Source organism: Ochlerotatus camptorhynchus, unplaced genomic scaffold, assembly GCF_037179485.1.
Source record: "Ochlerotatus camptorhynchus isolate MF236.1 unplaced genomic scaffold, CSIRO-AGI_Acam_v1.1 ptg000184l, whole genome shotgun sequence".
Taxonomy (NCBI): Eukaryota; Metazoa; Arthropoda; class Insecta; order Diptera; family Culicidae; genus Ochlerotatus; species Ochlerotatus camptorhynchus.
Window position 1 is genome coordinate 1 of NW_027040674.1, and position 144,179 is coordinate 144,179.

General features: G+C 38.8%; 4 protein-coding genes across 14 annotated transcripts; all 4 read left to right on the forward strand.

The window, feature by feature from the left end:
- Positions 1–105: 105 nt before the first annotated feature.
- On the forward strand, positions 106–67,640 carry trol (terribly reduced optic lobes). 11 transcript variants are annotated; one of them, XM_065223070.1, is made up of 40 exons: positions 106–252; positions 378–463; positions 790–930; positions 4,583–4,722; positions 4,785–4,899; positions 11,876–11,980; positions 12,048–12,158; positions 12,338–12,451; positions 15,344–15,469; positions 16,083–16,154; positions 16,392–16,406; positions 20,316–20,449; positions 20,518–20,611; positions 22,784–23,167; positions 23,227–23,633; positions 23,693–23,977; positions 24,040–25,004; positions 25,062–25,179; positions 28,328–29,389; positions 29,458–29,721; positions 29,782–29,947; positions 30,211–30,384; positions 37,952–38,094; positions 38,155–38,329; positions 38,395–38,971; positions 39,036–39,150; positions 39,219–39,366; positions 39,624–39,804; positions 39,872–40,881; positions 44,606–44,721; positions 44,891–45,056; positions 49,854–50,147; positions 53,503–53,657; positions 53,727–54,002; positions 54,064–54,986; positions 55,386–55,546; positions 55,608–55,861; positions 55,938–56,646; positions 56,716–56,866; positions 66,741–67,640. In XM_065223070.1, the coding sequence occupies exons 2-40, from the start codon at positions 427–429 to the stop codon at positions 66,775–66,777; spliced, it is 10,620 nt and encodes a 3,539-aa protein (XP_065079142.1). In that variant the 5' UTR covers positions 106–252; positions 378–426; the 3' UTR covers positions 66,778–67,640. The 11 variants fall into 11 exon arrangements, with proteins under 11 accessions (XP_065079142.1, XP_065079144.1, XP_065079153.1 ...); XM_065223072.1 differs by having other exon boundaries at positions 30,253–30,384; XM_065223081.1 differs by lacking the exon at positions 49,854–50,147.
- A 22,182-nt stretch (positions 67,641–89,822) lies between these two features.
- Positions 89,823–95,572, forward strand: Top3beta (topoisomerase 3-beta). Its single transcript, XM_065223083.1, has 8 exons — positions 89,823–89,964; positions 90,108–90,855; positions 90,922–91,050; positions 91,115–91,186; positions 93,708–94,305; positions 94,365–95,019; positions 95,091–95,218; positions 95,280–95,572. Exons 1-8 carry the CDS (start codon positions 89,874–89,876, stop codon positions 95,427–95,429), a joined length of 2,571 nt encoding a protein of 856 aa, XP_065079155.1. The 5' UTR covers positions 89,823–89,873; the 3' UTR covers positions 95,430–95,572.
- A 317-nt stretch (positions 95,573–95,889) lies between these two features.
- Positions 95,890–99,086, forward strand: LOC135702067 (ADP-ribosylation factor-like protein 13B). The gene is made up of 6 exons (XM_065223056.1): positions 95,890–95,912; positions 97,829–97,959; positions 98,019–98,095; positions 98,149–98,562; positions 98,617–98,872; positions 98,951–99,086. Exons 1-6 carry the CDS (start codon positions 95,890–95,892, stop codon positions 99,058–99,060), a joined length of 1,011 nt encoding a protein of 336 aa, XP_065079128.1. The 3' UTR covers positions 99,061–99,086.
- Positions 99,087–111,355: 12,269 nt separating this feature from the next.
- LOC135702071 (uncharacterized) lies at positions 111,356–139,309 on the forward strand. Its single transcript, XM_065223059.1, has 5 exons — positions 111,356–111,895; positions 111,959–112,262; positions 112,332–112,408; positions 137,801–137,947; positions 138,130–139,309. The coding sequence occupies exons 1-5, from the start codon at positions 111,356–111,358 to the stop codon at positions 138,184–138,186; spliced, it is 1,125 nt and encodes a 374-aa protein (XP_065079131.1). The 3' UTR covers positions 138,187–139,309.
- The last annotated feature ends 4,870 nt before the right edge of the window (positions 139,310–144,179 follow it).

The following is a 144,179-nucleotide window of genomic DNA, read 5'->3' on the forward strand; positions in this document are numbered from 1 at the left end:
AACTTTTAAATTTAATATAAAACAAATACGATATTAATAAAGCATGATACACAATAGTTAGCTAAAAATTGCAACGCAGTAGTTTAATTCAAACGTATTTTATTTTTGGTCAACCCGTTTAGATGAATGTAGTGCTACCGAATTCGCATGCGATGGTATTTGTCTAGGTAGGGAAGCTTATTGTAACGGCGCCCTAGATTGCGAAGACGGATCTGATGAAAATAACTGTATTATATGCAATGGAGCATTCCAGTAAGTCACTTGTAACATATTTTAGATGTATATACGCTAGCTCCCAAATGGTAACGTAATCTAATATATATTTTTCTTTTACTTTAAATCGCGTTTTTTGATACACGTTGCTTTGTATATTGTAGTTGCAAGAGTAGAGAATGCATTCCGTTAAGTAAACGTTGCGATGGAGCTATGGACTGTAACGATAACAGTGACGAGCTTGATTGTAGTAAGTGTACAAAATGTATATTAGTATAGTAAGGTTTGAATACATATATAAATAATGTGTTAACCTATGTTATTGAAATATTTAACACTTCATGCAACATTTGAAAACAAAAATTGGTTACATTTGTCACTGACCTAGCGTGTTATTGCACTAATTTTGCTTTCTGATTTTTTTTCCGATCAATTTACAACTCCAACCTCCGATTTGGTTTGTATAAACAAAAACGTTCCCAAACAAAAATGCTGATTTGCTGAATTCGCTTGAAACCTTTAAACTGCACTAACTGTCACCACACCACTGACGTAAAAATGAAATACACAACTCAGACCCAAATACATCCAACGGCACAGGCGATACTTGTGGCCGTGATCAGTGGCAGTGTGACAATGGCTTCTGTATAAATAGCGAATTCCGCTGCGATGATCACATCGATTGTACAGACAGATCAGACGAGAACAACTGTCCCGGTGAGTATTTCTTGAACTGCGTGTGTTTGTCTTTTATCATGCTTCCGGTTTATAAAATGCTTAACATGGTCTGCAATATATTTAAGCCTTTATCACATAACATTAAAACACGGCAATTGTTCCAGTAATGTTTTCGTGTATCAGAACTAATTCAATGGTATCCTTGCGAACGATATAGTGATTGTGGTTAGTTAAGCACAAGCCTTCAATCGAATAATAGAATAAAGGTTATAAAAGATATAGATGTAAGTAGAATACTCAATAGGGGTGAGTCAGGGATTCCATTTAATTCCCCTACAGTGTATAATGTAAGCTGGAAAGCCAAATCTGTAATTTTTTATCTGCTTCTAAAAAATCTGTTTTGACCATTCGTTGCCATCAGGAGAGCGTTTTGTTTTTGCTGCAAGTCCTTATGCATTAAGAACTTGTCAATAAGTATCACTGGAAAATCTTAATTTTAAATTTGGTAAGTTATGCAATAGGGAAATGGATGTAATCTCGACCTAAATTACGCTAATTTGGACCCATACATAAATTCAGCGATCGACTTAATTATTCGATGTTAATTCAGATCTTACTAAAGGGGAGTATGTATTTCATTTTATCTTACGAAGTTTATCAATGGGGCAGAGTGGGTTGAAAAATTCCAACGAACTTCTTACGATGTTATTGAATTTTTCCTAAGGAGCAGTAGTAAAATTGAAGGAGGAATGTAATTATAACTGCTTCTGGAAATCCTAAAAAAATGCTCAAAAGATAGTTGTGATTTCTTACATCCTCTGTAAATGTTACTACAAGAAATGTAATTTGGTCTGAAGCGTACAAGCATTTTTTTTTTTGAAAATGTATATTTTCGTGCAAAACTTTCAAACGATGGTCAAATATCCTTCAACATTTGACCTGCTGTCCAATGCTGCACGATAACTAACTCGGTTTTTGGCTGCTTGTCTCCAGTTTCTTGAGCGATAGCACCCTTAACTTCACTTATCGCGGGAGTTGGCAACCTTCTTCGTTCATCGTACTGATGAAACTATTACTCCTGCTGTCTTGGTTCTTCAGGCTCCTTTTGCCTTCGCGAAATGCGTTGCGTTTCTTTTGGAAGTAACGCATCTCTTAAGAACGATACAGCTGTTCTATTTCTTCGCACTCTGACTCTTCCAGGTAGTTTGAACTGACTAGAAAAGTAATTTGCTGTCATCGCTTCTGTTTGTATTGCTCCATATTTTGATCGCCCGCTCTGCATTCTACTTACCTAAAACAGTCTTAATACTCCTCGTTGAACCAAACGTGTCGTCGATTTTTTTTTTCCACGAACCCAGTAGCATCTTCTGCTGCGCTGTAGATTACTGCTTTGACACTACTGCAGCAGACATCAAGAAGGGATTTGGTAAGCTCTCCAAACCCTCAATAAGTCGGAAAAAAAACTCGGGTACTACCCAAGAAATTGAAAATCTTACAGTTTCTTGTTTCGAATTTCCAATCACTAGTCCGTTTTCGTTGCATTAGTCTATATCTTCATCAATTTTCATGATTGCAAAAAGCATGAACTCGGGAGGTAGAAGGTGATAGCTTTACCCCAGAAAAACAGCATCGAACACGCATTTAACGGTCAATTAAAAACTGTCTTAGTTGATAGTTCCACCGCCAGGAGCACGCATAATCGATTTCCTTGCATTTGACGTTTACACACTACCGCCATCTGTTAAGCGTGCTACCCGTGCCGGTGTACTCAACAGATTCCAGTAGGTGTTTACCGACGATGTTTCACAGTGAAAAACATTCATTGTGTTATGCCTATTTGACTGTGGCTTTACCGTAGCTCCTATAGAAAATTTTAAGAACGCATTCTGAAGTTAATTTCACATACGACAAGCCTCGCATCAATGCATGGTCAATATTTCACAGATAATGTGCAGAAACTTACAATCAAGCACTAGTGCAATACTTTAATAACACTGTCATTTAATGGTTAAACCAAATGATTATAAAAATCAAACACGTGTCATCGCGTTCTAGGCATACTTCAATGTCCCTAGTTTAAAGATGTAGTGAAACGTTTTTGTTTCAAACCCAGGCCAACAATAAAAAGAAAGAGAGACAGCCAAACGTAAACAATGGCTTTCAATACAGCTTTGAATCAAAGGCAGCATACCAAAAAGACTGGCCAATTTCCAGTTTTCTCATATGACCGCCATGAAACAAACATTTCAACCTCAGTAGAAAGTTTGTGTAGGGTTATGATTTAATTTCCGGCATACTAAGCATTAACCGCACTAACGCACTCTCTTTTTCAAACGGGGTTAAATTTAATGTTTCTATCTACTTCTAAATGTATTTGGTATAGGGTCATTAGGCCGAATGCCATTGAGCGAAACACCATTAGGCCGGTTTTTATAAAAGTGAAATACGGAACTTAGAGTATTTCTTGGAAAAATTGTCAACACTCTGGAAGCTCAAAAGTGTTTCAAGATCTCTGTTTGAGAAGGGACATACATACATGAAACAATGAAATGCGTTTTAAAATCTTGAATTTGAAAAAAAAAATAATCAACGACTTAGAATCTTTGAAAAATATCATAATCGCACTTTAAAAAATTAAATCTTCGGGAACCATTTTCTCTGATTAATTCTAACTATCTCAATCTAAGGCATCACACTTTGTTACAAATATGAAGATTGCCAATTTGAAGATTGTGAACCTTAGAAAAATGTGAAGATAGAATTTTCTCAAAGTACTAAGACTTTGAAAATATTTGAGAGATCTCGTAAATAGGAACATTTTCAGATGAGAAATTTTTACCCATTGGTTCTTCACAACAGAAATACCCTTCTTTCAAAAATGAGCAGATCTTTCGAATTTCATAATTTTCATCTGACCCAGATTTTTCCTTCTTGAACATGAGCGGGCTTTATTGTAGCAATGGTGTTTGAAAACTTAGAGAACAATTTCAACATAATTTTGCTATCTTTAATTACTGCTGATTCTTTTATTCTGTTAAGCCCTTATTTCTAATGAATCCCATCTTCACTTAGAAAAAATAAGAGCACAAATATCTGTTCTAACATTAACCATATGAAAATGGATCCCAACGTATACTGTAGAGCAACGGTTGCAATTGCAAAGCGTGAAATTGATTTAGTTTCCGAAATTTGTAATTATAAAATAATAATGAAAATCCGTCATCGTGACGATCATATTTGAACTCCATCAAGTATATCCGTAAGTTGGAACAACGCAAATATTTAATGACGAAAGTGCCCAATTATACAAATTTCGGCTAAATGACCCATTCGGCTTTCGACCTAGTGACATCACAATTTATTTACCTTATTTACCCTATTATTTACACGGATGAAGGCAGAAAAAATGGTTTCGCCAGGAGCGCTGCTTTTGTTTTTAAGAGGAATGGATGTAAATATTCATATTATGGGTTCAGCTTTTGGAAACTATCTAGGTAGGGTTTAGGTAGATAAATTTAGAATTTTTCAAAAACAGTGAACAATTATTCAAAAAAAGCAGTTCATTTTACAATATACGAAAGCATCATTAAATCACATTTATAATGGCAATGGAATTGAATTAGTTCTGTATCAATCAAAGGAAAGACTGTGAAAACAATAAACATTATATTTCAAAATATATTTCGTTTAGGTCCACGATGCTCCACTCATCAATTCACCTGCTCTGACGGCTCATGTATTGACGGAGATCGGCGCTGTGACAGACGTCGAGACTGTGCTGACGGTCGCGACGAAGAGGATTGTGATATTTATTATCCACCACACGTTGATGTATGAGTAACACCAAAAGCTGTAGTTCTGTTTTCATTAATGCGTACTTAAAAATATTGTAGCAACCCCAGCGCTGCCCGAACAAGCATGAATGTCCGGATGGTGTCTGTATCGAACAATCCCAACTCTGCGATGGAGTTCGAAACTGTCGTGACGGATCGGATGAGTACAACTGCCGTAAGTATTTCCATCTCAGATCGAATGCTTGAATATCTCACCGAATGAACTAACCAATAACTCTTCACTATTGATTTTCAAACACCTTTCAATGCGGCTGCAATCAAATCACACCAATCGATATTTACTAATTCAAATTTGACAAATGACACACAATTCGTTCTAAACGCACCACACTATTTCATGCGTGATATCTCACACTCACTTCTCCTCTCTCTACGTATGATGCTCATTACGTGTATTGTAGGTTCATGCAATGAAACTGAATTCGCTTGTCTAGATGGCCACCACTGCATAGATGCCGCTTTAAGGTGTGATAGCTATTACGACTGCAAAGACTTCTCCGATGAACAGAACTGTTTCGGTTAATAGTGACTCACTCTGCATTATCTGTTGTTTAGATGTTATCTTCTTCCTATTCTTCTTCTTCTTCTAAAAATCAAATATCCGTTGCATGCTTCACTTCAAATCCGTTCCGATAAGTATGAGCACTACTTTATTTAACTTAGTGGCACTGTATTTTCAAAAAAGAACAGCCAAATTTAAAACGCGATTAAGGACAAGATTGACAGAATCCTTCTGCTTCGCGTGCTCAAGAACCAGATTCCATAATCTCCAGTATCGGAGACCTAAAAAATAAACTCGGTACATACTTGCTTCTCTGCTGCAAACACTTTGATACATTTTGAACTTCGCACAGGTCCATTGCAACCCAATTTATTTTTTTTTTTCAATCAACATTGGGGCTATATTGAACCTGTTGATGTTGACAAACAGAAAATAAATAAATCAATTATTTAGAGGGCCCATCTTGCCCCGCCTTACCCTAAATGGAAAATCAAATTTAATTTAATTACATAAATTACAATATGTGAGTCTGAGAAAACGTGAAGTGGTAAAACAAATTGTATGGACAATTTCCGTCAATCATGTCCGTAAAACGACCGTATTTAAAACTAATTTTTCAAGTGAATGTCATTTCGTCTCCTGAATGTTAAGAATATACATGAAATATATTTAATGTGGCTATCGGAAGATGTGCTTCTATTTATCGTGAAATTTTATCTAGATTATATTTATTTACTTGTTCGTGTCATTATTTTTTTACTTTGTTTAAACCAAAACCAAAAAAGTTAATCTGAATGTTTGATGATTCCTGCTGTTAAACAGGTTTATGTTTTAGAGTAGCAATAATGGTGGTGAGAATCATGTATATCCGATAAACGAGAGCTCTACTTTATGTATGCACCTAATGAGATCCTAGGGTGGAGATCGATCATTTCTAACATCAACTAAAATGTTAGCGTTAGCGTTGTAATGATATAGTAAATTGGATACTAGCGACACTCACGACTATTTTGAAATTCACTACTACACACTACTTTCAGGAATAATGTTGGGAAGTTAACTTTGATTCCAATCTAAACAAGAATTTTAGTAGCATGACTGTCACTTTTCCCGGTCACGCCCATCTTTACCATAACTAGGGATAGGGAAGGAAATGTTGATGTATTACTTACTTAACGAGAGGCCACCGATTTAGCGACACCCTCATAAGTGCTACGGAATTGGAGGTTCGGATAGGGTGTTCGGTCAGGGTTCGCTTCAAGTTGGCGATGCAACCAAAATTATGTTTTGTTTATGTGTTGCTCAAGTCCAGGAACAGGAAAGTAGACTATGTTGTAAGCATTTTTCTGTTTTGGTGCTTTACAACCTTAGGAATTGTACACCAAAATTTACTGCACATTACCGCTAGAGGATTTTTTTTTGTTTTTGTTTATATTTTTACATTTGAGCTGTCAAATGACAAATAGAATCTTGTGGAATGCATTAAATATCGGTAATTAAGAGAGGGTGTGACCAAAACCAGATTATTCAATGGAACTACTTCGGCCTAATCGCCCATTTTGAGCCTATCGAGCAGAAAACTTCAAATAAATCCATGATTTAAGAGCTAACAAGTCAATTATGCGTTTGATATGATATTTTAGTTAATAAGCTACCGAACGAAGTCAATGAGAACGCGTGGTATGAAGGTTTGCACCCATTATTCTCAAAAACAAAAGAAGCGCTCCGACCGAATCAATTTTTATCTTCATCCGATAGGCCGAAGTGAATTCATTGGCGTTTCAATGCGTTAGGCCGAGTTTAAAATCCGTAGGCCGAGTTTGGCGTCAAGAAGCAGTGTTGGACTTTTGACAATATCTCAACGATTGGTTTCTCGTTTTCAAATCTTACGGTACGCACGGAAAGGTAATAAATTTGGAAGTCATCAGTAATAATAACATTCCGTTAATTAAGATTAAGAACTAGATTAAGAAAGACTAAGTGCGGGTTATGCTTAATAGGCCGGATATGGGGTAGTTAACCCTACTGATGTTTTCATCAATTTTGGACACTACTTCGAAGCAGTAGAGGTTCAAACAATGTTTTATGTAGAAAAAATCACTTTTAAGGAGTTTTCAAACAATCAGGAGTCCGTCTTACCCCGAATACCCTTACGATCTTGTCCTGTGAATCAGAGAATTTATATCTAATTAATTCTTTATTTGTTTATTTCTTTCTATCTGTAAGCCCTAATTATGGTTTTTGATCTAATTTTCATCCTACTAAACACAATCCGCGCTTTACCTCTCTTTTCTGAACGAGTTTAAACAAAAAAAATTGAATATTTATATCTAAAATTACTTCTAAATTTATTCACCTTTCCATATGTACCGTTGGATTTGATAAAGAGTCACACATTGTTGAGATATTGTTTAAAATCTAATACTGCTTCTTGATTCTAAATTCGTTCTACGAGTTTCAATTCCGTTCTAACGCATTGAAACGCCATTAGATTTAGTCCTACGGATAAACGTAGAAAAAGGGTATTCGCTTAGAGCGCTTCTTTTGTTTTGAGAACACTGAGCGTAGATACCCAAGTAACAATTTTGGTTTTATGAGGGTTCTGTAGACCATGATTTAGACTTGTAGCATGCTTTAAAACCTCGATAAAACTTGCAATGTTGCTTGGGTATTCATGCAATGCGGTCTAACATGATTTATGTTGTAGGTAATGAACGAACGCATCGGAACAAACCTATTATTGATTTGTGCATGGTGAAATCATTGATATTATTGATCTTTTCTGATCTATAGAATGGAAATGGGCGATTACGACGAAGTAGTGCTCTACCCTATTTTCTTCCGCCACAATCATTCAAATGTGTGCTTGAATTCAGGAATTTTGATCCAAGCCAAATTATTGGTTGTATATTCGACACCGGTATACACTAGTTCCAAAAAAAAACATGCATATAAAACTTCATAGAACCTTTAGAACATCCAAAATTAAGAAAATTTAAACAATTCTGAGATATTTAAGCTAATCTATTTCTGACGCATCAAGCATTTTTACTATAGGAATAGAAGTAGTTAAGTGTGTTTTCTTCAAAACATTCAAATAAAAATTGCAGAAGCATGCAGAAACATGAATTATATGTGCAATACTGCATGATGCGAGATGTTTTTTTTTTTTTTTATGGAAACTCCTTAAAAGTGATTTTTTCTACATAAAACATTGTTTGAACCTCTACTGCTTCGAAGTAGTGTCCAAAATTGATGAAAACATCAGTAGGGTTAACTACCCCATATCCGGCCTATTAAGCATAACCCGCACTTAGTCTTTCTTAATCTAGTTCTTAATCTTAATTAACTGAATGTTATTATTACTGATGACTTCCAAATTTATTACCTTTCCGTGCGTACCGTAAGATTTGAAAACGAGAAACCAATCGTTGAGATATTGTCAAAAGTCCAACACTGCTTCTTGACGCCAAACTCGGCCTACGGATTTTAAACTCGGCCTAACGCATTGAAACGCAATTGAAACGCCAATGAATTCACTTCGGCCTATCGGATGAAGATAAAAATTGATTCGGTCGGAGCGCTTCTTTTGTTTTTGGTAATAATGGGTGCAAACCTTCATACCACGCGTTCTCATTGACTTCGTTCGGTAGCTTATTAACTAAAATATCATACCAAACGCATAATTGACTTGTTAGCTCTGAAATCATGGATTTATTTGAAGTTTTCTGCTCGATAGGCTCAAAATGGGCGATTAGGCCGAAGTAGTTCTCTACCCTATACACACATTTTCTGAATATTCCATCGCAATGCACACAAAATGGAGCAAAATGTATAACTCCGAAACTAAGCATTTCCACGACTGGTGTCTTCGGTAAAGTTTCTCATCATAATAAGTACCATCAATTGACATACACAAATAGTTCAAAACTCTTCCGCAAAAATGGCGCCACAATCTAACTTCTTTCTCTGACATTTTGGAGACTTCATGTCCTGGGCAAAGCTGTTTACCTTGACAAAATAAACAACTCTTTTGATGGTGTAAAATTTCTACAGCCTACTGGTTCCGAGTTATATGGAGTTAAAGAAAAAAATGTCGAAAATATGTTTTTTTCTTCTGTTTCGTTTTTTGCTTACAACCATATAATGTTATATTTTTCTCTTATGCAAATGCATTAAATAAATAACTTTTGTCAAGAAACATATTGGTTTAAGCTTCAAATTTTAAAGATATTGTTTAAAAACCGAAAAAAACAACAATTTTTGAACTTTAATATCTCACAAAGCGCAAAAAATCGCAACCTGACATTTTCAGCAAAAATTAAGCAATACTTGATAAACAAAATATCAAATTTGAGAGAGTTGTATTTTGATGTTTTTGAGATTTCATCATTTTAGTGGAGCATGTAATTTTTTTTCTACAACTTTTTGTAATGCATTGAAATGGCGCTTTGAAGACTTGACGACTTAGGCAAAGTTGTTTATCTTGATAAAATTAACAACTCTTCTGAAGGAGTCAAAACTCCGCAGCCTACTGATTCTATTCCTAAGTCAAAATTATATGAAGACAAACGATGCAAAATTGATGAATTTCATGATTTAAGAACAGTAAGCTTTGATTCCCGGAAGAATACTCCGTAGAGCATGAGCATGAGCAAAAACATGATTGACCGCCCACTGTTGCTACTCCGTTATTGTTAGACCACAGAGAACCAACAGCTGATGTTTGGGACTAACATACATCCTCAGCGTGTAAAAACTGCAGATCTCAAATTTTATATTAGGCAATACCAGCGTTAGCCACGTCTCAGTGCAGACCAATCAAGGAACGGATTGTGTTGACATGAATAAAAGTGACGTGTTCATATTACCAAATAAAGTGACTAATAAATCTTGAATGTGAAGCTGCCTGAGATTAAACTCATGATATTCTACTCAGCAAGCAAATAGGCTCGCTCTACGGTCCTTATATCACCACTTATGACCGAATTGTTGAACAACTCATTTTTAGTAACATTTATACATGTTTCTAACGTGTAATGTAGGGTGAACCTTAAAAAATCGGTTTTTCAAAAGTAAGGTTTTTACATTAATTTATCGTAAACATTACGTTCTAGATACTTTTTCAAAATTATATAGCGCACATTTTTCCTTAAGCAACTAAGGGGCTATCACTTTTTGTTGGTAATTTATGAATAAATTTCAATAAAAAATACGCCCTTTTCGAAAGTGAAATAAATTAGATAAACAAAGATGACCTGCATATTTTTTTCACCAAACATTAGCAAAAATAAATTAAAAAACATTCCCGAAGAAACTATATACCTAAAACTAATGATTTAGGCAATAATAACGTATTCCACCTAAATACGGCTTCTGGACCATAGTGCATTGAACTGCAATGCGTAGGTTCAAGAACAAACATGAAAGAACTAGGGTACACAATATTTAAATGTATTGAATACAATTATTACATATAAAACTAATATGTCAACCTACCGCGTTTGTTAAAAAGCATTTAAAACCAAAAGCTTCACCGTTTGTAGCAGTGTCTGTTTTTATCACTTACCATCACACGCTAAGAGTAGCACTTCAACCCAGTGTAGATGAATTGCCATTGTTTTGAAAATTTTCGCTGTTACGCACGAGCGAAATGAACAAATGAGTTCATTATACATCAACGAATATTTGTTGATATTCACCAGTGCTTGATTATCCAACCCAAAATTGTCTAAATCAGAAACGATTTTCAAAGGCAAAACAACCAAATTCTGTTTGGACAAAATGATTATTTTGAATATGATATTAACCTTGATATTATTATCAATTCAGCATGAGGCAATAATTTTCCATCGATCTGTGTGTAAAAACCAACCGACACGTTCTTTAGCGCTATATTTGTGTAAAATGAAAATAATCATTTTGCCTTTGATCATCCCCACCAAGATGAAAACGAATATTAATATTGACAAAACAGAGGCGATAATGAACATCCAGTCACGAATGAAGAAAAACGAATGATGACTCAGAGGTTGCCTTGATCAAGAGAATGTTATGAATTTTCAGCTAAATTGAGTGTAGTAGAAATGATTTTTATCAGCACTGGTTTGTAGTACATTTAGCAATTTAATGAAAAAGATTATCAAAAACTTGCGATTACTAGTTAATTTAGAGGGGTGTTTCAATCTTTTCCATAGAGTTTATAAAGCTATTTAGTTTATTTCTAAAACAATCTAAATTTTCGTTAACGTGAATAGGACGAAAAGTCTCATCTGTGATTTTTTTATCTAATGACAGTCAGTGACTGAAATATTACAATGCAAGAATCTATAAGGTGGCTACACCAGGTCTGGACTGATTGTATAGTGTTCCTAATTTAACAAACAATTTGGAAGCGTTTGATTTAGGTGTACATGTTAGTGTTGAGAGATGACTGCATTATTCCCCCAATATTAATTGATCCATTCCTTAGGTTTAATTATCATCTAGCACTGAGTTGGAATGCATGATTGCTTAATATATAAAATTGCTTTGTATCAATCTTCCTTTCATCAATTCTCTCATTCATCAATAGTTCGGAAGACAAATGTTAACATACTTTACAATATTTTCATCCAACGTAATTTAGCATGCCGTCAAAATGAGCACACCTGTGGCGATGGACAGTGTATTCCAGATTATTTAGTATGCAACAAACACCCAGACTGCCGGGATCAATCCGACGAGAAGAATTGTAGGTTCTATATAGTTTTTAATTGTAATCGAATGGTGATCTAATGGTACTCTTTCCTAATACGTAGGTACCTGTTCGAGGGGTGAATTCCGCTGCAACACCGGAGAGTGCATTCCAGATTCCCGGCGATGTGACTTGCGAGTGGATTGTGCAGATGGATCTGATGAGCATGGCTGCAGTAAGTATATTGATTTGGGTTATCTTCTGCTCATGATCAAAATCGTTTGAACAAGATGCACTGCATTTTGTTTACCATCACTTTCATTTCTGTTCAATTCTTTTACATATTTCATTTATTCATCTGGTCTCAATTTCATCGATTTGCTCTGTAAACGGTAATACATAAACCATATAAAGCACCCAAATGCAGGGATCATGAGTGGACTTGTGATGACGGTAGTTGTATCCACAAACGGCAACGATGTGATCGGCAATATGATTGTTTAGACAATAGTGACGAACGGAATTGCTGTAAGTTTACAGAACTAAAACAAGAAAATAAAAAACAAACCAATGATTTTAAAATTACATCTGGATTGCATTTCAAGCACATCAAATTTTCTTTCATCAATCGACCGATATTAAAAAATATATTAGGACCATATTTCACCCAATCCCTGATTTTAAAATCATTTTATAACTGAAATTTGTGAATAACTTTCAAATAACAGTCACAAGAAAATCTTTTATCGGGCTGCATGTTACGCCAATTTTTAGAATGAAGTATGGGCGAGCCATTTAGTACACCATGCTATTAGGAGCCTTAAAAATATGTGTACAATACCAGACATGAGTAATATTGCATCATTAGTATGTTTAACTTTCCAAAATAACAAATACTACATGTCTGAAATCTTGGGAACTGGTTGTTCATTCAAAACTGGCAGAATCCGTACACGGGAACAAATCCGAATTAAAAAATCATGAAATGAAAAAACTTGCCATCCCATGAAATCATAACAATGATTCGTGATTTCATGATGGAAATTCACCTTTTGCCTTCCATCTTATACAAGTACTGATAGTCTAGTGGTCAAGGTATGGGTTTAATTTCATGATTTCAGGAATCTTAGCTGCGTTACGCAAAAATAGCTCATGAAATCATGAATTTTCATAACATGAAATCATGAGTCATTTTTCTCATTTCGCAGATTGGATTTGTTCCAATTCCAGTGAAATGAACCAATTGAGTAATTCCAGGCCAAACAACCAAACAGCCAAATGACCTGACCTTCTCCGATTTGTATGAAACTTTGCATAATTGTTTGTTATTAGCATTCACATTTTTGCTCAAATTCGGCCTTTTTGGATCACGCAACTTTTATCAAAATGGCGACTTAGACATTTTTCAATATACTGCAGCATTACGATATTAAGTCTGTGACATTATTGTAGAGAAAAAATATACAGGGTAATTTATTTTAGTAATTTTTAACAAAAATTTAAAATAAGTTAAGAATTTTTTTAAAGCTAATGATAAATGCAAAATTTTTAAATGTTCGCAACCAGAGACAACAAAAAGTGTTAATTTTTCACAAAAAACGGTTAAAAATAGTTCATAAATTGTTTCTTGTGTAAAATAACATTATAAAACGTTTTTAAAATACGTTCATTACGGAAAATCAAGGCTCTTTATAAAAAAAAATTACAAAACTTCTCGAACGCTTCGAAAATTGCAAGGATATTTCAGGAACTTTAGATAACATCTGCAATATTTAGATAATTTCAAAAACATCAGGCCGATTCCGTGAGCTACAAGAAACTTCAGAACTTACTTGTTTTAACGGCATTCTCAGTAAAAAATTAACTCTTCGGGAAAATCCGATGAACAACCGATTTTTTTTTACTTTAGGATACTTCCGAAAACTGCAGGAAAAATTTGAGAACTTCAGAGCCGTTCGATTAACTTCAATTCAAGAAAATTGGGGCAGTTCTGAGAACTTCAGGGCAGTTCCATGAATATCAAGAAAATAATGAGAACCTTCAAGATTTTCCACAAATTAAAGATATCTTAGAGATCCTCAGAGAAGTTTAGAGAACTTAATAAAAATTTCTGAGACTTCACAGAAGCCTAGAGAAATTCACGGAACAGTAGTTATCAATTTCAGGACAATATCAGGAACATCATCTGAAGAGTAATGAGAGCTTCAGTGTTTAAAGAATTTCAGGGTGGTCCTCAAAATTTTTAGGAACTTTTAAGAAGTTCGGAAGAATGATAGGAAATATCGAGATTTTTTAAGAAGTTTCATGAACAGACATCAGGTTAATAAGAGAAGTTTCAAGACCTTCTATAAAATTTCGGGAACTTCAGGGAAGCTTGGAGCACTTCTAGGTCGTTCCATCAGCTTCAGGGAAATTGCAAAAACTTTTAAGAAGTTCTATGAACTTCAACAATATCCATAGAACTTCAGGGAAGTTAAATAAACTCCAGAGCTTTATTTAAGTTTAAAGATATTTAGGGCAGTTCTAATAACTTCAAGGAAGCAGCGAAAGCTTCAGAAAAGTCTCTCAGGAAACATTAAATATCTTGAAAAAATAGTAATTTGTCTCGGCTTTTAAGTCTTCAAGAAAAAGTGCTGATTATAGTTTTATCATCGCCAACGTAAAGATCCAAAATGAAAATATCTCTGACAAGTTCAGAAAACTTCAGAGTAGCTCATAAAACTTTTAAGAGAATGGGGATGTCCTGAAAATTTGAGATAAATTTTGCTGTATTTCAAAGAAGACTTCATATAAATATAATGAATTTAAAATAAGCACAAGGAACTTCATGGTTGTTTAGAGTTAGGGAGCACATCAAAGATGTTTTTTGTGAATTATATGACCTGCACAAATTTGGTCAAGTAGTGAATTGTAGAAAATTGCCTAAATTTTCATAAAAATATCAAGAAAAAAAATACAACGATAGAAATTTTTTTAATTATATGGCATTTTCGTCAACAACATCATTTTTTAAAACTAGGACTTCCTTAGAATTAATATGTTTGCCCTCTTACAACATGTGTAACCGGTTAATCAAAAACTTATTTTTTTAAATTATTGTTATTGCTTAACTATAATCTAGGGGCAACAATATTTCTTGCAGTCTTGGGATGAAAATTCCCATCTAATAAAAATTACAACAATTGCTCCGTAGTACAGTTAACAAAATTGTAATATAAATACCATGGGTCAAATGACATCAATGATTCTTAATAGTGTATTCCAAAATATTCATAAACATCAGTCCCAATTATCATCAAGCAAACAAAATCACATTTTCTCTCTTCACATTTCTTGTCATCTCACATGTTCATGTTCCTAATCACATTCCTTTTTTCCAATGCACAAAAATCCATTTCAAAACTCAAATCAAACGAACAGACAGTGAAAGATGCGATCGTAACATGTTCAGATGTGAAAATGGCCCTTGTATACCGCGATCTCTTAGATGCAACGGCGTGGTTGACTGCCCGTTCGATACAAGTGATGAACTAGATTGTTTCGACTGTAAGTGCTGAACGGTAAAGATTGCATTAAACGCGTGCTTTCCTGGGTGAATTAGTGATTTAATCAATTGGATGCATTTGACTTTCAAAACCGGATGAAATAATAATAATACAATATTTTTTTGAACCCTTTTCATTGAACAAAACATATTATAAACAACTAATGAGCTAATAAAAAAACAGTTGCTGATAATCACATGCCCAGAATATAGCATAAAGTATGTCACGATATAGGATAAGAGGAGATGTTTGGTAAAATATGACAAGCAAGGAGAAACGTGACATGAATATAATGTTATCCATTGTTTTTTAGTGACATACTTAATAGCCTTTAATAAAACTGACACAACTTCTCCACGCGAAACGGAGTCAGTTACTATAACAGAAAACAATTTGTGATGGCTTGTACCGGTAACACAAAGAACAGACAAAAACAATGTCATATTAACTAAACTAAACCTATCCATTTAGTTAAAAAAAAACGGAACTAAAAGATCGCTTTGAAAAATGATTTAAACTCTCACCAACAAGTGTGTCTTATCACCGTCAATTAGCCGAAAATTTAATATTTTTCTTTTCTATTTTTTCTCGTCTTTTCATTTTACTTCAACAAGATACTACACCAAGCGAAGGACACAGAAGATTGAATCTTCGGACATATCCAGATGAACAAATTATCAAAGAAAGTAAGTATTCGTCTGATCAACTTAAGCAAATTCTTATTGGTAAATTACAATCTGGATCAATTATAATCTGACAACACAACTGATGACACTTGCCTAAATTTATAAAGTGCAACAAAATTGCTGAAACATTATTTAACATTTTAAAGTAATTAAGCTTCTAACTGAATTAATGCATTCTATTCTAATCTATTGTTCCTTTCCAACTTACTTTCGTAAAATAACTAATAAACAATACAGGACAGATAATTGAGGGTAAGTTTTTAATTCCAATATCATGCTGGCTGTTAGCATTGGAATGCATGTATCATTGTTTCCACCGAAATGATTCATCGTGAAATCTTAATTGGGTCAACAAATTTACTAGTAACACTTTGATGGTAATGCAGAAGATGCATAAAAGTTGTTCATATCAGTGTAATAGGACAGTTATTCTATAATTAATCCACACCTTTCATTAGACCAGTTATGGTTTGGCATGCTAAATTCAGATTTAAATCATTCTGTCAGATTTAAGAATTCTACACGGTAAAAAAAAGTACCCAGCAGTCAGTTCACTTTTACTTCCTTTTGAGTTGTTTGTCTCCTTCACTCACGCTAAAATTGAAGTATCCTATTTGTGTATCCAATTTTATGAACCCGAGGTACCCGAAAACTCTGCTTGCTGTATGGGGAAGCACCCATCTCTCTAAAAAGTCTTCATATCCAGTTGATGGGTAATTGTTTTTTAACGCACAAAATCAGCAACTGTTACCCACAAACACAAAAATACTCGAGTAACTAAGTTAGTCGGGGGAACGTTGATGAATGTGGGTAACAGTTATTCGTTAGTAACCTCGTGTTTAGCGATTTTACTTTAAACTCTTTTACTTAATTTTTGTTTCACATATTTAAGTATCACGCTTAGCGAAAATCTAGGATACTTTTTCCAACCGTGTCATCAAAATGACATAACAAAATTTTTAAAAATACAAAAACTATACGATAGAAGAAAAAAAAAATATTTCACTGTACCTTATTTTTAACAATTGATAAATGTTTTTTATCACAAAAAGGTCTATTCTTCAGAAGCAAAAATGCATTTTTAATTATAATTAATATTTTATTTATAAAATATTGTCGATCGGATTTTTTTTTAAATTAGTAATTTTAAAATTGGTGATATTGGGGAAATGGCTATAATGTTGGCCTATCGATCTAAGATTGGGCCCATTACTAAAAATCTGCTATTTATCAATTTTATCTAGATGAACGCATCATTGGGACGGTACTTACGGATATTTTTGGTCGCTATTGAAAATTTAGTCGATTGCTGAATTTATTTATGGGCCCAAATTAGGGGCATTTAGGCTGACTTTACATCCATTTCCCCTACGTAGAGAATTAACTTAAAATAATAAAATATTAGTGAATTAGATGTTGATTGTTTTAACAATCGTTTTCTATGTAAACACTAATCTCACCAAGTAAAAAAAAAAATTCTACCAATAGTTGATGCTCCACTGATCTGCTGGATTCTGGCTAGGGAGTCTTATAGCATATCAAACGAACAATGTTCTTGTTCCGGCGATGCGGTCCCGGATTTGGACTTTCTTAAGGGATAAAGAAACAATAATTCTGGTCCAAATACATACATAACAATATCAGTACAATAACAACATAATATCCAAACACATATGTAACAGAAATATCTCATTTTCACTCTTCCGGAACCGAATTGGTGATCATGGTATGAAAACCCAGAGAGCAAGCAACAATATAGAGACATAACAACGCTTGCGGCGATTGTCATGACAAACGCTCTCTCTCTCTCTCTCTTTATGCATAGCTTGATCGGTACGGTGGAAACAACAAAATAAAATTGTTTGCCGTTTGTTGAAGAAATTTTGTAGATTCTGTGACATGAAAAGTTTTCAAGGTTCTAAAATTATCAATTATTTTCAAAAGGCCGGAAATCAGACATCAAACAACTTTTGAGATAGCAAAAAAAAATCATGTACCTAAAACGGGGTATCTTTGATAATGCGTGCTTTTGTTTAGGATTCTCACTGGAAACATTTTGGAAACTTATCACATCTCATACTTAATTTTTGGTTCCTATCCATACTATCGAAAAGTTTATAATACAGAGCTGGATTATGGAATATTCCAGGTTTAAAGAGAAATATTCGAGCTACTAGACCTAATTTTTTAATTAATAGAATTCGATTATACTAGTTCCCAATTCACATGTGTGGTCCTACACACTTAGTTTTTTCTACCAAGCTCGTCTGTGAAAATCTTGGCAAAAAAAGTTTTGCTGAGATCTCAGCAAACATTTCATTTGTTTGCTGAGATTCAGCTAAGCATTATCCAAAACTCAGCAATCAAATATCACTTTTGCTGAGATCTCAGCAAAACTTTTTTTGCCGAGATTTGCACAGCCGAGCTGGGTAGAAAAAACTAAGCGTTTAGCGTTTATGATCACAAAAATGATCATAACTTCCTCAAATTTCAACCGATTTTCCCATTCATATCTCATTTTCTTAGCTTTTTAGCTGGCTTCAAGGTACAACCACTACAAACATTTTTAGTGTGTTTTTTAAATCCAATTTTTCTTGGTAAAATTCAAAGATTTTAAAAAATCAACAAACTAGTAATTAACAACAAACACCACTAATCTCACTGACAAATGGTGTTTAGCTGATCAAATTTTCTCAATTCTGGCGTTAACATAGTTGATATAGTTTCATTACAGCCGGAGATATGTGTATTTTAGTAAAATTTCATTTTCAGTTGTATCTCGAAAACTATCCTACTGCGATTTTCCATGACTTCGCACGATTTTACGTAGGAAACATGGGTCAAACATTGAAGTTCTTTTTTATTTACTTTTATTTGTGAGCTAGTGTTATTATGTGATTTATAGGTATAAAAAATATGGTATGGATCAAATTAAATTCCCTGTTGCTTCCTGTTTTTTCCGGTTGTTACCGATTCCCGGTTTTCCCGGTTCAGTGGCCACCCTGCATTCAAGCTATGTTATCAACCGCCATTGTTGCAGTTAATCTTTCAAACAATTTTATCTTGTTGCTTGCCGTTACTCATATCCCATTATTATTTGGCTCGTATGTGGTATTTAGTTATGAAAATGACATTTTTGACACAGCAAAAAAAAAATGCTGCGCTGCCGGTGGTGCCCATCTTGGCAAAAAATCTAAGTGTGTGGGAGCCCACTTTTGCACATCCACTCCCAGCCGCTAGCCACTCGCATTTCACCCCACTCTATGACCAGCTTCAGTTGTGGGGTCCTCCTGGCCATATTTCATTTCTTTCGTCCATATAGTTTTGGGTGGTGATTTTTTGACCGGAAGTCTTGCCGGTTGGTAGAATGTTGGTCACTAACTCCCTTGACAGAGCTGTGGACATTGTGGCATTTCGAAGACTGAAATTCCGTCACATCTCAAACAAGTCCAGTTGCTCGTCCTGGGTCGCTTAGTCAAGTATTCATGACTGCCCATTACAGCCAGATTGGAAATGATGGCCATTTAGTTACCAGCGACCAACAACCCGACCGGTAGTTGGCAGCGTGTTCATACGGTACATCGTTTTTACTTCTACTTTTATCAATATCAGTAAATAGAACATCGTCTACTGACACATTCAGTATGTGTTTCAAAATCAAAATCAACAAATTTGCAAAAAAAAACCGGGATTATATAAGATTCACATTTAAAATAACAACAAAAACAAAAACTACACACTACTAAAAATCATGGTGAACTCAGCACATATACACTAACACATTAACCTCAATTATTACTTATAAATAAACCTTAATATGGAGTTTACATCTGTGCTAATTTGCTAGCGCTGTTCTAAAAAGTAGCCAGCATAATGTAAACAGGGCGTAAGCATCTACCAGCATGAAATTTCAGGAACAACTGAAATTCGTGCTTCTTGGTTGAGCTGGCTAAGCTACTAGCATAACTAGCATATGTGTGAACAGCCCATTAATGAGAAACCTTAAAAATCTTATCAACTGTTTGTTTTACTTATTATTATTATGTAAGCAATCACCAAACCTTTTTTATTTCAGCAACCCACATATTCATGGGAAACATATGGGTCATTGAAAATAATTGTTCATGAGTACCTGGCTATAATGTTACATTCGAATTGCAGGTCGTGAGGTTGTCTTCCAATGTCGTGATGAGGGTGCCATTCGGGCCAAGGTCAGATGGACTCGCGCAAACGGAGCACCACTCCCGGCTGGATCGCGTGATGTGAACGGTCGATTGGAAATACCTAACATTAGAGTATGTTGTACAATTGGTTTATCTTGCAGGTTCTGAGACTTGAAAATTATTTCCTCTTCTTTTTCCAGTTTGACCATAATGGTGATTACGTTTGCGAGGCTGTCGGATACCCCAAATCAACTCCAGGCAGCAGCAAAACTGTGCATTTGATCGTTGAAAGATGTGAGTATTACTGTTTCGATATTTTTCAGACGGATATAAATGATGATGTTAATTTTAACCACCGGAATGCAGCATGGAGGATCAAGTATAGAAAAAATCGCAATAGTTTTATCAAGTATGGTACGGTACCGCATATAGGGTTTGAATTTTTTGGACTAGGTAAAGTTTGACTACGTGGGGTTACATATTTTTCTTGCTAGATAATTGATGTCACCATTCTTTTCACGCTTCTGATGAATAAAATGATGGTCAGTAAAAAAAAACTTGCTAATGATATAATTATAATTTGCTTAAATACTGGATCACAAATAAAGAAAAGACATTCTTTATGCTGTGGAAGTGTTTGTATTGTTTCGATGCCGATCGTCACGGCCGTTGGATATTTTTATCAGTCGATGTTTCTTTGTGAGGTCAAATGGATGACGTTATCAAGTTTCCAAATTAAAATAAGAGGTTTTGTTGCCATCTTTCAAAAAATCTCGTGGGAAAGCCTGGGATTTAATCTACAAAGTTACATAAAGAGTTTCACTATAAGTCAATGTGGTGAACGAATCAAAAAAAGGATTTATCCGATAAGATACCTACATCCAAAATTAAAACAGTGGATCAAGTGTGCCCACTCTCAGCTACATAAGAATTAATTTTATGTTGTACTATATGTTGATTACCGCAACTAGCTGCAGACTATTATTTAGAATTCCATCTAAAACAATTTCCAACGCAGTTCGAAAAAAAAAATACTCAAGTTTCTGTTAATTATGAAATCATGTAAGTTTGTAAGCCACACATTTCCTAGATTGAACGTTTACATTCCATTCAAACCTTTTTGCTGTAAAATGAACTTGCAATTAAATTTTGCATAAAGAGCTGAATTGGACACGTGTTTAAAGATTTTAATCTGTAATTTTGAATTATTCAAAATAAAGCCAACATGGGGCCTACTGAACGTCTAAATAGTAAAAGCACGGCATTCCATCCAAGAGGTAGTAGATTCGATTCCCAGTTCGGTCGAGGAACTTTTAGGGCTGGAAATTAATCGACTTTTCTGAGTATAGAATGCCAGAATACTAGTTTGGTATTCATGGTCAGGAATGCAAGGTGTATTTAGAATGACTCTTCAATGAGATCGGCGAAATTTCTTCGCATGTCTTCACCGCCACTTTTAAAATATGCTGGCTGTGGAAGGTATTCAATATTTTGAGTTGATATAACTGGTGGATGGTGCTTCTTAGAAGGCAAGGGTAATTCGTAGAAGGTAAGAGAACATCATTTGATTTCAGAGAGCTTCGAAAAAGCTCAATGAACTGGCCAAATTTAAAGAAACTTCATAGATCTTTGTGAACTTAGTACAAGTACAAGTACAACACCCTTCAGCTTAAACCCCATATTTTATTATTATTTTTAAAGGTACATTTACTTGTCGATTATTTGCTTAATTAAACATTATTTGTACAATTGTATCAGACACCAACTTCAAAGATGAAATTCAATTCGTCTTCATTGATCCTATCATTATGGAACATGCATAAATGACGTAGCATATGAGTGGGAGGGCGGGGGATTTCAAAAGATGTGACCAGCTATGTATGAGGTATAGCTAAATACGTTACGATGTGGAAGGGGGGTTTAAAATTTGTCAAAAATATGCCACGTCATTGCTGGATGATCCCATACAACTTTGAATCAAGGTATTGTAGTGTAGGTGTTCCAGTAATAGTTATGTACCTATAGTTGCCGTTTATGCCAAAATAATGGTGGAAAATCAAATTAACCCTGTGTAGCAATCAAATCCGTTTCCCATTTAATTCGCAAACATCTCGTCTCCTGCCGATCATGTGTATTTTGCTTCTCAGTATTTTCTCATTTTTCCAAAAATAATTATAAAAGTAGCTACCAAATTCAAATAGAAATACAAATGCATATCATCATTGGTCCGTGAACGACTGAATACAGTTTTGCATTAATCAAACGTTTGTTTGTTAAATTTTTTAAAGTAGATAATCTGCAGAGCAAATCAAAGGCCCTTCTTTCTGCATGACCTCCTACTTGGGTGTAAAATAATGAGATTAATATACCAATTATAAACTTCAAACGGAGGATTCATGCGCGTGATCTTCTTTTATTAGGCCATAGTTAAAACACAGACACATATTCATTCGGACATTATTTCAGATTATCCTGCGGAACGCCCTCCATCAGCATGTTCCGTTACACAAGCTACTTGCATGAACGGTGATTGCATTGCCAAGTCTCAAATTTGCGACGGGAACTTTGACTGTACGGACGGTTCGGACGAAACGGCGTGCAGTAAATCTCAACGCTGTGAGCCAAACGAGTTCAAATGCCGCAACAATAAATGCATCCTGAAAACATGGCGCTGTGATGGTGAGTCTGACTGCGGAGATGACTCTGATGAAGAGAATTGTGCTACCTTACCACCAGATGCCGCCTGTCGTTATGACGAGTTCCAATGCAGAAGCGGCCAATGCATTCCGAAATCTTTCCAATGTGACTCACACCCGGACTGCCTAGACAAGTCGGACGAAATCGGTTGCAGTAAGCATAATGTTCTGTGTTTGTCATAAACAAAGCATTAATCATTTGTCTCTTAACAGTGGCACCATCGGTAATCCAACCACCTCCACCTTCGCTAACTATTCCTGCCGGTGGAATCCTGAACATTACTTGCCGTGCAACTGGCATTCCTATTCCACTCATCGTATGGCGCCTCAACTGGGGTCATGTTCCGGACAAGTGTAACTCGGTCAGTGACAACGGCTTCGGAGTGCTTACCTGTAACGACATGCAGGTAATCGATTCTGGTGCCTACTCTTGTGAAATCATCAACTCAATGGGAACACACTTCGTGTCGCCTGATGCAATTGTCACTGTTACTGGCAACGATACTATTTGCCAATCGGGTTACTTCAACAGCAAAGCTAGGTATCCCAGCGAATGTATCCACTGTTTCTGCTTCGGAGTGTCCAATCAATGCAAAAGTGCTGATCTCTTCACATACGCCGTGAGTTTATTCCAAATCGTTCAGTATTGTGTAACATTAATTGATTTTTTTTATAATAGCTACGACCACCAGTCACCTCTCTCACCATTGTCGGCGTAGAGGGGCCTTGGACTGGACAGCGTCAAATAGCTGAGGGCGAATTCAGTAACCATGATCTAGCCGTAACCAGACACGGCGTTCAGTTAAGGTTGGCGAATATTGTGCCTGGCAGACAGATCCCGTACTATTCTCTTCCTATTGAATACAAGGGAAATCAACTTAAATCCTACGGAGGATCTGTTCGATATACTGTAGAGTATGATGGTACCGGTAACCCTAATACTGCTCCCGACATGATCCTTAAGGTGAATTATTTTGATTGGTTTATCATTATCACTGTTGCTGTAACGATGGCATTATCTTTTAGGGAAATGGTATCGTGCTTCTCTACAATCACAACGCACCGTTCTATCCGGACGAAAGAAATCAGGTTACAGCGTCGTTCTTACCCGGAGTATGGCGCAAAGAAGACGGTACTATGGCTAGTCGTGAGGACATCATGATGGTTTTGGCAAATGTTGAAAGTCTACTCATCAAAATGCTGTACGTTGAAGGAGTTGAGCGAAATATTGAGTTGCTGGATATCTCAATGGATTCGGCAGCCAATCAGAACCTTGGATTAGGTTCCGCTACCTTGGTAGAGGAGTGCAGATGTCCACCAGGATACAGAGGACTTTCATGTGAGAATTGTGATTATGGATATGATCGACACAGCAGTGGCTCTTGGTTGGGACGATGTGTTCCGAAAGCTCAAGAGTGCCGCCCAGGATACTACGGAGATCCCAATCGGGGTATTCCTTGTCAGGCATGCCCTTGCCCAGTATCAGGAGACAAGTCCAGAGCAAGAACTTGCAGTCTTGATAGTCGTAACAATGTAGTTTGCAACTGCGACCGAGCCTACACTGGCGACAGATGCCAACAATGTGCTGCAGGCTACGTGGGCAACCCAATGGGCGATGGATGTTTCCCAGCGCCTGTTTCTAATTGCAATCCAGAAGGTACACAACGAGCACTACCTGACGGTAGATGTGTCTGCAAGATTGGAGTTACTGGACTGTACTGTGATCGGTGCATGGCAGAACACTTCTTCATGCACGAGAAAGGCTGCGTTGATTGCTTTTGTATGGGAGTCTCCAGAACATGCACCAGCACCAGCTTGTACAGAGATACGCTGCAAGCTGCCTTCAATGATGGTCGTTCAGGATTTTCTCTCATATCTGACTACACCAATCCGGAAATCGTTGCTTCTAACTTGCCAGCATTGAGCCGCGAGATTGTTTATCGAAACTTCGGTACTAGCGATGACACCTTCTACTGGAGACTTCCTGCCAAGTAAGATTGAAACGTGCAATATTGTTTCGAACATAACTTCATTTGCAATTTACACAGATTTTTGGGCAATAAATTAACAACATACGGAGGCTTCCTAAACTATACGCTACGTTACACACCCCATTCTTCCGGAGGTGCTTCGAGAAATAATTCGCCAGACGTTGTGCTGCACAGTGTAAGTATTTTGAGTTCTTCATGCCAAATTTAATACGAGCTCGTCGCTATATTATCATTGAAGTCTTTCGATCTCACACCACATTATGGATCATTAAATTAGTTAATGTGCTATAAATATTCACAATACCCTCCTTGAAATCGTCCTCAGAATCTCTTCTTAGAGCTCTCTAAAGATGATTACAGGATCAACCTTAAAATTCTCCATAGTTTTCCTTTGAGATTTAGCTCAAAACTTCGTTGAAAATATCCATGAAACATTCCTCAAATCTTCTCTTTCTTATTTTTTCTAAATACAAAATCATGTAAATTTAGGTGCTCTGACACTGACATATACGAGCGTAAATTTTGACAGACGCAAAATTCCGCTCAATCAAACATACTTTTCGTCAAGCAACGAACTTTTCAGTCTCGGAGCACTTAATGTTACATGTTTGTTTACGTCTCATCCATTATGTGAAAGATGGATTCCGTCACGAGCAAAATTGGTTATTTCTAAGTGTCTACCTTTCGTATCATCCTCAGAATGCAAGTTGGATTCTCCATCTTTTCATGGTATTCTACTTCACCTTCACCTTCACCTAAGCACCTTGGAGTTCTCCTTAGAATTTACTTTCAGTTCTCCTCACTAATCATTTAAAAAATCTCCTCAAATTTACTTTGTTGTTTTAATCAGAACTCTCTTTGAGTTCTGTTTGGAATTGCCTTGGAATGCTCAACAGAATTCTCTTGTAAATTTACTTTGAATCCTACTCAGGATCACAATACCCTTGGAATTCTACTCAGAACTACCTTGGAATTTTATTATATTTCACCTGGAGTCTGGAGTTCCTAAGAACTAATTTGAAATTAACCCTCAGATTTAGCTTTCCTAAAAAATCATCCTCTAAATTCCCTTGAAATTATTCCTAAAGATCCTTGGATATGATCATCAAATCCCTAAATCATGTCCGATTGGTGTAGCCACGAAAATAACAATGGTCACCGGATACTGGAGATATTCCGGATGGCTTGTCTAACTAGCTAAATTTATGCAGAGATTTTCTATAGGATGCCGGATAAAAATCTATTTTAGTGAATACACAGAAATAAGAACCATTTCCAAAGCGAAAGATATGCCAAGAACTAAATTCGGCCTATGATCAACCTAGATATGGTAATTTCCCTGGAATTGTTTCTGATGGAAGGTTCTGAATGCGGTCAGATCTTTTAATCACTCAAAACATGCCGTGCGACAGCTCTTTCTTCATATTTTTTTTATCAATATCGATAGACTTTACACATTAGCTGCTCTCGGAACCTCCGGCATGCACCCGGGAGAACCTGTATCAGGGGCAATTGATCTTTTAATCCCTCAAAACATGCCGTGCGACAGCTCTTTCTTCATATTTTCTTCATAAATAGGCTTTCCATAAACTTCAAATGAAACCTTGACCACATTGAGCGCTCTTGGAGCCACGGCATACTCCCTGTACCAAAACAAGCCTTGCGATAGCTCTTTCTTCGTGGTTTTTCATCAATAGGCTTTCAATAGACTTTAAATGGATCATTTATCACATTGGCCGCTCTCGGAACCACTGGAATGCCCCGGGGGGAAATGTAGCAGAAAAAAACTGGAAGTTTACACCAAACCATGCCGTGCGAAAGATCTCTCTTCATGTTGTTTCATGAATAGGCTTACCATAAACATCAAATGGATCATTGGCCTGATTGGTTGCTCTCGGAACCTCCGACACTTTAAAGTTGATCAAAAAATTGCCTATCCTAGTTATTTTGAGTATCTCCTGTACCACCACTAGTTGAAGACTGTGTCAATTGCTTTTTTAAATTGTCGTTTAACATATAGTTTTAGAAAAAATTGAACTTTTTTTCGCTCTAAATGTTTGTAGTTTTTAAATGAAATCAATACTTTAGACTTGATAAACCGTTTTCTGTGAAAGAATAACAAAATCTCTGCGCAACAAAAATAGCCATTGATCCTCTACCATTTCTGTCAATGTTTCCATTTTGAAAATTGAATAGAATAGTTAGCAGTTTTGATGCTATAATGTTTAAAATAACACATAATTTGGGATTTTTTATGCAACAAGGTCATCTAGGGTGAATGAATGCCCATAGCGAACAATTATGAAAAGTTTCATGTAAATCTAAAAGGGTACAATCTGATCAATTCGTCAGTTGTCTTGAAAATGCTTCACTTCTTACGGTGTCTACATTATTATAAAAAATCAGTATCGCTGAAACACCCCCCAAACGAAATCTTAAGTGCTCCTCATTTGTTTAGACCCTCCTATAGAACATGTTCATACTAGTCTCATATCAAAGGGGGCTGTAAGCTTTTTTAGTAGGTGTTTCAGCGATATTATTTTTTTTTTTTAATAATGTTTTTCTTCCAAAGATACCGTGCTCTAGTCAAAATTATGAATTATGTCTGAGGCAAAGTTGAAGAACAAAATGAAGTCTTTAAAGGCAAAATGGTGAGGAAAAATTTGAATTATGGCGGATAGAACATCCCAAAAAGTTTGATCTGATTCGTCACGTGGAACTTCTCTATTTTCATATTGGGGAAAGGTCGGCTTCGGCAATGCCTTAACCTATTATCGTCAGGGGAGTAAATAAAGTCCTAGAGCGCTCAAATTCGGAAAATAGATGCTTTGAAACACAATGTATCCACATGCAAAAATTGAGCTCTAAAGGACGTTGTTTACCCCCTGACGATAATAGGTTAAGGTATTGCCGAAGCCGACCTTTCCCCTATATGAAAATAGAGAAGTTACAGACTTTACCCCTAGCTCATGCCTCATAGATGCAAATTGATTCAATTTGATGGTAGATACTGAAACAGCTATTTGCAATCATTTTATGACAATTAGATTATTTGTTGCGGCAGATTGTATGATTTTTATTAAATTTTCATCGGATTTGTTTAACAGACTTTATAATTTTGTTATCTCTTTTTATTTTTATTCATCCACGCCATTCTCAAAAAGTTAGGTAATTATATTCAAATTTATTTATTTTTTTTCGTTGAGAGCTGAGGTCCTACACTTTTACTTCGTGGTTAACATGAAAGCTCATGCGAACATTCTTTATAATGGATTTTGGGGACATCAAGCGATAACTTTGTGAAATCATCTATTTTCTTATAGGGCAACAAAATCAAATTACATCACTATCGAACTGATGGAAGTATATCACCAATCGGATCCAGTACCTATGCCGTCCCTGTGTTGGAAGATTTCTGGCAGAATTATGAAGACGGAAACAAAGCCTCTCGCCCGTATCTCCTGATGGCACTGGCAAATGTGAGCGACATTTTCATCAAGGCCACCTACAATACGGTCTCCAATGAAGCTGCGCTATCACATGTTAGCTTAGATATAGCATCAGAACACAATAATGGCTTGGCAACCCGGGCATGGCCTGTTGAGCAGTGTCAGTGTGTCGAAGGACATATCGGTCTATCCTGTGAGGATTGTGAACCTGGATATTATAAGGGAGACGGTGGATTGTACCTTGGACTGTGCGAGAAATGCGAATGCAACGGCCATTCGGATGAATGTGATGCAGTTACCGGCGATTGCCTCAATTGCCGACACAACACATACGGTAATGATTGCGAATACTGTCAACCGCCATTTGTAGGAAACGCCACTGGTGGAACGGCTTATGATTGCACACTCGATAGACCGACGGACCATGTCAACTGTCAACATTGCGATCAAAGAGGTTCTACAGGCAGATGCGAAGACCGCTGTGAATGCAAGCGTCTGGTTGAGGGATATCGTTGCGATCAATGCCGCGAAGGATCATTTGATTTGAACGCTAACAACATCGATGGATGCCGGGAATGCTTCTGTTCTGGAGTAACCAAATCATGCAGTAAATCTCGTCTGTTCCGTGAAGACTTACCATTATTCATCACCGGAGAAGAAGAGTTTACTCTAACAAACCGAGATGGACAAGTGCTAAGTTCAGATGGATTTGACGTAGCCCCGCAAATGAATGAAATCAGTTACAACTTTAGAGATAGAAACACATACTACTGGAGTTTGCCAGAACGATTGTTAGGAAACCAAATCCTTTCGTATGGAGCGAATTTAACCATCGCACAATCCACTGTTGGCTCTGAGCCAAAGCCCGATCAAGATATTATTCTGATCGGCAACGGACTGAAAGTGTTCTGGTCTAGACCACACTACGAGGACGGAGTAAGTACAGACTGACAAACTTGTTGTAACCAAAATTCGACTAGCTAACACTTTATTTACGAAAACAGGTCTATTCCGTCCCATTATTGGAAAGTTACTGGACTGTACTCGGACCGAGAGGTCCTTACAAAGCCAGCAGAAACGATCTTTTGACCGTGCTTTCCAAACTGGATCATATTTTGGTCCGTGCAACAGTACGCGATTACACAACCAGATCGTCAATCAGCGACATTGCACTGGGAACCGCAGTGTCACAGCACACTGATCTAGGACCTGCCGATGAGATCGAAGTGTGTCGCTGTCCTCCAGGATACCGCGGAACCAGTTGCGAGGTATGAGTAGCATATTCTAAATAATTTTATCAACATGTGTTGATCCGATTTCCTTTGTAGCTTTGTGACGATCTTCATTATAAGGATGTGTTTGATCGCTCTGCTGGCATGACCGGAGTATGCAAGCCATGTCCGTGCAACAATGCCGACTCCTGTGAAATCAATAGCCGAGGAGATGTAGTATGCAAGTGTCTACCAGGATTTACTGGCCCAAGCTGTGATAGCCGTAAGTATATACTCAACTCAATTTGACACTCCAAGTTTCCAGAAATTATTTTTAAACGCACTTTATTAATTAATAATGAATCACATGTGTCATTACATGCACTAATTTTTAGCACTTTAAGGCACTTGAGTTCAGTTTGGTAAGAACTATTCTATGCGAATTAATATTTATCGATTTTTTTTTTCGACGATATTCAGCAGTCCAAGACACTCATTTTCATTTGTATCATCTTTTATTTTCATATAACATTACTCACATTCTAGCACCACTCGATTCTCTCTTAAATCCACCCGAACATAAAATAGGTCGAAAGATCAATTGCTCTGACTACGCCATCGTGTTCTACAATCAAAGTGGCAGCTACGATCGCTATCAAATTCACGATGACAAAGGCGTAGAAATTGGAATCATTTATAAGATAAAGCGATCAAACACAGGTTGTTGTTGCATATTCCGCTACCTTTAAACTTTAAACTTCAGACTATCTGGCTTCATCAACACTATCTCTACTGTGAACGTGTCCTGTGAAAATGTCCGTCGAGAAAATGTTTGCTGTACACATGCGCTTTAAATATTAAATTAAGTATAATAGGGCGAATGTCCTCAATGTTGGCCTAAGTGTCCCAAATATAGGGCACATGTATATATTCAGAATTAGGTCGTTTTAGGACAACGTTTCATTAGCAAATGAAAATAGCCATTTATAACTTTAGATCTAGGAACCAAAAAATAATAGAACTTTCTTCTTTCCCCTTTAATTTGAATTGGCTGACTACCAATAATGCTGTGACGATTCATTCTATTCAGATTCCTGTAAATAGTTACATGAGCAATATAAATTGTTAATGTCAGTGCGTTGATGAAATCACACAACAATTTCTAATATTTTACGCTCCTTGAAGCTTCTCAAGCATTAAGAACTATCTCGCAACGCACTTTAAAAGATTAAAATAAACTTAAAACGCCAGAATCATTCTGAAAATAATAGCACTGCTACAAAAAGTTGTCATAGCCTTGACCCTCCAGGGAATCGTTAAAGACACCGTTAAAGTAAACTCATTTCTAAAAAATCGTCCTTTTCAAAAGTTAATTAAATGAGTTCAATAAAAAAGACCTTCGCCGCAGATGAAAGAAAGTTTTGCATTTCAAATGCAAATAAAAATCCAACTGCGCCATTTTTAGACATACATATTTGAACCTTTATAACTTTCCAACAAAAAGAGATAGCAACTAAGTTACTTGTGCAAAAATCATAAGTTTAGGGTCACCATCAAAAAACATGCAAATGTGTTTTGTGCATATCTCTATTATTTTAAGTTCAATTTTTGTTCTCCTTAGGACATTTTAAGGAATTGAATGAATCTCTCATTTCGTACATGAATGGCTCAATTTATTATTTAATTCATCTAAAGTTACAACATTTAAAAAAAATTCCACTGAATAATCATGACTCATTTGCTCAGAATTGAGTCGGACAAATTTTAAAATTATAGTGGTGGTAGAACCCTAATTCAATACCCAACGGGCTCCAGTTGAGAAAATATGGTGGAATTTTTTTGAAAATATTTGAATCATGAAAATATGTATTCAAGTCATTACTCAAAATTTTGGGGCATCCTAAAAAAAACATGAAATTTATTTTTGTTCATATCTTTGCTGTTTTCCGTCCGATTTTAGATTTGCGGTAAGTGGCTTAACATATTTTTTTAAGTAACATTTTACCTTAACTTACAACAGTCAAACCCCATTTTTTTTTGATCGGGGACTTAAATAAATATTCTTATAAATTAAATAGTTTATAAATTTTCCTCCATTTTTTCAAAAGCATCGGGGTATAAAATAAGGGTTCTACTACTACTTTAATTTCAAAATTTGGCCAACCCAATTCTGAGATAATCAACCATGATTCTTCAGAGTAAATTTTGAAAAGTGTTGTAACTTTGGAAGAATTTTTAGTGAAAATTGTATTGTACCTATCAAGAAAGCTATATTCCATACCTTTCAAATGACCTATACATCGTTTTTTTTTTTTTTTTTTTTTTTTTTTATTAATTTATTTGATAAGACTTAACCGAATTAACTTTACAGAGCCGAGGATTCTTGGTCACTATACAATACATCTTAAAACTATAGTCAAAAGGTACAACACAATAAACACTTTATCTTCCGCTATCCAAAAAGCCTCCTCCATCAGAACTGGAGCCGCTTCTAGTAGTTTCATTGTATGGCAAATTGTTGTGCGCCAACGAGGGTCAGAGCGCGTCCATTGCAGCAATGGACGCAAAACGTGGTCAGCACTCACACACTTATCACGAAACGGTTGATTTCCAAAGTCGACGACGCATCGACCGAAAGAACTGCTGATGAAGAACAATGAGGAGGACCACACAATGGTTGCTGCCGAGAAAACAGACGATCGCGTAGCACACATCGAGAGTGGCCTGCTTTTGTCGACAGCCGAGTGAACACTGAGCTTTTTTAAATTATTCTTGCATTAAACACTATTAACAGAACTTTTAACGTCGTTTTGAAGTTGGACGGCTGTTTCTAAGACAAATTTATCATTTAATGTTGTTGCTGTTTTTAGCGCTTCAAAGCCGTTTTGACATTTTGCAGGTCATTTTGGCGTTTTATGGTAGATATTTTAGGAGATTTTAAACAGTTTCGGCGAGTTGTTTGCGTTTAAGGCTGCGTAATTTTAGCGATTAAAGATCCTTTTAGCGCTCGAAGAATGTTTAAGCTATTTAAGTGTTTTTTTTTTAATATTTGTTAAGATCATTTTGTGTCTACTTAGCTGTATCATTGATTGAGAAGTATGGTAGCATATTAATTCAATTTCCTGTGCAACGCCGGGGGCAACTGATATAAAATAGTTATTTGTACCAAAATTAATTGATGTAACATTGCCTGACATTTCTGGCACAGGCATAACCCGGAAAACTCCATTTTTTTTTTGACTCAGAAGTCATTTAAATGTGGAATTAAGGAATCAAAAGAAAACAGAAATCGAGTGTGGATAGTTAGTTCTATTCAGATCTAAGGGAAAGTAGGACAAGATGGCCATAAGGGGCAAGGCGGCCACCCTGGTATATGGGCATCAAAACACGTTACAAAAATATTCCTAGTATAGGGAATGATTAATAACAATGCAAAACACTAACAATCCCAAAGAATACCTTAAGAATAAAAGAAATGCCATCTTGCTCCATATGGTAATCTTTCCCACAATCTCCTATATTTCAATACAGTACAACTGTTTGTTCTAAGTCTTTATTGTAGAGAGTTTTTCGTCTCTTTAGATTTACAGCTGTTGTTATTCTCGTTACTAAAACGATTCCAAAATGGTTTCACCAATTGACTCGCTTTATGTTTGCTTCTCTACCCTCGATGTCCCATGCTCTATAAACAAAATTGCTTTCACGTACATCCACTACTGAATGATTCTGTGGCATTAGGTTGCCATTTGGTGGTATCTGGATGGCTTCGGTTTAAACAATGAGCATCCAAAACGGGAACAAACTATGCAGTTCACACAAGATGTATAAAATTATTGATTCGAAAGAACCACTGATATCTCAAAGTAGGAAAAATCTGCTATGATAAATCATAAACTAGAAAAGATATCAGATCAACATTAGCTTAGGTTAGTAATTTAATAAATAAGTATTGGCATTGTGGTTTTAAGTGCAGAACCTTGATATTCTTGTCATGATCAAACCTGGATTTTTTTTAATATACGGAATTATGAACATTTTTTGAAGTTTCAGAAGGAGATGCTGAAAAAAATGCCAGCTGATGCATATTGTTGCACAGCATATCCAATCGTTTTGAGCCTTATGACCCGTTTTGCCTAATAACCTTGCCCTAGCTCACTGTATTCATCACTGTCATTTACCAATCGGATTCCAAGCCAAGCAAAACCTTCCATTCAAAATTGCTAAGGGCACGTTAGTTAGTTAGCGTCTTACGGAGTCCAAATTAAGCATATTTCCACATTTCTCTGTTGGTAACATTTTCGGCTATCACCAGTGAGGCCAAACACACGGACTCGTCAACAACATCGATTTCATTGATTCATTTTTCATGAGCTTCCTTCTCATATATTACGTCTTCGATGGGTTAATGAGTCCAATCTGCATGGCTTCAGCCTTCAATCTTTTAATTTTGATAAGCTTCCCGAGCAAAGTCTGAGATCAAATGGAAATCTTAATTTGATGTTGTGATTTCGCTGATAATGATTACTCAGGTTGCTGTCATTTTGGTCGTTTTAACGGTTAAAATATCAAAATTGAGAGCAAAAAAATCTTCCTGTGACATCATATTGAAAACTATTTCTGCTATCAGTGAGAGCAAACTAAAAACTAAATTTGATATAATTTTTTCCTGTTGATAACAAAACAAGTATTCAATTTGATGTTATGCTAAGGCAATGAAAACAAACCCGCAACAACATATTTTTGAAGAGCAAATGTACAGCAAAATAAAAACAAAATTTGGTATCAAATTTGTGAATTGCGAAACTGAAATCAAATTATGATTTCAGTTTGATGTTGATATCAAAACTTGATTTCAATTTGCTCTCATTTTGATGCTGGACTTTGCTCGGGTTTCAAATAAACATAAGTTCAAAAATCTTTCTAACATAAACATAAGTTTAAAAATCTTTTGCAGTATAGTATATGCAGTACTTTTTATGGTATTTTATGTTTTTTCATTTCCTTTTTTGATTAAAATTTGCCTTTTTTCTTCAACTTTTTCTCAGATGTAATTTCGATTAGATGAGCCGTATTCATGCTATGATTTATTGACAAATATCGAATACACCATTTTGAGAAATTAGGCCAAAATTCAAAATAGTCGAATTCCAGCACATACCAGCGAACAGTTATGCGAAGTTTTATGGAATTCTCAGAAGTAAAATCTGAAATTCGTTTATTTTCTCGCTATTTGACGTGGATTTGCTCTGTGATGAAATTGATGCTGTTACAGTAATGACGCGATTTTGTCAGCCCCCTTTTTCAATGTTTTTTAATGTTTTGCAAAAGCCATGGGTTTTTTAATCAAAGTATACCTTAAACATCTATCTTAAAGATGAATGAGAAAGATTTGGAATTACGGTTATGTTAAATTATTGAAAGATAAATGTCTGATGCGTGGAAGGGCTGACAAAATCAGTTCATTACTGTATCAGGCAGATATTTAGCCAACAATTTACAATATATTGTCATTTTTTCGCATTTAAATCTCTTGAATTGCTACCGAACTATGACTAGCCTCATAGCAATCATATTAACTTCGACACCATTTCGACAACTAAAATCAGTAGTAATATCCATCCAAATTTTAAACCTTTTACGCGACCCCTAAACTTTAATCAACTCTTTGAGTCATTAATCAAACTGGAAAGGGCCTGCAAAGTTAGCAAATACTTTTTGCTAAATGAAGCGCCCTAGTGACAGGTAGTATTTGCGGATGTTTTGAAGAACCTGCCTGATTGCAAAAAAAAAACTGGTTTGTGGTAGCGCGGGCACCCATGAATCCTGCCTAGTAAGTATTGCCCGACGAACTCTCTTACTCTGGATGATAGACAGAGCCATAGTGTTTGGTAGAGAGCCTTGTAGGCGGCAATCAATAGTGTGACCACGCTGTAATTGCAGCAATCTAACTTGTCATCCTTTTTGTAGATTGTTTCTCCTCCTCCCAAATCATGGTAATTACCCTGTGCTTCACCACTGTATTTACTATAATAACTCGCTTGGTAGTTGGAAAACACCAGTAGCTTTAACGTATACCTGAGCGTGCATGAGCGAAGCGGAGTTAGATTTTAATTGGTATGAGAGAGACAACTAGTGCTTTTCTCTCTCTCTCTCCCTACACTGAGACAAAAGAATTTCATTGAGTTGCCTTATTAAAAATAATGTTGACAATCTATCTATATATATAAAAATGAATTTCTGTTTGTCTGTCTGTCTGTCTGTCTGTCTGACCCTTATAGACTCGGAAACTACTGAACCGATTGGCGTGAAAATTTGTATACAGGGGTTTTTGGGACCGTGGAAGGTTCTTATGATGGTTCGAGACCCCTCCCCCTTCTTTAAGGGGGGGCTCCCATACAAATGAAACAGGAATTTCAGCATAACTCGAGAACTAATCAAGCAAATGGAACCAAATTAGGCCTGTGGGGGCGAGTGTGGGGGTATAAGGAGATAATCATAGGGGGTAGCCCCTTAGATAATAGGGGGGGGGGGCTACGTACAATATAGCATGCTTTTTTTTTAAATCGGCGCATAAACTCAAGCTAATATTGAATCCCGAGCAATACCGGGCACACTCAGCTAGTAAAATAATAAATCGGAGCAGACGGGAACCGAACCATGGCCGCTTGGGAGCTACCTGATTTTACACGAAAATCATTCATAAGTCACGCTTATGAAATGCATATGAATTGTTTATAAGACGAGCCTTATGAAATTCTTAAGTCTATTTGCCTCAGCCTTATTACCAACACAAATCTCGCCCCGCGTGTGCCAATACCGTTCACGTCTGAATACAGCTTTATTGTTTTTCAAGCGATTTTTTCCTTCTCGACATCATGTAGGTTTGGGATTGGGAACCTATCTTCTTCTGCGAGTACTACGTCATAGTACTTGCTTCCACCGTGCAAACTCGTGCGTAGGCAGATTTCCGTCTAGTTAGGTCTCCGCTTGCAGCACATATGTATTGAACTTATCGTTAACGCAGTACAGTTGTTCCTTCCCTTTGCAGTCTTCCTGTTGGCGTTTCATGCTTCTTCCTCCGAAAAACAAACCTTTTCTGTTCCTAGTTTGTCCGCAAAGCTCCTCATTTGCTCGAGTGCGAAGCTGCAACATTCTCACCCTTCTTCTCGCGTTCTTCTTCTTCTTCATTCCTTTATTTAACGTCGGTCTTTGTTCCGCAATCTAGTGCCAATCAACGACGGACATCGTTTACCATCCATTGACGGCTTCCACACCTTCGTAGGATATCGCACCCATTCAACACACATCGGCCGGAACCACTTCCGAAGGAAGACGTGACCAGAGATTATTATGCCTCAGAAATATCCCATCGACCTCGGCTGGGATTGAACTCAGACCCATAGGGGTGTTTCTCCTCCACTAGTTGCTTGCATTCATTGACAACCCAGACATCTGTCGAAAATTATGCGAACTAAAAAAAAACACATGGAATTATATAATCTACCTTCTTTTGTTCTTTTTCATGAAAACAACCGTTTCATATTTTAACTAAACTTTTCACTACTCTTAAACCGTTAGTACTTCGATTCATCCAAGACTTCAGTCCACTCGCTATAATGATTGATGTTTCCTCTTACCATCTTCAAAAAGTATTCCTCATCAATAGACTGTTACCCTCTTTCGTTTAGTTCAGATGTCTATAAAGTGAACCTCCCATTAATCGATATCAAAAGGATCATCGAAGCGTGGAATATCAAATCGTGTGATTCCTGTCACGATTACAACCACTACACAACTAACCGTCCAAAGCTTTAAGAATTTTTGATCCGACAGGAATCATACTTGTGAATATGTAGAAAGGCTTCATGGTATAACTGCTGTATTCAACGTATCGATACGGAGCGATTTTACTCTCTTACCTCGGTTATGTGCTAAGGTACCATCCATGAATGACGTAGCATGTTTTTTTACCAATTTTAAACCCCCTCCCTCATCGTAGCGTATTTTGCTATACTTAATACATGGCTGAAACACCCCCCTCATATGCTACGTCATTTATGTATGTTACGTAAAACCAATATTTCCACCTCCACATTAGCATTAAAACAATCAATCAATGTTGTTTATACAACATAATCGTATATTCACTTCAATAAGCTTCCTAGATATGCCACCTAACAGAGATTTAATTATTTATTACTACTAATGATCTCTTCGAAGTAACTAACAGTCCTGAGCCCATTGCATAAAATCGCCATTCTAATCTATTATATTCCAATGAACACAGGATATACCGACATTCCTACGCCTCCACTCCGTCCATCGCCACCTCCAGTCATCGAGGTTGTTGTGGCATCGCCGACCATCCACATCGTAGAGGTCGGACGTAATATTCAGTTAGGATGTACAGCACGGTATACTGTATCTAAGGTAAAATATTATTTAATGAAGAAGCATATTCAAGTAGTAACGTAAGACCCGATATTTCAGCGACCTATCGAAGTACGATGGGACAGAGTAGGGGGACGAATGCCGGAATCGGCCTACACTGAAAGTGGCACCCTCATCATTACCAATGTACAAATCTCCGACAGCGGTGTTTATGTATGTCAAGCGGGCAGTGGACCGGATACTGCCTATCAGCAGGTTACTGTTTCCGTGGAAGGTCTGTAGAAATTTTGTTGTAGACATTTTATTGAAATCTCATTTCTTCGGATTGTTTTTCATCAGGAGGTTCACCTCAGCGTAAACCAGAGGTGACCATTTCTCCAGATTATATCAACCTCGAAGAATACCGCTCAGCTGACGTAACTTGCTCGGGAACCGGCTTCCCAACACCTGTGATTACCTGGGAACGAATGGACAATCATCCACTTTCCTCGAATGTGATCATTGAGTATGGATTGCTGCGCTTCAACTCACTCCGAAAATCAGATGAAGGCACTTACCGCTGTTCAGCTCGCAACGACATAGGCGAATCGGATAAGATCCTCCAGGTCTATGTGCGTGAATCAAGACCAACCCAGCCTACGCAAGAGACTGTACAGATTAACCCGGACAATTATGAAGGCCGATCTGGAGAACAGATCACACTGACATGTGTGTGCCAACCGATTGGTCAAATCAAATGGGCCAAGACAGGAGAACCTAGTCTACCGAGAAACAGCTATGTTCAGAACGAATTGCTCATCATCGATCACGCTACAGTAGATAATTCTGGTCAATATACTTGTACTGCAATCTTCCCCAGCGGCCGTGAACGCACTTCCTACGTGGACGTTATAATTACACCAATGAGACCAGATTTGTGCGTGCCTGAAAGTCGGTTTTCAAGTTGCATCATTGAATGATCCATGCAATTTTACTTACAGAACTGCGCCCCGTGTGAAACCTCTGGACAACAAGCATTTGGTCACTCAAGGAGCAGACTATAGCATAACCTGTGAAGCTAGCGGAAATCCACATCCTACAGTTAAATGGACATTGGTGAGAGAGGAGAAACATGATAATAGCATTAGCTACTCAACTCATTTATTCCTCCTTCCACACTACAGAGCGGTAAACCATATGCCAATAATGTGCAACAAAACGGTAACGTTCTGAGAATACTGAATGCCCAACCATCCAACGGTGGTGTATACATCTGTGTCGCCGAAAACAGTGAAGGAATGGATCGGTCATACACAGTTGTTGATATAGATCGTAAGTGCTATTGTTACTTTATCCTGATATAATAACCTAAAAGAACATAAGATCACTGCTGATCTATATTGAATGTATTAAATGTCGGATCTTCTTTTTGAATGCCTATCAGTAATTGATGAGAACGGTAAATTTAACATAACAAAGTTAACTAAATGTACTTTTTCAGTGATTACACAGTTTAATGAAAACTAGTTGTTTTCATCAACTTTCAGAACAACTAACACATGTTATTTTACATATATTGTTTTCACTAGGACGCGAAGCTCCAGTTTTGGAACTCTATCCTACCGAACCACAGGTAATCAAGGTTGGCGAATCCACTCGATTGTCTTGTCGCGCTACAGCCGGTGTTCCATACCCAACGCTCACTTGGGTGCGCAGAGATCGAAGGCCTCTATCTACCAGAATCACCCAGGACTACCCAGGAGTGATCACGTAAGTAGCGAAGTGGGGTGTTTCAATCTCACATGTATTGAATTTGTTTTTATTTTAAAACATACAGGTTGCGTGAGGTTACACTGGAAGATGCTGGTGAGTATGAATGTAGAGCCGAGAACAATGCTGGTTCAACGTCTCTCACAGCCTCAGTCGACGTTCAGCTGGCTCCGATTATCACCATTTCTCCAGCTGTTGAAGAATATAAACTGTACGAAGGGGATGAGTTGAGTATACAATGTTCGGCCAGAGGCAAACCAGAGCCTACGGTCGTTATAAAACCACCTCAACATCACGAAGTAGACGGTAGACATTTATCGCGCTATGAAGGACTTGGATCAGCCAACATTCACATATTCCAAGCCGAGACCAAACACTCCGGAACCTACGAGTGCGTAGCATCTAGTCCAGCAGGCACTGATTCACGATTCATCACCATCCAAGTGCAAGAGAAACGTGGAGACCTAGGACCGTACGACACCGATAGAGATACGCATCCGCGTCCGGGACCATCAGGCTCGGACAGAGATACGCATCCGCGTCCACCCTATTACGACCGTCCGCAAAAACATACCTATAGAGCCATCCTGGGTGAACGATCTGAACTCGTTTGTAACGAGGCATCGAGAGGTTCACGTACCGAATGGAGACGTTCTGATGGACGCCGACTACCCGCTGGATCAGTCCTCCGTGATGGTCACTTGATCATCGAAAACACTGGTCATGATGCTATCGGAATGTACGATTGCATTGCCCACGATATTGCCCCAGCTCCTACTACCATTGTGCAAATCATGCTCGAGGTCGTTGAACCACCACGTATTTCCTTCAGCCCAGTGATGCCAATGATTGTGCGGTCTGGAGAAACGGTAACTATTATTTGCAACGCTACCGGCGAACAGCCAATCCATATCAGATGGCACGGCGAAGATAGGCAGCATTTACCGGACAGGATACGAGTCAGTGGGCAGTATCTGCAGTTCACGCAAATCACACAGGAAGATGCAGGGCGGTATTATTGCTCGGCCACCAATCGTCAAGGAAATGTCACCAAAGTGGCAGAAGTGATAGTGAACAGTAAGTAGATTTTTGACGCAGGACTACGTCTTTGTGGAATATATTGGGGTGCAAATGAATAGTTTGCCAATAGGGGGAGCCTATACTCACTGCTATAATGTTCCTGAAGGAGGTGCTAGTAGTATACTCGCTATATAGTAGCTCAGAATACTGCCCAGGTGAAAAGACATCGATTTTGGGCTGTTCACCATAACATGGCAGCACATTCGTTTGTATTTATCTCAATCATTCACATTGCTCTCGGATTCTACCTCCTACACTGACCAATATCACATATTCCCGTTATGTATAAGTTTAATAAATTTGGGCTATAAGAAAATCCAATGAAGACACTATGATTGAAAATGTGTCAGGAAAATGCAATATGTATATCTGATACATTTACAATGCTGATAAGTTTATAACTTTTATATGATCGTCATATGATAAGTGAAATCCATAAAATTATACGAATTAACTGAAATGGATTTAAAACCCATAAGCATAAGCTTCTTTTTTTTTTCTACAATACAATGTCATAAATCAATATAATTAAAATGTATATGAAAACCACAAGAAATCTATTTCTTGTTTTAATACATACATTTTATGGATTCTAAAAATAAATCAAAAAATAAACAACAGGGCAGTGGGAGCTTTCGCAATTGCGTCTTTTTTATTATAGCTGATTTGGGATTCGATCCAAACCTATTTGATAAGTGATGCTATCGCTTGATTCCACTGGGCCACAGCTGACTTTGACGAGATTAAGCTCGTTCAAGTCCCATGAAATTATAACAACTCTCCCGACATGGAAGTTTTGCTAGAGTGAAGAAAAATAGCACTGAAAAATGTATGTTCCGCTTCGGTGGTATCGTTTGTTAAAAACTTACTTACTACCCTGTGTGCAATAAAACAACCAACATGAATTGATGGAACTGGTTCATGATGTTCTAGTACTATTGCTAGAATCTGTATAAGCCGTGAAGAAGGCTTACAATTAGAATCTTTTTTTTTTTTTTCTTTGGTTTGTTTTTTCCGTCGATCTTGTTTTCCGTGCTGAGCACCAATGCTACCGACGTGCCAGGAAGGCAGCTCCCACACCTGGACCCTACCTATCAACCCATCAACTCATGAACCGGGGACCAACGGTTTTACTTCCCATCCGAAGGAAGGCGTGATCAGAGATGTTATGCTTCAGAACTGGTATTGAACCCAGGCCTGCTAGGGTGAGAGGTAATCACGCTTACCACTACACCACCGGCGCCGTTACAATTAGAATCTTAACATAGTAAATATTGCAGTAGAATCGTTTTTTTAAATCTTAATACATTATTCATTACATTATTATTATTGTTAGCAATATGTTGTTGGACAAACAATTTTGCATTAAATTTGTATCCCGTTCAAGGAGTGAACGATAACATCATTGAAAATTATTTCAATAATGCCTGCATCACAATCATACAAGATGTATTATATTGGGAGTAATATTCGAACCAAAAACATGCCGAAAATTGCTGTTGGTTTTCGTAAAAGCTAAAATTATATGACTATCTAATGATTGGGGCCTCCCTTAGCTCAGTTTATAAAGGCGCAGCTACAAAGCTAGACCATGCTAGAGGTGGCTGGGTTCGATTCTAGGTCTAGGAATTTTACGGGTTGGAAAATTTCTCTACTTCCCTGGGCATAGAGTATGATGATACTTGCCACACAATTATACTAATGTAAAAATGGTACAGGCATCGAAAGCTCTCAATTATTAACTGTGGAAGTGCATCTTGAAAATTAAGTTGAGAGCACGCAATAAGCTAAAATGCTATAAACGATAAGCTTGAAATGCGAAAAAGAAGAAGAACTAACTAACTCTTTTTTTTTCTTGTTTCAAGATCATCCGCGGTGGACAAAGCCGAGTCTTTTCACCATCAACAAGGCATAAAAAGTAGCAGGACTAAAATGTGTTCCTTTGATTACTGAAAAATACTGTTCCCTAGTTTGAAGTAACGGAATCGGTGGTAGATCTTACATCCCTTAATGTACCACGAAAATGTGATCTACTCACGTTACGGAGCAACTACTACTGTATAGTGGAAATTTTATGTACTAAGTATGTGAAATTACGATAGACATCATTCCGTATCACAGACGCAGTTTTCAACTGATAATCCATTGGAATCTATCAATATTCACATAGAATAAATAAACCTTCTTACATTCCTATGTTATAAGATGGATCCAATAAACCATACATGCCGATTTGTTTCAGTGTACTGATCTCATAGAAGAATGGTAGTAAAAATTAAAGGAAATATGTTCTTTTGATTTGAAAAGCAATGTTTTTCAAAATAATTAGGAAATGTGCAGTGGGAATAAATATTAATATCTAGGGTAATTTTCCAATCGTTGCACAGCTAAGCACGTGCTCTTTGTTAATTTGTGATTTTACGAGATTGATAACGTTTTTGATGTAGGAATTAATCAAAAAAATACGCGAAGCATTTCTTTGAAGCTTTGAAATTCTATTATTGCACACTGTATCTAATTATTGCGCACCCATAAAATATGGCTAAATGCATCTTGGAATGACATTTTTCAGCAAAACTAATTATTCAGTGATTCTTTTAGATGAATAAACATAATTTATATAACCCACGGTATATTGTATTTACAATATCACTTATTTTATTGATTTTATTAAACCGGTCAATAATGCAAGCAAAATATCCTCCAAATGTGCTTCTTTTTTATATAGGCTATTTAGCTTTAGACGTTATCCCATAGACAATAATGCAGAAGGTGATCCAATTATTGAACATTATTATTTTCTCTGTAAATTTTCTCTGTAAATTTTACATGGCTAATCGTTCAATAAAAGAATAACCAACATTTTCCTGTAAAGATTATTTAATTTAACCTTTGAGGATTATTAGCTGAAAGATTAAGAAACCGCCTGAAATCATAAGCACAAAATTAAAAATATTTAAAACATGTTTTATCACAATATTTCTAATACTGAGTTTCTGAGTTTTGTCAACAATTGATCACTGATTAGCATGTCACCATGAGCGGTAAACATCATAGTCATGGATAAATGCTGTACAGTAAACAATGTGAAGTGTCCAACAATTGGGTGGTGTGCAACAATTGGCAAATTACCCTATATATAAATGAATAGTCGTTAATGTGGGGGCGACCCCGGCGTTGTGGTTAAAATCCATACCTCTCACGCCAAAGTCACGAGTTCAAATCTCACCCCCGGACAAGTCACGAATGACCCAAGAGTGTTAAAGTGACTATAATAAAAAAAAAAAAAAATAGTCGTTAATGTTGATGTTAATGTTGACTCGAAAATTGGATTTCACTACCACTGAAACAGAGCCATCTGTTGTAATATTACACTTTGGATCATGCCTTATTTAGAGCTTTACAGATCAGATCGTCACTATCTGTTAATTACAAGGGGATGTTCACCGCTCTGATAAAAATAATTACGTATGGATTTTTCTAAAAATATTGAAAAAGATATCAATTTTGACGTGCAAAATCTAAAGAAAAACTGATTTTCTTGGATTTTAATAATTTTTCCCAGTTGTTTAGAAAAATAAAAACGTGCGGGGCGGTTAAGGGAAAGTTTACGCGTTTTTATTTCATAATTATGTTCCCGGCCCCTTCCACAAGGCATCCACAGCACATCCAATTGTGATCAATCCAGAAATCGGATAAATAATTTCTGATCTTCTTCCAGGAAACGAAATGATTCCGGAAATTCCCCAACATGGCCGCATTCACGAGGTGTACAGAGGATCATCTATATCTCTAGACTGCAAGCTGCCCGAAAACCACTATTACCAAGGAGTGACGGTACATATTTTCAAATAGGTTTTCATAACTGAGTACACGAAGGGTTCAAGAATTATCACAATATTTTCACTTATATTTTCACTCATATTTTCACTCATATTTTCACTCATATTTTCACTCGAATTAAATCTCAGATCTCACCTCTAACCAGAAGCTTGTTATATTCTAGTACCACTGGAGTCGCTTGGACCATCCTCTACCCTATCATGTGCGCACCGAAGACAGAGTGCTGCAACTGAATCGCATTCGGGACGAGGATGCCGGGCGGTACGAATGCCGTATGACGTACCCGAATGGATCGGAAGCAATCGACTTTGTTGATGTGGCCATTAAGGGTGAGTACTACCCACGAAATCGTCGACAACCGGTTACTACTAGTGGTGCTGGGCGGTGGCAAACATACATGAGACGTTATTGATTACAGACAAGCGAAGAGAATCATATTCACTGCCATGTTCAGTGGAAATTGGGAAGTCTTTAAAACTTCGATTCAGGAACTGACCTTCTAGCCAATTTGCATGAATAACTAATCTATCTATTTTAACGTATCTCTATCTTTCTTGAAAGTATGAAAATGAAATTTAATGTCCACAACTGAAGTCATAGGTCACATCACTGCCAGCAAAGTTACGTTCCAATACTGCCACCACTTTTCACACAATAATCAAATTTAATTCACTCATTCTACATTTTAAATACTCAAATTTCTGCCAAGGAGCCTAACTGAGTATGGACATTTTATTTCATTTTTTTGTGATTTTGTAAATATTTTCTTTCTTGGATTCTAACTAAATCGTAGATGAACTTTTTACATTCTGTAAGCGGGAGAAGTATGATTTGTTGGGGTAACACTTCGAAAGATAGAGATAGATAGCTAGCTACTACATTAGTCAGAATATTCAAATTCAGTATTGATATATTTACCACGAATACGAATATTTTAACACAAACTAATTTTAATTCGGTAGCGCAGAATCAATATAAACCATTCAATAACCCCAAATTGTATTTCAATCAGTCTGTCAGCTTGCTAACACCAATCAATACAGGGAATTAAATTAACCAAAGAGAAAATAAATCACTTCTCTCTTTCCCATTTTCTATGTCGTTGACTTCGTTTACATTCAAAGTCTTCTAATTACCTAGAACCTCTCGAACTAACACCTACTCTAGCACGCTTCTTTTGTTATGTTCAAAACGTGATTAATAAGAGCTAGATTCCTTCCTAATCTAGTTCAGGTATATTCAGTTGCAACTTTCGGGAGCAGCCCATAATGTAACCGTAGATTGTGTTATCTGATGGTAGTGAATGTTATATCTAGGAGCCTATTTTTTATAATGTGTCAGTATATATTAGATGTCAAAAGTAGCACAAATTCTAGATTATTATATCGAAAAAAAAAATAACTTACAAGAAATAAATCATTTATAACTCAAATAAAACCTGATCATCATATTTTAATCAATCATTACCAAAATTTTATCCCTTTCCTATGTATCATTGATAATAATTGACTGACCTCAAGCCGCATAGTTTTCGTTTACCCCTGCCAGAATATCGATGTAGCTTGGTCTTAACGGAAAAGAACTCATCAGATTAACCAATTGTGACGAAATTATTTCGTAAAAGCATGGTTTGACTGGTTGTTGGCACAGTTCTAAGTAATTCTAGATTTGATAAAAAAAAAACATCGAAACATCCAGGAGCATCTCTAGTCGATTACAGGGAAAAGCAGAAGATTTATGCTGATATTCAATAACAGTACGGTTGCATTTCTATTTCCGAGCTGCAAAAAAGCGTTCGAAACGATTAAGTGTGCCAAGGTATCGACAAATTTCTTATTGGTCCGGACAGCGGTACCACCCACTGCATATAAGGAGGGGTTACTGTATATTCTTTATAGGTCAAGTTAGAGTCGGTGTATAATGAATCACGCCAAGAGAAAAACAGTTGAACTTGCATCACGGTTTTCGAAAGGTTCCGTTTCTTTTCACTTGGCAACAGAGGACTGCTACATCAACTTCAAATGACTTCTAGCGAGCAAAAAAAATAGCGGCTCATTATATCAGTGATTTTGTCCAATCATCTTAACAAAAAATAGTAGAAATTCTCATTACTGATTGGTACCCAACGTATCCCATGACAATTTAATGCTCACTGCGTGTTTATGATCATTTCTTCGATTATATTTTATATTTTATTGCAATACCTATCGTGGACCTTTCAGAGCATCGTAATGTTTGTTTACTTTGCACGATAGGTAGCCGGTTTGACAGTTCAATAGGTAGACTTGGCTTCACTCTTGGCGTGACTCATTATACACCGACTCTAGGTCAAGTAACACAGTAGAGGTAAAACGTTTTTGAAACTTTAAACGCGTTTTTCTCAAAACTATGTTTTTCAAATCGGTGACCAAGATATCTTGGGAACGGTTGAACCATTCTGGCTCAAGTTTTCACACAAGGCTTCACTAGACTTACAAATTCTCATTTCAGCCAAAATACTATTGTTCAGAATTATGAAACTATGAGATATTATAATGATAACAAATATATCATATTAACAATATGATCCATTCATGCCTTTTCAAATGTTGCAATGGCGACCTGCAAAATATTGCTTCACGCACCATCTAGCGTTGAAAAAGGTCAGCAACAATCATTCAATTACAATCGAGGGGTGTGAATACAGTACTTATTACAAAAGCAAGAGTCAAATTATTTTCATTAATTACATTGTGTCTGACATGTCACTGTTGTCATCAAATAAAATAAAATGCTGAAATACATTCATTTGAAATATTAAACAAATTTTCATTTGGTTTACCCCTCGTGACAATAAACAAATACATTGGTAGCCTTTTTGGCCACAGAGGTACTTTCATCGCTAGAAATTCGGTTCGCCAGCTAAGCGAAAGAGTTGATCATATTGTTAATATAATATATTATAATGATAATTTATATTTGTGGATGTAAAGTTCGAGTATGACACATAAAACCTGACAATTTTGCTTTTGCAATTTTTTTGCAATTAGCTATTTTATAATCGCTGAGTGCTAACTCATCGCGAGCACTCATCAAACAATTTATGACGAAATTATACGTCAAAAATTAAAAAAAAAATACTTTGAGAAGCCCCCATTTTATTCCAAAGTGATATTTTACTTACTCCAACGATTACAGACAAGATTTTTTAATCCAGCTTTCCACGCTTGCTAATGGCGCTTGGTAATGGCGGCTTGCACTTGCACGGATTTTAAAATGCATGTTCAGTGTAGCTTTTGCCATGTGCGAGCGTGAAAAACTGGATATACTAGCTAAATATTTCTGGTATTTCGAGTTCAAAAATGGCCCATCCTATCGAAATGACGTCTGAGACAAAGTTGAAGCAAACTGGATTGCCATTTCAGAAAAAAATAAACGGTAAAAAAAATCTCAAATTTTCGTCAAAATGAAAAAAAAATTAAACTTCAATAACATTTTGAGTGATTTTAAACTTATAATTATTCGAACGCGTATGAAAAATGCTAACTTTGCTGAAATGGACACAATGGACACTTCAAAATTGACCGAAATCGTAGAACATCAACTATTAGTGAATTTGTTTCTATGTTTTTTTTCCACAAATCATTTTTTTTTTTTCATAAAGTATTTTGTTTAGTTCAGAAAATCATTCTCTATGCACAAATCACATATATATTGCGTGGAAAAAAGTTTTTAAAAAATACTAAAAGATAATAAGTATAATAATCTTAAAAGTGTAGTTCTTTTGTTATTTAAAAGTTTTTAACAGCTTTTTTTTTATTTTTCTATGAAAATTTGTGACTTTTTTCAATTCAGTGTACTTTTTTGCAATCCAGTTTCCTACAACTTTGTTTCAGACGTCATTTCGATTAGATGAGCCGTTTTCGTGCTATGATTTATTGAAAAATATCGAATACGCCATTTTGAACAATTAGGCGTGAGTCACAATAATGAACGAATCCCAGCACAAACTTGGTTCATTGCCCCTAGCAAACAATTATTGGAAGTTTCATGGAATTTTGAGAGGTAGAATCAAATATTTGAATAACTTCTATTTGGCCAGGAACTGCTCAGTCTTGGTCAACGCAAAACGCCTTTTTTACGTACTCTCGGAGATTGGTCGTAACAGCTTGATAACTTGATCAAATACAACAAGTCTCATTCAAATATTTTTTTTTTTTCTTTCTTTATTACCGTGATTTTTAGCCGTAGGCTAGTTCATAACGTTAAACAGCAGATGGTCAGGCAAGATCCTGGCTAAAATCAAATAAATGCAAACGCCATTGCAATAAACAAAATCTCGGAACATTGCTTGTTTTTGGTGTTCTGACTTAGTATAACCCCTTAATTTGATACAGCTTTCCCCCGAAGAACGCGTTACCCAATGAGTTCTACCCACCGCTTTGTCTCGATGGGTTTTCAACCAAGCGCTCTGATTTTCTGCGAGTGACTAGTTCTCCATTGGCACTACTCACATGCAAAAAATCAGACCGACTGGTTGAAAAAGTGGGTAACGCGTTCTTCGGGGGATAGCTGTATTCGGATTCAGCGAGGCAAAATCTATAAAACAAGTGTCGATTTTGCCTTTCATGTATATGACGTACACTTTGAAGTGTTAAGGGATAAGTTTTGTTCTAGGGATAACATGGCAACCCTCGAGATACATAAATGTTATTTAGTTCGCATACATGTTTTAAAGAATTTCTTATTTTGCCAACCAACAATCATCTTTTTATTTATTAACAATCTGAAAAAAAAATAGTAGGATACCGTCCCTGAACGATGAGTGGCTTTAAACGCAAAATAGTAACGCGATACGTACTGTTATTGAATCCAGTCTGCTTAGGTGTAATCATACAACGGTAATTCTAAGACATCACAGACCGTACAATCGCATTGTTCATAAGTGATGAAAATGCTATGTTATACGCATACATTATTGCTCTCTATTACACTGACATTTTTCATTTCCAATCTTGCGATATTGTAACAACTTCAAAATATCAATCTGAAATCGCCGCTTAAAACCCTCCAATACATGCGTACGCTAAACATCCACTCAACCACTTCAACGTCTGCGCGACGACCATCATGTCATCTAACCAAAGGTTCCGGAACTACCCAACTGATCAATGGTGAGTGCACCTACACTGACTACGTTTGCAAGGCCCCAGTGGTTATATTCAAGACCTGTATACCGTCCTGGATGATTTGCGATGGTATACCGGACTGTGCCGATTTCTCCGATGAGCGCAACTGTCGTGTATTGCGCAAAGGAAAGCTACGTTACGACTATCCGGAACAGAATCCTCGTGGCCAACGACAGTCGATACGCCAACCACCGAACCTTACCTCCTCAACTGTGGACTCTTCTTTGGCACGAGCTGCAACTAAGTTTTTCGGTTTGTTTTCAATGCTTAGCACTTAAGTCTTTAATTACTTCGTACTTAAACTCAAACTCGCTTAGATTACCCTCAGATAAAAACAAATTCTAGCAAATTGTGCCAGCCTGAAAAAAGCAAAAACCAAAACAAGCCGCTGCCAAATTTCAAAAATGCGATACAGCTCTTTGGATAACAATCTTTATTGGCATAGAGGACGCCTCAATTTGCAAGAACAAGTATATACTGTTATGAATGTTTTAGATTTTGTTTTAGTGTGTGTTTATCTATCATAGGATTGTACTCGTTTAGCTGAGATGTGGTTAATTCACTGTTTTAGTTCAAAACACACAAAACACAGCGCTCTATCAGATGCATTCACCGACACATAACAGTTACCGGAAACCGAATTTGGAATTGAAAGATATACAGCATGTACAAATACTTTTAAAATTGTGACCCGAAGTCATAAATAGATTGCACAGACTGAACGAACATTTACCGCTAGATTGCGAACAACACAAAATGAAAATGTAGACCAGTGGAGATATATTATTTTCTCATAGTTTTTATCTTAAATTTAGGAACAGTGAACTAATCTAGGAATTTCGGAAAATCAATCTCAAATTACATTCATTTAGCCTCCCCTTGAGACAATAAACTCGCGTGCGAATTTTGCAAACAAATCTCACGTTTAAGATTCTCATGCTTTTTCACGCACTCATACTCACAACGCCAAAAAATCAGTCCAGCTTAAAACTCATCAAAACTGCTCAAACTTCAATTGCTTAAGCATGCTTATGCATTAGACTGATGCAAAATTTTAAATTTTCGCTCCACAGTTTTCAAACAGTTTAAAATCGGGTCCTGATTAGCCTCCGAAAGTTTAAACTCATTTTATAAGAAACTGGCCATTTGAAGTTTAGATAGAAATTACTATGGGAAAACCAAACTTTTTGTTCATTGTCTTCTAGCCTTTTTCCAAATTGTACTGTTAACAAGCTACAGCTACAGCTACAACTTTGCAGAAAATCGTTTTTCAGCCAAACGTCAAATTAAATAATTACTAATTGTTTAAGAGATTGATAATCTTATGGCAAGTTTAAGCAACTGTATTGTGGGTAACACTGTATTCTGCAGTGTGGCATAGTAGCCATGATTTTTGTCCTCTATTCTACGCGCCAATGTTGCCTTGATTGAGCATAATCATAAGACATTAATAATTTGTGTTTCTTACATTTGATCGAAAAGTGGTCTTCAACAAACTTGTAGCTGAGAAAATTTCCAACAAGCGCAGTTATCATTTTCTAAAGTAGAGTGAACTGATGAATTTTGAGATATATATGAAACGAAATTATGAATTCCCCATAGTAATTTCCATACAAACTTCAAATGGTTTGTGCCAAGTCAGGTTCTTACTAAATGAGTTCAAATTTTAGGAGGATAATCAGGACCCAATTTGGAACCGTTTGAGCACTGTGGAACGAAAATTTCAAATTTTTCATTAGTCTATTATGCATGTTGTGTTAGTTTTCCGTCCCCTGTCGCAAAAACATCAATAATAACAATGAGTAACGCCAAAATATTTAGCAATGATTTTTTTAACCTGAAAAATCCTGAAAGGCAAATAAGCTCACGCATGAGATTTGAGGTTTGGAGTTTTTTCGAACACTGCTAGGGGGCTGTCCATAAACTACGTAGACAGTTTAGGGGGGGGGGGGGTTGACAATTATCCACGGCCCATACAAATTTTAATTTTTTTGTATGGACAATTGTCTACGCAGGGGGAGGGGGGGGTCAAGAATCCTAAAAAACTGTCTACGTAGTTTATGAACAGGCCCTAGATAAAAAAAATGTGTATTATGCGGGAAAAGAAAAAGTTCTATAAAACATGAGCATTTTAAAGGGGTGCTCGATTTTTATGGCAAAAATCTAAGTTGCCAGTTTTCCGGATTTCGTATCATCCAGACTATGAATATAGATACTTGATTCATGTTTGTGAATAGGAAAATGGCTGGAATGGAACCCCCCCCGCACGGTATCGCACTTGATGATGCAAGCCTATTACAATGTTTGTCTAAAGGAACAGTCAAAACCGAAGAATAGAGATTAAAGAACACCGTTCAATATCGAGATAAAGAGTATAGACATTTGCAGAATTTACTGTACAACCACTGTCCTCAGACCTTGTTTCACCTTATAAATTGTTAAAGAATAGAATAGAAGTATTTGTACATGCAAAATCTACCGAAACAAAAACAAAACCAGAAACAAATCATGCATTCGGATTAGCTAAATAACAAAAACAGGCAAATTGCATTGATAGAATTCGACTCAAGGTGTGCCATGGGTGGTGTGGGTATGAATATCGGCTACCTTGTTAAAATTGTTCCGCAAACCAAAACACAACCACATCCGAAATATGTTTGTTATAGCGTAGCAAAAACGATCATCGCCTGCTTTGACCAAAAACACAATAATAGAGCAAATGTGCGCCTAAAAAAAAAGTTCAGGCATCACTAGCGATTTACACTGTAAATCAATATATTCAATAGAAAGGGTACGTAAAACTTGGATACTGTTTTCATAATACAAATTTAACTATTATCTCGAACCTCAAAATGGCCTTAACTGCTTTCGAGTGTACATTCTGATTTCTCTTTGAGTATATGAAAACACTACTTCGTATTCCTTATCTTTACTTTAATGCGCTTCCTCTGTATAAACTACACGAAAACATGAAAACAAACTACAAGTGTGTCTCTGTCGAGCTTTATGTGTGATCTACTGTTGTATGTTTATGACATCTCTGTGTGTTAGTAATTACCCGATAGTATTAAACTCTAAATTGTGACTTAATATTAAGTGCTAACAACCGTTTTCAGGCGTGCTGTGCTAACAAAAAGAACTTCTCAATACAAATAATTGTAACGTGTTTTAGATTTGCGTGTGAAATTTTGCTACTTTTCTTAAAACAAGCAACTGTTCCAATAATATAAATAATGAAAGTTTCAAGTTTGAATATTTAAAGTTCTTATTAATGTTCAAGAAGATTGCTTTTCCATTTAAGACCATACCATACTTTGCTTGAAAAGTCCCACTTTCACTATTCTACCACATTTTTTCACCAAACACTTCAACAACACACATCTTTCGACATCAAGTAAACCACACTAACACCATTACTTGTACACTTTGCTGCTTTATTGACAATGCCATACCTAATAGAAACAATATATGTAAATCAAATTGGGATATCAGTATACTTAATTTACCTGCAATAAAATGACTAACTGTAAAAAGTAGCAATTTATCCCGGGAAAAATTATCTCTCCTGTATATCTACGACTTCTTATATGCTATTTATTTCCCTCAGCTCCTCAATCATTACCAATCCTTCGATTGGAACCTACAATGTCATATCTGAGTCCCGGTGAATCCGTAACGGTCGACTGTAGTTCGTCGGCCGGTTCTCATGTGCCAGTTACGTGGGAAAGGATGGGAGGCTCGCCGTTACCTTACAACTTTAGGGTATTGTCTATTTACCGTTCGTTTGAAATGTTTCATTATATTAAGCAACTCCCCTCCTTACAACTGCAGCAAGACGGAAACAGACTGATCATTCAGAACGTTGCCGAAGCCGATACCGGAAAGTATACCTGTATTTGTCGAACTGATGAGGGACTGCAATACATTTCGGACTTTGAACTGCAAGTCAGTCCGGGAAGACTGCCGGAATCATCGCGAACTTCTAAAGTGGAATATGCCCATCGTGGCTCAACAGTGAAGCTGCAATGTAATACAGATATCCATCCGACATCATTCGAATGGTCACGTGATCGAGGCTCGTTCAATGCGGATCAAAATACAACCATTGTGAGTGTCTGTCTGGAAGAGTTAATTGTATCCTATAATCAATCCGATTTTTTTTTCACAGCCTATCCTCACCTTAACTGATGTCCAGGCGGCAGATGCGGGTACATACATTTGCACGGCTCGCCACAATGGCCATAACGTAGATGTGCTGACTACATTAGTCGTAAACGGTGCAATTCCTTTCTTCCCACAATCACCGAAAAGCTACATGGCTTTCAACAAGATTGAAAATACCTACTCTAAGTTCAACTTCGAGATCTCCTTCAAACCACAAAAGCTAAACGGTCTAATACTGTACAATGGCCAACGACCACCGAAGGGAGATTATATCTCATTGTCACTGCGTAACGGATTCCCACAATTTAGATTCGACTTCAACGGGCAGCAGGTCACGCTACAACCAGAAAAACCGGTCCACATGGGACAATGGCACACCGTTAAGGTGAACCGCGTTAGAAATAATGGTTTCATGCTCGTTGATGACCAAAGCCCAGTCGTCTTCCCTGATAGATTGAAGTTCCACGGATTGAATCTAGATGATAACTTGTACATTGGAGGCGTTCCAAACTTTGCTGTCCTACCATCAACCGCTGTAGAGATTAAGGAAGGCTTTGTGGGATGCATCAGTAGGTTAGTTATCAATGGTCGTGAAATCCAACTATATCAGGAAGCAATCACCAGCGAAGGAACAACATCATGCGAGCCATGCGCTGAGGATCCGTGCATGAATTCTGGAGTTTGTCTGGACACACAAAGCCCCGTTGGGTACTCCTGTGTCTGCCAGGAAGGCTACACCGGCAAAGATTGCAGAATTGAAGGCCAGAAATGTATGTCAGGTACATGCGGAATAGGTCGTTGCGAAGAAACAGAGTCTGGCGCCGAATGTTATTGCCCAATTCATAAGACTGGCGACCGATGCCAGTATACCGAACATTACGCAGACGCTACACTGGCATTCAAGGACGGCAGCTATGCAGCCTACGAGTAAGTACAACCAGAAGGCAGAAGAACATTTATATAAGTTTTGATTGAACACACCCTACCATGCCACGAAAAGTTAACATATCCGGAGTGATTTGAGATTTGAGAATAAAAGCTCAATCTCGTGAGCAAACTACACCAAATGATAGAGGAATCGTTCATCTATCTGATAGTGTTATTAGTTTTGAAATTGATCTTTTACTAGCGAGAAATCCACGATTGACGTGTTTGTTTACAAATGCAATTACGCCCAAATTTCAAATCACTCCGGATATGTAATTTTTTGCTTATCTGTCAACCCGGTTAGGCATAAATTCACCAAAACGCTTTCGTAATTTGTGTAAAAAAAAGAAATGAGACTTGAAATCATTAATAAATAATATTTTCTTTTATTGTTTGCAGCAAATTCCAAACTAAACGAAGTGCCAAGTTCCGTATCAAACCGGATTCCTTAGAAGATGGTGTCTTGCTGTATGCCGCCGAAAACGAAAAAACATATGGAGACTTCATTGCCGTTGTACTTAAAGACGGTCAAGTACAACTTCGCTACAGTGTTGCAGGAAGTGAGATAACCTATTTATTTTAAATATCACCAACGCAAGCCAACACCAACACCATTTTCAGAAATACCACCAGTAATACTGCAATCAACCGTACCGATTGAAGTGAACCGTTGGCATGAAGTGTCTGCTGGTCGTAGTCGCGGTGGACTAGCATATCTACAGGTCGATGAAGAGCCGCTGATCAATGAACCTAAGATCGGAAGAGCAACTGCCATCGCTCTCAAGTCAAATATCTTCGTGGGAGGATACGACAAACGAATACTACTGAATCGCGCTGTGGGAGTCAACAGAGGATTTGAAGGATGCGTAGCAGATGTAAGTACATACCGTCAAAGTTAAGAGCCAATTGTCTGACGAACTGTTTGATCCTGAGTTGTATCTTCAATTTTAGCTTGAAATATCCGGTAATGTAATCAACATGATTGATGACATTAAAGATTCGGCCAACCTATACAATTGTGGCCACCAACAGCATGCTGGAGGAGTCCACCACGGTAATGACGAAGATAACGAAATCGACCCATGCAAGCCGGGCTACGGAGGTCCACACTGCGATACTGTGGTAGATATTTGCTTAGCGCAGAGACCTTGCGAAAATGGAGGCCACTGTCACACCAAACAAGACGGCTCATTGTACACTTGCGATTGTCACTCAGGATTCCTAGGAAGGAACTGTGAACATGTATACGTTACTAACATCGGGTCCAAATTTAGTGGCGATGGATTCTTGGAGTTGAATCCAAAAGCGATTGTCGCCGGTGCGGATCAATATGAAACCAAGTTAGCTATCTTGTTTAGTACTGAGCAAAGCAATGGTATGCTCTTGTGGTACGGTCAACGCAACGGAGACAATTTTGCGGGAGATGACTACATCTCCCTGTCGGTGCATGAAGGATATCTGGAATTCGGAATGCGTCTGGATGGCGAAGAATCTACGTTGCGAAACGAAGACGTATTCGTCGCCGACGGTGAACAGCACGTTGCCGTTATCACGCGTGAAGCCAACAGAAATAGGCTGGAAGTGGATCAATTCTCGGCGCACGGAGAAACACGACCAACCGGAAAGCAAGAAATTCACCTTCCCGGAAATGTTTATATCGGTATGGGCATTAAATTTCAGGAACCCTAAGAATCTCTTACTTATTAAACCATGGTGATATTTTTTGCAGGAGGTGCTCCGGATCTAAGTCACTTCACTGGGGAACGGTTCAACGAGAGTTTCAACGGTTGCGTCTACGTGATAGAAAATGCTTACACTAACCGACGCGTACCGCTGGAGAACTTCGCGGTCCGAACAGTCAACGTTGATATTTGTAATGAGTAAGTAACAAATGTTTAAATTGAGTAAATTTATTGATTGGAATAATTTAAGAAAACTACGCCTTGTTCTGTGGATTTACAAGGAAAAAAAATAATGAAAGACAATTGTTTGTATCAAAGACGGTTTGTGGTAGGTGCCAACAAAAATTGTAAAATTTTCAAATACACTGTAGTCAACCAGCTAGTTCTCTAGGCCGAAGCGTCTCAGAACTATATGAAAATTTACTCACGGGGAGAGTTTATGGTTATTCCAACGAGAAAAACAAATCAACAAATTGGGGATGATCAATTTTTCCCAGAAAATTTTAGTTGTTTTTTTTTTGCCGTGCATAGGGGAAATGGATGTAATACATAAATTCAGCAATCAACTACATTTTCAATAGCGATATCCTTTAGTACCGTCCCAATGACGCGTTCATATAGATAAAATTTATAAATAGCCCAATCTTAGATCCATAGGCCAACATTAGAGCCATTTCCGCTATACAATGCAAACTCAAAATTCATGAACCAAGCACCGTAAGTGGATTACTTTTTACCGATAAAACTGAATATTTTTTGGCACACACAAATAAATATTTACCTTTCAATTATGAACTGGCAAATACTTTTCTAATGTATGAATTTAGTTTTTCAATTGCATGTTTTGTTTATTTTTTAGAATTAGATTAAAAATGCATATTTTCAATTCCGGGGTGAAATTAATCATGTAGATTTTTATGCAATATTCAGAAATTAGCATATACCTATACTCTTTGTGTTTGCTGACAAAGAATCAGATGTTAAAATTTCAATATAGCAAAATAGTTTGAAATACACCTAAATGTAGGCAATAAACATAACAAAATCATTTTTATGATACGAATCCGTATAGGTATTTGAACCAGTGCTGTAAATTCTCAAAATCATTTGAACATTTTTGATGAAAATGAGAAAAGTAGCTATTCGCTATCAAACGGGACCTCCTCCGAATGGGTGATATCAGTTGCTTAGTCATTTGACGAAGGCATGGATCATTCTCATTTGAGAAACGCTATATATCATTCAATTGAGTGTAACCTACACACAAACGGAGCTCTGGTCGACATTCCGGCGAAAAAGCTAAGCCAACCCGACACCAACCTGACTTCTATCAAACCCCAACCCGATGTTGACCCGACATTGACCCGACATAAACTAAAAATTGACCCGACAACAACACGACATTGGGTCGACATCGACCTTAAATTAGCCTTACATTGATCCGACATCGGGTCGACTTGTCTGTTCGGGACCATTTTGCTGGATTTCTTCCATACTTCACTGTCTTATATCAAATGATACTGAGTGACTCAATTGACAGTGACAATGAGCTTCGAATGAGAAAGGGGCTCTTCAAATTATGGTCATGTGAGAATTCGTTTACACAGAATTGATTGAATGGTTGTAGTGGTTCATCTTCAATCGAATGATATGAAAATTTACAGCACTGATTTGAACGAAATCTGATTTCAGAGTCGGATTCAGCGACCAAAAATTAAGTACAATAAGCAATTTCGCCAAGCACAGCACCAGTATAAATGCTGATTCTGATAGGTTTTTTCAGAACAGTCAAAAGTTGCATATTTTATCATTTCCGCAAAATTGTACATTTAGAGTGGTAGAATTCATTGATTGTTGTTTGGGAAACGTTTCAAAAGTACTATTTTAAACTACTAAGTGATCAACTTCATCTCAATGATCATCTGTGATCAATCTGTCAAGTATCCCATAAGTTATACTGACTTCTGCGATTGTTTTATTTTTTTAACACTTTATTTGCTTCAAATTCAAAATAAATTACATTTCATTTTAACCTAGGTGCTCCAACTACTACAGTAACTTGCCAGCCTTAATTGTTATGATATATATCTACACTGATAGGCAAAATAAAGTGCCCACCCCATCATTTTTTGAATTTCTCTCATTTATTTGGTTCAAATTAAAGTAAATACACTGTAGTATTTTTTATATCTTATTCTTTATATTCTTTTTAAGTTTCACTTATAGAATACCAGATAAAAAGAAGAGACTGACTCGAAGAAAAAAAAATCAAAATGGGTGTAAAAAAGAACAGTGACAAAAAAAAGTGCCCACTGCATTTTAACTCCAGAAAACATAAAATAAAGTAAAAGAATACCAGCCTAATAGTTAATGTGTCCTCCTTTGGCCTTCAGGACCAGCTGCAGGCGCTTCGGCATGCTCTCCACTAGATTCTTCAGGTGCTGTGGATCTAGTTCTTCCCAGGCGCGCTCCAGGGCTTCAAAATAGTTATTTTTATTGGTAACACCAGTTTTGTCAACCCTGGCATCGAGAATCGCCCACAAATTCTCGATGGGGTTGAGGTCCGGGCTTTGTGGAGGCCATTCCAGTGGTTTAATTCGACATGACCGGAAGAAAGACTTAGTCTTCTTGGCAGTATGCTTCGGATCGTTGTCCTGCTGGAATACGAATTTCTCCTCAAGGCCCGTCTGGATCAGCGAAACTTCCAGATTTTCCCGCAGGATGTCGATGTAGGAATCTGCCGTCATTATCCCGTCGATTTTCACCAGGCTTCCCACTCCACCCCACGAAAAGCACCCCCAGACCATCACATTTCCTCCTCCATGCTTCACCGTGCCTTGTATGTGGCGCTCCTGAAGCTCCTCACCCGATCTACACCACACACGAACCCGTCGCTTCCGGTTGAACAGTTCGAATTTTGATTCGTCCGTCCAGAGAACCGTTTTCCAGAACTCTAGGGGCTTATCAGCATGCTCCTTAGCAAACTTAAGCCGTTTGACTTTGTTTGCCTTGCTGATAAATGGGCGCTTCCGAGCAACTTTGCTGTTCAACCCCTGTGCTACGAGACGGCGACGAACAGTTCGACTGGAAACTGTTAGCTGAAGAGCCTCCTGGATCTCGCGGACAGTTACCTTCGGGTTCTTCTTCACTTCACGCATGATCTTGGTGTCCGTTCTCGTATCCGTTTTGCGCATCCTGCCTCTGCCAGGGCGATCCACCACTGATCCGAACGATTTCATTTTCTGCAGAATTTTCCCGACCGCTGTTTTGCTGATATTGTACTTCCTAGCGACAGACCGGTGCGATTCACCGTTTTGCACATCACGAACAACCAATTTTCGGATACACACGGGAATTGCTTTCGAAATCACTACGTCCTCCATTTTTTTCAACTGATTCAAATGCGATCACGTGTACAAATGCACCAGTTCCACCCGTTTGCTTCAATACATGTCAAACTTTCAAAACAAAAACAATCGAGGGGTTTTCCGATGGAAACTTATCGAAAACATACCGATTTTTGAAGTGGGCACTTTTTTTTGTCACTGTTTTCTTTTTCAATCCAAATTGATTTTCTTTTACTTCAAGTAAAACTTTATATTTTCAGTATTCCATAGGTGTAACTTTAAAAGAATAATAAAGGTAAGACATCGAAACAGACTACGGTGTGTTTATTTGAATTTGAACCAAATAAATGAGAGAAATTTCAAAAATGATGGGGTGGGCACTTTATTTTGCCTATCAGTGTAAGTGTTCTTACATTGTTCCTGTCTTGGTAATTCAGTATTTTAAACAGGTTTCCTATTTACTTATTGAAAAAAAAACAAACTTATTGGACGGTAGCTAGAAGCTTCAGCTGGATTTTCCGGTTTCAACATTGAAACAACTTTTGCATTTTTCCATACCAAATGAAAACATCTGTTAAATAATTGTACCAATAATGACTAGGTACTCTCTGGGAGTTTTTGATAAGGATAAATAAAATTCCATCATTACCTGGAGCTTCCATATTTTGAATTTTTTTAGTTATAGATCTTAATTCGTCCAAATTAGTCCCAAAAATATTATCCCGAGAAATTCAGATAATCCTGAGCAACCTGATTCTCAATAGGACTAGTAAGACCCAAACTGAAATTATGGGAACTCTCGAATTGCTTAGCAAGTTTCTGAGCTTTTTTCCAAAATTTTACCACCTGCTTTAAGCGCGGAATAGGCATTTGAGGTTTTTTTTTAAATGTCATGAGCTTCCAAATGGGTTTGGAACTTGGGTCTAATTTCGAAACATCATTTTCAAAAGTTTTGTTCCTCAGGGCAGAGAATCGCAATTTAATTTGTTTTTGCAAATCCCGCCAGATAACTTTCATGGTAGGATCATGTGTTCTATGATATTGTCTCCTAGGGTCCTAGGGTCATTTTTCAGACGGATCAAGAGCTGAAGATATTTTTTTCCAATCTGGTCATTTTAGAATACTGAAAATTACTCTGAGCTGATGAAAGATTCATTTGGACCCTGGAATCGAAGGTACAAGTCCTGTTTGATGATTTCCGAGTCGTTCTGTGGCAGAAATTCGGCGGTCGTTGCATGTGTTGATCCTCAGGTATGATCTGCTGTACAATTTGGTGATAGCACCCGAGGATTTTCCCGATGAATTCCTCTCGTATATGGTTGCTCTCAATACCTTGCAGGTACTGCATTGCCAATGTTGGTATCCGATAACATCTTCAGTACATAATCCAGTTGCCGTTGTTGGAAGAGAATATGCGTTTACGATTACTGTATCATTTGAAGCTGCTGTTGAAAAAATGCATTTTCAACCGGAAAAGTTGATCCTTTAATCGTATCCACCAGGCTGGAGTTCTTTTAGATCATATTCCTCAGTTTGAAGCAAAAATAGCGAAAAAATAAAAGGATTTCAGATTTTATCTCTCAGAATTCCATGAAACATGTATAAATATTCGCTAGGGTCAATAAACTAAGTTTGTACTGTAGTGTTGACAAGCGCTTATTTTTTTTTAAATGACATATTCGGCTTTTTCCAATAAATCGTAGCACGCTCCATGAGTAACCAGTCCCGAAAACCGAGCTGTTTTTTTATTATTCAAACTGTATAATCTGTGCTCCAAAAGACTAATGGAAAAAAAAAATTGACGACAGACGATTTTTTTAAATTATTGGACAAATTGGGCCGAAGGGTCTTCGATTTCTATGAAACTTCGCCCATAGGTAGAGTTCATAGATATATTAACAATAGTTAATATCCAAAAGGTATACTTCAACGAGCTTCAGCAACTCTCTTTATTCAAATCAGGTATAATATCTTCAACACATAGGTCTATCTATACCTAAAACCGGTTTTTAACGGCGTTTTAGATATGTTTCATAATGTCGACCAGATCGTTTGACTTAGACGTTTCAACTCGGCCGACCCCTTGATTTTTATATAATTTAATTTGATTGTATTATAATATAGATGTGTAGGTAGGTATTTAAGCTGCTATCCGTACGGACGATGAGCGTGGAGAAAGAACAATTTGATTTTTTTAGCAGAGCGCTAGACCGGTGGTAATCAGTTATTCGGACATATCTCAAAAACGGTATGAGATACCATTTTGAAACTTTCTCCGAAAAAAGTTTATAAATTTCCAAACATGAAAACAAGTGTTTGATCAAAATTCATGATACAGATGATAATTTCCAATAATTTTTCTTTTGGACTTTCTTTAATAGTGAAAACCTTCATGCGAAATTTGTTTCCAATTGTATTTTTTATGAATAGTTGACAAAATTTCAAGTAATTTTTGTTTATTGACTTTGACTGTACGATGCTTGATTCAAAAGTTATGATATTTTTAAGTTGGTGGTATCCAAGAAAATCGGAAAACTTTAACTAAGGTTTTCCGGAAAAATTGGCACCCTGATTTTTTTGAAATTTACTTTTGTTAATATATCCATGAACGAAGTTTCATAGAAATCAAAGACCCTTCGGCCCAAACCTGTTCGGTCATTTAAAAAAATCCATCCAACATTTTTATGGCACGCACTGTATGCTCCCGAAATCAATGACTCCTAAAAATGTAACATAAACATTTTCTTCGCTAATTGGATCTACATTTTTAGCACCCATCACATACAAGCAAGTATGAATATTCTGATGCTCCGGTGAAGACAGGTACCTACCTAAATTTCCGAAGGGAAGGATTCCAATTTTGACTAGGCGTGTCCTCGAAGTGGAGAAATATTGCTCCGTCGAATTAAACAAAAATTGTATGACTTTAGCATGCTAAAATTACATGAGAAATCATATTCCAAACATTTAAAAATGTTTATGTATTCGTTCATCGGTTTTTATTCGTTTTGTCTAGGACAGTTTTACTACTTTCATGAAAATTACAGGAACATAAAAGAATTTCTGAGAGATTCAGGAAATTCAAAAAACAAAACAAGAAAGTTCCGAGAACATTGGGGAGTTATAAATCAGTATTCCATAGAAAACGTTATAGCGAGTCTCAGAATTTCTCGAAAATTCGTATAGTTCTTTCTTGTAAAAATATCAGACTCGTATTTTTTACCGAATTGCCTTCACGACAGTTTCACTAGCGTCAAGAAAATTTTAGAAACTTTACCAAACCTTCATTAAACTTCCGAAAGTTCCTGAAACTCCAGGAAAATATTGAAAACTTTAGGCCCATTCGATTTAAATCAGAAAAAGTGCAGATGTTTCAAGAAGAAAGTCCAAAAAACTTCAAAGGAATTGGGAATTCAATCAACGTCTGAAAAATGACTGGAACTTAAATGAAGTTCTGAGAAGTTTTGGAAAATTTTGAAAACTTCATTTACATTAACATCAGGAAAATTGCAGGATCCTTCAAGAATTTCATGGACATTCCAATAATTAAAAGGACAACATGAGAGTTTTAAGATCATTAGGGTAGATTCCGACAGCTTCATGGTAGTTCCATAGATTTCAGGAAATGTCCATGAACTTCAGTGAAGATCAAAGATCTTCAGGTCAGTTACATTTACTTCTGGAAAATATTGTAGGAGCATTACTGAAGTTGGCAAAACTTCAGGGTCTTTAGAAAGGGATGTTACGTAAGTCCGGGCATTTCTGAGAATTCAGGGCAGTTTAATCGGGAAAATCATGGGTTCTTCAGGAAAATTCCAAGAACTTCAAGTAAATTTCAAGTACCTTAGGACAGTAGCAGCACCTTCAAGAAGTTCCAAAACTTTAGTATTTCGAGGAAGATCAGAGAACTTCAGAACATTACCATTAATGAATTGCCTTATGTTTCAAAAAGTTGTGTGTTTTAAAAATTTCTGTAAATTCTCAGGGTATTCCAAGTAATCATTGGAACTTTAAATAAATTCCGAGGACTATTTTAAAAATAAGGGAACCTAAGAAAACATTCCAGAACTCATTTAAAATTTAGAGAACTTCAGGGAAGTTTAGAGATTTTGTTGAAGTTCCACGAGCTTCAAGGAAGTATAGAAAATTTCGGAGCTTCAAGATAGATCATTAAACTTCAGGACAGTTCAATAATTGTCAGGAAAATCGCGGAAACTTTTAAAAAGTTCTGAGAAATCCAGACAAGTCTAGAGAACATTATTGAAGTTCAGAGATCTTTAGGGCAGTTCCAATTACTTTCGAGGAAGTTTAATGATCTTGAATAATTGGTCATTTTATGTTGGCTCTTCAGTCTAGTTAGTTAGTTTTCTTTATTAGAGAGACTATCAGCCATTGGCTGGTTGGGATCATATCAGGGCTAGTTTTTGTTTTAGATCGTAAACTTGTTTGTTCTGAACGAAAGATGATTCAACGCTATATCCCCTGAAGAAGGTCAAGTCCAAAAATCGAAATATCAAACATAAAACATTGTAGCATGTTCATATCAGAATAATATCAGAAAAAATCACTTGTAATCCCTGCACGCAACCAAAAGATGTAGGGACGTAATGTCGGCCTAAATGCCCCTAATTTAAGCCCATACATAAATTCAGCAATCGACTAAATTTTCAATAGCGACCAAAAATATCCATTAGTACCGTCCTGACGACTTCATCAAGATAAAATTGATAAATAGCAGATTTTTTAGCGATGGTCCCAATCTTCGATCCATAGGCCAATATAAGAGCCATTTCTCCTATTAAACTGAATGTTAACTGCAACTCCTTTCATGCTCCGCAGTGAATACTGCAGCAAATGAAAGATGCAATGATTTTTTTAACTTTTTTTTTGTGTTCTGTCTATGCTTTTGACTATACAAGCAAGCATATTATTTCAGCAATTCCATAGACAAAAGTTATAATGAGTCTTAGAATTGCGTGAAAATTGGTATAGTTCTACCTTATCAAGAAATATTAGACTCATATTTTTTATTACGTCATTAATATCAATCAAAATATTTTTCGGACTACCCTAACACGGAAATGGTCACCATAATGCTGGAATAAAAAATATGAGTCTGATATTTTTTTATAAAGAAGAACTATACGAATTTTCGAGAAATTCTGAGACTAGCTATAAATTTTTTCTATTGAATTGCTGATTTATAACATTAAAGAACAATGCACACACTTGCCTAGATGCTCTCCAATTCCCGTTCAGCAGAAAAAGCATACGAAATCGCAGAATGGCCTATAAAGGCTATGAAAAAATGCTATGATTATTTAAGACAACAAAGTTTAAAATACCGAGACTTTGAAAAGCTTGCGAGATCATAGACATAACACTAAATAATTGAATTCTGGGAGAGAAGGTATTCGCCTTTCCTACCACCTTTATTTAAAAATTAATAGATATCGAAACACACTCCACCCGCCCTCATTTATCAAGTCAAAAAGTGGCGGTGAAGACATGTGAAGATATTTTTTTAGAGTGCCTGTATTTAAAGTGACGATATCTCAGGTTTTCTGCTCGATATAGAATTGTGCAGAAATTTTTTTTTTATTTGATACTGTCTAGAAACATGTCCGGCTGTGAACATTATATATGACTGCTGCCCTAAGCAATTTAGTCTTTCATTATTTTTTACAATCCACATAACAAGCAACAAAACTATTAACAAACCTAACAAAACGACTGTTTCATTCTTAACAATATACTACTTTACATTCATGCTAATCAATGGAAATTACGGTAATATTTATCAAATTATAATTATATTATTGCATCAATATAAAGCCCCAAATGGATAAGTCCTTCAATGTTGTATCCAGAATTTGATGAAGAAGATGATATATTTGGTGGTTTTGAGTTTGATAAAGTGGAAGAACCTCCACCTGTACATATTATTTATCCACGACCTTACAATAACAAAGCCTATCTCAATTCATCTCTAAGCAAGTGGCTTATGCTTATGCTAGTTACATTCAATTCTATTCTCGGTGAACAGTTATGAAGCTTTTCAAAGTTTAGGCAGCAATATTCAATTTAGTCCCAACAATATCAATGCATATTGCTCACTAAAATGTAGATAGTGATTTCTAGATAAAAAAATACAAATTGTACATACCGCCGAAAACAAGTAAGACTTATTACACTAAACGAAGCAGTATTTTAGTGCAAATTAGAGCAAGGAACTTAAAAAAAAAGTGCTATGTAAAGCACTTACAACTAAACAATGATGAATATATGGGAAACGTCCAGTATTGCTTCGAAAATAGATCAAAATATATACATTTTTCACTGCACCTATGAATAACGGTTACGCAGTGGGATAATTATTTTAGAAAATTTACGAAAAGATATCGTTATATCATACTCGTTAGCTGTATGAAAATGTATAAAAAATGCATCGAAGACATATCGTATATCTTAATGAATCCGTTATTAATTCACACGTTGGTTTTATCCTTCTAAAAATTTAATGTTAGTATGAAAGTGGAATACAAAGACCGTACAATTAATGGTATTATTCATACAACAACAGGTTTAAATTTAGTAACCCAAAACTAACAAATTCTAAGAATACCCTACTAACGCTTATTTTTAGAAAGCAATTTCATTTCAGATCATGTTTTATATAAATATATGTATATATTGAATAACATCACTGTTGTCTTATTTTACAGCCATGTAGATCTAGGCCCTGAGCCGCCCGTTGTTTAAGTTCTATACAGGGTTACAAACCGAACTACATGTAGTCACAATCTGCGATACGAATGAACTTCCACGATAACTGTAATGATATACCTACGTCATTTGAATCAACGCAAATTCGAAATACACACGTGGACGTTTGGAATATGTTCCGGTCATTTTACGCGCCATCAGCCCCTTACTGTAGGACGAAGACCCCTTCTTTTGGTTGGTCTGTTAATTTAGAGTTTCCCTTGATTATCCAATCAAAACGAATATGTGCCAAATAACGATAGTATTTATGAATGAATCAACAAAACGAATAAACAAACGATATCTACTGTTTAGAAATTATGCGCACCAGATATTCGATCAAAACATATTTTGCTTACGGTCTAAAAGACACTGCCTTTTTTGTTCATCTTCTTGATAAGTTCTTTTTTATACTGCCACGACTCATATGACTGACCTAACGAATACAACAATTTCCCAGTGCATTTGTTACAGCCATTTCTGTCAGAAATAATATGTTTGTTCTAAAGAGTAATTAAAACAAAAGTAACTACACGCTTCCAGTGCTCTGAAAACGAAAGCATTCAACTGTTGACATGAAAATCCCTAGATTGATAATTATTGTAACAATTAAGTAAAATCTCTAACATGTGTTCATTGAGCTAACACTGCACCCGTTCATTTACGATTTAGTGAACATGAAAAATCTTTCGAACAAAAATATGTCTTCTATAAAAAAAAAGTTTAATTCGAAAAGCTTTGTCTAATGTTACTTGTATATTTGTTTTGTTTCGTACTAAGACAATAACGAACATAAGAACCAATGTATAAAAGATGTACTATCGACTTCAATTAAAAAGAAGGAAAGAAAACAAACGTAAGGAGTCCAGAAATGTATTTTTATCATTATATCACATTCCATGCATTGCTGGGTTTCTCATATTCTAAGAATTTTTAGCTGACCAAACTGAAGGGTACGGGGCTTATAGAAGCGCCCCAACTAGCTAGGTTGGTTCACTTGATGGGACTGGAGCTCTTTTTTATTCACAGCTATCCGCGATTCACTCTCTTGTTAATTTGCTAACTTTATTGGAACAGTCTGATCTTCATCCGGCAGAACGCAGGCTCTTCCTCCTACAAATATTCGTCATTTTAACGGCGCCGGTCCACACCCAATAGTCTAGTTTCAGGTGCAAATCGAAATTGCTTAATAACAGTGCACAGTGGTCCAGAGCGGAAAAATACATGAAAATTGGGTTTTCTGCACAATCTACTGGTTTTCGCGTTTTGATGTCTTCGAAAGAGTTGTTGGATCAGTCATTAGGGTGGTTTGGTTTTAGGGTGACTTCAAAAATCTAACTCTTCAGGGAAATTTTTGGGAATTTTTTTACTTCTTCAAAGTTGTAGAGGATGCAAAATCAAATAACTTTGTCGAAGACGTCAAATTTTTATCTACGCATTATACGAACTGAAACAACTGGAAGGTTAGGGTGATTCATGAAAAAACAGTTTTTTGACCATAACCTTTTTTGCTTTGTATTTCGAGAAAACTGTTCCTCAGAACACTTTAAGAGCTTTAAAAAACACACGTTTTGATTACCTAATTATGAATCAAAAGATATAGTAATTTTAAGGTAATAGTACGTTCAGATTACAGAGTTATAACATGTTATACCGCTATCTTGATGGTGGTTTCTGTGTTGCAATTATTTGACAACCGTTATAACATGTTATAAGTCTCCAGTCTGAACAAGGCATCAGGGTTACTTCCACTCACTTGCTATAAAAAATGTGTTTCCGGATTATGAAAACATTAGATGCTATAATGATAATTGGTATTTGTAAGTTACAAGAAGAAGTCATGAAGTATGTGTTTGCCACATAAAACCTGTCAATATTGCTTTCAGTGCGTCACAATCAGCGATTTAACGATTCGTGAGCGCTCACTCAGAGTGAACGCTCGCGAATCATAAGATTGTCGATTGTGACGCTCTGAAAGCGAAATTGACAGGTTTTTTGAGTCAAACATATCCTTTACACCCTTTTCTTGTTAGTTACAAGTACAACATATAATTATATCATCTAATGATCTCATAATTTTGATAACCATAGTTTTATAGCAAGTGAGTGGAAGCAACCCTGCAAGGCATAAAACGCTGTCCAGACTGGAGAGTTATAACATGTTATAACGGTTGTCAAATAATTACAACACAGAAACCACCATCAAGATAGCGCTATAACGTGTTATAACTCTGTAGTCTGTGTGGAAGGGTGCATCGGGTACCACTACACACACCCCTACCCTAGCAGTAGCGCATTACCGCGTGTTCTACATACATTGCGCCAACCGGTTCCGACCGCAAGAGGAAGAGAACGTCAAACCGTTTCGCTTCTTTTCATTCTAAACTAAGCGCTTCCCGCGACAAGTTGTATTTGCCTTTTAGTGAAATAAATCGATTCTCGTAGTTTACTCGCGTGTTTGTTTTTCTGCTGTGTTCACTCCGAATCCCATACGCTGTTTTCCACCTCGATAACCCAGACTTTGCCGTCAGGTTATGGGCCCAGCGGGATCGGTGTGAAAAATTTTCGTGAAAAGTTTAGCCGGTTTCGGATCGGTGCTTTTGTTTGCCGCCGCGTGTGCGAGGAGCAGAAAATAATAGCGTGAAAGATTCGTGTTCGGACGGAAGCCATTTTGTTGCGCGAGTGAGTCGAAGAAAAACGTGTTCTCGACATGACCGACGCGAAATTTACGATTCCCAAGCTCAACGGGACGAATTGGGCTACGTGGAAAGTGCGTGTGGAAAACTTGTTGTGCCGGGAAGATCTCTGGGACGTCGTCGCGAGTGAATTACCCGCTGAAGCGAACCGTACTGCGGTTTGGAAAGCGTCCGACAGAAAAGCGAAAGCGACGCTGGTGCTGCTGCTCGAGGACAGCCAGCTGCCGCTGGTGAAAAATAGTGTTCACGCTCACGATGTGTTTACCGCGTTGAAAACATATCACCAGAAGACCTCCCGTTCAGTGCGCGTTTCGTTGTTGAAAAAGTTGTGTTCCACTAATCTGCCGGAACGTGGCGATTTGGAACAACATTTGGTCGAGATCGACGAGTTGTTCGATCGTTTGGACGCTGCCGGAACGACGCTCGATTCGGAAACGAAAATTTGCTTGCTCCTTCGGAGCCTTCCTCTCTCGTTCGACGGACTAGTGACTGCTCTTGACAGCCGGTCTGGTGATGACATCACGTTGGATGTAGTGAAATCAAAATTGATGGACGATTACCACCGACGGCTAGAGCGAGAAAACGGTGCGCGAAAAGTGGAAAAGGCGATGCGGTCTGCTGAAAGTAACCCGGGAAGGGAGACCCGGATTTGCCACTTCTGTAAGAAGGTTGGCCATCTCCGGCGGAATTGCAGGAAGCTGCAAGCTTCGAAGAAAGAAGAAGAAGACCTTCCGAAGAAGGGTGAAAATGCGAAGGCAAAAGTGGTCCACAGTGACAATAAGGGAATTGCTTTCACCGTGAATGACACGAAGAGTCGATCGTGGATTATCGACAGTGGTGCCAGTGCGCACATGACAAACGATAAATCGTTTTTCGGTTCGGTGAAAGAGTTTGTCGGAGGGTGGATTACCCTTGCCGACGGGAAGAAAACTCAGATTCTTGGCGAAGGTAGTGGTGTTTTGTGCGGGATTGATGGCAACGAAGAGCCGATTAAAATCGACATGAGTGAAGTGAAATACGTTCCTGGCTTGTCGACCAGCTTGATTTCGGTAGAAAAGCTGGCGCACAAGAATTTGGAGGTGTGTTTTAACAACAAGGGTTGCCGAATCGTGGACTCGAGTGGAACTGTCGTAGCGACGGGCGTTCGTTACGGTGGTCTGTACCATCTTCGTCAGGCTGAATGTTCGATGCAGGCAACGGTAGGTCAACACAAGCCCAATTGCCAGCATCTGTGGCACCGGCGTCTAGGCCACCGCGATTGGGCGGCTGCAGAGCGCCTGGTCAAGGAGAATCTTGCCACCGGAATAAAGGTGAGTGATTGCGGTCTAAGATTGATTTGTGAATGTTGTTTGGAAGGGAAGGCCGCTAGGGCGCCGTTCCCAGCTGTCATCGAGAGGAAGTCGACCCAGGTCCTGGATGTCATCCACACGGACCTATGCGGGCCGATGAAGACGACAACGCCGAGCGGAAATCGTTACGTGATGAACCTCATCGATGATTATAGCCGTTTTACCGTGACGGTCCTGATGAAGCATAAGTGGGAAGCGACGCAGAACATCATTGATTTCGTGCGTTGGACGGAAAATATTTTCGGACGCAAGCCGCGTGTGATCCGTTCGGACGGTGGGGGCGAGTTCGACAACAAGGACCTGAGGAAGTTCTACAAGGCTGAAGGGATCCAGCCTCAGTTCACCACTCCTTATTCCCCACAATCCAACGGCGTAGCAGAGCGCAAGAATCGGTCGCTCAACGAGATGGCAACGTGCATGCTCGCTGATTCCGGGCTTGAGAAACGGTACTGGGGTGAAGCTATCCTAACCGCCACGTACCTGCAGAATCGTTTGCCGTCCAGATCTGTGGTGAAAACTCCCTACGAGCTGTGGTGGGGTAGAAAACCAGATATTGGCCATCTGAAGGTGTTCGGTAGCGAAGCCTATGTCCATATTCCGGAAAGCAAGAGAAGTAAGCTAGACGTCAAAGCGCAGAAGCTGTACTTCGTGGGTTACTCGATGGAACATAAGGGCTATCGTTTTGTGAACCGTGAGACGGATTCCATAACCATTAGCCGGGACGCACGTTTCATTGAACTCGGAAACGGATCGTCATCAGCAGAGTTTCCAGTTTCATTTCCGGATGAATCCAGCGGTGCTAGTGAGCACGAAGCCGAGGACGAGATCAAGCTGCTTCCGATCGAGGAGGAGCCAGACGAGAGCGACGAAGGTGAAATTTCAAACGATTACGATACTGCCAGCCAGGATGAAGAAGCCTCCGATGGAGTTCGACGGTCGAAGAGACAGAATCAGGGAGCTGTTCCGAAGCGCTTCCAGGACTTCGTCGTTGGTACAGCGACGTGTGCTTTCGAAGAACCGGCGAATTATCGAGAAGCCATCGAGCATCCGGAGTGGCGTAACGCTATGGAGGAGGAGATAGACGCTCATCGACGCAGTGGAACTTGGGACCTAGTACCATTACCGAAGGGGCGCAAACTAGTAGGTTCCAAATGGGTTTTCAAACTCAAACGGAACGAAGCAGACGAGGTGGTTAAGTGCAAAGCTAGAGTAGTAGCTCAGGGTTACTCTCAACAGATGGGGATTGACTACGATCAGGTGTTCGCACCGGTGACTCGTCAAGTTACCCTACGGATGTTTCTGACGGTGGCCGCTAATCGAAAGGCGATGGTTCAACACCTTGACGTCAAGACGGCCTATCTAAACGGAACCCTGGATGAAGAAGTATTCATGCGCCAACCACCGGGCTTTGCGGAACCAGAACAGGAGGAGCTTGTGTGTCGGCTGAAGCGAAGTATCTATGGTCTGCGCCAGTCGGCGCGATGCTGGAACAGGAAACTGAACGAAGTACTGTCCAAGTTGGGATTCAAGGCGTCGTCGGCAGATCAGTGCCTCTACGTGAAGGAAACTGCCCATGGAATGGTGTTCTTGTTAGTTTACGTTGACGATATGCTGCTGTCGTCGACGGATGAAGCGGAGCTGAAGCGTATTGTTCAAGGCCTGGCCAAAGAGTTCGAAATAACCTGTCTAGGCGAAATTCGGCACTTCCTAGGGATGGAGGTGCAACGCGAGGGTGGATCGTACCAGATCCGGTTGAAGAAGTACATCGACAAGCTAATAATCAAGAACGGGATGGATCAAGCAAAGACAGCAAAGTCGCCGATGGATTCGGGGTACTTGAAGCCTCAAGTAACTAGCAAACTGCTTGAAGATTCCACGAAGTACAGAAGTTTGGTGGGCGGATTGCTTTACCTGTCGGTCATAGCTCGACCGGACATTGCAGCTGTAACAGCGATTCTTGGAAGAAAGTTTTCCGCACCAAGCGAGGCGGATTGGACCGCTGCGAAGCGCGTGTTGCGCTATCTGAAAGTGACCAGGGACAGTTATCTGCAATTGGGCGGAGATATCAGTCAGCCGTTGGTCGGGTATTCCGACTCTGATTGGGCGGGAGATCCCGAGAGCAGAAGGTCATCCTCTGGTGCTGTGTTCTACTTCGGCGGAGGTGTTGTTTCTTGGGCCAGCCGCCGACAGTCGTGCGTGACACTCTCGTCAATGGAGGCGGAGTATGTCGCCCTTGCCGAGGCTTGCCAAGAGGCCATCTGGCTGCGGCAGCTTCTGCGTGATTTCGGTGAAATCCAGAACGAACCGACCATGCTCAAAGAAGATAACCAAGGTTGTTTGGCATTCGTGAAGACCGAGAGATCCAGTCGTCGGACAAAACATATCGACACAAAGGAGAAGTTCGTTCACGAATTGTGCGAGAAGAAGGAGATAACGTTGGAATACTGTCCAACGGACATCATGGTAGCGGACGTAATGACCAAGCCTTTGGGTCCTCAGAAGCACGAGCAGTTCTTCAAGATGCTCGGGCTCGTAAATGCTGTGTGAAGCGGACACCCGTTGAGGAGGAATGTGGAAGGGTGCATCGGGTACCACTACACACACCCCTACCCTAGCAGTAGCGCATTACCGCGTGTTCTACATACATTGCGCCAACCGGTTCCGACCGCAAGAGGAAGAGAACGTCAAACCGTTTCGCTTCTTTTCATTCTAAACTAAGCGCTTCCCGCGACAAGTTGTATTTGCCTTTTAGTGAAATAAATCGATTCTCGTAGTTTACTCGCGTGTTTGTTTTTCTGCTGTGTTCACTCCGAATCCCATACGCTGTTTTCCACCTCGATAACCCAGACTTTGCCGTCAGTCTGAACGTACTATAAGAAACAAGTATTTTTCAAACTAATATAACTTTAAAACGCGCAAGCCAATTTAAAATCTATGGAAAGAAGAAATTTGGCTCTATATTTGCTGAAAAAATGGCAGAGGTAACATTTTTTTAACTCGAGATATTTGAATTATAAAATAAGGAAAGTCATAGAACATGAATAAAAGTGGCAATAACCGGTCATTCCTCCTAAAAACTGCTAAAAGCTATTGTAAAATAATAGTGACAACTAATCTAAGCTGTTTGCTTACAAAAAATGTTTTGACAACTCGTTCTGAGCTGAAATTTTGGATACAAACAAATTAAAGGGAATTAGTTGCTGTGATTGAGCAATTGATTAATGTTTATTTTTTTAATAACGATCAAGGTTATCAATAAAACGAACTAAAACGAAATTGAACAACAATTACAGCCTCAAAAACAATCAACAGGTTGTAACAATGTAACAACAATGTATTAGATGAATTTCCATCGTTGGTGTTACCTCTTGACGGCAACGGTTCGCTTATGTGAAGCCCCACTTCCTGTCGTAGACCTAGGCGGATCGTTTCTTGGCGATCTCTCACGATCAGATTTCCTCTGCTCACGCGCCAGGTCCCTTTTTCTAAGGTCATCTTGTATGACACGTTGAGAAGTAGCTCAACATGTAACGGGGAAAACACTTGTGCACAAATGCCCAAATCGTAAGTCTCCGATGGCGGTACAGCTTCGTTCAACCTTTTCCCAGATCTCAAGCAGGGGAAACATTTCTGCGAGCTGGTTCCGGTTATATCGTTGACAACCTTCGTATCTACCATGGAGAGTATCATTTTGGAATCAACCGAACTGTCGGTGTCACCAACTTTTACATTCGTCGGAACCAAAGCGGAAATCTCATCGTTCATCTTGTCAACAGTTGATCTTGTCAGTTTGTAACCGAAGATGGTAGCTCGTTATTCCACGTGATCGTCGTGTTATCAGTATCTTCTTCGCGGTATTCAACTCTTAGTGGGACGATGCAAGTAGCAAACATGTGTGAATCTTGGCATTCCACCAGCTCACCAGACTCACTTATGTCCACGAAAGTTTGCTTGTAGCTAATTCAAAATTATAAATTTAAAAGGCACATTTAAAGCAATGTTGATATACATACCGTGCATGGTTGCTTGTACCATCGCAACCCCACTTGAACAGCTCAGTAAATTTGAACGAAGAGCTGGGAGTGATATTCAGGTGACTGAATAGCCACTGAACCGAGTGGTCTACCAAACTTTGCAGAGGAACACTGGCTTTGGAAGGTTGAACAGAGATTCCTGCATATTCGAAGCTGGTTTAAAATTCTATAAAAAAAAATAGTGATCAATAATTTTTACTCTAATTTAGCCTTAATGATGTGGTTGTATGCCGGTAACAGATCCTCTTTATTCCTCAGCAATATCTTCCGTATGTCCGCATATTGCGCTTTGGAGAAGTAATTTCGGCCAATGAATGCCGCTGCTTCTTTTGCAGTGTACGGTGATATCGTTGATGCAGGCTCCACATTGATGGCGGCTTCAGGGCTCGAGATAAGCTTTTGGATTCGCCTTGCTGCTCGCCGGAACCCGAAGCTGGAAGCGTTAGCATATGCGGTGAAATTAACTTCCTCGGCCGAAAACTTCGATCTGAGCTCTTTATCTCGGCTGAGCTTCGTTCGTCTACATGCTGCGGTGAATGATTTCTTGCTTCGAATTTTAATCTAGTTTTAATCGTCGGAAACAACTCCACTCCTTTCAACCATTCCGCATGACGGAGCTGCAACACGTCGCGTTTTCTTCCGCTGCTGATCCAGTTTGCTCTGAATTTTTTTTTTTTTTTTTTATTAATTACTTTATTTGTACAGGCTCAATCGAATAAACTTTACAGAGCCGAGTTATCATTTTTGTTATACATTATTGATTTCTTATATTTAAAGTTAAAGGAGCTGGACCGGATACTCGCGGTTGTCTCGAGGTTAGTGGGGATTTACAATTTTTTTTTTTGATGGGAAAAGGGAGAGGGAGGTTTGAAATGTGGTTTACGATACAAATATTTAATTAATCCTAAAACATGAACTAATTTCTATTCATCTTGAAAACAAACATAAAAAAAACCCACACGTACAAAATACAAACTAAACACAAGGTTAATAAAACTTACAATCTAATGTTAATATTCTTAAAGTAAACATATATGAGTTTCATAAACTCCAGATCGCGTCTAGCCAAAATATCCCGAACTGGAACATTAGGTTGTCTACCTCGAGCCCGAAGGGAATCGTACAGTTCAGATCTGACTCCACGATGCTCAGCACAAGACCAAATAATGTGATCTGCGTCCTGGTAACCTTGTCCACATTCAAAGAGATTGCTGTCCCCCAGCCCAACACGGAACAAGTGAGCGTTTAACGAATAGTGATTGGACATGAGGCGAGACATCATACGAATGAAGTCTCGACCCACATCCAACCCCTTGAACCAAAAACTCTTCGACACCTTAGGGATGATCGAATATAGCCATCGTCCCAAACTCCCTTCACTCCACTTATTCTGCCAGCTGACGAGTGACTGTTGACGATAAATGAAGAAAAATTCATCGTAGGCGATTTGTCGATCGTAAATATCGCCTTCCATAGCGCCCACCTTAGCAAGTGAGTCAGCCATCTCATTGCCCGGAATCGAGCAATGAGATGGGACCCATGCAAAGGTGATGACAAAAGATCTTAAAGATAAAGCACTTAAAAGCTCTCGTATTTTCATGAGAAAATACGAGGAGTGCTTTACCGGCCTCATGGATCGAATAGCCTCGACAGAACTGAGACTATCCGTAAAAATAAAATAATGATCTGGTGCAAGTGAGGCGATCGTTTCTAGCGTATAATGTATTGCCGCCAGCTCAGCAACATATACGGAACAAGGAGCTTGAAGCATTCGAGAGGCGCTATGAAATTCGTTAAAAATACCAAAACCAGCGGACGACTCTATTAGTGATCCATCTGTGAAGAACGATCTTGCGGAATCAACTTGGCCAAACTTTGCAGCGTAAATTGACGGAACAATCATGGAACGATGATGTTCTGGGATCCCACGAATCTCCCGCGTCATAGATAAATCAAAACTAACTGAATTGCCGAAGTCGGAGAAGCATACACGATGAGGATTATGCTGTGAAGGGCTGACATCCTGTGTTATGTACACGTAGTACAATGACATAAAACGAGTTTGAGGGTTCAGCTCAAGAAGCTTTTCAAAGTTTTCGATTACCAGTGGGTTCATAACTTCGCAACGGGTGAGGAGCCTGAGGGACAATTCCGAGAACCGATCCGATAGTGGCAACATGCCCGCCAACACTTCTAGACTCATCGTATGAGTCGAGTGCATGCATCCTAACGCGATACGAAGACAACGATACTGGATACGTTCCAGTTTGATGATGTGAGTTTTAGCCGCCGATTGGAAGCAAAAACTACCGTACTCTAAAACCGATAAAATCGTTGTCCGGTACAACGTTAGAAGATCTTGCGGATGGGCTCCCCACCACGTTCCGGTAATTGTTCGGAGAAAATTGATCCTTTGTTGGCATTTTCGTCTCAGATACTCAATGTGGGATCTCCAGGTGCATTTTGAATCGAACCAGACCCCAAGATATTTGAAGGACATAGAATGAGTGATCGGTTTACCCAAAAGTTGAAGCTTTGGTTGTGCTGGGCTATGCTTCCTAGAAAAAACGACCAACTCAGTTTTCTCCGTGGAGAATTCGATACCTAGCTGAATAGCCCAAGTAGACAAATTGTCTAAGGTATCCTGTAAGGGTCCTTGCAGGTCGACCCCTTTGGGCCCTGTCATAGACACTACGCCGTCATCTGCAAGTTGTCTCAACGTGCAGTTGTCACTTAGACAATTGTCAATTTCTCTGACGTAGAAATTATACAAAAGGGGGCTTAAACATGAGCCCTGGGGGAGACCCATGTAACTAAATCGAGAAGCTGTAGAGTTTCCATGAGAAAAGCTCATATGTTTCTCTGACAGCAAATTGTACAAAAAGTTATTTATTAATGGAGAAAGGCCACAAGCGTGGAGTTTGTCTGAAAGGACTTCAACGGATACTGAATCAAAAGCCCCCTTAATATCCAAGAATACAGAAGCCATTTGCTCTTTTTTAGCAAAAGCCAACTGAATTTCTGTGGAATGCAACGCGAGACAGTCGTTCGTTCCCTTGCCCCTACGGAATCCAAATTGAGTATCTGAGAGTAGGTGGTTCGTCTCAACCCATTTGTCCAAGCGAAAAAGGATCATTTTCTCCAACAATTTTCGAATGCACGATAACATCGCGATGGGACGATACGAGTTATGATCTGAAGCGGGTTTTCCAGGCTTTTTAATGGCTATAACTCTCACTTGCCTCCAATCATCCGGAACAATATTGAGCTCCAGGAACTGACAAAACAAGTTCAACATGCGCCTCTTAGCGACGTCTGGGAGGTTCTTCAACAAGTTGAACTTGATTCTATCAGCCCCCGGAGCCGAATTGCCACACGAAAGGAGCGCGAGTGAGAGTTCCAGCATTGAAAAAGGCTGGCTGATCTCGTCTACAGAATTCGTCGTTTCGCGAGGAATCATCTGTGCCGGCACGGAATCAGGACATACTTTTCGCGCGAACTTGAGAATCCAACGATCTGAGTACTCCTCGCTCTCGTTGTTCGAAGACCGGTTACGCATCCTTCGCGCCGCGTTCCAAAGCGTATTCATCGACGTTTCGCGCGATAATCCGTCCACGAATTGCCGCCAGTATCCGCGTTTCTTGGCTTTGATGAGGCTCTTGAGTTCGCGTTCAAGAGCCGAGTACGCTTCGAAATACACGGGTGTTCCACGTTTCCGGAAAAGCTTAAACGCGTCGGACTTTTTACGATAAACCTCAGTGCATTGATGGTCCCACCAAGGGGAAGGAGGTTTCCTACGCAAAGACGTTCCAGGAACCGGCCGAGTTTGAGCTCGAAGCGCGCTGTCCAAGATCAGATTGGAGAGGAAGTTATATTCCTCCAACGGTGGAAGCCCTTCTACCGACGACACGGCTTCCTCTATCGCGGTCTTGAACGTTGTCCAATCGATATTACGGGTGAGGTCGTACGCGACGTTAACGGATTCCGACGGATTGAACCCACTGGCAATCGAAATTTTGATCGGCAAGTGATCACTACCGTGAGGATCCTGGATCACATTCCACGTGCAATCCAACGATAATGAGTTAGAGCAAAGTGTGAGGTCTAATTTACTTCCATTCGAAGATGGTCCAGCCAAACGTGTTACTTCTCCATTGTTAAGAATTGTCATATTGAAGTTATCACAGAGGTCATATATAAAAGTAGAACGGTTGTCATCATACAGTTCCCCCCAGCCTGTACCGTGGGAATTAAAATCTCCCATAATCAACCGTGGAGCAGGAAGTACTGAACATATATCTGAAAGTTGTTTTCGATTAACGACGGCTCTAGGAGGAATATAAACAGAAGCAATACAAAGGCTCTTACCTTTAATAATAGCCTGACATGCGACAACTTCAATGCCTGTAAATTGTGGAAGATTCACTCTATAGAAAGAATGGCACTTTTTGATCCCCAAAAGTACCCCTCCTCCACGCGAATCCTCACGATCCAGTCGAATAATGTTAAAATCATAAAAAGGAAGATCGATATCTGAAGAGAGCCAAGTTTCACAAACAGCAAATGCATCACAATCATTATTGTGAACTAAAAACTTAAAAGAGTCTAATTTCGGAATAAGACTTCGACAATTCCACTGTAGAATAGTGATCAAATCCCCGACCTCGTTTGGAAAATTATCCATCGAAGGAAATGATTGCTGCAATGAGGGGCCACTTCAATGTCAATTGCTTCAAGAGGGTCTTCACAGTAGGAAGCATTGCCAGAACAATGCTTTTGAGAGGATCAGAAATATTCAGGTACTTGAGAATATCGTCCACAATTTTATCAAATGAGAACAACCCAGATGAAGAAGGGGCTTCTGTTCTTAAAAATGGGACATCAGGGGTTTTGGATGTCCCCGGGAGAGGTGGAAAATCCTGGGTATAATCAGTTCTTCTAAACCCAGGAGGAGTAGAAACTTCCTTTTTTCCACCACTCCTTGATTTGGGCAAGCTGATTTGGGGTTCTTCATTCTCAACTTTCCGCGAACGGATGCGTTTTCGTTTCCGTGCTGAAAAACAGAAAGAAGTTCCCTCCTCAGCCAAGTCAGAGTCAGTCTCGTCATCTGACAAAAGAGAAAAGGGATTTTTGTCGTTGGTCGATGGCGTGGCCGTCTTAAGCATTTCTGCAAAAGACTGCCGGGAACGTTCCTTAAGTGAGCGTTGTAATTTCTCCCCGCGTTGTTTGTACACCGGGCATGACGAGATACCATGAGGAGTTCCCTTACAGTACACGCATTTTGGTGCGGTAGCTGCACAGGTGTCATCCCCATGCTTCTCTCCGCATTTGGAACAGCGTGCCTTGCTGCCACAGTGGGAGGCCGTATGTCCCAACTGCTTACAGTTTTGGCAGTTCATGACCCGGGGAACAAACAAACGCACAGGTAGTCGAAGTTTTCCCAGCTCGATGTAGTGAGGAAGGGCTGAACCAGAAAAGGTCACACGGAACGAGTCTGTGGGGGTAAAACTCTTTTTACCCTCGCTGACAGATACTGAGCCCAGTTTTTTGACATCCAGTATCTTCACCGGAGGAAGCAAACGGTTCTTGAAACGGCCAACCGCCTGCTTCTCCAAGATCTCGGGGGTCAGACTCGCTTCGGTGACCACACCTTCGATCTCCACATCACGAGCTGGGATGTAAACTCTGTACTCGAGCGTGAAGAGCTGGGAGGCAGCAATCTCGTTAGCCTGCTTCAGGTTAGAGACGGAGACACGAAGTTTATTGTGCCTAACCTTCGTGATTTCAGTCACGGCCGAGTATCGCTTCGTCAGATCATTAGTAATTTGTATTACACTCAAAGGTTTGTTTCTGGGCTGAAAGTAGACAACCCATGGGCCAGTCGAGTCATCTGGATAGGCTCGCGATCGGGGGTTTATCTGAGCCTGTCCTTTGCCAGACTGAGACGATGAACCAGGGAGAGATGACGTACGTTTTCGACCCTTCTTGCCATCGCGTGGCAAAGTGGTGTCATCTTCCGACAAAACGTCCATTTCGTCTTGCGACAAAATGTCCATTTTGCCGTACTAGTGGGAGCGAAAAACGCTCTACCACTGAAACGATAATCACTCGGACACAATACACAAAAAAAAACTACAAACACAGAACACAAACTTAAAATTTAACTGTGGGCGAAAGAGAGAAACAAGAACAAAAACTTATCTGATAATCCTATACTACTACCACCGAGCGTTTAAACGGCAGCAGCGGAGCGACGCGCAGCGTGGATGATCTTTGATCAGCGTGTGCGGGCGGTCTTCGTTGGTGTGTGCTTATGTGAGGGTCGGCACTCAGCTGAACACACGATGATAGATGAGCGGTGTAAATGCGGAGGCAGATGCTGACACTCGATGACGATGATCCGTGTGCAGGTATGCGTTACCACGCACCGATGGTGCGCAAAATGGTTGGCGAATTGGCAATCGTAAAAACAATTTTCCTTCCGATGATGCCGAAAACACACTTTCTTCTCAGAAAAAAAACTCACTTTTAGTTAATTATTTAGCTGGGAACTCTAAGCGAGAAAAAACTGACAATTTAAATCAAGCGAATAGCGAGAAAACTTCCAAAATAGCGGAGCGCGAACTAAGTCGACCGTACTTCTTGCTAGGACGCAGTGGAAAAAAAAGTGCTCTGAATTTTGCGATGAAGAATTGTATCATTTTGCTTTCTCAACATCTACGTTTTTCACTCGTTGTATTAAAAATCAAGTCATACTTTCGCTTTCTTCCCGGCGATCAAGAGATTCACAAACTCAGATCGAGCGACTGCCATTTTTTAAATACAGCTGACCTATGACTCTAAGACCAAGAACTGTCAATACGTCTCCGAAAATAAACAACTTATCTGTCAAACGCGAACCTGCCTACACAGAAAAAAAAAAGTTGTTGAATATTACATCCAAACTGCTGCAACCAGGTCAATCCATCGGTTGTGTAATATAACGTTGTACGATGTACATCGATTTTGCGAACAAAATTACATCCTTTGATGTAATATTGTATCTGCTTTTTGGTATTGCATCATTATTTCATACATCAGCTTGAATTACATTGATCGATATTACATTTTTTTTTGCTGTGTATGTGATTCAATGCGATCGCGAAGAAGAAAAAGAAAACGATTATATGCCAAAAAATAAGAAGCCAGTTTACAAGACTCATCTTTGACTAGGGAATCTCCATAGGGGAAACGAACTTACTTCAAACTTCCAGTCAATGCAAAAGAACTGTCAAAGAACTGTCAAAACAAGGGGTTTCAATCGAAACAATGACGTTTTATATGGTTAGATCAATAAATTTTATGGGTGGGAGGAATGACCGGTTATTGCCACTTTTATTCATGGCTTTTTTCCTTAAAAAATGACAATTTTCTAATTCAAATATCTCTAGTTATTTTACCTCTGCCTTTTTTTCAGCAACTATAGAACCAAATTTCTTTTTTCCATTACTTTCAATAGATTTGAAATTGCCTTGCGCGTTTGAAAGTTATATTCGTTATATTAGTTTGAAAAATACTTGTTTCTTACCTTAAAATTACTATATTTTTTGATTCAGTGATCCAAACGTCATAATAAGGTGATCAAAAGGTGTGTTTTTTAAAGCTCCAAAAGTGTTCTGAAGCACAGTTTTCTCTAAACACAAAGCAAAAAAGGTTATGGTAAAAAAACTGTTTTTTCATGAATCACCCTAACCTTCTAGTTGTTTCAGTTCGTAGAATGCGTAGATAAAAATTTGACGTCTTCGACAAAGTTGTTTGGTTTTGCATGAAAGGAGAAAAGTTTTAAAAATTGTAACATTTTTTTAAGGGGGAGAGAGGGAACGCTTCTTCTTCTTCTTCTTCGCATTTCAAGCTTATTTCATATCGCATATTAGCTTATTGCGTGCTCTCAACTTAGTGTTCTAGATGCACTTCCACAGCTATTAATTGAGAGCTTTCGATGCCTGTACCATTTTTGCATTGGTATAATTGTGTGGCAAGTCCAATCATACTTCTATGCCCAGGGAAATCGAGAAATTTTCCAACCCGAAAAATTCCTAGATCGGACCGGGAATTGAACCCAGCCATCTCCAGCATGGTCTTGCTTTATAGCTGCGGCTTTACCGACTGAGCTAAGGGAAGGAACGCTTGGTTGTATCAAAAATCAATTCGAAACTAACGATTTTAAATTGACTCACTACTTGACTAGCCTATTGGTTCCAAGCAAATCGATTAACGTACCCCATTCTAGTCGAAAGTCTAGTACTACACTATGTTTGTTTTGAATCGCTATGAAAGTTTGACAGATAAAATGAGGGGTTCGTGGATCTTCCTATGTTTCGAGGGGTACATCGATTTGCTTGGGACCGAAGATAGTACCAGAGCTGAGCCAAAAAGTTGAGCTCGTTTCTTCGGGACCATCTGGTCTTAGAGTTACCTCTATGGTTGTATAACGCGTAACAATGCAATTTTAAGGAATTTTGTAAGCGAACCCAGAGGCAATAAACTGATGAAGTGTAGAAAAAGGATAACCCTGAAAATTCTGGTTTGATCCTTGCGGATCTAGGAAACATCATGATCGATGGATTTAATATAAAGGTAGAGTATGTGAATTCGGAGATTCAGTGCTTTCTGGAGTAAACTGAGTACCGTACCAACATGTTAATGAAGAATGAATAGCATTTCATGTGCGAAGTCCAAAAATGTATTGTATATCGTATAAAATGTACGGATCTGGACTACTAATTGCCATTCTGTATATGTCGACAAGTTCCTCGAATAGTGAATCAATCAACGAACGATTTCATTTATCGCATAGAATTACAATGAGATGTAGCAAAAAAATCGACATCATGGGGGTTCTGGGTCTTTCCCTTTCTGACCAGAATTGCAAGGTGATTTTGATAAGAGTTATTACGAACATATGGGAATTGTGAGGAGAACTCAAAGTTAATTTTAATGATAATTCAAAGGGAATTCTGAAGAGAATGTATACGGACTTGTGAGCAAAACTTTAAAGGAATACTGAAGAGAGTTTCATTGAAATTCCGAGAAAAATTCATGTGAATAGAATTCTGCAAATGACTCCAAAATAATTATTTAAATGAGTTTTAATGACAACTGCCTGCGATTTCTTAGAGAATTCTGATAAGAAAACCAAACGAATCGAATTCTGATGAGACTTTCAGACCAATTTAAGAGATGATTTCAAGAGAATTCGAATAAAATATTCAAGGCAATTCCGAGGAGAATTTACAAACCAACCCCACGACGATGGTTATTCTTCGTACAGGTCTGCTAGGACTATTTTTTACCTTGATTTGTTTTCCACCGATCTCGTTTTCAATGCTGAGCACCAATGCTACCGACGTCAGGGAGTCAGCTCCCACACCTGGACCCTACCTATCGACCCATCAACTCATGAACCGGGGACCAACGGCTTTATTTCCCTTCCGAAGGAAGACGCGATCAGAGATGTTATGCCTCAGAACATCCCGGCGACACCGATTGGGATTGAACGCAGGCCTGCTGGAGTGAGAGGTAATCACGTTTACCACTACACCACCGGCGCCACTCGGCTGGATTTATTGATTTAAATCTTTAAGTTTATTTTCAGCTCTTCGATGATGGAACATTTTTAGATTATTATTATAATGATTCACTTTTTCAGCCTTCGTTCAGTAAAATACAAAAACATTGTAATGCATGATTTCAATTGCATGAAAACTGTTAAATATCCAAATAACCTCGATTGTTCTGACTATTGTATATAGTTTACCAATATTTTAAAAGCATTCCATATTGCGTTCGGCCATTCCATGGTACATAATAAAGATTTTGTTTCAATTCCAATAAAATATCAAAAATTGAAATTCGTTGAATGTATTGAGGTTAACTAAAATCGAACTTATTTGAATTTTTTAGTACTTGTTTATTTTACATTCTTTATATTTTATATATTGCATGACTAGTAATTATTTTTATTTCACATATTTAAAATCTCATTATATCATTATAACTATAATTTTCATTTACAGAAAATAGTTGTCCTGCAGATCCTGAAGGACCAGAAGATGTATCAAATAGCATATCATTGTTATTTACCTTTTATTTTATTATAATATAAAATGATCTATGGTTTTCAGAATTTGGATTACCCAGAGAATAAATTGTATATCATCATACACCATTACCTAACGGCTGTGAGAAGCAACATCAATATCATCAAATTCGGTTAGGCAAACCAGCTCCTGTCTTTTCGTAAAATGGACTATTGACTTTGCTCGTTTTTATTGTATTTTTGTAGTTTTTTGACGTAGGACTACGTCTTTGATTTCTATATGGGGGTACACTTTGTGAAAACCGAAAATGGAACATGTAACAAATTAAGAAAGATTTTGAACGTTAATAACTCAGCTACCCCTGGTCCAATTTCAATAATTTTATCACCAATCGATCAGAAATATGGCTACGCATTGATTTTGATTTTGATTGCTTCCGAATGTTGATTTTAAACAAGAAACTATTGAAAAACTGGTAAATGTTCAGCATTGTCCAAAAGCGTCGAATTAACTAACAAATCCACCAATTACCTACATGCATATGCTGCTTCCCCAGCACAGTCGTCAGAGAGTAGTAAGTAGACGAAACAAGTCGAAGTGGCATTCGCCTCCGATCCTCGGGCGCGTGCGAATAGGGAGGATGGAATTGCGTAATACTTTAAACACTCATCGCCATGTTCAGAACCAAACGCAAATTCTTCGAGATAACCACCATCCGTCGTCTGGCTCGCCCTGGCGGTGTCTGACGTATCTCCGGTATGATTTACGAGGTGTGCTGAAGGTGTTCCTGAAAAGTGAGATCCGTGATGCTGTCACCTACACTAAACACGCCAAGCGTTAGCGGCTTTGGATGTCATCTACGTTTTGAAGTGACAGAGACGCACTCTGTTTGGTTTCGGAGGTTAAATCATCACCAACTTTGGCAACAAAACGGCTCTTTTCAGGGCCACCAAGCTTATTACAGTAAGGAGTAGGAATAGAATTCATCTGCCTGTTTGCCCATATTCAGAACCACCGACCACACAAAATGCTCATGTGATCAAACTGGAAGCAGGGATACAAATTGTTTTGATCAACCTTGATCAACTTTGAATCGCCACGCCCGGATATTTTCGATGGAAGAAGCAACAATCTAGCATCTAATTCGACGAAGACGGCAGGAAACATTTCTGGATCAACAATAGAATAGGGCCCATCAGCATTTGTAAACAAACCGTTCCAAAGCCTCACAAATCGAAGGCCGCTCACACAAATTAACACCAACATCTTGTAGGTAGAAGTTTCCCCTATCCGATGATGGTGTTGGTTTGTGTGGGTGGCCTTCGCTTTGTGAGTAAAGGGCTTTGGAACGGTTTGTTTACAAATGCTGATGGGCTCTTTTCTATTGTTGATCCAGATTTGTGAAGCCGAGTTATTTACGAAAGAGAGTGTCGATGAAGAGAATCGATCAATGTAGATAGGACCTATTGAAAAGAGACGCGAGATTTGTTTTCCGTACTGAGCTCCAATGCTACCGACGCCAGGGAGGCAGCTCCCAGAGATGTTACATGCCGATGGCGCCGACTGAGATTGGACCCAGGCCTGCTGGGGTGAGAGGTAATTACGCTAACCACTGGCGCCGATATCTATCACGGCGAATGAGAACGACCCAAATTTGAGTTTAGTTATCTCAGAAATAAGTGCAGGAACTCAGCGATGAGTAAATATTCCTCATGTTTTCCCAGATTTTTCCAGGATTTTCCAGGGAAAATTCCCGAATTTGAGAAAAGTAAATATTGGATTCACTCAGTCTATTGGTACTACTCCGAGACTGAATAAAATTTTCGTCAATTTCCTCATTTTCTGGCAGATTTTTTAGGATTTCCACAGGAAATCATGAGACAAATTTACTCATCGCTGAGTTCCTACACTTTTGGCGATTATGAGTGAACTAAACTCAAATTTGGGGCGTTCTCATTCGCCGTGTACGCAAAAAGAAAATAGCCAGTGTCGCTACTTGATAGCAAACTACTCATAATGGGAGGAGTCTTTGTAGCTTTTATACCACTTGGTTGCACATCATGCTGCTTTAACCTAAAAAGATATAAAGCAGCGCTGCTGTCTGGTATCAGCTCATTTTCGCTTCGGACGGCGTGGTGAGCAATAGTAGCAGTAGGTCGTGGCAAAGGAGGTGCCAATCGTCATCGCAAATTCTTCTAGATAACCACCATCCGTCGTCTGGCTCGCCGTCGCAGTGTCTGACGTATCTCCGGTCTGATCTACGAGGTGTGCTGAAGGTGTTCGTGGAAAATGAGGTCCGTGTTGCTGTCACTTACACTAAACACGCCAAGCGTAAGTGGCCATGGATGTCCTCTTCAATAAAACGGCCCTTTTCAGGGCCATCAAGCTTACATCAGTAAAGAGTTAAAATAGAATTTATCTATGCTTGTTTGTCCATATTCAGAACCACAAGCCCCCAACGACCACACAAACTTGGAAGCAGGGGTGCAAGTGATTTTGATTGATTCAGGGTGGCCAGCAAACCGGGAAATCCGGGAATACCGGGAAATATCCGGGAATTTGGAAAGTAACCGGGAAAAACCCGTGAATTCTGCAAGAGAACCGGGAAAATAAATTAACCATATCATAGGAACAAATTTTTACATCAGAATTTCAGAATAAACCATTAAAACAGAGTGATCCTTTAGCAAATGAATGTCTTGCTCTATTTGTTGCATAATTTTCTTCAGTATACCGTCTTATTGTTTTTAGAATTTAATCACTCAGCAATATTGCAAATTGATTTTTGTCGTTTCAATTTCAGATGTAAAGTGCATGGTCCTCTAAAGGAAATATTGAAGATGCTGGAGTTTGGAAACAAATATTTGTAAAAAACGAAACTGGATTATTCTTTTCCGGGGTTTTAATGTTTCGTTGTTCAAATTCTCATGATGAATTCTATAATTAACTTGGAATTCTGCTCTGAATTATCTTGAAATTGTTCTGAAATAAACCAGAAAACACTCCGCGTAATAATTACCGTTGAATTCTTTTAGGAATTTTCTTCCCACCCCTTCTAAGAATTTATTGGAATCCTTCATATAATTCCCGTTCCCGCCTATCCGGAGACTTTGATTCCTTTAAAAATCTTTTCAAACATTCCTTTTAACTCTATTCAAAACAAAAGAAATCTTTCGAAAATTAATTTATAAACCCCTTGGAGTATTTTAAAGAATTTCTTTCTAATTATCTGCAAATTTTTTGGAATCAATTTTGTTTGGGTTATGTGATGAATCATTCGCACTAGGGTTGAGATTATTGCCAGAATATTTTAAGAACTCTGTTTCTTGTTGAGTTCCGATCATAATTCTCTTGGAATTCTTCTTAAAATTCATCTGTCATGTTCCTCACGATGCCCATACAAATCTCATCAGAACCACGTAGGAATTTTCTGCAATGTTTTATTTTTATTTTTACAATTCTTTTTTAAATCTACTAAAATTACCTAACAGTTTAATTTAGAACTTGCATTCTTCTCGAAAGAAATCCTTCCAAATTCATCTAACAATTTCTATGGATTTCATGTAAGAATAATTCTGGAAATCTGCTCTTCTCCTTCGAAAACTGTGTGGGAATCCTTCTCAATATTTGTTTTTAATCAACACTTTGAATTCTTTTAAATTTTACTAAAAATTCCAGGGTTTGTCCGCCAGATTCTACAGATTGCTATGTAATTTGTTATTACCCTTAAAATGCTTCCAAGTCTCAGAGCGTGACAATTATGACTCCACGACTCATAAGTATGATGTTTTTTTTTTTTTTTTATAAATCTGTGATCTTGAAAAAAATTCAAAATTTCACATTTTAATTATTGTTTCTCCAAATCTTGCATCACGAAGCATGTTATTAATCACAAATTTTGAAGAAAAGTTCTAGTTTCAGACTCTACACAAATTTCAAAGCTCCAGAATCTTGGGAATCTTCTTAAATCACATTTTTTTATCCTATCAGTAAATTTTGTTTTTTTTTTGTTGCTTATTAACAACCGGGAATTTTTAAGATTTGAACCGGAAAAACCGGGAAAAAACCGGGATTTTCAAAATGAAAATTCACTGGCCACCTTCTCGTAATCAACTTTCTTTTTGAAAAAGATTACTACAAATTTGGATCGCCTACAATTCAAAACCGGAAAGAGTTGAGATAATAGATATTTCAGGCATAACATTTGATAACGGCACAAAAGCATTTGTAAACAAACCTTCTTAGGCCCGTTACACGCGAACCAAAGTACGCCCACGCAAACCAACAACATCATCGCATAGGGGCAACTATCACCTTTCCGTAAGTGGTATTGGTTTGCGTGGGCGTACTTTAGTTCGCGTGTAAAGGGCCTTATTTAGAATGTTTGTTTACAAATGCTTTTGTGCCGTTATCAAATGTTATGCCTGATTTGATCAATTAAAAGAACTTAATGCTCTTCACATTTATTCCGTCCACTAGCGGTCCTACGTCAAGCTTCCGTTTGTGCCCCTAGGCACAGACCCTTCTACTTTTTTTTCGGGAACAGACAACTCTACTCTCAAGTCGAATTTCCACGATCGAAGGCCGATCGCCCTCTGGTGGTGAGTGCTGTCAGAAACAGCACGAAACCCCTAATTGCATTTTGCTTTCTCCGTTCATTTCTGGCTCTCAGTATTTCGAATGCCATAAGCGCTATTTTGGAATCAAAAAGAGCAAACAGAATCATTTGTACAACCCTATAATACTTGTGGTTTACAAAAGGTTAAGCTCTGTGCACCCTGTTTTCTTTGCTCACGTTGAACAAAACCTTGTTTTCAAGAATTTGATTTTAGCATGTATGGTTGTAAATAGAAAATCCAGTTGTCAGATTTTAGTTGCCAAAAGTTGAAACAGATTGTGACTCCCGGTTCTGGAACATAATTATTGTGTCCAAAAATGAAGTCTGCTTTGATGGTAGCTGAAAAACCTTCATTGGCGGCATCATTAGCAACAATTTTAAGCAACGGAAAGTGTTCAAGCAGGAAGGGTACGTATACGAAATTCAGTACATTAAAATCTGCGACGCTAGGCTGAGCACACCCTTTCGAGTGACAACAACAATCACATTCGTTTGTAGATTTCGTGGGAGGAAGATGTCCATGAATGGATTCTTTTTTGTTTTATTTACAGGGTCCAATAATGCTTGCTCGGTGCACGAATGGTATGGAAATTTCCACGGAGAGCAAGTAAGGTTTAAAATGACTTCCGTATGCGGACACATTATGGGCCTGGAATTTGTAGGCAAGTTCAACTCATGGGACAAAGTGGATCCGGCTGAATTGTTCTCTTGTCCAACTGAAAAAAAGGAGTCCACTCCGAATCTTCGTATGCCGGCATTTTTGAGCCAGGAAGCGAAAGGTTGCGACTATTTGATTCTTTGGCTTGATTGCGATAAAGAAGGAGAGAACATCTGCTTCGAAGTAATGACGGCGGTTTCAGGTGTGATCCGTAATGTTCAATCTGACAGAGTCACGTACAGGGCCAAGTTTTCTGCCATCACCGATAAGGATATCAAATATGCAATGGACAACCTTATTCATCCCAACGAAAATGAAGCGAAATCCGTCGATGCTCGACAGGAACTGGATCTCAGAATCGGTTGTGCATTTACTCGGTTTCAAACGAAATTCTTCCAGGGTAAGTACGCAGACTTGGATGCGTCTCTTATTTCCTATGGCCCGTGCCAAACACCTACGCTTGGATTTTGCGTACAGCGACACGATGAGATTCAGACCTTCAAACCTGAAAGCTTTTGGTATGTTCAAGTGACTGTAGGGGAAAATCCGGAAATTAAACTCGATTGGTCAAGGGTCCGAATCTTCGAGAAAGAGGTTGCCTGCATGTTTTTGAATAAAGTTAAAGACCAGAAAGAAGCCTTGTGAGTTGTACTTTGCTAGAATTTCGAACATCTTGATGTAAATTATTAATTATTTTGCAATTTCAGAGTCGAAAACGTTACATCCAAAGAAACGTTCAAAAGTAGACCTCAGGCTTTGAATACTGTAGAACTGATGAGAGCGGCCAGTTCCGGGCTGGGTATTGGTCCACATTCAGCAATGCAAATAGCTGAAAAGTAAGTATTATGAAACTGATACAGATACGATTTACATATGTTTATACTTTTTTTTTTCATACAGATTGTATACTCGCGGTTACATCAGTTATCCTCGTACGGAAACTACCCAATATCCGGCAAACTTCGATTTGGTGTAAGTGTTTAAACCATTTTACAAGATGAAAAATCAAGAAAAACCTTTATGCGGTAAATTAGTAGCATTCTAGATATCCATTTTAAAAGGCCCTATCTGCATTGAACGGTTTTCTTTATGGACTTTCTCTTTCATTAATAACTCAGCTGTAAAATCATTTCCATGTGTTTGATGATTTAGATGCTTAGGAGCAACTTTATCAAACTATGTTCAAAAATAGAACAAAATCTGTTTACAATGAAGAAAATCGATCAAAGTAAATAGGACCTTTCAAAATGTTCATCTACTATTAGCACCAATTGCACACCGCTCAAGGGAATTAAAGCCGTTGGTCCCCGGTTCATGAGTTGATGGGTCGATAGGTAGGGTCCAGGTGTGGGAGCTGCCTTCCTGGCGTCGGTAGCATTGGTGCTCAGCACGGAAAACAAAATCGACGAAAAACAAATCAAAGAAAAAAAAAAAACTCAGGAAATTTATTTATTAATTTGATGTACTTGGGGAAATTGGAAGAACCTATCCACAGGAGCCATTGGACACTTAGAGAAAAAGGTGGCAGAAACTTCCAGGGACGTTGGAGGAACTGAAAAAACTTCCCGAGGAAATTGCAAAAGCTTCGAGGTGATGTCGGAAGAAGCCTCCGGAGGGACATAAGTAAAAACAAATCAGAGAAGTAGAAATACACATCCAGGGTGTCCATTCAAATTCCATTTTTCACTTCCCGGTTATATAAAAAAAACTCTACCTTCAACAAAAAAGGCGTTAAAAAATAACCCTTTAGAGATAATGATAAAATTTTGTGAACAGAATTTGAAAATTTTTCAGATCGCGAATTGGTTGAATTTCATGTATTAAGAAAGTTGAACATAGTAATTTATTAGGAAATCTTGAAATTGAAAAAAAAAATGAGGCGCTTTGTCCCTGCGTCACTTTTAAGACAGAATAATTTACTATATGTTAGAATGTAAGTTCACAGTCCGAGAAACATTTAATGATTCTAAAATATAGAAAATATTTCATGATTTTAAACATAGAATTTATCCAAAATCTGGGATTGGAAATTTTCTGATTCCGGACTTGTAGAAAATACAATTTGATGTGCTTCGAAAAGAACTTCTGAAAAAAGAAGATTCAACTACATGGTTTTTCCGAGGGTTTTCCGATGTTTGTCGATACTAAAGCTTTCGGCCTTCAAAGGTTTATCAAAATTCAGGTCATTGAAAAAAATCCGGGCGCGAACAAATTGCGAGTGAGAGAAAAGAATAATATGAAAGTTGTATGCAAGAGAATATAATAATTATAATAGTTATTATAAAGTTGATTGATTCCAAGTAACATTATAAGTTTAAAGGACTCTTCAAGACCAAATAATGGCATACAAAACTAATATAAAATCAAAAATTTTACTTGGGATGAGTATATATGATCTTTCCCGGTGCAATTTAAGTTTTCCCGCATTTTTCCCGTTTTTTTCCCGGTAAATCCGAATACCCGGGTTTTCCCGGATTTCCCGGTTGGATGAACACCCTGCACATCCGGAGGGAGAATCTGGAAGAAACTTCCGGAGTAATTTGGAAAAACTTTTGGAGAAAATTTAAATAAATTTCCATTGTAAAAATCTTGAATGCGAAGTCAGAAAAGCTACCAAAGCGGGCTACCGGGGCAAGCAGTGACAAATTTCCGGAAGAACTTGGCACAGACTTCCAGGAAAAGTTTAAAGGAATTTCTGGGAGTCTGAAGACTCAAACAAAGGCGGTTACATATACTTCCGGGGAAGCTGGAAGAAAGTTACAGAAGAATTCAGAAAAGTTTTCCATGGCAAGTCAGAAGGAATTTCCGGGTGAAATGGGCAATAATTTCCGCTTCCAGGAAAGTCAGAACATTCTATTGGAGCAGAAAATTTGAAGAAATGTTGAACGATGGAAGAAATTTTCGGGGGAAGTTTGAAGAAACTTCCAGGGAAAATTGGAAAATTCATCCAGAGCAAGTTGGAAGAGAGAGAAATCATCCGAATCATTCTGAAGAAGCCGGTCAAAATCTTCAAGGGAAAGATGGAAAAACCTCCAGTGAAAAAAAAAACGGAGAATCCAGGACGAATCAGGAGACACATCCGGGGGGAATTCGTACAAATCTTGCGGGTGAAATCAATATACTAGAAGTTATTGAAATATGTTTTCTGCTGGCTGACTGAGTTATAATTCTAATTAATAACTATAGAAAATTATATCTGATCACTGGTATTCAGTTATTTCCCGATTCTCGGGAAGCCAGAATTGGCTGGAAAATGGACATTACTCGGTAATTTTCTAGGTTGTTAAGGACAGTCTTTTTTGCATTTACGATGATAGCATCATAGAATTTCAGGCCATGAAATGTTTTTCTCATGGAGGAAAGATAGATGGAAAAATTATTTCGATTTCCTCAGCATCTAACTTGGTTCTGAAAACAGCAATAAACTATGAAACTGAAGACATAAGCTTGTAGTACAACACATACCCTAATACTTCAATTATACTTCTTTCAGCGGCGTGGTAAAACTTTTCCAATCGTCTTCGGAATTTGGAGAGGAAGCCAGAGACATTCTGCGCGACATGAATTCCCCTCGTAAAGGATCGGACGCCGGAGATCATCCTCCCATTACTCCCATGAAGTTGGCATCTCGCAATGAGCTGGATGGTGGTGACAACTGGCGAGTATATGATTACATTGTCCGTCATTTCCTTGGCACCATCTCGCGTGATCTCAAATACCGACTGACGACCACTAAATTCAAAATAGGCACCGAATTGTTCACCAACACGTCTAGCGTTCTGATCGATCCCGGCTATACAAAGGTAATGACTTGGCAAGCGTTCAATAAGAACGAAGTCATTACCCCGTTCACGGTGAATGAAAAAGTCAAAATAAACGATGTTCGATTAGTGGAAAGCCAAACGGGACCTCCGGACTATCTGACTGAGTCTGAGCTCATTTCACTTATGGAGAAACATGGAATCGGTACGGATGCTTCTATACCGGTGCATATCAATAACATATGTCAGCGAAATTACGTTACAATTGGCGGAGGACGGACGCTGACACCCACGAATCTCGGCATTGTTTTGGTTCACGGGTATCAAAAGGTGCTCTATTGAATAGTTTGCTAAAGCTATTAGTTTTGACGATTGTTATTTGATTGCAGATTGACCCGGAGCTAGTTCTACCCACTATGCGGACGGCTGTAGAGCAACAGTTGAATCTCATAGCGCATGGCCATGCGGATTTCCGTTGTGTTCTCAAGCATGCTGTTGAAATTTTCCGCTTGAAATTCCTTTACTTCGTCCAAAACATAAGCAATATGGACATTCTCTTTGAAGCTACATTCTCTTCGTTGTGTTCTTCAGGAAAAGCCCTGTCCCGTTGCGGCAAATGCCGCCGTTATATGAAGTACATCCAGACGAAACCGGCGCGACTACACTGTTCCCAATGTGACGAAACATACACAATGCCAACGAAGGGCATAGTAAGGGTTTATCGCGAGCTAAAATGTCCACTTGATGACTTTGAGCTGCTAGCCTGGTCGAACGGAGCCAAGGGAAAATCGTATCCGCTGTGCCCATACTGCTACAATTATCCTCCATTCAGGGACATGCCCAAGAACTCTGGATGTAACAGCTGTCCGCATCCAACGTGTGCCCATTCGCTGTCCAGCCTGGGCGTGTCCAGCTGTATTGAATGTGACCGTGGTGTTCTAGTACTGGATTGTACCATGTCTCCAAAAAGTTGGAGATTGGTATGCAACTTTTGCGACGTCATCATCAATTGCTTCGACGATGCCGTGCGAGTTAATGTCGAAGGTAAGATACTGCTGGAATTCCTATTCCAAATCCGTTGACTCCATTTAATTATTTTGTTTTTTTTTTTACAGCCGATTCTTGTGAAGAATGTGGAGCGCAACAAGTCACTGCAATCTACAAAGCCGAAAAAACACCGTTCAAAGATGATGTTACCGATAAGAAAGGGTGCATTTTTTGCTTTACAGATTTCATTCCGCTGGTTTGTGAATCCACACAGAAACAACCCGAATGTGAAGAAACTAATCTATTTATTTTTGCAGGTCGAAAAGCATAAAGCCGTTGAAATGCGCCGGGCGCAGGGTGGCAGGGGCAGAGGTCGTAGTGTACGCGGTCGTGGCGGAAAAAGCAGCAGAGGCCGTAACAAGCCACCGAAAGACAAGATGGCTCAGCTCGCAGCTTATTTTGTGTAATAAAATTAGTATTCCTTCAACCAGCATTTATGAATGCTGTCAGCTATCAATATAATTGTCCAGAGAAACTAAAAATACAGTAGATTTATTATTATTGTGTTGGCGTATCTAGCATAATACTGAACAAAATGAAGTAAATACTTTTGAACAGGATGTCGCTTGCTAAATAAAAGTTTCCGAAACTCTAATATACTACATTGTGAACAATAAACTCTGCGCAGGGGTTAGGTTGATCCAGCACCAGTGACCCCAGCCGTTATCAACCAACATCAGCTTAAATCCAGAGATCAGCTCCATATTCTGAACGGCAAGACATGCTTTAAACGTTTTAACATTAATAATAGAGCATGCTTCAACTTTTAAATAGCGTTATGTTATGTAAGATGTTTTAATTTAATTTTAAGGGAAATTATGAAACACTCAGAAATATTTGATTTTGTATGAAAAACATACGTAACAAATGCCGACGCCGGTGGTGTTGTGGTAAGCGTGACTGCTTTCTAATACCCCAATGGGTCTGGGTTCAATCCCAGCCGAGGTCGGTGGGATTTTTCTGAGGCATAAAAATCTCTGGTCACGTCTTCCTTCGGAAGGGAAGTAAAGCCGTTGGTCCCGGCCCATGTGTGTTGTGAATGGGTGCGATATCCTACGCAGGTGTGGAAGCTGCCTTCCTGCACATTCGATTGTCGTCAATGGATGGCAATCGATGTCCGTCGGTGATTGGCAGTAGATTGCGGAACAGAGACCGATGTTAAATAAAGGAAAGAAGAAGATACGTAACAAATGCTTTTTCTTGATTTTAACTGCGAGGGTCTTCAACAATTTCTTATTTTAGTATTTTCAATTGAAAGATCATTTAATTTAACATAACATATAAAAAAAATCAGCGATGTCGAAGAAGTCGTTTTGGAGATACAATTTTTATTTAAATAAAAAATCATTGTTCCGCAATAAATCTCTATAATAAAGATAAAAATAAAAACATTGTTCCGCAGCATGGAAACGATGAAGACGCAAGGTAGTTCACAATGCGTCTCCATCGAGTCACAGCAGCTGTGTGCAATACATGCGTTGAACATGCTAGCCAAAAAAATTACCCATATACGGTCTTTTGTTGTTTTCGCTTTTGCGGTGTAGCACTGGTGTAGTGTAGTGACAGCTCAACATCATTTCAGTGCCAACATTTCAAAGGGGCGTAATTGCTTTTGCAACCAATGACTTTAACCGTCAATTTCTCGCGAATGAAATCTTACCTCTACAAAATTACATTGCTTGCTGATAGAGGAAACATTCCTCTACCTGTTGGTGTCATTATTTTTCATGAGTGAGCTTTTATTCGCGAGAAATCGACGACTAAAGCCATTGTTTAAAAATGCAATTACGCCCCTTTGAAATGTTGACACTGATTTGTTTGTAAACAATGTTTGTATATCTACACCCTAAATTATTTCGGTGTACGGCAGTGTAGCACCGGTGTAGTTACACCGCAAAAACGAAAACGACATTTTAGTATATGCCATTCGATTACCTGTGCCTTGAAATGTATAAGAGGCTGTTCATTAACTACGTAGACAGTTAATGAGAGGGGAGTGGTAGGCAATTATCCCGTCTACGTAGTTAATGAACAGCCCCTAAAGTGATTTGAACCAAGTCGATAAATGTATCGTTATCGATAAATCGTTAAAACCGTACCGTGTAAATTGCGACTCAGCGCGCCAACAGTGTAAAAAAAGGGGAAAAAACTTGAGTGTACAGTGAAATCTCTACAACTCGATGTTATCTCTACAACATCGAGTTATAGTTATATTTCCAGTACAAAATCATTATCACAGAAGCCATGAAATTAATGTTTACTATGGTTCTATAAGTCGATAACGTACGAGTTAGAGGACATCGAGTTGTTGATTGCAATTGTGTACAACTAATCTTAGCTAATTTTAATGTTATTTTATATAATTTGTTTAAAAACGGAAAAAAAAACCGAACTGTAGAACTAATGAATACACTTAATTGAAAGCGTTAAGAACAACCCACGTAGAAAAGACAACTCCAATAACCACATGTTGCTTACTGTTTGTTGTCTGAACGTCTACCGTTTCCATGGGGATACACAATAGCAACGGTTGCCATGCGTTAAATAAACAAAACAAATTGTGTAACATTGAATCACTAGATGGTGACAAAGTGCTTCTCATATTAATATTTAGTAGTAAATGAGCAAAGTGGACCAAATTACAACTGTATGTTATGCTAATGCACCGTAATATATTATTTATTATTAAATTAAATGGGTAACTTCATACAACGGTGTTTTTCACGTGCGCAACCAGAAGAGTATGTTTAGGATAAATTTTCATAAGCAGGTGTTAACATTTTATGAATCTATTTTGCTTTTTTAGTGACGTATTAGGACTGCTTGTCGTGGGGTTGGAAAATTCTGGTAAAACGGAAGTGGCATATAAAATATGCGGATCCAAACGGGACGAGTTTCTGCAGACTAAAGGATGTAGAGTGTTCAACACAATTGTTGGTAATGTTTTCCTTACATTGTTTGATGACGAAACTTCAAAAGTAATCTATTTTTTATAGCAGGAACAAACGTACAGCTCACCGAAGTAGGAGGAGCTCCCGAATTTAGAGACCTTTGGAAATATTATTTTTTAGATGTAGGAACAACTAATCTAAAAATTTAACAATTAAAAAAAAAGTTTCATTTCAGATGTACGGCGTTATTTTTGTTATAGATGCTTCGAGTATCAATAATATCTGTCAATCGTACAAAATATTCAAAAATTTAATGGCACATGACTTCCTAATTGGTAAACCATTCCTTATAATTGCGAATAAACAAGACATACCGGGTTCAGTTGATTGCATAGATATTTGTGAATACTTAGATGTCGAGTTTCTAGCTAATAAGTTTAGGAATCCTTGTATGCTAGAAGCCTGCGGCAAATGGCTAAACGAGTCTAGTGAATATGATGGTCTCATGTTTGGAATTAACTGGCTAGTGAAAACTATAACTGCTAACAAGCAGTTTCTCACAAATAGGATTAACTTTCATCGAGTAATGTTAGAGCACAGTTCTAAGCTATTTGAGAGTCACCGCCCGTGTACTGGAATCCGTAGAAAGGTACATTTTGATCTGTATTTGATATCGATTGCACATGAACTATGCAAATTTCAGAGTTCGAGATTTAGTATACGAGAGTTACGTCCCAAAACAGCTCCCTCAGTATATCACAGCTGGTTAACGGAAAATGACAATAACTATTTATCCAAAAGAAACAGTGTTGTTTCCATTAGAAGCGGTAAAAGTCAAATCACGAATTTAGGAAATACAGAAACTACTACAGACTCGAATACAAATCCAGACGGACTATCGATTGTCGAGGAAGTTGTCGAAAGTACGGAAGCGGTATCGATGAATAAAAATCACACTGGTAAGAACACCATCAATTGTCTGGCGAGATTTGTGGAACTAGTTCACCAATACACCTAAACAATTAAACTGATTGCAGAAGCCATCGTTCTTATAACTAATCGGACGAACGAAGATTTGACCGTTGAGGATTTGTCTTTAACGCTACACAACTCAGATGCTAGCAAAATGGTGAACGCAGTTGCATAAAAATAAAATTTGCGATTTATTGATGTGCCAAAAAGTCTAGAAATGTGAACAGATTGTAATTTCTGGATGAAATAAATACACTCATAGCTCATATTTTTTTTTTTTCCTTGATTTGTTTTCCGTCGATCTTGTTTTCCGTGCTGAGCACCAATGCTACCGACGCCAGGGAGGCAGCTCCCACACCAGGACCCTACCTATCGACCCATCAACTCATGAACCGGGGACCTCGCCGTGGACCAACGGCTTCACTTCCCTTCCGAAATAAGGCGTGATCAGAGATGTTATGGTGGCGCCGACTGGGATTGAACCCAGGCCTGCTAGGGTGAGAGGTAATCACGCTTACCACTACACCAACGGTGCCACTGAAATCTTAGTTAATAATAAACAATACAAATAGCGTGACTCGTCAATGCGGTGTTCTCAAGATAAATGCACTGGGTTAATTGATCATTTCATGCGGCCATTTTGCACAGAGATGGCGCTGTTCCGCTTGTAGGAAGTGATAAAAATCCCCATATAGAATTTGAGAGAAGTGGGAATATTTCCCTATCGGTACATATTCAGGTCAAAAAAGTGAACAACAACCTTAATAAAATAGTCAGGGACTTTGTCGTACAGTTTTTTTCCGGGAAATTATTGTTAAACAAGCTACAATTAAATAAAAATGATTTTACCTGCTTTACTACCAGTCCTCAGAGAGCCAAAGGATTCAAATTTGAGAGAGAAAATTCTCTTTCACGAGCTCAATCTCTCAACATGCCATGTATTTTGATGACACTAGATTTGTGATTTCCCTTTCACAGATTACAAAATAGAGTACACTGGAGTTGCTTTTTACGCGGGTGGTACGTTCCGCGTAAAAAAAAACCGCGTAAATTCCGAAATCCGCGTAAAAAAAACCGCGTAAAAAGCGACTCTAGTGTATAACGATAAACCGCGTAAATTCTTAAATCCGCGTAAAAAAAACCAAAATCCGCGTAAAAAAACCGCGTTAATTCCGAAATTCGCGTAAAAAAACCGTGTAAAAAAACCGTGTAAAAAACCGCGTAAAAAGCGACTCCAGTGTACCTGGCACTATGAAACATGTCTGGTACCTCTACATATGCATTTAGTTTAACATTTGATCCCTCTTTTTTTACATATTCTGCACAAAAGGTACTTTTGCGATAAATGCAAGAATGACAACTGTTAAAAAACGAATACATAACAAAACGACATGTACTAAACTAACGGGGCAAAATACAATAAATCAAATTACTGGTCGGAGTGGTGTTAAGTCCCGAACAGAGGAAAAAAAAGAAGATCAAACTGTTATTGATGAATTTACGTTACGGTCGACCAGCAGATGGAAATGATGTGAAAATGATAATGACGTTTTGCTACCTGTCAAATCGTATGGATTTTTTTTTTTTTGGCCAGTTTTACCTTTGCGTAAATTTATCAATAGTATTTGCACATTCCTCATTTTCGTTTCGCTTTGCTCCACCATTTTGTAATTAATGATTACTGAGTAGCATCTGCAAGTATTCGGGTCGTCCAAGAATAAAGCTCAAGTAAACTATTTGTACCGCGTTTTATTCCACATAAAAAATAATGTCAGAAGTTCGCGTGTTAGTTTAATAGTTGTTTTCGTCGTTATTCATCGGAATATCGCAAAAAAAAACTGGTGAAAACACGGAATTCCCAAGTACAAGTTCGTTTCGTGCGGTACGTTTGCAAGTCGCGCAAAGTCGGCGGCCATTTTGTTTTCGACCGCGAGTGAGTGAAAAATCGGAGTTCGAGATATCTCATCAAAATTGATCCGGATCAGTCAAAGCAGTTCCTGGAACACCAGACAACTCTTTTCTCAAAGCTGCTGAAAGGAATGAATGTGCAGCAGCACAAAACCAGGCGCAAGCACCAGTGCCAATGCATCAACCGAGTGCATTTAATGTACAGGTACCACAACCGTCGCCGCTAATGTTGGAAGGCGATATGAAAGACAATTTTGAGTTCTTTGAGAGAACTGGAACTAGGCAAAGGCCATTGGCATGAAGCGTGAGCTTCCTGTTGTCGGTGATCGGAGAGCGGGCACGTAAAAAATACTTTAACTTCGAGTTGACAGACACGGAGAAGGCAAATCCGGAAACTGCATTTTAAGCAATACGCAAAAAGGTGATCGTGAAGCGAAATATTGTAGTGGAGCGATTGGATTTTTTTTTCTGCGTTTCAAAGCTCTCATGAATCTATTGATGAATACGCATCTCGACTCAAGACCCTACACTTAAAAAATAAATCACATTTCCAATGGAAAATATCCATTAGAATTTCACTTAAGTTTCATGTGATCTCATAATTGGGAATCGCATCACAAAATCAAATGAACCTTATGTGTCCAATGAAGTTTATGTGATTTGTCATATACAATTCATGAGATCGTGTGAACATTATTTGAATTTCAAATAAAAATCATTAATTTTATTATTGGAAAAATATCATGTGCGTTCCCAATGGAAACTATATGAAAACTTTTTTCAGTGTAGATAAGACAGCAAACTCAAGCGGGTAGAGGTGGACTTTATTGCATACAAGGTCATCACGTCTAACAAATGGCACAATATGAGAGCCAAGCTTCTTGCCATTGAGAATGTTACGTTAACAAAGGCAGTAGACATGTGTCGAGCAGAAATTACTGCTGCGCGTGAATAAAATAGGAAAGTCAATGTTTTATTCTCGGAAGCAGACGCTGATCCACTGTGCCTTGGTCAGGCATGGAAAATCATTTGCATTCATTTCGTGCATTCATTTACATTCATTTACCCCTAACTTTTTTCATCAACAGAATTCCGCAAAATAGTGTAAGGAACTTTGGTAGGTTTTGTTATTAGCTACAACTTTTGTTAACAACTTAAATCCGTATCTCTTATGTATGACGAATCAGAGCGAACAGAAGCCACTACTGTTTTTCAGTGAATGTATTTTACATTCACTGAAAAATAGTAACAAGTTCTGCCCGCTCTAATTCGTGATGCATAAGAGATACAGATTTGAGTTATGGGCAAAAGTTGTAGCTAATAACAAAACCTACTAAAGCTCTATACATCATTTTGCCAATTGCTGTTGATGCAAAAAGTTAGAGGCAAATGAATGTAAATGATTGCATCAAATGAATGTAAATGATTTTCCATGCCTGGCCTTGGTAGCGAGGGCACCCATGAATCTCGCCTGTTATTGCCCCACGAACTTCTTTGCAACGGGTGATAGACGGCGTTACAGTATAGTAGCAGGCAATCAAACTTGCCGCCCCTTTTGTAGCTTCACTTCTCCAGTAATTTTTGGCACAGTATAGTCAACCGGTGAACACTCGTGTATATTTCAGTTACCGTGGGGACGTAATTTGTGATTAGCCCCGGTCCCTTTCAAATTGTATCATTATTTATGTACAGTCCTTATATTTTAAATGACGTTTCTCATTCATCTATGGTGGTAAGCTCCAACTCGGATTAACTTTTAATACCGTCCCTGTTTGGATGATCTGCAAAGTGTTTGCTTAGAGTTGTGTTGAATAACTCTGTTGTCGACATCAAACCAGCCTGACATTCTTGATCGGGATTTAATCCGAGGATAATACCGGTTGGAGCTTACCACCACTAGTGATTAATCGATCAACGAACCGGAAAGTAAAATATTTGTAATCGGTTATATCATGCCGATATAAGCATTAACATCTCCAGAGGATCATCACCGATCGTTTCAAACATGTGCTGCACTCTCATTGGTGGAAAAATGGCAGCACAGCAAACAAAAAAATAATCGATTAGTTTTTTGTTTTTTTTTTCCTTTGGTTTGTTTTTTCCGTCGATCTTGTTTTCTGTGCTGAGCACCAATGCTACCGACGTGCCAGGAAGGCAGCTCCCACACCTGGACCCTACGTATCGACCCATCAACTCATGAACCGGGGACCAACGGCTTTACTTCCCATCCGAAGAAAGGCGTTATCAGAGATGTTATGCCTCAGAACATCCCGGCGGCGCCGACTGGGATTGAACCCAGGCCTGCTGGGGTGAGAGGTAATCACGCTTACCACTACACCACCGGCGCCGTTAATCGATTAGTTGTTAATCGAGTATGTAATTAAAAAATGGGACATCTCTGATTTTGGTGTGATTGTTTTGATAAAAATGAGTGCAAAATATCATCTCTACCGAGGGGGCAGCAAAACCACAAAATTACCTTGAATACGAGGGGTTATTTATTGGATGAAAGGGACCGTGAAAGAGGACACTAAAATAGAAAGTTTTTCTTCCAACAGTTTCATCTTAGTATTCATCTTTGGTACAGTTCTTCCAACACATCGCGATCTTGGTCGTTCTGTTGGCGCTTCATCTTCCAGAAGATCGAGCTTTGCCAGTTCCACACTTGTCTGTATTACTCCATATTCGCTCTCGTGCGATGCGGCGACATTCTTCTCCTCCACTAACTAATTCCTTGCATTCGCCGTCTAGTCTAACAAGTAATTTTTTTGGTCCAGAGCCGGCGTACCTAATACCACTAGGAAAGTGCTATATATAGCGGATCGGATGTCCCTCCAGCCATCTTCAAGAGTAGCTGCGCCAAGCTGCTCTTCCGTTGGCAGTGCCGCCTCTAGCTTCTGTGCGTATTCCTGGGCAACTCCAGCTTCCCGTAATTGCTCAATGTATGGTTGCTGTATTCGACTTCGATGCGTGCTATACGGAGTTTAGTGCGCATGCATACTGCGGGTAGGTAGTGGTCCGAATCTTTATTCGCACTGTGGCAGGTGCGAACGTTGGTAAATTGGAAAAAAAAAAATTCCCGTCGATTTGGTTTTCTGTGTGGTGTTGGTGAGGTGATCCCCAGCTCGTTGGTGGTGTCACAGGTCTGATAAAATGTAGCCGCTCGATGACCCCTTTTCCATACCTTCTAGCCTGCCCAGCATAGTTCCTGCAGCGCTACGACATCAAAGTTGCGTGGTTGATGCTCGTCGTAGACTAACCTATAATAGCCCGGGAAGCAACGGGACTTGCAGTTTCATGTTCCGAGCTTATAATCATGGTCCTTTTTCGTCCGATACGCAATTCTTTCTGCATTATTTGCAACGATTGTTTATTAAGGGCGGCTTGTTCTTCATGCCTCCATCGTAGGACCATCATGCACAGCTTTGTTTTGAGTCCCACGCTGGCAAGAAGACGATGATCAGTCGCCCCTAACATAGAGAACAGATGCTTCCGACCCCCTTTTCCTGCCAACATACGACCAAGGTCCCACCGGGGTTGGTTACTCGATCTTTCCTATGGTTACTCGTAACCCAGACTGCATCTCATTTTGGTCTATTGTAAACCTGCAGGTAATGGTACGCTTTGTCCAGCCGTTTACCAAGCCTAGATATAGGGTTCCTTGATAATTCATAGCAAAATAAATAAGGTTCAGACAAAGGATTGAAAAATATCTCACTGCTGTAGTATTCCTCTGATTCACAAAATCTTATTAGGGACCATCCCTAAATGACGTAGTATATTTTCCATCAATGTTAGACCCCCCTCCCCATCGTAGCGTATTTTGCTATACTCAGTACATGGTCAGTCATAGCTTCTGAACTCCCCCCCCCCTCCCCCCGTGTCTTCTCAAATTCTACGTTATTTATGCATGTTCCTTTAATTAATTCCAATCCAAACCGTGCTGCCTACTAAAACACGACTTTCATATATCAACGTCATGTGTTTCTGTAATTCATTTGCTGGGATTAATGTAAATCTCGTCAGTTTCGATTAGTTTATCGGCGAGCAAGGATGGCAACAGAAAATCCATTGATAAGTGCATTCAATCCGGTGCTAACAATACATTACTGCTTCGGAACGGCAAATCTTTTGAAAATTCAACGTTTCCAAGTGCTTTATTTGTTTTATGTTGTTGGATGCATGGTGCTGAATTTAGCTCTGTTCATTAAGTGTCTGATGGATACATTCGACGATATCAATCGGAGACCGGTGATGATGGCTATTATAGATATAACTACGATTTTAGGACTAGAAATGGCAGCACTAACTTTTCACCTTCAAGGATTTCTCAGAAATTTTTCAAATCAGAGAAATAATATTTTCCATTATCTAGATCAAATAGACTCGGAATTCAACTACCAATTGAAAACATCGTTTAATTATGATGCCCTTCGTCGTGATCTGATCATAAAGATTTCGGTTTCTCTTCTGCTGAGTATAATTTTGCAAACAATAGCTATTTTGTCCAATGATTTCGAAAGTGTTTTCTGTAGCATGCATCGATTCATTTGTACAGTGACTATGGCTTATGGAAACATAACATTTCTCTGCCTGCTAAAGGAACTTCTTCGTAGGGTCAATCGTATGAATACTTTATTAAAATCTAACTCGTTATTGCAGAGCACTTCTAAGGTACGACAGAACAGAATATAAATTAGCAAGATCGTTATAAAGTTCCATCTTTCATTTACTGTAGGGATTTAAGGTAGAAAAACTAATGAAAACTCGACAATCTGAAATAAAGTTCTTTTCGACAATTCATACAAACTGTTATTTCGCAATCGAATGCTTGAACAAATCTTTTGGATATTCTCACATAACGACGTTCGGTGCGCAATAGAGACACTTATATATTAAATAAGACAACAACATTCAATATTCATTCCTCACAGGTTTTTGCTTTTACGTCCTGACGTGCTACATATTCTACGTTTTTATAACCTTTTCCGTTGGTGGAATATATTCTATCAACAGTACGTTATGTAAGCCATTGCAATATATTATTAAACATGCATCTCATTATATGATTGCAACATTTATGACAGACCCTTCAGCCATCATCGTCACCGTCATGACATACATGTTGAAAGTTACCCTTACGTGTGACGAGATCACCCGAGAAGTAAATAATGCCATCACATCGTTTAAGTGCAAACACTAATAATTGACATTGTTAATTCAGAACGAAAATTTATCACACAGAATCCATAAACTGGACAGCGATGGTGCAAAGATACTACAACAAAATGAAGTGGTATGTATTATTTAAATTTGATTTACTGTACGCTGATCAAAGCTAAGGAATCAGAGATGAACCAGCATACGGCTGAAAATATCCTTAATAAAGGATATCAATCAATCAAAGCTTGACAAAGATTTTAAACTAGTTTAAGGACAAGATAAATAGAATCAAGAAAATGCCACTATCATGGTTGATTTTACATGGCAAATCAGCCATGAAAACGGTCATTGGTGTATTCTATCAACCTTGTCCTTAGTTGAATTAGAACTAACCTGAAAGGAAGAAGCAGATAGCATACACGGAATTCATTATGTACTTGTTCTTCTTGTCATGAAAATTTGTGCCATTATTAATGGGCCTCTAAATATTTGGACAGAAACCTTGGTAAGTTGTATCTTTCAATATTGATTTAAGTATATTCAATTAATGAATTCAAAAAACGGTGTCACATTGAATAAGATAGCTGGAAAAGACAGTTTGTCTTAAATTACTTTACGCAAGATTTCAATATCGTCTTGTGTATTCTGGTTGAACTATAAGAAAAGCATCATCAAACTGCTTGGCTCCCAATGACATTTTGTAACAGCTTGATTCTGGCTCCTTTGGCGTTCATATTTTTCAAGTCTGCTTTTCCCTCCCAGGAGCTAACGTAGTGTAGTGGTAAGCGTGCCTGGTTTCTCACCCCAATGGGTCTAGGTGTTCAATCCCAGCTGAGGACGGTGGGATTTTTCTGAAGCATTAAAATATCTGTCTTCCTTCGCAAGGGAAGTAAAGGCGTTGGTCCGGCCATGTGTGTTGAATGGGTGCAATATCCTACGGAGGTGTGGAAGCTGCCTCCTGCACATTCGATTGCTGTCAATGGATGGCAATTGATGTCCGTCGGTAATTGGCACTAGATTGAGGAACAGAGACTGACGTTAAATACAGGAGTGAAGAATAAGAAAAAATAAATAAGGAACAAACCAATTCAATCAATCATTTTTCCATTAAATTTACCGAAGAAAAAGTGTTGAAAATCAACAATCATTTGATCAGGCCAATTGTAGTTCAATGTCTTTTTTTTTGAAGTGATCACAGTGGCAGCATATACTTGCTTAAACTCTACACTGGACCCCTTTTATTGATAAATTCTGCTTCTATGAGCCTCTATTTTAAATCAACACACAGACGTTCCTAGGCTGTGGAGCCCGTTTGGTCACTGTTGTTTTTGTGTTGATCCAAATAGTTTTGATAATATAATTGCGCATTCTTGTTTTTTTAAAAGGTTGATTTTTGTCCCAGTCTTGTCTTGTATTGTCACTTATTTTGTCATTTTGTCTTGTGTATTAACCCCCACTTGTCTTGTTTATTGTGTCAACTTGTATCTATTGTCCTTCCCCATCTATTTTTAAACTCGTTCTTTTACTCTGTCATGACTAATTTCATTGATATATAAAAATAGTTATATCAATTACAGGATAATATGGTTATTTCTCGATTACTTTTTCAAAGGGAAGCACCAACTCCTGCAAACAATGCATCCGATCGTCGATCCGGCGCAACCGGCAGCTCGCAGACGCTTACCAACACCACTAGCAGGTAGAGGAAAATTTCCCCTATCTGATGATAGTGCCAGCATGCGTGGGCGAGCCACCAGCTACGCCAAATCGACGACCAAACGCACCGCCTACAAAAGCCGATACGCTCCCTTGAAAAAGTTATCGAGATTTCTACTAATTAATGAATTATTGACAATTACCTCTCATGATCCTTGGCTCCACTATGATTTTAACTTACCACTTTTTGATTATTTATAAAATACCTGTCCGAGTATATAACGCCCCCCGATGCTTTGTTGGTTTCTGGTCTCATTTGGATTGGCCCTGAATTTGTTTGATATCCTGTTCGAAGTAATTCTGTGAGTTCCAGCTTGTACGTGTCTCACGTCATATGAGTCGCCATTCATAAAGATAATGGGTTAAAAGGAAGTAAAACATACATAAAAGTAGATTAGTATTAGTTGTACTTGATCCAAACAATAGAAAGAAGCATAGATGACTTAGTAGAAAAATAAAACTAATATATAACTAAAAGTGCAATGGATAAGTGTTAGTTCCGGGATCATTTTAGTGTAAGTAGTTATGTTAGTTTTGATCCGTATTCAGCCCTGCCGGCCCCTCCAGCACTATTTGCAGTAATTGTGATAAGATTATGCGACACTGCTACTACTACTATGTTAGATGTATGGCTTGTCAATTTTCGCAACGCAATGTCAATAAATCACTCAATCAATTTGATGTTTGAAAATTTGCTCAAAAGGGTTTTGTTGACACATCATACCTTACCGAAAACTAAAGCACAACAATCCTAATTCTTATTTCAAACCTATCAACATATTTAACACATCTTTCCTAAAACTTCACTTGTTCGTAAGCGCCTGGTTGAAGATATGACTTTCGCTATTGACATTGTCTGTAATTAACAAATACACTAAATAGGAAGATTTATTATACAACTTCAAAGGCTAGTCGCCTCCCCAAGCGGACCCCCCGCGTCCTATCTCTTATGTTAATTAACTTACTGAATTCTCTAATTGAAGTTTATTTAATAAATAACTGAAATCTCTAATCTACCTACACAATCATAACCCATGCTTTTAAACTAAAATTTAACGTGTTTCAAGTACTTCTGGCTTTGACATTAATTATATCTTTGTTCGTCCCAGGTGACACCTTCAAGTTACTAAAATGCTTCACTTTGAAGTTAGTTTCCAAGCTAATTTTAAATTGTATATTGTATAAGGTAAATGTTCCAATTACGCTCTCACGTTTCCACTATGTAGCACCACAAAAATACATATGGGTATGTCACAATAGAAGCACACCACAGTGGAAATCCCGAGTCATAGTTCAAACACTTATCCCAAATCAAAATTAAGCACATATAAGATTAGTTACAATACCATGTACAAACATGGTGTTTAGCATTGTTCCCTGAGTAATACCTCAATGAAAACAACAATAAAAGCTTGTCATGCAAGTAGAAGAAGCACTGTTGGGCACTTTCTGAAATATTTCAATAGTATAATTCCCTTGCAAACCCAAATAAATCTATCTGCGAAAAAATTAAAAATAAGAGTGATTTGCGGCAAAACCCGCCAGTATCACACCCAACGTCAGTGCCTATACATAAGCGTACTACGACGCGGCTCTCAATAAAAGGAGTAACAAGTGTGATACTATCACTGCTAGCCTAGATCTTTGGTTCTTTCATGCAGTGGTTTATCAAAGAGGGTAAGCTTAGTAATCCCCATTGCCTGCCCATGGCGCCATTCTATCGCGGCATGAGCCAGCAACGCCGGCCATAAACCCACCGTTTCCAACACTCCACTAAAAAGCATGAAATTAAGCCCGCCCACCAACAGCAAGGTGCAAAAACTAGCCAAGGGGAGGGCAGGCCAATTGTAGTTCAATGTCGGTTCAATAATGTCAGATTTTTCGTAATTCTTCACCCTAATAAAATTGTTATGGTTATTTTGCTTAACACGTTCGGGATATCCTCCAAACCATTTGTGGAATATTTCAATTATTTGGGTTATCGTTCATTTAAGGTAATTTTGTAATAGGGTAGTTTCGCAGGAAGTAAGTTTTGTGCCTAAGGTTCATCGTGATGAACAGTCATCTTTAGTATAGCTTTCGGAGATATCTAAGACAAGACAGGACATCTTCTTCGCATGTTCTACAATCGATCCTGCAGCTCCTGTTGAACATGATCCGTGCGAAATCAATTCTGGCAGTAATTTTGTACACATTTAAAACAAAAAATCCATCTTAAACTTGAAAATCAACCAATCAGACTGGATCAGCAATCTATACCCCAGTTGTCTCCCCTAGGGAGATATAAGCCTTTCTTTTCGAGCCGCTGGATGTCAATCAGCCAGGCGGATTGGACTTGCCATCATTGCATCGAAGACGAATTACATGAGACAAAGAGGTTCTAGGGAAGAGAATGTTAGCCTCCCAACCCCGAATTCAGATTGACGGTTACGAAATCGAGGTGGCCAACGAGATCGTGTATTTGGGCTCACTGGTCACCGCCGATTATGATACCAGCAGAGAAATTCAAAGCATTGTGGCAGCAAATCGTGCCGTGCATAGGTCTGATAATCGCAACGTTCGTTATTCGAGTCCAGTCGGCAACCTTTTTCCATTTTTTTTCGACATGAATCACTTCACTCACTAATACACTCCACATTTTTCTTTTTCAATGTTCTTGCATTGGGCCGCAGCACGGTATATCTCATTCTACGTTCATGTGGCCTCTTCTAACACCTACGATGATGAATCCCTCATTATTGTAAGCAAATTATACATCCCCTCATTGGTTGTATTTTCGGGTACAGTATTTTTAAAAAACCTCCCTTAGCTCAGTCGGTAAAGGCGCAGCTACAAAGCAAGACCATGCTGGAGATGGCTGGGTTCGATTCCCGGTCCGGTCTAGGAATTTTTCGGGTTGGAAAATTTCTCGACTTCCCTGGGCATAGAGTAAGATGGTACTTGCCACACAATTATACTAATGCAAAAATGGTACAGGCATCGGAAGCGCTCAATTAATAACTGTGGAAGTGCATCTAGAACACTAAGTTGAGAGCACGCACGCAATAAGCTAATATGCGATATGCAATAAGCTTGAAATGCGAAGAAGAATAAGAAGAAGATTTTGAAAAAACTTAATAGAGATCACTATTGAGTTCTATCATGCTCATAGGGTACTCCCTTGGAGCTCCCGCTGCTTGGTCGGTATTAGTTTATATCACAACTTAACCATCCTAGTGGCAATCCGTTATTCGCTACCTACGACCCATTTCCACTAATGTTTCAAAATGTGTTGATAAACTTTATCATATTGATAATAGTATAATAACTGATATCATCTTATAAATTTCAGGCAAATATTGACCTCGAAATGGTTTCTCATCAACTGCTGCATCAAAAACTTGTATTCTGTACGCACGACTTCTTTGATATTGACTTGAAATTCCTTAATTTGGTAACTATTTATTTTATGTTCTGTAAATTGGTACAATTTTATCTAACCTTACTCTATATTTTCAGATGGTTGGAGCCGTTACCACATATTTGATCATTCTATTGCAGTTTGGTGTTTGAGAAAGTAATTGCTCGTAAAACAAATGTACTAGGGTAATAAACTGCTGCAGTCATCAAATATTGATGAATTCATTCGATTTGCATTGCAACCTTAAAACGACAGAGAAGAGTTAGTCTACCATCAAAGCATTATGGATAAACACTTCATTCACACCCATTGGAGTTTGTTCCTCATTTTTTCTAGTGTTGGACTTTTACCACTTTCTCTCGATAAACATTCTTTTCATGTAAAAGAAAGCATTGGAAAGATTCTGTACTGGGTTGCTATCTTCATAGTAATCAATTCAATTTGTTTCTATCAGTTCAGATATCACAGTTTGACAGGTAATTGGAACGGGTTAGTAGTCAAATTCTCGGAATGGTGTGTACTAATACTGATAGTAACGGATTTAAGTTGTACACTAATCCAAGCCTTGTTAAGCCGACACACTCATAAACTTCTCCTTAACGACATGGATATCACCGATTTTATCATCTACAATAAATATACAATACAACGCACTGATCGAAAGGTCAAACATTACACTATGCTAAAACTGTTATTTCTGGAAGGAATCTGGTTGATCCTGAGTATACTCAAGTTTTTAAACCTCAAAGACCAAATGGTTATGATACAAGAAACGCTCATGTCAATACCAATTTGTTGGCTTACAAACGTGAGATTGGTTATGGTAAAACTAAAAACTAACTAACCGGTGACAAAAAAATGCCTCAAACTAAATCTATAATTACAGCAAACATTTTACATCGACCTGATAACCGAAAGATTAACGACCATAAACGGGGAACTGGAACTTTTTGGAAACATAAATATTGATCCTAAATTTACAAAAATAGACCAACACAACTATAGGGAAGCTGTGGTAAAGGTTCAAGACACATATACAAGGATATGGAAATGTTTTATGATAATTAATGGAATATTTGGATGGTCAACGGTCTTACTAGTTATGAAACAATTTGTATTACTTATTGCTACAAGCTTCTGGTGTATCAACAGACAGAAAAGTATCAATGATGATGGGAGTACCTATCTCGGTAATATTTAGCAGTGTACATATAGTATTGTTTAAAATCATTCAACTAATAACCACTTTTGTCCCGTAGAATCATGCACGGTTATAATATACATCGTTAGTAGCCTTTCTTTTCTGTGTCATTCTGCAGCAACTTGCAAGAAAGAGGTAAGTTCAACTATTTTATTTGTTCTATCTTTTCAATGGAAACATAAAATTTTGTTTAATAGTGCATTCTAATAACTACACGGAGACAAATCCGATTCCATTTTCATGAATGAAAAATCATGAAATGAAAAAAAATTTGCCATCCCATGAAATCGTAATAATAATTTATGATTTCGTCATGGAAATTCATGATTTCATAATACAGTGGAATCAAGACAGCTACAAGCGTTACACGTACTTGGCAAACCGTGTTCATAAACCACACTACATATGTATCTCTTATACACCTTTTGTCTTCCATCTTATACAATTACTGATAGTCTAGTGGTCAAAGTATGGGTTAAAGGATCTCAAAGTTCTTGGTTCGAATTTAGTCTGATGCTTTATTTTATCTTTTTACATTTTTTGGTTAAAAGTTAAACCCATGAATTTAGCTCATGACTTCAACTCGGATGATTCATGATTTTGGGAATGTTTGCTGCGTTACGCAAAAGTTGTTCACGATATCATGAATATTATTCATGGTGCATTTTCATAACATGAAAATACGCTGTGTTCATGAAATCATGAGTCATGAGTTTCCCCGTGTAGGGGAAATTGCTTTATTGTTATTTATCAATTTTATCTAGATGAACACGTCATTGGGACGGTACTAATGGATATTTTGGTCGCTATTGAAAATTTAGTCGATTGCTGAATTTATGTATGGGCCCAAATTAGGGGCACTTAGGCCGACATTACATCCATTTTCCCTATAAGCATGATGAACAGTACCGGACATATGTATACAGTGAGCGAAATTCCTATCTCCTATATCCTAAACTCTACCTCTTAGCGATACAGGCAAATCAAAGGAAATAGCTCACATTTTTTAAATCGCTAGACTTAATGGGTATTAAGAAAAAACAATTCAAGCAGTAATCGATAAAAGAACAAGGGATCATTTTAGGCGTATTTCAAAAACTCTTACTCCAGCAACTGAGGGTTTAAAACGGGTAGCGGTGAATTTCGACAAAACATTACCAAACTATTGATTTCGAAGTTTAGAAGTTTTGGCCTAGATGTAGTATTCAGCAGCAGGACAAATCAGCTGAAGTCACTGTTAGGATCAACAAAAGATTCAATAAATGTCTTAGGGAAAGCCGGAGTCTACAAAATCTCTTGGCCAGATTGCAATAAAATCTACATTGGTCAGACGAAAAGGACTGTAATGTGCCAGTGCGGTGTTACTCTCAGCACTGATGAGACCCCCCCCCCCCCCCCCCGTCTCCAAGCACACGCTCGTGGTCGGCACACGCTCGTGATAATTCCGCGAACCAAGAAAACACTCAAAGTTCACTCAAGACAAACTCCCACTTTATTCACTTTGATGACACTCACTTCACGGACGGTCTCCCACTTCCTTAGATGTCTACTCTTACCTTGTGCTAGCACTACTCTTCTTTTGTCTTCGGGGCCCCTTCACCTGCCACTGCCATCGTCGTCGTTCCTTTCCTTCCTCTGGTACCGCATCACCTTCTTGGGCCAGGGGTGAACGCCTCTACCTGTCCCGTACGCCCCTCGAGTATGGTGATCAGGTTCTCGAACTGCGATTCGGACACACTACCGGTGATTGGCGTGGTAGACTCCGGAAAAATACGTTGAGTACGCAAATGTTACGGTAAAACCGCGAGGTCCTGTGGGCGCGAAGGAGAATTCGAAATGGCGGTTATCAACCTGATCTCACTAGACAACGGTTGGATCTGGTTCGGGGTTTTCTTGGTGATGGTAATTACCTGGCTGTCCAATGATACGTGGAAACTTCCTCTACAACTTCTTCAAACTTCCAACTTAGCTCACTTTAGCACTTTAGCTTCAAACTATTAATTTTTAGCTTTGACTTTCGCTATGTGACCGTAGTCTATAATGATCACCAGGCTTATGACTGTGCCTCTTGGTGGACGATGGCCCCGAACCGTGACCGTTGAACCGTCGTACGTGCCACGAATTCTCCACGCAATGGCCTCCATTACGCCACCCCTATGGCCATCCATTCATGACTTCACACAGCGTGCTCTGGCGGTGGCTAGTGGCATTGTCCTACAATGTATATGGAAATGTCTCCTACTGGCTGCGTTCATGGGGATTCTGGGACGTTTTACCTTTTATAAACATTTAAACCACAGACAAACAGACATAACTCTCGCAAGTTTTCATCGAACAATCATTTAACGGACAATTTGAAAGTATCGTAGTTGGTAGTACCGTCACCTGTGGCGCTCATAGTCAATTTCCTTGCGTTTGACGTTTACACACTACCGCCATCTGTTCAGTGTAGTGCCCACCACAGTATTCTCAACAGATGGCGGTAATGTTTTAGCAACGATGTTTTACAGTGAGAAATATTTAATGAGTTATGTCTGTTTGTCTGTGTTTAAACCTTTTCTTGGATTTAACAAAAAAAAAACAAAATATACGATTACACGCGATTAATCTCACCAATCTTGGACGCAACACTTACACTTGTTACAGGACTTTGGAGGTTTAAGGTTTAAGGAACACATCGCAGAGGTAGAAAAAGCTAACAAAGAGATGGATAAAGGACTTCATTATGAATTTAAATTCAAGGTTGCAGAACATATCTTTACAAAAGGGGCACAATTTGACAAAGGATAACATTAATATCCTGCGAACGCCTTGGAAACTAGACGTAGCAGAAAGTTTAGAAATATTTAAACATAATCCATCAACATTGCTTAATAGAGATCAAGGAAACAGATTCTCGAGACTCTTTAGCATGCTACCTAAAACCACACATCGTAGCATTTAGGTACCTGGTTAGGTAAATTGTGACCTGGCAGTGGATACCTGCTGATTTTTAGTACCTATTGATTAGTATTTACCTCGTAGATAAAAGATGAATTCTTCAGTGGTGTTGAGTTGGTGCAGCACTGATGAAGTCTGCAAGTAGTAGACGAAATACGCGTATCTGTCAAAAGACAAGCGATTATAACGGAATTATGTTTACATATATTTCTAGAGAGCGAGATAAGGTGCTATAATCTTGGCATTAAATCTACACACCAAAAAATTATGAATTTTACTGGCAATGTAAACATCCATTCATTTAAACATTCATACATGTAAACTTCCTTTTCACGTAAACTAGCAGCTTGCAAGAAATGTTGCAAACAAAAGTGGTCAGTTGCATACAATATATGGAATATTGCATGACATGTCTCATACATTTACACGATCTATAATCTAAACTTGTATGATATATGACGCTCCATTTATGTGCATCATAGTAACGGAAATTTACACTACTTTTTTTAGCTGTGTAGGTTAGCATTTGGAGTGGGCGGAGCAACCATTTGTGGGCAGTGGCTTTTGGTGTTGATTTTTCAGGTTTCGCAGGGCGCCCGCGTTCGCTGACATTGACATTCGACAAAGGGAGTTATCTCTGTAAGATGCTGGTGTTAGATTATGTAGGAGTGTTCTGATGCTTGATGAGTCTTGCGTCTGGGGCCGTTGTTTTTACAGATGGCTATTCTGCCTTTTTTAAATATTAACCTAGAAATAGACTGACTTTTGGTTCAAAAATCCAAAAGTTCATCCACAGACGCCAGCTTTCATATCAATTATGCTCCCAACGAAAACAAATAAATACTACTATTCAATTGTAACTGGAACTGTGCTGTAAATTCTCAAAATCAATTGAACATTTTTGATGAAAATGAGAAAAGCAGCTACCGCTATCAAAGGGGACTTCCTTCGAATGGGTGATATCAGCGTCGCCGGTGGTGTAGTGGTAAGCGTGATTGCAGGCCTGGGGGCAATCCCATGACACTAACTACTAAATCCTCAGATCGATCGATTAAATCAAAATAATCGAGATCTCGGCTCGCCAAGATGCCCGCAAAGGTTGTTTTCCTCGGGCCCTGATGGATGCGGATAACTCGGATCTAGCAACACAATGGAGGGTGCATGACCAAAGCACGTGGTCGATATCGTGATAGCCACTACCAGAAGCGCACAAATTGCTGCCTGCGAGCCCGATTCGGAAGAAATGCGAGTCTAACGAGTAGTGATTAGACATGAGCCTTGACATGACACGTATAAAGTCACGGCTCATGTCCAATCCTTTGAACCATGGCTTGTTCGATACCTGTGGGAGAATAGAATGTAACCATCTTCCCAGATCACTCTCATTCCATTTTTGTTGCCAGTTGGTGAGGACGTGCTGACGGGTAATTGAAAAAAAATCCGCAAAGGCGATTTGTCGATCAAAAATATCGCCTTCCATAGCGCCCACCTTAGCTAGCGAGTCCGCTTCCTCATTACCCGGAATTGAGCAATGAGATGGGATCCAAACTAAGGTGATAGTATAGGAGAAGTTAGATAAAGTACTCAATTTAGCTCGGATTTTGGTCAGCAAATACGAGGAGTGCTTCATCGGCCTCATTGATAGCTAAGGCTATCTGTAAAAATAAAATAGTGATCAGTTGGTAGTGAGGCAATTTGCTCTACTGCGTAGAATATGGCTGCTAGTTCCGCAACGTATACGGAACAGGGTTTTGAGTTGATATGAGGCGCTATGAAATTCGTTGAATACTCCAAATCCAGTGGAAGCGTTTATAGTTGACCCATCTGTGAAAAAAACTTTTATTGTTACTAACCTGGTGGTACTTGTTTGCAAAAATTAAGGGAACAACCATCGACCGATGGTGATCTGGTATTCCACGGATTTCTTGCAACATGGTCAGATCAAAATTTACAGAGGAACTATAAAAGTCTTGGAGGCAAACACGAGAGGAATTGAACGAAGAAGGGCCAATCTCCAGCGCCATGTACTCGTAATAGAGACTCATGAATCTTGTTTGAGGATTTCTGTCGAGCAGCGTCTCAAAGTTTTCTATTACCAATGAGTTCATTACTTCACAACGGATAAGAAACCGGAAGGACAGTTCCGCGAAACGATCTGTCAGTGGGAGAACACCCGCGAGTACTTCGAGGCTCATCGTATGAGTCGAGTGCATACAGTCTAGCGCAATACGAAGGCAACGGTATTGAATCCGTTGCAGCTTCAGGATATGTGTTTTTGCCGCGGATGGAAAGCAGAAGCTACCGTACTCTATAGAACCGACAAGATGGTTGTTCGATACAACCTGATCAGATCTTCCGGGTGTGCTCCCCACCAAGTTTCAGTAATTGTACGAAGAAAATTGATTCTTTGTTGGCATTTTTGTTTCACATACGCATACGATTGTTCTACCCTTTAGTTGAAGCTGTAACTGTGCAGGATGATGCTTACAAGAAAAAAAAAACAACCAACTCAGTTTTCTCCGGAGAGAAATCAATACCTACCTTCATAGCCCAAGTAGACAAATTGTCTAAGGTATCTTGCAATGGTGCTTGCAGGTCCGGTGCACTTGGTCCTATAACGGACACAACCCCGTCATCTGCAAGCTGCCTTAGCGAACAATTTTCATCAAGACAACCATCAATATCTTTTACATAAAAATTATAAAGAGGGGGTTTAAACATGAGCCCTGGGGGAGACCCATGTAACTAATTCGTGAAGTTGTCGAGTTTCCATGAGAAAAGCTCATATATTTCTCAGACAACAAGTTGCTCAAATAGTTGTTCATAATTGGTGAAAGCACACTATCGTGGAGTTTATCCGAAAGGACATCGATACAAACAGAATCATAAGCCCCCTTAATGTCCAAGAAAACTGAACCCATTTGCTGTTTTTGCGCATAGGCCAGTTGAATTTCAGTTGAAAGCAACGCAAGACAGTCGCTCGTTCCTTTGCCTCTCCGAAATCCAAATTGCGTATCTGAAAGTAAACCATTTGACTCGACTCATTTGTCTAGACGAAAAAGAATCATTTTCTCCATCAATTTCCGTATACATGACAGCATCGCGATGGGACGGTACGAGTTATAATCCGACGCGGGTTTACCGGGTTTTCGAATAGCGATAACTCTTACTTGCCTCCAGTTATACGGAACAATGTTGTGCTCCAGAAATTGATTGAATAAGTTCAACAAGCGTCTCTTCGCGACGTCTGGGAGATTTTTAAGCAAGTTGAACATGATTCTATCCATTCCTGGAGCTGAATTGTTACATGAAAGGAGAGCAAGTGAGAATTCCACCATCGAAAACGGGGAATCTATTTCGTTATTACCTGACGGACGATCACGAACGTTGGTTTGAACCGACACCGAATCCGGGCAAACTTTTCGCGCGAAGCTGAATATCCAACTGTCCGAGTACTCCTTGTCTTCGTTAATCGGTGATGACGCGTTTCGCATTCTCCTGCCGATATTTCAGAGTGTTCTCATGGAAGTCTCTAGCGACAAACCATCGACGAACAGACGCCAGTAACCGCGTTTTTTGGCTTTAGTCAAGCCCTTAAAGGTTTTCTCGAGGTCGGTGTACCGTCCGATAACCTCGACCTTACCGTGTTCGCGGAAGCGTTTAAACGCGGTGGACTACTTGCTGTTCGCGTCGGTGCAATCCGTATCCCACCACGGGGTGGGAGGTCACTTGCGAATGGAAACACCCGGAACACGTTTCGTCTGTGCTCGCAGCGCACAATCGATGATGAGACGCGCGAGAAAGGAGTACTCGTCCAGCGGAGGAAGGACGTTAACCGATTGACTGGCATCAAGAACTGAGGTCGCGATTTTTCGCCTGATTGAATGGTTGTATTGGTTCATCTTCAATCGAATGATATGAACATTAACAGCACTGAACTGGAAGCGTTTGGTACGGCACGTCCACGCTTTCTTCCTTTTTCCTTGATCTCAAGTTGTGGAGTGGTTTCAGGTACTTATTTCTGACATCGCTTGACTCCTTGAAATCCTCTCTGCGGCACATGCTGCGCAGTTGGCCTGGCCGTTGACAAGAAAAATGACGGATTCATGAAGTCGTCATTTTCCAGGATGCTTTCAAAGTATTGGCTACGTTGGTGTGAGATTAAATTAGATTAGATTAGATTATCGGCGTCGCCGGTGGTAAATGGTAAGCGTGATTACCTCTAACCACAAAGGGTCTGGGTTCAATCTTAGTCGGCGCCGCCGGGATTTTCTGAAGCATAACATCTCTGATCACGCCTTCCTTCGGAAGGGAAGTAAGTCGTTGGTCCCCGGTTCATGAGTTGATGGGTCGATAGGTAGGGTCCAGGTGTGGGAGCTGCCTCCCTGGCGTCGGTAGCATTGGTGCTCAGCACGGTAAACAAGATCGACGGAAAACAAATCAAGGAAAAAAAGGTAACGAAATGTGTGTAACGAAATTCATAACTTTTGAACCACTGTGCCGATTTAAAAGATCAGAATATCAAATGAAAAGTAATTCAAAATACTTTTTAGGCAAAATTTAATGATATTAAAAATTGGGATTTTGTGTTGTAAAACATTGATTGTATTTGTTTTTATGGTTTTTTATTGGCTTCCATACCGGGATGTCCCGGGATGAAAAATCCCGGGATTTTTTTCATTTCCCGGGTTTCCCGAATCCCGGGAAAAAAGTTTTTTAATCCCGGGATCCCGTTCATCCCGGGATTAATTTTTTGAATTCATAATTTATACACAAATGACGTGGAACAAGTCATCATTTAATTATTCGTTTTCATTTGTTGATTTGATTCTTGATTAATATTGGACAAAGTTATGATGGGTGCATGCAAATTTGAAAATAATACAGTTACTCTTATCAAGACAAAAAGAAAGAACCATGCTTCCATTGATTTACTGGATTTTTACTTCATTTATAAAAATAATAATATTGGCAGTAATAAGAATATTTGCAATTCTCCAATGAGAGAAAGAGAGTATATTGAATTGTGAAAATCATCAGCCCTCCGATCATCCGACCGACGAGCCAGCGAGCCCTCTTGTCGTTCGACGGTTACCAAGGGAACAAGCAAAACCGCACGGCGAATGAGAACGACTCAAATTTGAGTTTAGTTCACTCATAATCGCCAAAAGTGCAGGAACTCAGTGATGAGTAAAATTTGTCTCATGGTTTCCTGTGGAAAACCTAAAAAATCTGCCGGAAAATGAGGAAATTGACGAAAATTTTATTCAGTCTCGGAGTAGTACCAATAGACTGAGTGAATCCAATCTTTACTTTTCTCAAATTCGGGAATTTTTCCCTGGAAAATCCTGGAAAAACCTGGGAAAACATGAGGCAAATTAACTCATCGCTGAGTTCCTGCACTTTTGGCGATTATGAGTGAACTAAACTCAAATTTGAGTCGTTCTCATTCGCCGTGCGGCAAGTGAGACTGATCACCTACTACGATCGAAAATGTGATTTAGAAGTGAAACCCCGAAAAGTCCAACCTCGAAAAAGATCCAGTTTTGCTGTCGTTAAATACGACAATAAAAAGTTCCAAATCTGCTTGAAAACGGTAAGTTATTTGTCTTTCATGTCCAGTAGAAATACTTTTTTATTTTTTTTTATTTTGATTTGTTTGATTTGCAGAAATGGCGGACGTTTGGCAATATTTTACAAAGCTTCCCGCTGATGGTGAAAAAACACAATGTACCAAATGCCCACAGCAACTTTCCTGCAAGGGATCATCCACCAGTGGATTATTACGCCACTTGCAAAATAAGCACAAAATTACCCTAAAGCGACCGACATCTGAAGATCATCAACCAACATTTGCACCAACCCCAAGTAAAGTATCGAGACCTGGAGGATCCACCACAGTTATGCAATTCATTAAACGTCAGTCTTTGGAAGAGGTTGTAGCACGGCTTGCTGCACTTGACGGATTTTCAATCCACGCTATAACGAAAAGTGAGTTTATCCACCAGTCAATTTCCGCTCGTGGCATGCAACTCCCAAAATTAAACACAGCTGTGATGAAACTGGTACACGATTTTTGGAATAATGCAAAAGATCTCACCAAGAACGAAATTGCAAAGCGAGTAGGAGGGGGTGAATGTATGAGCCTCACTTTGGATGAGTGGACAAGCATCAGTAATAAACGGTTTATCAATGTCAATGTGCACTGCTTCGACGGGGTCATTTTCAATCTCGGGCTGGTTCGTGCTCATGGGTCTCTTCCGGCTGAAAAAATCCGAGAGGCTGTAAACATCGTTACCTCAAGTTTTGGCTTACCACGGACAAATATTGCTGCTGCTACAACTGACGGAGCTGCCGTAATGGTGAAGTTTGGAAGGGAGTCAGAGTTCTGTCACCAACTGTGCTACAACCATGGGCTTCATTTAGCGGTGATGGATGTCCTCCGGAAAGATAACTCTGCTATGACTGATTCCACAGACGATACCGATGATGACTGCAATTGTGACGAATATTCCGATGAAGAAACTGACACACCATCTGGTATGTTATTTTTATTAATGTACTTTACTTGAAAATTAGTTGTACTTTTATTTTTTAGCGCTTTATCGTATGCGTTGTGTGCTGAAATTCTGAGGCATGTCCGAAAAATCGTCAAGATTTTTCGGCAATCGCCGGTGAAAAATGGGATCTTGCAAGATAAGATAATCGCTGCTCATACAAAACCGCTGCAACTGATAATTGACGTCACGACTAGGTGGAACAGCACTGAACAGATGGTCGAACGATTCCTACGTGTCTATGAAAGCATCAAGGAGACACTTACCGAGCTTGGACAGCGCAATCCACTGTCTGACAATGACGTGCATAGTCTTCAGATACTTTTTTATGCATTGCAACCAATTAGATTGGTATCTGAAGCAATAGGCAGACGAGATGCGACTTTGCTAACTGCTGAAGGGAGTTTGAGTTTTTTACTTTCGAAACTAAAGCAGCAGAACAACGCAATTGCAAACGAGTTGCATGACGCCATTTACGACAGGATTTGTTCGCGACGAAATAAGGAACTGGTCTCATTAATGAAATTTTTAAAAACTAAACACATGGGCTCAACCAGCGAAATTCCAACGTGCTCCAGGCCGCAGTTGATGAAATTTACGAAGGAATCTGATTGGTTACTTAAGATGGCAGAACATGGACAGAGACAGGAGAATCTAGAATGTGCTATTAAGGAACTAGAATGTGCTATTAAGGAACATTCTGAACTACACAACGCATCAACTGGTTCAGTAGACCGTGGAAAAATTATCCAAAAGGAGGTGATGCTATATGAGCTAAGCGGAAAATTGTCTTGCAAAAACTGTTAGACAACTTAACATCCATTAAGCCTACCTCTACCGCCAGCGAGCGATTCTTCTCGGATTAATCAAATTTTTGTTACAAGAAGCGTTCCTCTGTGTCTGATGCTAGCATGAATGTGCTTTCATTTTTGAAGTCATATTTCAAACGAGTTGATCAGTAGAAATGTACGATTTCGCAGAAATGCATAAAATAAAATGGATAAATAAAAATGTGAGAAGAGGTTATTGAAATTTGCAGTTGTTTATTTATCCCGGGAAAAAAATTTGATATCCCGAATCCCGGGATGCTGAGAACCGTCGGGATATGGAAGCTCTAGTTTTCATGGTTTGTAGACAGAGGGCGCAATATGTTTTTATATTTTTTCTTGAAAATTTAGAATTTTTTACACAACATATCGAAAAATCAGCAATGTGTTTTTTTTATACATTTTTGAGTTATATTTTTTTGAAGTTATCAAGTTTTAAGTTTTCGCTCAATACTCCTATGCGACTAAACTGCCCCGTAACGTGGGTAGATCACCTTTTCGTGGTACGTTACGGGATGTAAGATCTTCCACCGATTCCTAGTCCTTGCTAGGGGAACAGGATTTTTCAGTAATCCAAAGAACACATCTTAGTCCTTGTTACTTTTTATACCTTGTTGATAGTGACAAGACTCGGCTTTGTCTACCGAGGATGATCTTGAAACAAGGAAAAAAATGAGTTAGTTGTCTTCATGTATGTGATTTCTAATCTTCTATTCGTTGTTCCCTAGTTTGAAGTGGTTAAGACTAGGGTTCTGATGCATGGTCATTATCGGTGTCATACCTTAATTTTGTTGCTAACGAATCCAATTTTGACTGACAAATGGACGCACCTTTGGAGGGTGTTTCAACACTCCGAAGGGTATAAATAGCGGGACCTTTCAATTAGAGTCGGATCCTTGCGATAAAAATGCTGGCAACTGTAAAAAAATCGAATAATACTTCATTTATCAATAGTGATGGAGTATACGACATGCATTAAACTAAGGACACGGGATATACTACAATAGATCAATTTACTGGTCGCAGTACTGTTAGGTCCCGAACAGAGGAAAAAAAACTGCCTATAATCGCATATCAGTCCCATATGGATTTACGTAAATTTTAAGATAATAACACTAGCCACTATCAATTGGCATCTACTTTCATAACGTGAAAAAACCATAGAGGTAACTCTAAGACTAGAAGGTCTCGAAGAAACGTGCTTAACTTTTTGGCTCAGCTCTGGTTAAAGAGCCTGAATTTATAAAGAGACGACATGTCAAAATTGGAACAATCGATTGTCTGTCAAAGTCATAGGAAAAGTCATTCCAAACGAGCAGAAGACCTGTCAAATGGATAATATGTCGCCTCTTTATAAATTCAGGCTCTTTACTCTGGTACTCTCTTCGGTCCCAAGCTAATCGATTCACCCCTCGAAACATAGGAAAATCCAATAACCCCTCATTTTATCTGTCAAACTTTCATAGCGAATCAAAATAAACATAGTGAAGTACTAGAATTTCGACTAGAATGGGGTACGTTCATCGTTTGCTTGGGACCAATAGGCTAGTAGTGAGCCAATTTAAAATCGTTAGTTTCGTATTGATTGTTGATAAAACTACGCACTTTATTAATAAAAAATGTGAGAATAACATCGAGTCAGTTTTTTTTTTTGTAAATTTATTTATTTGTATAGGCTCAATCCAATAAACTTCACAGAGCCTAATTATCATTTGCGTTACATCAAGTCAGTTTGGCCCAGCATTGCAGCTTTTTCGTTGCGTAAAAAGTTCGATAATCGGGAGGAAAAATCTATGCTGGTTTCCTTTTACTTTGTTACCCGCTTAGTTTTGAAGTCAAATTTGATTAAAAAAAGAGAAGAAGAATATAGCAAATGAAAAATAGAAACATGCAGTGAGAAAAGAAAGAATAAAAAAAGTGAGTGCATTGGTTGCCCCTGAATATAACCTCTAAAATTTACGACGAAGCTTCAGTTTCATTGTTCACAGTTTTCATTGCCTCCCGGGGGACCGGTTTACCGTGTTTGGATGTCACGCTTTGGGTGTGTAGTTCTATCGAGAGTCTCGTCACCGTGAGCGAGTTTGAACACAGTCCGGTTGGCAAATTAGCCGTGGAAAGTGCTGATAATGTGTCCGTAGCGAGTTTTGGTGGTGATTCGGTGGCCGACATTGCCGTGAATCTGCTGGTCTCTCGCCAGTGTCGGAGATTGTGAGCAATCTGAAGGATGTCTTGCTGGATACGACCAAGACTTGACGGGCGGTAGCTGGTGGCCGTCAACGGTTTCTGGGGAAAGCACTAGACGCGAACCTCCTCACAGATGACCATGACAATGCAAGAAAATTTGTTTTCGTTGAAGGAAGTATTACAACAAAGGTAATTGCTATTAGATATTATTGCAAACAGTTACAGATAGCAGACATGAAGCTCAAGTGGATGTGCCGGGCAAAGGTGTTATATCAGTGCTAACATTTGAAAACGGCGCAAAAGCCATTTGTAAACAAATGGTTTGTGGGCCCTTTACTCGCTACCCGAAGAACGCCCACGCAAACCAACAGCATCGTCAGGAAGGGGAAAATTTCCCCTACCCGATGTTGCTGTTGTGTCGCGTGGGTGTACTTCAAGTAGTGATTAAAGGGCCCACAAACCATTTGTTTACAAATGGCTTTTGTGCCGTTTTCAAATGTTAGCACTGATATCCTAGACAAATGGTAAGTTACAAGTTCACTTTTGTCGTCGTCACAGGAGCCGTCGTAGTCGCTGTCGTAATCGCCGTCGTAGTCGCCGTAGGCAGTACTGTTAGTATATTTAAATTAACCGTCAGCCGCAGAAACTATATGAATTATCACGTATATCTATTGTTCATTACATACCAAGTGTAAACTTAATCATATTTTGCCGTGGAGTGTTGTTGTTTTAAGATGTTCGATAACCCTAGAGGGATCGGTTTATGAGCAGAATATCATGGGTTTAATCCCAAGCTCTCCCAAAACATAATAAACCACCATCGTTGGGTTCCGAGACCATAAAGCACAGTTAATAACCAATAGTTGAATTTTTTAAACCATGAGTTTCGGAAAGGGTTTATGCGTGATAGATTGTGTTCGCGATAGCGAATTTTCTTGGCCTAACCATCGTCGCATAGCACCTAGCATCGCGTCCCTCAACAGCCATGCTACAAAGCAAAGCCGGTACGACGTCTATTCTATTTCCTTTCCCTTTCCTCATTCCTTTCTGTAACACACACACACACTAACCCCGAACAGACCGCGGGAAATCGGCCACCCAAGCTAACACTTTTTTTTTTGTACACCGCAAATCAAACGACGTTCCTGATTGGTGGACCAAACGAACGAGCTGTTGTATCGCAACGAATTTTGTTTCAACGAATGATATTTAAGGAAGTGTTGTCTAGAAGAATAAGATATATAAGTAATTTGTATTATATACAGTGCAGAATAAAATAAAACAGCAAAGAAACAGTGTTGAAGTTCTTTCAAACCAGAGCCTTGGTAAGTGCAGCTATCTGCTGCTCGTCTTTGTCGCCGAATTGAACTGCTATAAATTGAGTTCTGCTGTCGTTATTTGCCATCACCACCGCTGCTGCTGATTGATTCCGTATCCGCTTGGAGGACCTTTCACTGCTGCGTAGTTCTCTTAGTTTCTGGCTGAAGCTGCTATCTTGCCACAGTTCCTCGCTACTGTTCCACCTTGACAGAGTTTAGCGTAAGCTCTTTTCAGGACTAGCCATAGGGACAGTAGACGATTGAAGGGCATAAACAGTTCAGCGCCAGAGATTATTCCTCGAAAGGTCCTCTGAGCCGTTCGAGATTGGTGCTGGTGGATATCGAGCATCCAGTATCCTGCTGTCCCATCGTAAGTAGCGGCAGCATATCTATTGGAGCTCTTCGAAATCATCGTGATGTCATGGATTCCTTTGCAACATATCGGGTGAGATTTTTCCTTTATTTTTCTCGTAATCCCATTTTATTGTTAGTCATGTTAGTTATACATCACACTTTACACTTTACATTTACATCCTTAAATTATTAGTAATTAGAGATAAAAATATATATATTTGCTTAATATAACCTTGAAATTTCAGTGTTACATCCACTTGATATTGTGAGCTGAGGAAACATAGAGCTACATCTATTATTTTCATTGCAGAATATCAACTATTTTATCTTTTTTTTTTTTTTGTTAATTACTTTATTTGAACAGGCTCAATCGAATAAACTTTACAGAGCCAAGTTATCATTTTCTTTATACATTATAAATGTCTTAAATCTAAAATTAAAGGATTGGAACCGATTACTCGCGGTCTTCTCGAGGTTAGTGGATGACAATTGTTTGGATCGGGAGAGGGAAAAGGAGATTTGGAATATGATTTATGATTAAAAATTGCCACTATTTCTAAAACATATACTTAATCCTATCGACGTTATATCAACTCTGTAATTATACAATTATTACAGAAACAAATATACAAAAAAAAATACACACACACATACAAAACACAAACTAAACACAAGGTTAATCAAACTTACAATCTATGGTTAATATTCTTCAAGAAAACATATATGAGTTGCATAAACTCCAGATCGCGTCTAGCCAAAATATCCCGAACTGGAACATTAGGTTGTCTACCTCGAGCCCGAAGGGAATCGTACAACTCGGATCTGACTCCACGGTGCTCAGCACATGACCAAATAATGTGATCTGCGTCCTGGTAACCTTGTCCACATTCACAGATATTACTGTCCCCCAGCTCAACACGGAACAAGTGAGCGTTTAACGAGTAGTGATTGGACATGAGGCGAGACATCATACGAATGAAGTCTCGACCCACATCCAACCCCTTGAACCAAGGAAACTTCGACACCTTAGGGATGATTGAATATAACCATCGTCCCAAACTCCCTTCACTCCATTTATTTTGCCAGCTGGTGAGTGACTGTTGACGATAAATAAAGAAAAATTCGTCGTAGGCGATTTGTCGATCGTAAATATCGCCTTCCATAGCGCCCACCTTTGCAAGCGAGACCGCCTTCTCATTGCCCGGAATCGAGCAATGAGATGGGACCCATGCAAAGGTGATGACAAAAGATCTTAAAGATAAAACACTTAGAAGCTCTCGTATTTTCATGAGAAAATACGAGGAGTGCTTTACATGAGGCCGGTAGGAACGAATAGCCTCGACAGAACTGAGACTATCCGTAAAAATAAAATAGTGATCTGGTGGAAGTGAGGCGATCGTTTCTAGCGTATAGTATATAGCCACCAGCTCAGCAATATATACGGAACAGGGAGCTTGAAGCATTCGAGAGGCGCTATGAAGTTCGTTATAAATACCAAAACCAGCGGACGCCTCTATTAATGATCCATCTGTGAAGAACGATCTTGCGGAATCAACTTGGCCAAACTTTGCAGCGAAAATTGACGGAGCAATCATGGAACGATGATGCTCTGGGATTCCGCGAATCTCTTGCGTCATGGATAAGTCAAATAGAACAGAATTGTCGAAGTCGGAGAAGCAAACACGATAGGGATTATGCTGCGAAGGGCTGACATCCTGTGTTATGTACACGTAGTACAATGACATAAAACGAGTTTGAGGGTTTAGCTCAAGAAGCTTCTCAAAGTTTGCAATCACCAGTGGGTTCATAATTTCACAACGGGTGAGGAGCCTGAGGGATAATTCTGAAAACCGATCAGAGAGTGGCAAAATGCCCGCTAACACTTCGAAACTCATCGTATGAGCCGAGTGCATGCATCCTAACGCGATACGAAGACAGCGATACTGGATCCGTTCCAGTTTGATGATGTGCGTTTTAGCCGCCGACTGGAAGCAAAAACTACCGTACTCTAAAACCGATAAAATCGTTGTCCGGTACAACGTTAGAAGATCTTGCGGATGGGCTCCCCACCACGTTCCGGTAATTGTTCGGAGAAAATTGATCCTTTGTTGGCATTTCCGCTTCAGATACTCAATGTGGGATCTCCAGGTGCATTTGGAATCGAACCAGACCCCAAGATATTTGAAAGACATGGAATGAGTGATCGGCTTACCCAAAAGTTGAAGCTTCGGTTGTGCTGGGCTATGCTTCCTAGAAAAAACGACCAACTCAGTTTTCTCCGTGGAGAATTCGATACCTAGCTGAATAGCCCAAGTAGACAATTTGTCTAAGGTATCCTGTAAGGGTCCTTGCAGGTCGGCCTCTCTGGGTCCTGTCATAGACACTACTCCGTCATCTGCAAGTTGTCTCAACGTGCAGTTGTCCCTTAGACAATTGTCAATTTCTCTGACGTAGAAATTATACAGAAGGGGGCTTAAACATGAGCCCTGTAGCTAAATCGTGAAGCTGTAGAGTTTCCATGAGAAAAGCTCATATGTTTCTCTGACAGCAAATTGTACAAAAAGTTATTAATTAATGGAGAAAGGCCACAAGCGTGGAGTTTGTCTGAAAGGACTTCAACCGATACTGAATCAAAAGCCCCCTTAATATCCAAGAAGACAGAAGCCATTTGCTCTTTATTAGCAAAAGCCAACTGAATTTCAGTGGAAAGCAACGCGAGACAGTCATTCGTTCCCTTGCCCCTACGGAAACCAAATTGAGTATCTGAGAGTAGATGGTTCAACTCAACCCATTTGTCCAGGCGAAAAAGGATCATTTTCTCCAACAATTTTCGAATACACGATAACATCGCAATGGGGCGATACGAGTTGTGATCTGACGCGGGTTTTCCAGGTTTTTTAATGGCTATAACTTTCACCCGCCTCCAATCATCCGGAACAATATTAAGCTCCAAGAACTGACCAAACAAGTTCAACAAGCGCCTCTTAGCGACGTCTGGGAGGTTCTTCAACAAGTTGAACTTGATTCTATCAGCCCCCGGAGCCGAATTGCCACACGAAAGGAGCGCGAGTGAGAGCTCCAGCATTGAAAAAGGCTGGCTGATCTCGTCTACCGAATTCGTCGTTTCGCGAGGAATCATCTGTGCCGGCACAGAATCAGGACATACTTTTCGCGCGAACTTGAGAATCCAACTATCCGAGTACTCCTCACTCTCGTTGTGTGAAGACCGGTTACGCATCTTTCGCGCCGCATTCCAAAGCGTATTCATCGACGTTTCGCGCGATAATCCGTCCACGAATTGCCGCCAGTATCCGCGTTTCTTGGCTTTGATGAGGCTCTTGAGTTCGCGTTCAAGAGCCGAGTACGCTTCGAAATGTACGGGTGTTCCACGTTTCCGGAAAAGCTTAAACGCGTCGGACTTTTTACGATAAACCTCAGTGCATTGCTTGTCCCACCAGCAATGGAGGTTTCCTACGGAAAGACGTTCCTGGAACCGGCCGAGTTTGAGCAAGAAGCGCGCTGTCCAAGATCAGATTAGAGAGGAAGTTATATTCCTCCAACGGTGGAAGCCCTTCTACCGACGTAAGGGCATCTTCTATCACATTCTTGAACTTTGTCCAATCGATATTACGGGTAAGATCGTACGCGACGTTAACGGGTTCCGACGGATTGAACCCACTGGCAACTGAAACTTTGATCGGCAAGTGATCACTACCGTGGGGATCTTGGATCACATTCCACGTGCAATCTAACGATAATGAGTTAGAGCAAAGTGTGAGGTCTAATCTACTTCCATTCGAGGATGGGCCAGCCAAACGTGTTACTTCTCCATTGTTAAGAATTGTCATATTAAAGCTGTCGCAGAGGTCATATATCAAAGTAGAACGGTTATCATCATACAGTTCCCCCCAGCCTGTACCGTGGGAATTCAAATCTCCCATAATCAACCGTGGAGCAGGAAGTACCGAACAGATATCTGAAAGTTGTTTGCGATTAACAACGGCTCTAGGAGGAATATAAACAGAAGCAATACAAAGGCTCTTACCTTTAATAATAGCCTGACATGCAACAACTTCAATACCTGGAAATTGTGGAAGATTCACTCTATAGAAGGAATGGCACTTTTTGATCCCCAAAAGTACCCCTCCTCCACGCGAATCCTCGCGATCCAGTCGAATAATGTTAAAATCATAAAAAGGAAGATCGATATCTGAAGAGAGCCAAGTTTCACAAACAGCAAATGCATCACAATCATTATTGTGAACTAAAAACTTAAAAGAATCTAATTTAGGAATGAGACTTCGACAATTCCACTGTAGAACAGTGATCAAATCCCCGACCTCGTTTGGAAAATTATCCATCGAAGGAAATGATTGCTGCAAGGAGGGGCCACTTCAACGTCAATTGCTTCAAGAGGGTCTTCACAGAAGGAAGCATTGCCAGAACAATGCTTTTGAGAGGATCAGAAATATTGAGGTACTTGAGAATATCGTCCACAATTTTATCAAATGAGAACAACCCGGATGAAGAAGGGGCTTCTGTTCTTAAAAATGGGCCATCAGGGGTTTTTGATGTCCCCGGGAGAGATGGAAAGTTCTGGTTATAGTCAGTTCTGCGGAAACCAGGAGGAGTTGAAACTTCCTTTTTTCCATCACTCCTTGATTTGGGCAAGCTGATTTGGGGTTCCTTATCTGCAACTTTCCGCGAACGGATGCGTTTTCGTTTCCGTGCAGAACCTTCCGGAAAACTGAAAGAAACTCCCTCCTCAGCCAAGTCAGAGTCAGACTCGTCATCAGACAAAACAGCAAAGGGATTTTTGTCGTTGGTTGATGGTGTGGCTGTCTTTAGCATTGCTGCAAAAGATTGCCTGGAACGCTCCTTAAGAGAGCGTTCTAGTTTTTCCCCGCGTTGTTTGTACGCCGGGCACGATGAGAGACCATGAGGAGTTTCCTTACAGTACACGCATTTTGGTGCAGTGACTGTGCAAGCGCCATCCTCGTGCTTCTCCCCGCATTTGGAACAGCGTGCCTTGCTGCCACAGTGAGAGGCCCTATGTCCCAACTGTTTGCAGTTTTGGCAGTTCATGACCCGAGGAACAAACAAACGCACAGGTAGCCGAAGTTTTTCCAACTCGATGTAGTGAGGAAGGGCTGAACCAGAAAAGGTCACCCGAAACGAGTCTGTGGGGGTAAAGCTCTTTTTACCCTCGCTGAAAGATACTGAGTTCAGCTTCTGGACTTCCAGTATCTCAACCGTGGGAAGCAAGGGGTTCTTGAAACGGCCAACCGCTTGCTTCGCCAAGATCTCGGGGGGTCAGACTCGCTTCGGTGACCACACCTTCGATCTCCACATTACGAGCTGGGATGTACACTCTATACTCGAGTGTAAAGAGCTGGGAGGCAGCAATCTCGTTAGCTTGTTTCAGGTTAGAGACGACAACGCGAAGTTTATTGTACCTCACCTTCGAGATTTCGGTCACGGCCGAGAACCGCTTCGTCAGATCATTAGTAATTTGCATTACATTCAAAGGTTTCTTTTTGGGCTGAAAGTAAACAACCCATGGGCCAGTCGAGTCTTCTAAGTATGCTCGCGATCGGGGGCTTATCTGTCCCTGTCCATTACCAGACTGAGATGACGAAGCAGGGATGGCATCATCTGATTTCTGGGATGACAGACGTTTTCGACCCTTCTTGCTATCGCGTGGCAAAGTGGTGTCATCTTCCGACAAAACGTCCATTTCGTCTTCCGACAAAATGTCCATTTTGCCGTACTAGTGGGAGCGAAAAACGCTCTACCACTGCAACGATAATCAAAATTACTCGGACACAATACACGAAGAAAAAAAAATACTAACACAGAAACACAAACTTAAAATTCAATAGATGGGAGAAAGAAAGAAACAAGAACAAAAACTTATCTGATAATCCTATACTACTATCACCGAGCGTTTACACAGCAGCAGCGGAGCGACGCGCAGCTTTGATGATCTTCGATCCGCGTGTGCGGGCGGTCTTCGTTGATGTGTGCTTGTATGAAGCTCGGCACTCAGCTGAACACACGATGATGGATGAGCGGTTTGAATGTGGAGGCAGATGCTGACACTCGATGACGATGATCCGTGTGCACAGGTATGCGTGACCACGCACCGATCGCAAAAACAATTTTCGATGATGCCGAAAACACACTTTCTTCTCAGAAAAAAACTCACTTTTTGATAAATTTATCGGGAATTATGCCAGGAATCACTAAGCGAGAAAAACTGATTATTTACGTCAGATAATAGCGAGAAAACTTCCAAATTAACGGAGCGCGTAACAAGTCGACCGTACTTCTTGCTAGGACGCAGTGGTGTCAACTATTTTATCTATATACATTTATATTCATTATTTCATATTTAATGTTCTGACTAAATTTTCTTGCTGATTCTTTCTCCTTTACATATATTTTCATTATATGAATAAATACTGGGTTGGACGGGAGCATCAGGGTATTATTTGACCTGGAACTGGACGATGGAGTGGTATGATAACCGGAGTCTAGGAGGGAATAAACACTATCATTTTCTTTATCCTACCGATTCGATTGTGGTGGTGTTCCAGTTTCAGTGAGATTGACGCACCCTTCTTTACAAACCATCCTGTAGGAAGCTTAATAAGTATTGCGAATTGTGTTATTCGATTTGTTGGATCGTATCGTTGGAAGGAGATTCTTAAATTCCCGTGGATTTCGTGTAAGTGTCTCTGCTTACGAGTCCGCACCTCCGTTTTTGGCCCTTCATACAGCGATATTGTGAATTCAGATCGGTAGCTTTGAAGGGATGGACCTGTACATACATACATATTGTTATTATTATCGGTACAGTTGAAAACCGGAAAACCCCACACGCGAAAATCGATTTTACTCTTGTTCTGTACATTAAACATAGTATGGGACATAGTGCGGTGTATTCGCACAATGATGCCCTATAATGCACACTATGTCCGACGTTATGTTCGACATACAGAACAAGAGTAAAATCGAATGTCGCGTCGCGGTTTTCCAGTGTCAAACTTGACCTAAAATTGTTTATACTCTTTAGTATATCGTTACTACATCGTGGATTGCGTGCGCACTGCGGGTATGAAGCGGTAGCCTCTTAAACCGTTTACTTTACTCATCCCGTAATATAAACACGGGGAAGTACACTCCTTTTCATTCCACAAATATGCAAGAACAATTTAAGAAACTAAAGTTTTTTGACGTAGGACTATGTCTGTGATTAATATATGGAGGTACATTTTTTAAAAACCGAAAATGGAACATGTAACGAAATTATGAATTCAATAATTTATCACTAATCGATCAGACATATTTCTACGCATCGAAAACAATTGATTTTCAACAAGAAACTATTTAAAAGTAGTAAATGTCAAGCATTGTCCAAAAGCATCGACATAACTAACAAATCCACTAAAAGAAACAACAAGTCGAAGTGGCATTCGCCTCCGATCTTCAGGCGTGTGCGAATAGGGAGGATGCAATTACGTAACATTACTCATCGCTAAATTCAGAACCACCCCCCGCCAACGACCACACAAAATGCTGAATGATGAAACTCAATCAATCGGTTAAATTTGTTTGGATTTAAATTGGCTGTTTTCACATGGCATTATTGCCTGTTGTTGACATCCACACATGGTGAAATAAAAAGTTGGGTTGCCATAGGGAAAAACCGTTGGGGAGGAGGACAAGCCCGTTGTTTACGTTGTGTAGCGACATCTACTATTTGCAAGTGGGTACGTTCAACTAAGAGTATCTGTCAACTTGTCGGGTGGTTGGGAAAGTCAGAGTTGATAATAGAAGAGTTACGCAGACTGAAACCAAAATCTACCTATCGAACTGTCAAACCATCTACCTATCGAGCATAGTAGACAAACTGACTCTGTTGCGTGGGAAGTATTGTTATCTAAACTAGAGAGAACTTTTAAAACCCAGGTGAAGTCATCCGAGGTGTAAACAAAAACAAAAGTTGCAAAAATTAAAAAAAATGGCTACTGATCGACATTAGTGTTGCAAGCTTCACTCTACGTAACTCTTCTATTATCAACTCTGGGGCAAGAAAGTGTTTTCTAACACACGGACAATCAAATTAACTCACAGACTGAGTCAAATTAACTGAATCTCTTTTATTTTGCTTACAAATTTTACTCACTTTCGTAGAAAGTGCTAACGCTAATGGGGTTCTACGGTAAAGCATTATTATTATTTAGCTTTATTAAGGAGGCTTTCAGCCTTAGGCTGGTTCGCCTCCACTACGGTAAAGCATTTTTCTTTGTTTAATAATTGCTTTTCCCATACTCGCGAGCTCACCTTCGTAAAAAGAGGATTTACTCATAATTCGGCCAGCGGGTATGGGAATAGCAATCATTAAACAAAGAAAAATGCTATACCGTAGAACCCCGTTAGTTTTAATAGCTAAAATTGCATTAAGACGGCGCTCACTTTTTTATTCCCCTACACAGATACGTAGAGCCATAGGCACCTTTGTAGGGGTGAGCGCTGTTTAAATGCAATTTTAGCTATTCAAATTAACGGGATTCTACGGTATAATATACTTGTTTGAAGTGAACTAAATAAAAATCATTAGTAATGCCGTTCCGTGAATCGCCAAGACGGGATTTAATTTTCTATTTTAATTACATGAACTGGTTCAATTTCAAGTAATTTTGATAATAAATTTCTGATCTTATCCTTTTTGGCATTGAGCAATGTCCACTTAAACGATGTCTTGAGAAATGTATGCAGTTTTATGATCATTCGTATCAAAATACTTATTTTTGATGATTTTATTGCGCATTTTGTCAAAATAGCGAAAAAATCATACAAACTTCTGTGTACCATAAATTAAAAAGGAGCAAAAACGGGCAGCTCATTTTCTACTCACATGTTCTTCAATATTTACCAATTGCTACCCTGAAGAGCATTAGACCTGAAACAATAAGGCTTTTTTGATACACTATGTAGAAGATAACTGAAAATTTCACCAAAAAACATTATTTTGCACGTTTGATTCGATGTTGTCCCTTCTTGGCATGCCAAAATCAAAGTTGGAAATGCTCATGTCAGCTAATATACTATTTTTCGGAATAATGAAACTATGATACATTATAATGATAATTTGTATTTGTAACATGCAAGAAGAGGATGACAATTAGCGATTTTATGATCACAAGTACGATCAGGTTAGCCTTGAAATAGTAATTTTTGATAGAATAAGAAATATGTTTAATCTTATACACTATTTATTTATTTTCAGTATAATATTACTTTCTTTATCATTACATAATAAAATTATTGCCTACACTATGGCAACTGCTGAATGGCAAATTAATAAATCGGTGCCAACATTTCAAAGGGGCGTAATTGCTTTTGTTAACAATGGCTTTAGTCGTCGATTTGTCGCAAATAAAAGCTCCTTTGAAATGTAGGCACTGAAATAGTGTAGAAGATTTGTTTTCCAAAACTGCGATTTCAAGTCGAACCAGATAATTTTTGGATGCCAAGAATGGACAACATCGAATCTAATCTTCAAGTAAAATAGGCATTTCGCTAAGAATGTTCATAAAACTAACTTTCTCGAGACATCGGTTGAGTTAACATTCCCTGGGTATTTATCGGTATCTTGCTATTAGGGATCATCCATATATTATGTGACGCTCTAAGGGGGGAGGGAATGTGTAAGATTTTGTGACAAGCAATGCATTAGGTATAAGAAAAACGTGGGGTCAAATTTTCCTCAATTTTGCGTCACATAATTAAAGTATGGTCCATTTATCCATTTATTTTTGTAGGATTTACTTGGAGATAATTAATTGATACTCATGATAAAACAACGATCCAAAATTCTTATAAAATTTTCAAAATCTCCTTAAAAAATCCAGATTTAACCGATTTTATCATCTCACAAAATTATTATATTTTAAGTCAAGATTTTTTTTCAGTGAATTTTGAGCTAAAATATCTCAGACTTGATGATAAACATTGCATGATCTCCAAAACGCTGACTAAACTCTTATATTAAAAATGATTAGACCTAAAAACCAAATTCTCAAATCTTTAACTTTTAATCTTAAATTATTAAAACCATTTTCGATAAAATGATTTTTTTTAATAGCTACAAAACAAAGTCTATACGGGCGCGTTGTATATATGTTTACCTCGTGTTTACACTGATTGTTCTCAAAACAAAGCAAGCGCTCCTAGCAAATCCATTTTTAATTCTGCGTTCATTCGTAGAACGAAGAAAAACGTAGAAAAACCCATGGTGTGTGTTTCAATGCGTTAGGACGGAGTTGGAACTCGTAGAACGAATTTGGAATCAAGAAGCAGTGTTAGATTTCTCGCAACAATTTGTGACTCTTTATCAAATCCAACGACGGTACGGTAAATAAATTTGGAAGTCATATATAGTAGAATCACTCCAGTTTTGGGTTCATATCCATTCTAAAAAAGTGAGGTTAGATCAAAAACCCTTAATCGGTATAAAATCTAAAAAATCAGTATTCTGAGCAACTTTATCGGTATATCGATATCAAGCTTTGAAATAGGCATATCTGCCAACACTGGTCGGAAGACTAAAAGGATATGAAAGAAAAGCTAGATTACCATACCAAAAGAGTTTTTGAGGACATTCAGGACCCGCTTTGTAACCGTTTGAACCGACAAAATTTTGATCAGTTTATCAGTCTTAGGGTTATTTTTTTTTTCAATAATTATGTTGCTGTAGAGAAACGACGGAAAAATAAGAATGTGACCAAAGTATTGTTCAGTTTCAAGTTGACTTTCCCGTTATAATATGCCCAAGTGTATGTTACATACATCACTGTAACACAACTCGTAAAAGAATTAGTTTCGAAGGAAATTCCATTTAGAAAATCCACCAGAACAAAATATCTGCAGGCACGTTCCTGTATACTATCAGATACATAGGGTTACTAATATCGGCATATGCTTGTATTTTCGGCTTTTCACGAAACCCCTAAATTGAAGCAACTTGCCTATAATTCTTCTTTGCCAAAGATATTTAGCATTTAATTAAATTCAACTTGTGTTAAATATTAATAGCGTTATTCCTATGTATTTGTGATACGCTGAAAATAGGGGCATAGACAAAGAAACCCTATCCTACAAATACTAAGCACCAGCAATTACCGAGAAAACGGAATATGTATAGTTTTATATTTTTACTGTACAAATCTGCTTACACATACGCATAGGCCACCACATGTGACAATAATGCACCGTGCACAATACAAACCAGTGAAACGTGTCATCGATTGAAGTTTGCTACTTTTCCTCTCGTTTAAGGCATCAAAAACAGCCGAAGCTCTATTGAAGCCAGAATATAACTATGAAGATTTGGATATTCGCGATTTTCTAGCTCAAATGCAACATCAGCCATTCATTACGACGGCGAATGGATTCTTCGATATTGATTATGGTTTGCTCGGATCGGTACGTAAGGTCATGCATGCTAATTAGCCATAATTTAAACTGGTGCTTTGCATATACTATACCACGGAATCAATGTACAACGCATTGTGAATTCACGTCACATATCCATATCTCTGCATCGAATATCCGCACACCTGGAATTTTTAAATTTAGATGTTCTAAAGCATTGTATTTATTTTCAGACGCTAGCAACTACCGTCACTTATATAGTGATAATGCTTCAACTCGAGGAAAATTGAATTTGCCGCAAGCTAGACATACCTTTCATTACTCATCGACCGATAAACCATCGCGGCGACGACGGTGGATTTCCGTTGTATCGCTAAGTGTGTGCTAGAATGTGTCTCTCTTACATAAAACAAATATGCACAGCTGATCCGACTTGGTACTTGACCAGCCAGTAGAAACCACCCACCCAAACAACACCCCGTCGATGCGGGCTTGCTCCAGACACAATCAGTTGTTTACAAGCTTTCCCCTGCAATAAGCACGACACTGTTCAACAAACACAAAATGACACGGTTTTTTGAAAAGTTTACGTTATTCTGTGTGATAACTGTGATAACCGCACTGTCGCTTATAATCGTTACAAGTGTGCAGTTGGCTTACGAACCAGAAGTTGTGATAAATCGTGATAACGAAAAGATCTTGGATGCATTTAAAATAATACGCCAAAGATCAAGTTGGACTAATAGCAACTGTAGTGAAAAATGCATACACAATACAAGTGCAAAGCTCTACATTTTAGTGCAATCACCTAAGGTGAACAAGAAATTTCGTCAAGCAATAAGAGAAACATGGGCATACAGAAGCAGCCCTGACGTGCAAATAAAATTTGCATTAACAAAGTCACCGAGCCGGTTAAATGATCAGGAAAGTTTCATACACCGCCACCTTAAGCGATTCTATCATCATTGTGTTCCGGGAGACTATCTACTAATTACTAGCGATCTGTTCTTTATCAATACACCTCAAATTATAACGGCCATAAATCAACGATTGCCTCAACGACACACTACAATATGCGCAAAAGCAAACCACAACGTTGAGAACACGGCAAAATATCTAGGGCAGTGTGACGTTCAAATGCCAATCCTCTTTTCAAAAGACACGGTTTATGAACTATTAGATTCAAATCTTCGGAACTCTTCAGCGAGCAGTATTCGGTTTGGTGAACATTTATATCTCACTCCGAACGAAACAATGCGGATCATTAGCGGTACGATAGATGGCAGCAATTTGTTGTTCTTTTTCTCCGGTAGGCTAAGGAGTGCATCTGATATCAGCCTACTGTGGATGGCATCGAGAGATTACAGAGCCATAGAATCATGATTAGTGAATAAAGTAAGCAATGCACTCAGATTAGGTGAATTTCCTACGACTGATAACTTGAAGAAGCCGCTAATATTTATTACTTCGGAGAATCCCGTAAGTATAAGATCTGATATATGTAAATCCCACTACGATTCGAAACTTGAAATGAAGGTGTATTCTCATTTAAATACTGGAGTGGAATATCCGTTGTAAATGATTGTTTATTGTTTATAGTACTCATGATTGTCATAACGAATAAAATGAGAAAATAATAATAATAACAAAGAAACATTCAAAATGAGGACAGTCTCTTCTAATAAAAACAGTTATCACAGGGCTGGAAGCGGTTAGGAACTTAACGTTTAATAGTGTGTTGAACCTAAGTTACAAATTGTGCACGAAGTTTGGAGTTGGAGTTGCGGAGGTCAAGAACTGCTTTCAGGTTCCACAATAAATTCCAGTTTGCTGGCCGAGCGGAACGAACTACTGAAAATTGACTACCGTGGAAGATGGACAAGTTTTAAACGGAGCTACAAACAACCAGTACACTGCAGTGCTAAAGAATCAATTGCTCGCTTCTGAATCGCCACTAAAATCGAATTTCAAAAATGGTCATTCAACGAACGTTGCGGTATTTCAAAAAATTCTAAAAGAGTCTGGCCCAGTTCATGTTGATCCCCGTGGACCGTCTACGGCTGGCACTATTACGTATATGAAAACACTACGAAGCAGCTTGTTGCAGGTCCACTTGATTCCTTCGGTAAGATCTTTCCTTTTTATCTATTTATACTTCATATCCATTAGTGTTAAGGTACGTCATTATCAGCATTAGTTTACCAAAACGATCCCTGCTGCAAACCTTTCCCCACATCTAACATCCCAGTGATTTCTCGTGGAAGCGCAGAGGACTTCTCGGCTATCTTCACAGCGAGTATCAAATCAACACATTCTTTCCTATACCCTACTTGGCCTGCATTCGGACACGGCCGGCGCTGGTATAGAGATTGCTAAAGTTTGGTATTGTATCAGTGATGTGATTTGTTTTCATCGGAAAAATTTTCCGCTATGAAGTTTTTTTTTTCAATAAAACATTTCGCGTATACGTATACGTGACGTAGTGTGCGTATGATAAACGTCAGCAATCTTTATTGCTAAATATTAGATCTCCCGTTTTTACACATCGAGGATGAATGTTAGTCCCAAATATCATCTGTTGATTCTCTGTGTAATTGCAGCTGATCTGGCAATAACAGAGCAGCAACCGTGGGCGGTCAATCATGCTCATTAACGCAGGGCTGGAAGCGATTAGTGCCCAAGAAAATAATTACTTAGTGACAAAATAGTTTTAAAAAAGTAACTTCTGGTCAACCGGAAAGTGATCAAAATAGCTTAAAAGTGACTTACGGATAATAAAAAAATAAATATAGTTATGATGATTTTTATTTTGTTTCAAGGGATTTAAACTGCACATGCAGTTATCAAATTGATTTCCGATTTCCTCTTTAACACTCCGAACAAGATGCCTCCGGTAAAATGTGAAACGGTAAATTGGCAATGTTTGAAAAATCAGAGCTCAGTAATTTATTGATAGATTTTAAATCTATAGATACCGAATAAATCTTTAAAGTATGTTGTTTCAAATGGCGCCCATTTAAATTCGTCAATAAATTGCAGTGCTATGATTTTTCAAACATTGCAAGTTAGCCGTTACACATTTTACCGGACGCATCGTGTTCGGAGTGTTGATGTACACTAAAAAATATCACATATCAAATTATAAAAAATCCATGTAAATTTCATAAAGCTTTCCTGTGATCACATAACTGCAACTTCCACCACAGAATCACATGAAAATTATGAGGCCAATAAATCCTGATGAATGCGGCCGTCTATAGTGGAATACCTTTATACTAGCCGAGTATTAAAGGGTATACCGTTTAAAATCCGCACACACACAAATTGCTCTAAATTTTGATCTGTTGGGTAAAATTAATTAAAACTTTATGTAGACATAGTTTAATGTGCATTGTTTACACTCTGTGAGTTGATTTCCTCAGGTGCGCAAAAGTTTTCAAAATGGCGACGAAAGAAAAGCGCGTGCGCGAAAACGTTTTGCACGAGTACTTTGAGAATAAGGATCGGAAAAAAACGTTGGGAATCGCGAATTCCACGGTATCTAGTATAATAAAACAGTTCGAAGAACGTCTGACTGTTGATCGAAAGCGAGGATCCGGAAAAAAAGCCGTCAGGTCAACGAGAACGATCACAAACGCGTGGTTGGGGCCTTTAAACGGAAACCGAAAGCCTCAGTTCAAGATGTGGCTCAAAAGTCGCATGTGAGCAAGACTTTCGTGCATAATTCCAAAACTCGAGTTAGACTACGTACGTTTAAGGTTCAGAAGTCCCCAAACCGTGACGAGAAACAAAATACGGTCGCAAAAACCCGTGCCCGGAAGTTCTACGACCAGAAGTTTACGAAACCACACTGCTGCGTAATGGATGACGAGACATATGTGAAGGCGGACTTCAACCAGATTCCAGGAACCTGTATGTGACTGCCAAGGATAAGGGTTATGTTCCCGAGAACCTCCGGACACATAAGATGTCGAAGTTCACCAAGAAGTTCTTAATTTGGCAAGTGATTTGTACTTGCGGAAAGCGGAGTACACCTTTCGTTACCGCAAGCACCATGAATGGACAGGTGTATTTGGAAGAGTGTATCCAAAAGCGGTTTCTCCCTCTCACTCACCTGAAGGCTCACGACGGTCCGACGATCTTCTGACCGGATTTGGCATCATGTCACTACACGAAGGACGTGCTAGAGTGGCATAAGGCGAATGATGTCGTTTTCGTGCAGAAAGATCTGAACCCCCCAAACACTCCGGAACTGCGCCCAATAGAAAAATACTGGGTTATTATAAAGAAGCACCTTCTAACACGAACTAAAGTGGTGAAAAATGTAGAAGAAATGAAGAAAGCATGGGTTAATGTATGTATGTATGTAAAGGATACCACTCATTGTTGCAAGGCACAGCTATTAGACAGTGGATCATCCTCCATGTATGACTTGATCAAGTACGATACCTGGTTGTATTCAATTTACCATTGTAAGAAGGGCTAAAAACGGAGGGGTGGACCCGTAAGCAGATACACTTACGCGCAATCCGCGGGATCAGGAGAATCGCCTTCCAATGATAAAATCCTACAACCCGATGTAGAACAAGCCATCATACGAGGGAACGTCCCAATGAGTGGGGAGAAGAGCCCGCCGTCAATTCACGAAATGTTAATGACAGGGAGTTGGCAATTCCACTCTCCCCATCCAAATCGCTTCAATCCGGTGCCCTGGTGGTCCCATCCCTCCCCTTTGCATTTAATGTGTGTATATATATATATTTATATCGGCATTACCCGTTAGATTTTGTCAACACAATTTTGCCTTCTTAGCTTTTCAAAATCTTTAATAAATGCAAAACTTATCATCTGACCTATTCCGCGAGTCGTGCGAATCTCCACCAATGAGTCAACAAAAGTCACGAACTAGTGAGGTGACTCTCCGTGCAATCAAATGAAGAGTCACCTCACACGAGGCGACCACCGTCACCCTACTAGCGACAGAGAGCCATACTACTCGCAGAACAGGCCTGCAGGTGACGTTTAAAGCTCCACAATTTTACTGAAAATCTAAGAAAATTATTAAATAGAATTTAATAATATAACTGCAGAGCTCAAGCAGTTTAAATATACTGAGAACGTGTTGCCAAAATCGAACGGATACTTTATATGTTTATTAATTTATCTTACCTTGATGGACCAACTACTTACCTGTCCTTAATGGCCATAAGCTCCAATCGGTATTTCCCGGTAAATCCGATCATGATCCTTTACAACATTTGGCCGACACCAACGCGCATCATCGCAACCACTCAGCACTTTCTTCCTCTTCACTAAATTGAAGGGCTTCTAGGGAAACTATTTTCTTGCGGACCGCGTTGCGGTCGGACTTCACTGTTCTTCTCCTTTTTTTTCTCTTTTAACCCCTACTACGAGAAGATGAAACACCTATGTGGTACTATCGGTTGTCGCTGCATTAAAACCACTGCCACTCTCTTTCACCGTTTTCTTTTTGCTTCTCTTTCTACTCTCTTCGTCTCACAGAATTTCACCACCGCTTTACTCTGTATTCCTTTAGGGTGCTCACTCACACACTACTGTTTGCCGCTTTTTATTTTCCCCGCACTATCAGCTTCTTCTTTTCTTCCCCTTTCCTGCCTTCTCGCACTCGAAATTATCGCTACCGTTCGGCGTGGAATCCACAATTTCCACTCTTAAACGCACTCCCCTTGCGCTCCCCTCGCACACATATGCACACTGGGCCTCCCGCATAGACCCTTCGCCCCTTCAGCAGCAATCCTGCCAAAAGCAGTCTCAATCACGCTTTTTCTTTCTTCTTCTATCACCGCCACCGATTGAAACCGTCACGCAAATTATAGCGCATCACCTGCGGATGTTAACCGCCACCTTATCTTCGTATCACTCCACCAATCCGCCACCTAATCCGTATTACCGGACCAGCCTTCCGTCGAACACTTTCCTCGAACCAGCAACAGCCTGGACGCAGCAGCAAACAGCACACACGTCCGACTCAGTCGGTAGTCACTCACTACAATGATGAAGAAAGCATGGGTTAATATGCAAAAACTGCCGATTCTGAGGTCGTGCAGAACCTTAAGACTGGGGTTAAGGCCAAGGTTCACGCATTCGGATATAAAGGCGAAATAAATTAAATGAATGATGCCAAAACTAACTTTCATTGTTTCTTTTTACTCCCTGAAAATTTGGTAATAATCGGATAAAAACTTGAATTTCTAAAATGAATTTTGTGTGCGCGGATTTTAAACGGTCACCCTTTAGTAAA

Bases quoted from the DNA above. Each gene is read 5' to 3' on its own strand.
- trol (XM_065223070.1), top strand. From the start codon at position 427: ATGGACTGTAACGATAACAGTGACGAGCTTGATTGTA. The intron at 12,159-12,337 runs GTAAGTATATTG...AACCATATAAAG, and splicing joins ATCTGATGAGCATGGCTGCA to CACCCAAATGCAGGGATCAT. The intron at 39,367-39,623 runs GTAAGTGCTATT...TGTTTTCACTAG, and splicing joins CACAGTTGTTGATATAGATC to GACGCGAAGCTCCAGTTTTG.
- Top3beta (XM_065223083.1), top strand. From the start codon at position 89,874: ATGAAGTCTGCTTTGATGGTAGCTGAAAAACCTTCATTGGCGGCATCA. The intron at 91,187-93,707 runs GTAAGTGTTTAA...TACTTCTTTCAG, and splicing joins CCGGCAAACTTCGATTTGGT to CGGCGTGGTAAAACTTTTCC. The intron at 94,306-94,364 runs GTGCTCTATTGA...ATTTGATTGCAG, and splicing joins TGGTTCACGGGTATCAAAAG to ATTGACCCGGAGCTAGTTCT.
- LOC135702067 (XM_065223056.1), top strand. From the start codon at position 95,890: ATGCCGACGCCGGTGGTGTTGTG. The intron at 95,913-97,828 runs GTAAGCGTGACT...TTGCTTTTTTAG, and splicing joins CCGACGCCGGTGGTGTTGTG to TGACGTATTAGGACTGCTTG. The intron at 97,960-98,018 runs GTAATGTTTTCC...TATTTTTTATAG, and splicing joins AGTGTTCAACACAATTGTTG to CAGGAACAAACGTACAGCTC.
- LOC135702071 (XM_065223059.1), top strand. From the start codon at position 111,356: ATGGATAAACACTTCATTCACACCCATTGGAGTTTGTTCCTCATTTTT. The intron at 112,263-112,331 runs GTAATATTTAGC...TTTGTCCCGTAG, and splicing joins TGATGGGAGTACCTATCTCG to AATCATGCACGGTTATAATA. The intron at 137,948-138,129 runs GTACGTAAGGTC...ATTTATTTTCAG, and splicing joins ATTATGGTTTGCTCGGATCG to ACGCTAGCAACTACCGTCAC.